Raw genomic sequence first — 117,478 nt, 5'->3', positions numbered from 1 at the left:
CTGCTACAAACGGTTGGTCAATGGAGTAGCGTGAAACCATTTGCAGGATGTGTAACTTGTGTACACAGAAATTGGATCAGTTTCGCATCCTGTTCTGTAGCCCAAGACAGCTGAGCCATTGTGCATCCTTGATTGAACAGAACAGACTTTAGGAAGAGGTCACTAATGGGATCTGTAATCAAACTAGATTAGATGTGACTGTTTCAAAATAATCTACTGTACCCCCCTCCTAGCCCCATCCCACATTTTGCCATCATATAAAAACTGAAACCAGGGGTTTACTTTTAGTTTGTCAGGTTGGCTCATCCATGTCAGCCTTCTGGCCAGAGAGTGTGTCATGTTTCCTTTGGAGGATTGGAGAAAAGCCCACATCCTTCAGGCAAAACTGGCAACAGTACAGAAGCTGGGGACAAGCCAGCGCTCAAATCAAACCCACCCTATGTTTGCAAAATGTCATTATCTACAAAAACTTCTTCCCGCACGCAAACACGTCTGAAGTTTAGAGGGGTGTGCTTATGAGGAGATTGTATCTGACAGGCCTACATGAATGTGGGAGTGTATTTCAGACATGGCCTGAAGCCACTGCAAGATTGTTATCCATGTGAGACAAACACTAGCTTAAAAATGGATAGTTTGAGGGCTTGTGACAATTTCAGGTCATGTGTTCGACTATTTAGAATTTGAATCTCACCTCAGGGCATTTTTATTAGATTGCCAGTCTTATGTCTCAACTTTTTGTGGCTCAAACAGCATCTCTGAACTGCTGTGGTTTTTGCCAATAGATAACGATTCCTCTTCAACCGGTAAAGAACGGGACTTATGAATGGCTGTTGGGAGAGAGTGTGTGTGTAAGATAAGATAGTAAAACAGATTACTAAGATTACACCAGCCTTTGATTAGCATTATCATGTTGAATGTTTTAAATTAAAATGTGTTTCAAAGGCCCAGTCAAGCTAAGAGTTAACTGTAAAAATATGAATTTGTTTCCCTGCCCGTAAAATCATCTTCCGCAGACAGGGGACATAGAGCTGTGTGGTTTTGTTTGTCAGGTCATTTCCGCTGCCCACTCACCTGAATCATGTTTATGCTCGTGTTTGAAGAGACAGTTCCATTTCCTGTGAATTAGACAGAGTGTAATGAAACTCCAAAAACCCTTGTAACTCTAAAATTAACTACACCGCATTCATTACCAGTCATCGATCCACAGTGCTGCAACTCACGCAACTTTTTTTTTTCTTCACATTTGCCTGTAAACTTTTCTTTGAGCACCACCTGGTTGTATTGGGTTAATAATTTATATGGAACTCCCACCAGTTTGACTTGGACTGGTCTCTGTTTGCAATTCGTTTCAGACAGGCGCTGCATGCGTTGTGATTCTTTCTTGTCCCGACGTGGGATGACCGTTTGTTTTTTCAGCCGCACAATGGCAAAGTCCGTCCCCTCCCATTTCCACGTTCCAGTTCCAAGGCTGCTTTCCTTTTTCAAAGCAACATTCCCATAGCCTAGTTTTACATTGTTAGCGCTTCACATGCCACTTTTCAACTGCACAATTGGATTTAGTTTGTATGCTGCCACACATACACGCAGCCAAGCAATGTTCCCTTCCTTCCTTTGTGGTTTCTTTCACTTTCCTTGACAAATGTGGTTTTGTAGGACTGAGCGGTAGGCTGTGATGGTAAAGCCGTTGTTAAAAGCTAGAACTGGGGAATTGCTGTGCTCAGAAATGATCAGTTCAAAGAAATCATGACGGTTCAAAGGAAATAACAAGGAAACAAGAATACCAATGTAGCAAGTCAGCCTGGGTGAAGGTACAAGACATCATGTATAAGGATAGCTTTGTAAGACCATAGAAGAAAATCTTTGATTTGATTGCCGTGTCTCCAGCAAGAGTGTAAATTCTTAGACGATAGGAGCTGATGAGGAGCTCCTCAGAATGGAATCAGGCCCTATTCTAGTTTGAGCTGTCGTATCCGGTCAGCCAGGGCTGTCTAGGTTACGTAAGCAGAGCCAGACAACAAGAAAGTGCCCGAGGAAACCTTCAATACACTGACCCTGTTTCTTTGGATGGTGATGGATGAATAAATGAATAAAAGAAAGTAAGAAAGAAAGGGACAGTAGGCATGAGTTATGACCTGAGAGAGCGAGAACAGAAATCACAGCGGTCATTAAACCCTCATACTTGAACTGAGATGTGAGTGAGAATTGTTGCCTTCAAGCACCCTGACCTGTTTGTCACTTCAATTATTTATGGCAGGCTGATTCAATACCTATCAACATTCATCTTATCCTAAGTCATCACAGGATTCCCTGCCCTAAATCTTTCGGCTATACTGACTAACATTGTGCAGGTTAAAAATTGCAAAATCACAATTTAGTAGCAAGTCAATTTATGCTAATTATACAGTTGTAGGCCTTTTTTATCTTAAATTGGAAACATAGGTGGAGAAATTACTCTTTATTTCTCTTTTACTCACTCCATTTTGCTCTTTCTGTTTGTTCTGTCAGTATTTGACTTCTACACAGCTTGTGTTGCATTAAAAGCCTTAATGTCTAGAGGTTAAACAGGAGATTTTTTTATATTTTAATTTAATATACTGTAAATCATACAATCCCTAAATAAATAACCAAGCGAAACTCCTATAAAAACACCAGAATAAGAGTCACACACATTGAAAAGTGTCAGTTTTTGTGTGTGGAGTGTACTTTACCTGGCAGCTGGAGTCCTAATCCCCTGAGAGTCCTTTTTTGGCAATTAATAGAGCCTACCCTTGCGGCTGTCTTTTCAAACCTTCCTCCAAGATCCCAGGGAATCAAATTAGCGCTTATCAACATTCTTGCGCTTCTTTAATTTTAATACCATGTTGCTTCTCTTGTGCACTGTCAATTTAATTGTCAGGGACAGAACTATGTTTTCTTATGTCCTTTACCAAGGAAAAAAAGTCCCTTCCCTCCTTGCTTCCTCCTTTCCTTGCTTGATCATTCACTTCCATCTTGTTTAACTTCTGCTTGTCTTATCTTGAGTAGTTTAGCTGATACATGATGATGTCCAATGACTCAGACATCACCACATCTGCTTTCTGTGCTAACTATGCCTCATTCTTCATTATGAATTACAGAGGTTTAGAGAAGTGCTGTCCCTCCTGCACGCTACACAGAAAGGAGCAGTTCTGTGAACACTGGTACAAACACTTGAGTGACTGTCATTATCAGTTGTGTAGATGAGTGCACATGCAGGCCTGTGTTTGCCCTGACGGTCGTCTAGCAAAGCTTTAAAGGAATAGTTCAACAATTTGGGAAATACGCCTATTTACTTTCTTGCCAAGAGTTAGATAAGAACGTTGATACTGCTTTCATATTTGTCAGTTCGATATGGATAGCTGGCAGCTGGTTAGCTTAGCTTAGCATAAAGGCTGGAAATGGGGAAACAGCTAGCCGGACTCTGTCCGCAGGTAACAAGATCTGCCTATCAGCACCTTTAAAGCTCACTAATTAACACATTTTTTTGTTTTGTTCGTCTACAAAATCCTACATGTGAAAATGACAATTTGTGGTTTTAGGAGGGTTAATGTACCTGACTATTTCTTGGCCAGGAGCAGTGACTTATTGGAGTCTCTGCTCTCATGTCTGTACTCCAGGGCTGCAACTGACTCACGCAATTGACACTTTTCACACGCTTTCACACCACATGTCCATTTTCTCATGCAGTGAAAAACAAATTCATGACTGATAATGTCTCAGTGCGAAAAGAGAACACTGACAGCGCACGGACAGACAAGACAGAGCAGCACAGCCAACAGCAACGGGGGCAAGTGAGAAATCTACACAAATCTATTTTATTGTAATTTATTCCCATGCAAGCTGCTCAGAGTAATCTCAGTCAGCGGCTCTTCTGGCAGCAGCACAGCGTCTCTCCCTCTCCTCTCACACCGTGCGCATGCAGACGGGAGTGAGTGAGTCACTATGGTTACGAGGACGCTCTGTGTTTTTGTTGCTCTGAAACTTTCTTGCGCTTCCCAGAAATAGGGTTGTGAGGCCATTTCATTCATCCAATTTGTTTGTACTACATTGCAATTGCTATACTTTGAAGGTGGCCTTGTGAGTAGTGAGAATAGCAACCATCAGGTTTAATTATCCAAATCATATTGTGATGTGTGTAGGCTATTTCATTTATATAAATTGTTTGTCCTTGTTTGACCTTGAAGATGGCCTAGTAGCCTGCAACCTACTACCATTTTAGGCTACATAATGTTTTTATAAATATCATTTTAAATATGAATTACCCAATTATATACTGTTCTTGATGCATTCTTGGTTTTCATATCACTCTCTCAATCTAACTAATCTAGACTAGTGCAGGTTGCTGTTTCTTGACTTAATCTAAGAGGTTAGGTGGTGTAGAAACACAGGAAATTTGTTTTAAGTTACAATTTTTTTTCTGTGGGCGGAACCCAGACCCCCCACCAAATATGTATCTTCCAAAGTTTGCTCCCCCATTTTAAAACATAGACAGGCGCCCAAGGTGAGGAGCATAGCTCATACTATATGTTTTGAAGAAAAGTATGTGTAATATCTGGAGTGTATATAAAAAAATGTTACCCAATAAACACAAATTAGCAAAAAGAAAAAGTTTTATGAAAAAGGTGTTGGTTCATAAGGCCAGAGAGAGGTCGAGTGGGTCAATTGAATATGAATAATGCTAATTTTATTATGAACAAAAATAAGTACTACTAAAGTACCTTCTTGAACCAATGATAAAACATGACTAGTTCTGACCAGAGGCATAACATGCTCATGATACTGTGGCTTGGAATCCAAATGACCTGCGAGTATTATTTCAAGCCTTCACCCTACCCTGTACCTATCAATTATTTTCACCTGTCTGTTCTAATCCTGTTTTTTGCTCTTCTGATTTTAAAGATAGCAGAGAACACAGATTTAAACCTGAATCATTGATCCTTTATTTTGTAGGAGTATGACTTGCAGGCATGTCCAGGCTGTGACTAGTGATGCTGAATGAATGACAGGTCTGCGCATTGTTGAGAAAAGGTTAAACACCTAGTGGCATTTTGTGTGTGTACTTCCATGTACATGTATGTGTATATGTAATTTAAGACAACTTAAGCTTTGCTCTGTGCACACGTACACATGTGCTGTGCTTGTGTCAGTGTTCAATAAACTTGTTGCTGTTTCACCGCATTGCAAACAGACTGCGGGGACAGCCTAGGGGGAACGTTTGATGCTCATTCATATTAAATCACTGCTATGTACACAACAGGACCAGGTTCACCTTTTCACTGATGTGCTGTCATTACAAAACCTCGCCACACCCGCTCTCCCAGCTGCCCACCAATGGGAAAAGCTGTGATTTCCTATTCCATCTCCAGCATCCCATCATTCTTTGTGGGTGTCCGCTACTGAAGCAGGTGTGCTCAGTAGCAAGCTGAACATCCTGCTGGCTTAATCAAAGATATGTAAATGGAAGTATTAGAGCGTGTGTGTGTAAGGGATAGTGAGATCACTCCTATATGTGTGTGTCTGTGCATACCTGTGAGTTCAGTGCCTGTGTGTGTGCGATATGGAACTAGTGGGTGGCATAGTAGCAGAGGTCTGGCCCTGCAGGCTAGATGTTGGCTGCTGATAATGAGGCGCCGTTGGAGCTAATGGAAGCAAAGCCAGTTTAGACTCATTCAGCGGCCGTCTGATATAACCACATCAACCAGATTGACGAGAACTCGAAGACGAGCTGTTGTGCATCAGCATTTGAAGATTTGGGATTGCAGTCTAGACAGCCTTTGGAAAAAAAAAGACTGTACACAGAGAGAAGTGGCAACAGGACCATAATTTAAAATGAAATCAGAGTAATGCTGATATTTTATGAGGGAATTATTTGGTTCCAAGACCACGTCCACTCCATGAACCAAGCCCAATAAGCCACAAAAGCCTTTTGGTTTAGGCATACTTATACATCCCACACACATTTTGTAGACACAAACCTGAACTAAGCCTGTGTTCTGCATGTTGTTTTTAACCGGAACAGTGAAGAGCTCCAGTTTTGCTTGTGGAGATTTGTCACAGCAACACATCTTAGCAGGGTAATTGCAGTATCCCAGAGATGGATCAGTCTCCCATGTGTACTGCAGTTTATTGCCTTATAATTATGAGACTAATTACAAAGATGTATTACAACCCCCCATGTGCATAGATATATATGTGTACACACAATTCACACAAACACAAACTCACACACACACACACACATCAATCAGAAATACTGTAGCCGATGATTAAAATTTCAATGTGAAAATGGGAGGCAGTAATGATTACACCACTGCCTTTCCTGAGCCTGAGTATTTGCTCTGAAGCAATACTCAATACTCAAAAACGCCTCACTTTAAGGTCTGAGTCTGAGATCTATAAGCAACAAAGCTGCTGATTCCATTTTTAATAAAGTTAAAACAAGACTTTTTAGTTTAAATAAAGACAAATACATTTTTAACAAAGTGTGTTGACAATAAGATGCAATTAAGCTACATTTGAATTTCTACACGTTGCTGTTATGGCTTTTGAATCAAAACTTTTTTTAACAACGCCTACGCCATCATTACAACTATAGAAAACCATTTAATTTGGTATTGCAATGTTTCACTTATGAGAGTTTCTTCTTGTAAATTAAGTTCTTGCCAAGTCTTTTTTTTCCTCCTACGCACCTGTCACCAAGATTACTGCAATGTGTGGTACAGCTGCAACAAGAGTACAGAGGCACAATAATTGCAACAACACTGCTCTATGTAATATCAATCAGGATACAAGAGGTACAGTAAATTGATACAACTTCATATACAGACATTATATTATTTGCTCCTCAGGCATAGACATCAGACACTTTGTTTGTTCATAAGCGAGAGAGAGAAGGCACACACACAAACACACACACCCGTCATAGGGATCTCGGGGGATCACCAAGGACAATGGTGGGATAATGTAGACAAGGACAAGGTGTGGCTTCTAACACAGTTGGACTCGAGCAGTTTGCACACAGTAGGGGGACAGGGACTCCTGTGCACCAAATGAATTATTTCCAAAACAACTTGGATGTGAGTCTTCTGGGCATACTGAGCGGGCTGACGGGAAGTCCTCACTGCGAGGAAGAAAACAAGCATAAAAGCTCCACGTAGGATCTTTCTGTTTTAATTTTTTTTATCTGCAGACGTGACAAAATTGATAATCCACTCTGCACCCATTCTGCGCCCACAGACTAAGATACCACTGAGGGAGCCAGCCAAACAGACCTTACCATGGACGCAAAATTTGCTTTCATTAAACTCTGACTGAAGTTCATCAAAGAGCATTCTGCCCCTTCAGCAAATCCAGTTGTGGTCTTGATCCGTAGAAGCAGACCGATGATAAGAAGTTAACTCTTTCCTGATAAAGACTCCATTAGTGCTACACACACAATGATGAAGGAGAGGAGGAGGAGGAAGAGGACGAGGAGGTGGTGGAGTAGGGGGAAGATGATAACTCCATGTTCCTAAACAACAGGCGGACTTATCTCCCCATGCCTTCCTGTGCAGGATATCCCATTTGGCTCAAAAGTAGTGTCATTATCATGGAACAGGCTACATGAGGGTAATTTTAAGTCCACAGACGTCGCTGATATTCAGCAAACTTTCAGTTTTCCATGGCATTTTCCCAAATCATATTAGGGCCTGTGAGTTTATCTCGTCTTTGGCATGTTGCGAGCAAGAACAAAGGCTATCTCGGTGCCAAATCTTTGCAGTGATTGTGTAGACAGGCTGGTGGGGCTGTGCCTATCTGAAGGCACGGTGTGTTTATACAAAAAATCTCGGCAATTTCCCAAGACACAGCCTTGTGGCCCCTCAAATCACCCCATACCTGGCATCTGAATGCAAAATTTGAGACCTACACGGCTCCCGGCATCACACCCACACGCACACCACAATGAATACTATCTTGTTGTTCCAGTATACTCACACAAAAGCATACAAATATTCAAATGTATGTTTGGCATTTTCACCACGACTTTCAGATGAATAATTCAGGCCTAATCTTCAGAGGGTGGCATGAATTGAATGTACACCAGTCAGCGCCGGCCATCTCTGTCTGGTGTGCTGTGTGTTATGTTGAATGATCAACACACGGGCAGTCTGCCTCTTTGGCCCGCCTTTCATTGACTTTTAATGTATGTACGTGGAATGTATGATCATTAAAAATCTGAGTGGCAACGTAGGGGGGTCAGGCTGAATAAAAGGAAAAAGACAAACCCCCAAGCCCTCGTCTCTCTCTTTATCTCTCTCTCTCTCTCTCTGTCCATTCATTAATGATATCTATAGCCCTTTAAGCCCTTCATGAGTGTTGGTGGAGTGTCGGGAAGCTCTCTAATCCCCGCATTGCTCTTTATTCTGCCCATGACGCTCATCCCCTCTGTGTCAGATCCTGAAACCCCGCTAATCCCCCGGTGGCATTGCGCGCGGGGCCCCAGCTGTCGGCTCCCATGCTGTGCCGCTTCTCGCCCGGCTAATTTGTGGCCCTGCTTGGGATGCTATTGATGTCACCCTGCCCCATCTAGTCCAATAACTTTTTTCACTCTCTTGCTCTTTCCCACTGCTTCCTTTCTGTCTCACTTTCTCACTTTGCCCTCTCTCTCTCCTAGCTGATGATGAAACTCCCAGCTGGCACCAACGCTTTTGTTCCTCTGTTGTATTAAGAGTCAATGTCCGTCTCCTCCATGCCTGCACATTACAAATTTGCCACAGAGCCCCTCCTCCCTTCCACCAAAAGCTGAATGGACGCGCAGCGGAGGAGTTGGGGATAAATTCAGCACAGAGGGCAATTCGGACTAAGCACCCGAGAGCACACAGACTAAGCATTTGAATGATTTGCACATTAAGAATCCTCAAGTTCAATTAAGAGTGCTTAACAATGCATCAGTATGCAGGCTAGCTCTCTCAGACTTATTTTAATGAGAGGAAGGAGGTGGGAAGGAGCAGAGAGGAAAGGGAAGGGCGATGGGTGGGGGTGTGGGTAATGATTAGCACTGTTTTCTTTCTTTCTAAGCTCCTCTGTGCAGCTCAGCGGAGCAGTGGGCTGCAGACAGATTTTGGACACCTTGGTGTCGCCCACCCAGACTAATGCCACCCGGCTGGCGCTCTGGGGGTATGAGGGAGTGTAGAGGCAGAGAAACTACACAGGTGTAGATTATCACCAGTGGTGTGAAAGTTTTCAGAGCCTTGTGTAAAAGTAGAAATAGCACAATATGGAAAGCACCCTATTCCAAGTATGTTACTTGGAATAGGGTAAAAAAAGTGGATAAGTGTAATCAGTAAAATGTACTTAAACATCAAAAGGAATACTCACCATGGAGAATGGCCTCTTTCAAGGTCTTGTATTACCGTTAGGTGTATTATATTGTTGCATTATTATTGTTATCACTGCTGTCGTAGTGATACGTCAACATTTTTGGAATTAGCTTTTTTACCAAGAGTGAAATAAGAAGACTGACTCTCATTACTTTTTGCAACGATTAGGCAATTAGCTTCGCTTAGCATAAAGCCTTTAAGCAGGGAGAAACAGCTAGCCTAGCTCTCTCCAAAGTTCGAAATTTTCATGAGGATCAACAGTTTATTCAACAGCCCAACACAGCTCCAGCTATGAAGCTGGTTGCAGGGCATCTTCACTGTGATGACAAGACTATGAGAAGTCAAGGTGCCCGGCTGTTGTTCACCAAAGAACAGCACAAAACTCCTGGTAAAACTACAAACTGTCATTTTTGTATGAGATACGTGTTATGACATGGGGAAGTGACGCAGTTCAGATGATTTCACTATAAGGTGACAAATTTCCATATTTGGAGGTGGCAGGTTGGGTGGATGGCTAGATAGATGGCAAAAAGTGGACTTAACTTTCAAACCGTGAATGTCATGTTTCCAATCGCAAGTCGGGACAGTTTTGTAAATAACTTAATTATGATTGTAGTGGTGTTTACAGTTGCCATGACACCGAAGGATGCCTAACTTCAAGGAAGTAGTTACTTTAACCCACACCACCTTTAAAGTGATCATTTTAACCCAAACCATGATCTTTCCTTAACCCTAACAAAGTGGTTTTTGTGCCTAAACCCAACCAGACCTTAACCACAGCGTTGTCACACCATAAAACATCATTATATTCTAACGGTGACGGTTTTCGAAAGCACCAACAGAGGTGGCATATTGCAATACACTCCTTTTTGGTTGTTCTGGAGTACATGGGATAATTGACCTATGTGGTTGTTATGTGGTTTAATTATAAGGATGTGTTGGTATTTGTGGAGCAGAAGTGAGTTTTAAAGGGGTCGTATTTAGTCCTGCCTTCACTCCCTTTTACAGGAGTTTAGAACATAGTAGTGAATTTGTGAAGAGTTTGGAGAGCCTGAGAGAAGAAAAATACAAAGACAGGGGTGACAGATGAATAGTGTCAACTGTAGAAAGAGTGGAGAAGTAGAGGGAAGAACAGTCAAAGTGAAACACAGGCAGATTAGAGAGGATGAAAAGACTCAGACAGAGGCTGAGAAAGACCAAACAATTGATAGCAGTGAATTGGAGTTAGAGCCCCGAGCAGAAACACTGGGAGACAGGATATGGAGCTGACCCCATTCCCAACTTCTCTTGGCGTGGCCTCATCGATGTGACATGCATTACCATCGCAGCTCTTGTCTCTGGCCCTGCCGTCCCTTTCCTTCACTGTTGTCTCTCGACTGCCAGTCATGATCACAGTCTCTCCCTAACACGAAGGGCCAACACTCCACGCAACTCTCTCTCTCTCTCTCTCTCTCTCTCTCTCTCTCTCTCTTTCTGTCATCCCCTTCTCTGGACCCACTGTCACAGAGATAAATAAGAAAAAGAAGTCAGTGAGAATTTTCCAGCAGTCACTCTTTCCCAGCGGATTTTGCTACAGTTTCTTTGCTCTTCTGTGAAGCTGCGGGATTATCTGGGAGGGCTGTCGGGCTATTCGAGGTCAGGACGAGTATTAACAGGTCTGGTACACAGTGACAGAACAGTGTGGAAAAAAAGTATTAACAAAGTGTCACAAATCAAATCAATGTGAGTTGAGTTTGCGGAGTGTGTGAACCCTGACACAGGTGTCTTAAGTGTTAGGTCCCATTCTGATGAAAAGACTATTGCTAGAGAGGAGGCATAGATGGAGTTGAACATCAAGTTGATTTTCCATCCAGTAATGTTGAAATGATTTAAATTACACAACTAAGAGAGAAGAGGCTAAGAGGGTTTTCTTCGTTTGTGTGTACTGTAGGCTCCTACAGTCATGCCATTAAACTCTAAATGTTCACTTTTCTCTTTATACACAAGTGCCACAATATATTGCATCCTGTGCATAAACGATAAAGATAAAACCCACTTATGGGGCTTGTCTTCGAAACCAGCTCATGGAATTGTAAATTGCCAAATTATGTCTCCACTTCACATTAAAGTGTAAGACTGTAATTTCAGCCTATCACTCTATGACAGATTTTTTTTGTTTTCTTTTCTGTCACTTTGTTGGAAGGAAATACCACCCCCAACTGGAAAATGGAACATACTCAGTGTTTGTTGACACAAGTTTGTAATTTCTATCGGGCGGCGTGCATCTGTTTTTGTTTGACAACCAAAAGCAGCAGTCCTTATGATCACAGTCAGAGTGGATTCAGATAGAAGAACAGAACGCCTTAAACAGACATGACGGTATGAGGAGAGGCTGGCGGACTGAGAATGAGAGAAAATGACTGGAGGAAGAAACTGACACAGGAAAGTAGAGAATCTGTAAGAACACTTTTCATTTTCCCATCAGACCGCAGTCACTGGGTCATTATAGTGTGATATTAACAATAATTTGCATTTATTCTCTCAGTTACAAACAATGTATCAGTATCTATAAAAAGTTTGATTTAAAGCCTAATTTTCTGGAAATTGTATTCCATCTAGGAGTGACTCATCTATATTCATCTCAAATCAAACACAGCTTTGATTACAGGTTCTGTCAGCGTTTTGGGTGCACTTTGACATCACACATCTAGTTTGCTAATGAGGATAGAGCAATGTGTTGTGGTATGTTGTATACAGTATATATGCTGTATGTTTACCCCCGTCTTGAGAAGGTCCACACCACTTCTGTCAGATATGCAAGTATCAGGAAATTATACGGAAACAAAATCTCAGAGGGGTGGAGTCCTTGATATTGTGAGCCTTTATTTGGCAGTGTGCACTATAAAATCATTTAAAAAAACTCTGCTTTGTATTATTGTTCCAAATGCCATTAACTCCTGAATGAAGGTATTATGGGCACAAGAGTTCACACAAAGTTTGCAGGAGAGATTATGGAGGAGGCTGAGAGTTGCAGTGCACAAGGTTATGAGCTAATTCCTCAACAACAGTGAGCCCAATGATCGTTGCTGGTGCTATGTAAGCAGGCAAACAATATATGTGTGTATTTGCATTCATGCAGCACATGGTTGTGGAGTCTCAGTGTAGGTACAGCATGTGCACATGTACACGTATGTGTTTAGTTTCCCAAAGACTCGATGTTCCACATTCCAACAAGACGGCGTCCTCCTCCTCCCTGCGCTCTTTGTATGTCTTTTCAGCAGTTGATATATAGCAACATTGTGCAGCACAAATTCCATGAATATGTTGATATCCAATTACAATGTGACTTGTAAGGAGCTAATACGTGGATTTTGCGCTGGAATAAAATAAACTAACTGCATTGATAAAATACTCATTTGACTGAGAAGCAAAAAGCAAAAAATATATCATACACTCTAGTTGTAAACACACCACTAATATCTATTTTAAGTGAAAAAAAAAGCTTTGGAATTAATTTATTTATATGAACAACGGAGATCTTTCACACTAGAGCTCTAATGACACACATGGGTGTTGCACCATTGCTGGTAAAAAATCCCCGGGGCAGGCTTATGCTCAGGATTTCTATGGGGATCTCCAGTAGGGTGCAATGGGTGATTTGCATCGCCCCCTCCAGGCACTTTCATCCTGACCCGGCAGCACTGCGCACGTGGTGGAACGGTAGCCAGCGCTGTTGCCTGGACAACTGATCGCTGGATTACAGGTGGGAGAAATGGGAGAAAGAGGGAGACAAAGCGAGGGAGAGTCAGTAAGTGTTGCATCAGTGGTCTTCAATCCCGGTCCTGCTGGTTTTTCATTTTGTCCAGCTAATGAAGGACTGTTTTTAGACCTGGGACTCAAGGTGAATGCAATTAACTGGCTGGTTGGAAAGAAAACCATCAGTGCTCTGTGGGCTGAAATTGGGAACCGGGGGTTTAAATGGACTGCCAGAGAGTCTTCTTACAGAACGTATACGTATGTAGCTTTAGTCTGTTTCATCCACTCTTGAACTCACAACACTAAGTGCCATATTGCATCACGAAGAAAAAACTATGATTTTTCTTGACTTGTGGTGCCAGGTTGGGTGGTCTTCTGCCCAAGTGGGCCACTTTTTATTTATTTGGGTGAGTAACATTTGTTTTGGGTGGCTTGTGATAATCTGGGCAACTTTCTGTACCATTTGAGTGGTTTCCCCTGTTGAAAAGCTAAATCAGCCCCTCCTCTACTCTGAGTAGTATGATTGAGGTTGACAGGACATGAATTTCAGTAGGCTTGACCCAAATGACTGATAACTGATGACTGACAAAACCAAATTAGATGGAAATGTGGTTTCCTAATCAGATTATTTTTCAGTCATGGCTCTTTGACAAAAAGCATACGTCTAATGACATAAGTGAACACTTCAATGTTTAATGTACCATTATCCAAAAGACTTGATAGAGCTCCTTTTTTATCATTGTAAGTGAGTATTTTGGGTTTCACTAACCTTATAAATACTAATAAAGCTGAAGCGCCTCCAAGAACTGAAAATGATATATTTCTTTTTGCACTCATAATCAGCTATGTAACACAACACAGAGGCTCTGAGGTTCTTCCCAGCACCCATTGTATGGACCAAAACCCCCCCGCTACTAAATGAAAATGAAAATTGGGCAACTTTAATTATGATTGGGCGGGTCAAGGCTCTGATTGGATTACTTTGTGTCAGTTAAATCTCACAAAACTATCTTACATTGTTCTCTGACTGGTTCTGACAAGTTTGCCATTAAGTGAAATCACATATTTTGGAGTCCGTTGGATCCTAAGACAAGACCGCTCACATGTGAATTAAAACTAGGTAAATTATACAGTATAGGTGCCACTGAAAAGCAGAAGAACTGTAAAAGTATACTGCTCTGCCTCACCCTGCATAACTTTCCCCAAAATACAGAAAGGGGCTTCTTCTCATCTCTTTTTCCATGTAGACTCGGCCATCGAACTATGGTGCTCTCTAATCAAATGCCTTCAGGGGAGAAAAAAACTTCTACTGCTGCTGCCTATTAAAGCATAGCTATTTTCTGTGAGTGTGGCATGTCTTAATTCAATATCAGGGGCTCTACAGAGACGTGTACAGCTTTAGGCTGGCAGCAGTGCGGTTAGAGTGTGAGTTGCTATCTGACTGACTGATCGTTTTTAATAATCCCCCCCCACAGTGCTCACATTTGTTCATATTTAACTAGGGAGATGTTAGAGTGGACAAATGTTTCTCTGTTTTTCTATTAACTTGAAATAAGGACAATGGTCATAACTTGTGTCACAAGAGGAAGGCCTCCCTGTTTCACCACCAAAATGCCCTCTCAGGATCGGACATCCAACTTAAGCAAGAAATATACTATAATATATATATATATATAATATATATACTACTATATATTCTACTACCTCACTCTCCATTGGGCTCCTAGATCCTGCAAGCAACTCGCCTGAGGTGTCAAAAGTCGCTTGATGAGCAATCCAGGAGTTAGCACATGGTCCACCTCTCCACCCATTTGGACAGTAAAGGCAGGGGTATGCAAACAAACTATTTTGAACACGGTGACAAAATAGGTTAAAGGTTTGTATAGAATAAAAATGAGAACATGAGAGAAGTTTAAATCCAGCTTACTTTCTCACTTCCACACGCCTGGCCAATCGCACCATGATTTTGGTGTGCTTGTTGGATTATTGGTTACGAAAAATTACACAAACCTTGATGTTGATGTCAGTAAGGTGTGTGGTGGTGGTGGTGGTGGGGGGGGGGATTTCAGCTGCTGTTTGGCAATCTGGTCTGCACTTTGTTTGAAGCATACTGAGGCCTTAATGTTTCTGCTTCTGCTAACACTACCATCATAATTGGTGGTAGTCATAATGGTTAGCCAAAAAATTTCTGCTGACTGGATTCTCCATTTCCATTTTCAGCTCCCTGAAGGTCTCACTCTTTGCTTTATGGGTTTTAAAGTATCTGATATTTTTGCACAGATTCCTGGTCCATCTGCCTCCTTCTCAGAGGAATGTCAGAAGTTTGCCCTTCTCTTTGTAGAAAAGCTTAACTCTATCCGTATGATCCCTCCTGTTGACTCACACATTGACATACCCCACTCTTTCTCCAAGTTCTGTCAACTATTGCGTATTTAATTGCAGCATCTTATTATCTCTGCCAGGCGTAAGCCTGGAGGAGATTATGTGTTTGGTCGTGTGTGTCCGTGTGACTGTGTGTCCGCAGCTAATCTTGCATACTACTGGACCCATCAGCCTAATATTTTTGTACATATTTATGACTGTATGCTCAAGGACCTCTCATGGTTGCAGTGATTCAAAATAGTTGTAAACTTATTTAATGGCTCAAAAACTGACATCCATAGAAAAGTTTGGTCTCACCTTGAACCAGAGCATCTGCAGATTAATTCCATACCCAATATGTTATGATCCACTAAAGTTGAGCACGATATAAGATGAATAAATCCCTGTTTTTGTTAGCTTCACCACCATCTTGACTGTAAGGGAGTCGGGAGGGATGACTGAGTGAGATTCAACCTTTCTTTGATTGGGAGAAGAGAAGGAAGTAGGGAGGAGTTTTATTTGTGTGGTGTGTAACAAAAAAATGTTCTAAATATATATCAATGTTTAAATTGAGAAATTTGGACCTATCCTGTTTATTGTTGCCTTATTAAATTTATACAGTTAGGTGAACCTAGGAGGACACTTGGTTACAATACCATTACACTATTCTATGCATCTTAATGAAAACTGAGACTATACATGCCCCGACACACCTGGCAGAGATCTGCACCCTGCTGAGTGCACTCTCCCAGTTGACATTGTTAACGACATGAAAAGCTTCTTTAGTCCTGTGGATGATGTGTCAACTCATTATTTAAAAGGAGCATTGGCCCAAATCTGCATATAATTATTGACAGCTCTCTTTCCCTTTCTGAGAGTCCCCTACTTCACATCACAAATGACATTCTTCTTGATGTAGATGTCAGTGTTGTTACTGTTAGTTTTAAATGCTGCTTTGACTATAAAATATTAATTGATAGACACAAGCAGTGGGGCAGTGTCAGGGTTTTTGTACTTTCTGTTAGAGAGGGCATTTTTATTATCGTTTTTATGCAGATGATACCCAGTTACACCTTTTTTTTTATCCAAATGATCTTTTTAGACTCTTTTACATGACATAAAGCAATATACAGCCCCAAACCTTGTGGAGATGAATGTTGACAAAAATGAGAAATTATTTATGGGCTCTGTTCCCATCGCTGATTTTCAACATTCCCTGCATTCCCTACATCTAACAACATTATACTTGTGTGCAGGAATTTAAGATTTTATTTTGATTTGTATTCACATTTTAACATTCACATAACAAATTGCTCCAGTAATGTTTCATTAATCGCAGAAAATATGCAAAAAAAAATTAGATGAGAAAAACATCCACACCTTTGTGACAACCTAGTTATTACAATGCACGTCTCACTCACATCCTGTATCAGTCTACAATAAATCACCTCCAGCTTGTTCGAAATTCTGTTGCCAGACTTCTAACAAAGACTAAATATTCTGCTCACTTTACTTTAGTTTTACCCTCATTAAATTAAATTGGGTCTGAGTGAGCTTGGGAATCAATTTAAAATGTTAATTTATTACTACCTATGAGGTATTACATGACACAGGTCCAGAGTAAAATGTAATTTTTAAAACCATATTATCTACAAACAAATCTAATTTACATTCTTCTCAACTTAGCCCTTTAAAAATCATTTTGTTTTTTATTTTTACATTTTTAAAATTTTTCTACCACCGCCATCTGTTCTTTTAATTTGTTCTTTTTATTGAGCACTTCACAGTTTTCTGATTTTGAAAAAATGCGGTATAAATATAGATTTATATGAGCTCATTATATATGTTTATTATTCCAGTCATTATCTGAGTACAGTCGTTGTGAATGAGACAAAAAGTGCAAAAATTACATTACAAGGAGTTAAAGTACTGTCAATATTTACACTCAGTAACCCATTGCCAAAGAAGTGTGACATTATATAAGTGTTTAAACTACAAATCTCAACCCATAAACCTCTTATTGGTGATGCTGAAAAACACACTTCCATAGTGGTCCTTCTGTGTGAAATGCATTTGCAAAGCCTCATTCAGATTTAAGTGGCTGAAAGGACTTCAACAACAATATAAACGTACTAGTTATGTAAACCGTATCTTTGTCAAGAAAAGGCCCGTTCTTCCATCAGCAGAGTCAAGGTCAGGGCAAAGCCAACGTGTTGAAGGGAACAAAGGAAAATTGTTATTTTGTGTCATTAAAACCTGGCATTCAACACAAATAATGATTATATATAATAATAATTCTTTTAAAATTTAGGCAGATAAATATACATGTTCAATAGCCTAATGTTTTCTTAAGTAGCCCGGTCACACAGTCAATTACACCGTTAGGGGTCAGGAAGAAATAGACTACAGTGTGGATGGGACAAAACTGCAAATGTAGGTCTACTGATACACTTCAGTGAGCTGACTGCACTCAATGAAACAAACTTGAGAACAGCTCCCAAGGCCATGGAGGCTGATGCTGAGCAAAACAGAACACAGGGTCGTTTCTTGTATTTCATTGCGAGAAATCCTTCTTCTTTTTCTTTTTATATTGATAAAAACTGCTATGCTGATATCAAATAAAAAACAATATTTGGGTGTTGAAAGTGAGCCAGTACATTAGCTGTCACAACATACAGTCACTCCAGGTGAGAGATACATGTGGCTGAAAACAGATTTAGGGCAATAAAGTACTTAAAAATGGGGGCAAGCTTCATTCATTGGAATGTCTGCTCCAGATAGTTTCTGTCTATCAGTATTTAGAAGATTAGCTTCTGATGTTCCTTTTAAGTGAAGCCATACACAGGCATCGAATGGGTCTGGTTTGACAAAACACTGCCATCTTAGACAAGGTCAGAACACTCATCCTCAAGCTGCATTATCTGCTACTAAAGTACATTCCATTAATGTCTTTGGAAATGCGAGGGAGGGCAATGAGGGGGAGGAACGAATAAAGAGTGTGAGAAGAATGAGTGGGGAGAGAAGAGGTGTAACAGGTTTCCAGGAAGAGTGGGGAGGCATAGAAAAAGACGAGGGCACTGAGAGTACAAGACTGATAAGGCAGTGAAACTAACAGGAACCTAAAGGAGAAGACAGATGATATGAGGAGGATGAGAAGGACAAGGAGGAGTTCAGAATAATGAGGAGTCCAGCCTGAGCTGAGAGCTTGGCATTCTGAGGTTTTCTTTCAACAAAAATAAAGTTCTCTCATTCTTGTCTCCACTAACTCCCGAAGGAAATATAAGGCTCTTTAGCTGCTAAATTCTCCAATATATTGAAAAACTAGTTGCTAGCTTTGTCTGTCAGCTATTTGGTGCTGGGCAAATAGTGTACAGTTATACCTTTAAAAAAATGTTTTAAGTGCTCATAGCAGTTTACAGAAAATAACTTACAAATGCAGCATGAATAAAACAAAATTAATCAAAAACAAAAGAAAATATAAGAAAAGAAAAAAAAATGTAGGTACAGTTTTTAGAAAAAAAGTAATTTAAAAGATACAAAGGAAAGAAAACCTTTGGTCCATAAGTTCATTAACATTGGACATGACCAGAAAATGTAAATAAGTTTGCAGATTGTTCTCCACACATCCTCCAGCAGGCTCCTGTTAGTTCCAGTTTTATTTTTCACCATATCTGTTTAGCATTTGCAGAAACATTGTTGTATTTCACTCCATGTGTCATTCTGTTCTCAGAGCTCAGATTCAATTTCATTTTTTAAATATATATTGTCTTTTGTCATGAAGTGGCCGTCAGTAGCAAATTAAATTACAATTTAAATTATAATTTAATTTGCTACTGATTTACTGTTTACAGTAATATTCGCACTGAAAGCCTTTTCACAGTGTGTCTGGAAACTAATGAGAAAGTGAGTCAGAACAGTAAAATTGCAGGCTGCAATGAACTGAAAGGCTCTAAAGCGCTCCGCAGAGCTGAGGGGAACTGCAGAGTCAGGTGATAATTGTCTGCTGGTTCATCACCATGAACCAACACAACAAAATACCCCTTTCAGATTACAGGTAGTCATTTGATAAATTGTCTGTGTAAAAACATTGATTGGAGCCGCTTTAATAATCCTGGTAATTGAATTCCACTTTGTCATCAGAAACTTGTTACCACCCCTTCAGAGATTGGAGCTTCTTGTTCTTGCTCTCCAAGCACCAGTTGTTTACCTTTCAAAATAGTGTACTTTACAAAGGCTGGCTGAAAACAGTGTGTTTACCTGCTGTTTGAATCACCACACAAGCACCAAAGGAGTAAAAAATACCACCGGGTAAGGTATGATAAGATCAGTGTAGACACACAATCAAATCCCTATAGGAATGTTACAGCATTTTTTAAATTGTCTGTTTAATGGCTGACCACACTGCCTGTCTTTGTGAATTACTCTTTTGTGTTATCATGGACTCGCTGACCCGCGCTGCACCTTAAAACCACTCATTTGCTCTGTTTTGAAACCTGACATTTCCACTGCATCCACCACTCCCTCTGTGTCCATCTGTTTCTCTGTCTATCTGCCTGTTGCCCAGAATACAGAGGGAGACGACAGTCATGGAGGCCTTCAAAGACATCTGAGTAATTTCACCTCCAGAAAACCCGCCAAAGTGTTCTTTCTCTCCCACCCCCTCCCCCCCACCTCTCTCTCCCTCTCTGTAGCGCTTTCCTCTCTCTGTGTCTGTCTCTTCATCTCCTCTCTCTTTGTATTTCTGCTGTCTTTCATGGCTTCTCTCTTTATATATTTCTATCTTGCTCCCTTGCTCCCGTTCCTCACTTGCCCTCTCTCTTCTGTACTTCGGGTGCACCTGGCTGGCTGCTGAGGCCTGACACTTTAAAGACATTGGGTTCAGCTTCTGCTGCAAGTGGAATATCAATATCTGCTGCACACACACACTCAAGCACACACACTCACCACTCCCTCCCACACATGTAGCAACATATAGCACACATGAAGGCGCATGCATATCCACAAACACCCCTAAACGACACACTGTGTGGTTGACTCTATTAGAGCAGACATAAAGGGAGGCTGTCATGTCTGCCATGTTGCACAGTGACGACGCCATACCAACAAGAGACGAAGCTTGGGAGAGCTACAGTCGAGGGCACAATGAGTAAATACAAAGCATTTCCCTCCCTGCACCTCCACATTTTATGTTGCTACAAAGCACTTTTTTTTCTCCAAATAACATGTCCTGCGTGTGTTGGTTACATCAGAAGAATTTTAAGCAGCTAACTGTAAGCCCTTTAAGACCTCATCTGTGCTGGAGCATGTGTGTACACACACACACACACACACACACACACACACACACACACACACACACACGAACACACACGCATACACACACACACACACACACACAGAGTCATGTTTCCATCACTTCAGAGGACATTACACTCATTTCCTGGAGACTTATCGTAACCTTAACCATAACCACTATTTGCCTAACCCTAAACCTTACCCTAACCTTAACATAATCCTAAACTAACCTTAACTTTAAACCAAGTCCTCACCCCAAAATGAAAGAATTATGTTAGGGGGACTTGCTTTTTGTCCCCATTAGGAAGGCAAGACCCCACAACCTGAGGAATACCTGGTACACACACACACACACACACACACACACACACATTTACCTTCCCACCACACACCGCCCTACCATGCTCTTTCTCTTTGTCTCTGTAGGCTACTTCTCAAACCTCTCTCCCTTGCTCTTTGTTGATCTAAGTGTGGATGTCTCTCCATCAAAGCTAGATTATTGCTCTCAGTGTTTCTTGGCATGGATCTCTTTACACCTGGGAGTAATACCCCACTGCAGATTGACTCAAGAGGTTATCACATGATTTTCAATGTCTGTTTCAATTGTTTTGGCTACCTGTGCTTGAGTAAATGGCTGTGTTAAATTTCACACTATATGTTTGCAGCAGTAAAAAAAACAAAAAAACAATTTGAAGATATCTGGGTGGATTAATAGCTTCATTTTCTTTCTTTATATCTATAGGAAATTATCTCTTGGGCTAACCTATAAATACCTAAAATAATAGGAGAACAATTCTCATCTCACCAGCCAGTTTATGCATCTACTGTGTTTACTCATTGACTCTTGAGTTTAACCTTTATAGCCTCTTGGAAATCACAGGGGACAAAGTCGGCTTTTCATCGTTCTGGTGAATTTGCATAACGTTGGCCTGACACCTAGTGGATACAACAGTGTTGATCTGAAGGGCTATCAGTGAGAGACTGCAAAATTACATTGAATTCCTCATCTCCAACTGTTTTCCTAAAATGTTTCACTTTTGCTGCTGTTTACATTTCAAAATGGGATATAAATGTTTAGTTAAGTCCATACCAATCATCCAGTTGATTTAATACATTTAGCTTAGTGAACATCTGAGCCAGAGACATATCAACTCACAGCTCTCAGGATAAACAGTTCTCAGCCACCACCTAGCATCTACAGATGAATAGCAATGAAGAAATCAGCATTTAACAGCTGAATAGAAGACCAGAGCCTGACCTAATGACTCAACTCTAAGTGTTTATAAAGCTTTATATCGAGGCTGTAAAGCTCTGATAGCAAGTGACAATCTATTTTTTTTCATGAAAAAGTCAGTGGCACAATTCATGAGCCCAAGCTATAGCTTTATTCGTCTCTGCGGTGGAAACAAGGATGGTTTGGGCTGCAAGATAAGTCAAGCGCAGAAAAAGTGCCCCAGCGCTAGGGCAAGATATCTAAACAGACATGACAAAGTGACAAACCATTACACTTCAGTCCAAGCCTGACATTTATCACAGAACAACACAAAAGAGATTCAGGAGGAAATTTTCAAAAGAGAGATGGAAACATACTGAGTCAAATAGAAAATACAGTTGGTTTCATGGGTTTTTAGGGCAGGATAAATTGCTGAAGACACTATAATCTCAAAAACACCAACTGTCTGCAGAATATCTTATTGGTTTTTAACTCTTCCCTGTTGGGACTGTGGGATATCATTGACCAGCACTGATACAAAGGATCTCATTGACTTTGAAATTGATTTAATAAAAAAGGCCTTAATTGAGCAAACACAGATGAAAGGAATCATTATATGGGCTTGTTTAGGGATAAGTGCTACCTTTTCCCCTATTTATACCCAGTGCTCTTTGTTTTCTTTAGTCTATGTATCATGTAATTTCAATACTCAAAATTTATGGTCAAGAGGTGTATGAGTAAGAGCTCCATGCAAAAACCTAAATTACCTGATGTCCTGTGCTGAGTAGAGTGCAATCAAATGAAGTCAAGTACAGAACAGAAAATAAGCCTCATTGTGAACTCACTGTCCATGTTGCTTTCAAATAGTCTCTTATTTGTCCAAGGACAGCTTTCTGCCCTTTACACACACACACACACACACACACACACACACACACACACACACACACAGACACACACACAATACTAATCAGTGAGATCTAAATCCCCTGGGTATAGGCTCTATTAGACCATGTGCTTATGAGAAGATAATCATTTGCTGATATGAAGACACAGCATCAGGCGGCTGATGGGTGGCAACAGTGATGTTGCTGCATGAAAATGTTCTGCTGCAAACTGTGCACCAAAGCCTCAACTTTTAATATAAGTTGTTGCCTAAAGGCAGACATTAATGAGTCCTCTTTTGTCAAGGTGAAGGAACAGAGATAGCAGACAATGTGCTTCACTTTAAAGGATGCAATCACATCTTTGAATATAAGAGTGTGGATTATAAAATGACACTGCAGGATTCTGGGCAGACACTGATTAAACGTTTGCCCTTGACTACACAGATCTGTGAGATAATTCAAATGTCAGCATCCAGCAAAAAGTCCAGATATTCATTTTTGACATTTTGTCATACGATATAGGCAAACTTGAAAAAATATTGACTAATTTCCTTACAATTTCGCTGACCTTTACTGTGTATTTTCCTTTAAAAGAAACCTGTAACAAAACTGTGAAAAGTCAAGGACACATAAGAGTTAATGAGAATGGGAGCTGTTTATTTTTTCTTATTTGTCAAATAGAATTTTTACATTCTCAAACACTAGATGGTGCTGTTTAGTTTTCACTGCTTGCAACATGACAGCAGCCATGGTTTCACACATTGGCAGACTGTGATCTCACAGTGCAGTATCACACTTATACTTTCAGTCTGCCTTGATGTACAATCTTTTGATGATTACAAATGCTGCTGTGCTTGTATTTGCTGGAACAAGTCGACAAAATGACAAATTGTTCTCTGGGATGGTTTATAAGCATAAGTAGTTTATGGGACTAAGTTGGTGATTAATGTTGTGCAGTCCACACTGAACTGAGCTCTAATGGTCAGTGTAGTTCAAGTAGCTGTTTAGGTCTGATTTGCCAAGCTCTGTAAAGGGGCCAAGTTCCAAGGAAAAACATGTCATCTCGACTCTGATGACTGAAAATGGAATGTATTCTAGTTTTGTTGTTTTGTGCAGCCACATTATATGAAAAAGTCCAGCCTGCTTTCTTTGGCTGTAAGGAAAGGGCAAACAATCTTATTGCTACCTTCTGGGATGTACTTCGCAAAAGCTGGTATTGCAGTGAATAAGCTTTTTTTGGTTCAGCGAGTGTGAGAAGCAAATGAGATGGAAATGAGCTTAACAAATACGGAACATAGGAAACACAAGCATCTTTTGTTTATCTGTGTTAAATTAGGATATCTATTTATGCTTTAAGGATGAGTAACCTTTAAGCTTTAAGAATACCAAAAACTCTTCTCGTTTTTCTCCCTTAAGCCGAGCCTCTGGCTGATGTGACTCATGGTGACTTATTTGTATTGTTAATAGTCAAAGACAGTATGTTCTACATGTGGTTGTTCGTTTTCCTGTTCATATTTCTATGTTTATGTTGCTTCTACAGTAGCCAAATCCTGTTTTTATATCTCTGTGTGTTCAACCAGCCAGCTGACAATGTGTGCAGCCAACAAAATGAGTGTTATCAAGTATCAGTGCTGTTTTTACTGCTACAATCATGTGGCAGACAGAGACAGACATAATGGAGTGAACAGGAATGCGAGCTACAGAAGAAAAGAAAGGAGAGATATTTTCAGGAGGAATAAGCGGACTGAGATAGGAAGATATTAGAGGAGGAGGGACAGAAAGATAGAGACAGAGAGAAAGATAAAGATAAAATGATGGAGTCAGACAGATACTGAGAAAACGCTCTCTCATGTCACATGCGAGTCTACTGCGGTGTTGCCAAAGAGGGGCTCTATTTTTAGGGTAGGAATGTACACAGAGGCCTCGTGGAAAGAGACCATAACAACAAACAGCGCAGAACACGCTCCTACAAAGAGACGTCCCCCTTTGGATCATACAGTCACACAGCATCGACACGAGAGAAAATAGGAAGAAAGTACAGGAAAATGTCAAGACATCATATTTTCTGCTGAGCTCTTGCTTTGAAAACAGAGCGGGACCCCAAGAAAACACATAAAGAGAGACGAGGAGAAGGTAAGAGATGGATTTCAGCAAGTCTTCATGAACCACAAGCAACATCTTTGTTGTGTCTAATGTCTGATGTTGATGTGGCTTTAAATAAATTTGATGGAAATATTGATCAAACATAAGCTTTACCTTGTTTTATACTTAACTTAGTCAATTGTTAAAGCTTTGAATGTAGAGTAATATATTTATTTGTTTTATCTTTTTACACATTTTGCTCTTATATCTAATGCATGCAATGGGGGGGATAAAATACAGTCCATGTTCATCCAGTTTAAAAGCCAAAATGAAACAAAAAAACATTTCAGAGGCTCGACATAAAACACTGTTACACAACAGAAGCACCACTGGTCCCATGACAATTTAACAGAAATAGTTGTGCAGGTGTTTCTGTAGTAATCTGCTCAGAGTAGTCTCCAAAATGATCGGACAGACATAGGCCCTGTTTTAGAAAGTTCATGAAATATGAGAGTGCAGCAGTGGTGAATTGGGCCCATGTGCCCAAGTAAATGTTAAAGTTATGAGTTTATCAGGTTTCAAATTACTTGTACATCTGAATCATAGACATTTGGACTGTGGGACAGTGGGAGAAAGTTAAATTAGAATATCTTCTACTACTATCTAGTCTACGTTTCAGATAAATAATACAGGACGGTACTGAGTTGAGTACTTCTAACCTGTGTGGTAATGTGTGTGTGTGTGTGTGTGTGTGGATTTTAATCAGTTTGGGTGATAGTCAATCCTAAGATGTCTTACCAATGGAAAAGAAAACACATAACCTTTTGGCACTATACTCATCTTTATTCATTCCTGTAAACAGAAAGGTCCTAAGATAATCTGAAATTAAATCTGGTTTTGGTAAACTGGATCCCACATAAAACAGCTATATATACAACTATATTAAACAGTTGCCTCTAACATGATCTCTCTCTTCAGCATGGACCGACCAGCAGTTGAAATCTTTCACTACAAAGACAAAGAGCAATCCTCCAGCCTGCTCCTTCAACTCAACAGACTAAGACAGGAGAATGTCCTGACTGATGTGTTACTGTGTTCAGATAACAAAGAGTTGCCATGCCATCGCAATGTCCTGGTGTCCAGCAGCCCCTACTTCAGAGCTATGTTCTGCCACAACTTCATGGAGAGGCAGCAGACCAAGATAAACTTGAAGGGCATCACGTCAGCCATTCTTAGCAGTATCATCGACTATGTTTACACTGGACTTGTTAATATCAGCATAGATATTGTGCTGCCTCTGATGCAGGCGGCTTCCATGTTGCAATATGGCCGCCTTTTTGAGGCCTGCTCAAGCTTTCTCCAGCTGCAGCTGAGCCCAGACAACTGTCTGAGCATGATAAGACTCTCTGAGATCATGAATTGTAACAGTTTGAGAGACAAGGCAAAGGAGATGGCTATGAAGAGTTTCTCTGATGTGTCTACATCTGAGGATCTGTGTGAGCTCTCCTTACCAGAGCTCATGGGATACCTGGAGGATGATGGTCTTTGCGCAGAGGAGGAGCAGGTCTTTGAGACACTTGTTGCTTGGATCCACCATGATCCTTTATCCAGGCGTGGTACCATCAGCGACCTTTTCAAGAAAGTTCGCCTTCGCTACGTCCATCCCACCTACCTCTTCCAATTCATAGCCAATGACCCTCTGATCCAGTCCTCCACCCTCTGCACTGAGCTCATTGATTCTGTGAGACGCCTCATGTTTTCGGTCAGCACAAAATGCTTTGGCGACATGGCTGTTGACTTCAAACCTGTCTGGGTTGCACCGAGGCGTTACACCTACCATGACAAGTTGGTGGTGGTAGGAGGGAGAAAGAACAATGAGCGGACATCAAGAGAAGCATTAGTCTTTGATGAGATGAGCAAGAAATGGCAATCACTCGCCAAGCTGCCTGTACGTCTGTACAAAGCCTCCTATGTCGCCCTCCACAGTGTACTGTATGTCATCGGAGGGCTGACCACAAACACAAAGTACAGCCAAGTCAGTACGAGCGTCTACACCCTCTCCCTCAAGACCAACCAGTGGCGGACAGCAGAGCCCATGCTGAAGCCACGCTTTGCCCACCAGAGTGTCTCCTACCTCCATTTCATCTTCGTCCTGGGTGGCCTTGGGCCTGACACACGACTGACAGACAGCGTGGAGAGGTGAGGTGGGATGTTATTGATGTTGCCCATGAATATCAATTATGAAGAAAATCTGTTAGAAATAGCTTTGATTGTCTGCCAAAAGGTCAGATTGTAAAATAAGCAAATGCACGGATACAGCAGATAATAACACATCTCTTAACAATGCTTTCAGGTACAACAGTATGTTCAACCAATGGGAGTCAATGGCACCCATGCCCGAGGCTGTGCTGCACCCTGCAGTGGCTGCAACTAACCAGAGGATCTATATGTTTGGAGGAGAAGATGCAATGCAGAGCCCAGTCCGACTAATACAGGTAATACTCAGTGTTCACCAGTCACTGTTTGTAATTGCAGTCATTTGTGGCTTTATTCATTTATCTGCCCATCCATTTCACTTTTCCATTTACTCAATCTGTTTCTCTTCACCCCTACCACCTCTCCCCTTCTGTAGGTGTATCACATTGCCAGGAACATGTGGTCTAAGATGGAGAACAGAACAGTGAAGAATGTGTCTGCTCCAGCTGCTGTTATGGATGAAAAAATATACATTATTGGAGGTAGTTGCAATAATGACTAATGATGAACATGCAATGCACATGCATCAATCATAATTGCATTTTAGAACAAAACAATGAGTTCAATAGTATTTTTAGATTTCAAACTGTGACATGCAGCAAGAAATTCCTAAATTCAGTTTAGGAATCTCGAGAAAAAGAACCATATTCTCTTCACTGCTTTTCAGTAGTATTGATTTATTTTCTGATGAATCAGATTGTAGAATTACATCACTGCATTCTGCTAGAGCCACACGTGCCACCCGCCTCATATTAATGTCCCCCTTGTCACAGGATACACTAGAAGAATGATCGCATATGACACCAAGGCCAACCGATTCATCAAGTGTGCCAACCTGAAGGAGAGGAGGATGCACCACTCTGCCACGGTGCTCAATAACACACTGTACATCACCGGCGGACGTTATGTCAACGGCCATGACATCATTGAGGACTCTGACAATTTCGAGCGCTATGACCCAAAGACAGACACATGGACCTCTAAGGGGACTCTGCCGTACAAACTGTTCGACCACGGCTCCCTGACTGTGACGTGTGTCTCACAGATGTGGGCAAAATAATAGCTGAGAGAGCGAGGGCAGGATTCGATCTTTCATGTATTACAGGACTGATTCAAATTTTAATGATAGTCATTTGAAACCAATTTATTTAAAAATATAAGACTGTCATTTAAAAAGTAGTCATGCAGAGAAAAATGACTAATTGCAGATACAGTGATTTCATTTGCACTTTCATGAGTGATAGACTTGAATACATGAGGTAAAGCTCACCTCAAGTAATTCAAACATTCATGTATATGAGATATTTTAGTCATTTTTCTAAGTAAAAATATACTTTTCTATGGTCCATGTCTTTTCTATGTTTTTATTTGAAACCCAAACCTATGAAAACAAGTTTCCCTGCTGCAGAGCTCCTTCTTAACCTGTCTGACTTCACAAAGGGTGAAAGGGCTATTTTGAGCCTGCTCTAAATCGTGAGATTTCACTTGTCATGTTTAAATCCTAGGGCTGTGTACTGTTTGGTGCAAGTTAAAGCTATGCTCAGCTGTTAGGTCTGAACCTGCTGCTGCGTCTAGTTAACTTTCAAATCATTATCTGTTTCGTCAATGCAAGATGATGATGAAATTATTGTAATAGCCTTGTTAGCAAGTTATTTTTTTATGGTAAGGTATGCTTTGGACCTATCATCAAATGCATGCATGGGCAGGGCAACCTGCTGGGGGGCTTTGGGGCAAACATTTGCTGTTGGCCCCCTATTAACCCCAAATGACAACCCTCTGTTAATTGTGTATGTACAAATCAGTACTCCTGTTTTGAAGTAATATTCCCTGGTCCAAAGGTTTCTGTGCATCAGTTAGTTTGTAGTAATTTGACTTCAAATAACTCAAAATGATAAATACGTTAAATTCCGATCTTGAATCAATTTTTTTGACACAGGGTCCCTCTACAAGACAGGACAACCTGCCTTTATTGATTTTTATTGTACTTTAGAGGTACAAATTTGCAGGTAATCCAATTACTACCAGTGTGAGTTTCCCATTTTGCTCACATAACAACCAAACCTTGCTAGCATGCTGTTATACTAAGCATATTCCAGCATCATCATCTATATTGAAATACTAATTGATATTTTGATACATGAACCTATGTTGTGTGTACTGTATTGATTTGCTGTTTTTTTTTGTTTGTTTTTTAAAATTTTTTAGGCTAATTTACACAATAGCCTAAAACTTTGTTCTTTGATTCACTTTGACATTCTTTAGTTGTTGTTATTGTTGTTTTTGCACTGATTTTTCTGGGTTGAGTTTTTCCTATTATTGTTTTTTTTACCTCAATAATAAAATGTTAAAAACAATCCTTACATGTGTCCTCTCTACATCTCTCTTACTATCTGTTCAGTATGTCTGAACGGTGCTTAGTCAGTTAACAGTGAATGCAATCTGAGCAGCACATGTGTCCTCTGTGTCTCATCATGTGTCTTGTTTTACCCCACTCACACTCCTGTCCACACAGGACCTTTATATGCCCAGACAGGTTCCTGGGATCCACACAGACAGGAAGACACAGAAGATAATATAGAAAGGTGTCATTTTACAAAGAACAGCTTTAAATATTATCCAGTAAGAACATGTTGAAATTCATTTGCTCCACCTGCTGCAGGGAAAATTAAAACTAGGGGTGCCCCAAGAAGTCTACCGTGTGTTTTCATGAGTCAAAAAGCACATGGACAGGAAAATGGGAGACAGATGTAGTAAAGACATGAGAGCTAGATTTAGTTGCCTGTGTAGCCGACAAGACGGAATATCACCAGTGAGATAGTTAACTGTTCATGGGAACATTATTTTTAGAGTTGGAATGTCTTAGAAAATGACATTTAATATTAATATGAAGAGATGCTGGTTCAGATCTCTGTAAATAATTACACAACCCTCTTTAAAATGATTCCTCAGAGTAAGGATCAGCAACAGCTAAACTGATTACATAATTTCATTCATCAATAACATTCAGGGAGCAATGTCAGCTGAATGTGTGAACATAGTGTGACCAGGAGGAGTGTTTGTGCATTTCTTTGAAAAAAAAAAAAAGTCACTGGGTCAGATGTTTCAGTTGCTCGCTGCCAGCGAATGGAGTCTAGGGGACAGTGGGTGGAGTGGGTGAGAAAAGGTGGGGGACTGGAAAAACTATAGGTGATCTGATGTTATTTTGAGAAACAAACAAGGGGGCAAATGTTACACCACGTGAGGCATGTGGCCCCTGCGGGTTGCTGTGCAAGCTGGCAGATGTGAGCGCAGACTAGAGAGAGCAAGAAACTGATGACCTGGGTTTCACAACAGAGAATCTGAGCGAGTGATGAAACTCATCCAGGAAGAGCAGCAACAGGTGTGTGTGTGTCTGTGTGTGTCTGTGTGTGAGTGTGTGCGTGTGTGTGTGTATGTGTGTGTGTGTGTGTGTGTGTGTGTGTGTGTGTGTGTGTGTGTGTGTGTGGGTGTGTGTGTTTAAGGTTTTTAGAGGGTCAAGCAGGACTGACCAGCTGTCTCGTCTGGTCACAACATCACAACAAAAACAGGGATGATGGACAGAGGAGAGGGAGGAAGAGAGATGACTCACTAATAGCCTTTTAAATCTCTCTAATGTGTCCATGTGTCTGAAAAACACTGACATAAATATGGCACAGATTTATACTTAGGAAGCTTTTTCACCTAGACATGAGCGCTTTATGCTAATTTTATCTTCCTACTGGCTAGACTAACACTAAACAAAGCTCATCTCAGAATCAACACTGTTTGTGATTCACTGAATAATCTTTAGGGCTTCGCTTCCTTCTCAGTCAGACACCAACTGACTGAGCTGGGACTTTCCGTGTAATCTTGTAGTTTGGTCTACTCTAGAAATAGAATTCAATACACTTCTAGGACTCACAACACCATACACATCACAGTACATCCCTTAAGTTTACACCATAAAACACTTTTAGCCATCAAGTTCCACTTTTTACACACATGGTGTACTGCTGTGGCTCTGTATGGTTACCCACATTGGGGAACTGCTGAACTGTTTCAGTTTGGGTCACTCCTCCTATGGCTGCAATTGTAAGGCATGATCAATACAAGCAGTTAGAATGCATCTGCCTAATTTGCCTTCATTAACCTCATATATCTCATATAATCTGATGTTGACATATTTTAAAATGTAGGGTGTGTGCAAAGCTGTTTGACCTTTTGCATATATCAGGGTGTTACATTAAAACCTCAGTCATGAAACCACAGATGCACCTGTTCTAAAAGCTTCAGCAACACAAGATCTGTAATGAACAGTGCAGTGATGATGTTTGAATGATTAAACTGAGACTGAAAAGCATTTGCTGGCTGAGAACCTTACAGGACAAGTTATTATAATGGTTCATTCACAGTGAATGTCACAAAACAGCAATAAAATGAACGAAAAGTAAAGCGATCAACAGAAACATTGTTGAAAATCATTTGAACTTTCCAGCATTACAGGGCAGTGTGCACCCATCAGTGATGAGTCCACAGCTCAAAACACTACACCAACACACCAACAAGACCGACCATGCGACACACACAGGATGTGTCCCACCACAAGCGTTAGATGAGCTGAAACGCTGGCCTGGTGGTTCTTGGAAGAAGCGCACGCTTGTTGTGCACGATGTGCTGCTGTTGCTGACATGTTTTGCAGATTGTATAGTGTGTCATGAATTATGGGTCTGCTCCCCCCCCCCCACCCTCCCCTCAATGCAGACACACAGCAAGCAACAGTAAGCAAACACTCACATGCACATGGAAACACATGCACAAACATGCGCACTCACCGCTGTGGGTTGTCACTGACAATGAATGCACAGAGTGTCTTTCATGCTGCAGGATTTTTAGGAAGTTAACTTCAACCCTTTACATCACCGGTCACGTGACATTGGTGATCAGACTGTACCCAGTACTTCCTCACTGATCCCTTTGTTATCATTGCTACTGTATGCTGATGACAGATCCAATACACAACTCCTCCTGATCTTTCACTAGCACAATGAACATGGAAACATTTGTGTTTTGAATGAACTTCCTGGTAACTGCCTTTGAAAGCACAACGTTAACTGACATGAGAAAGACTATTAAAGCCATAAACAAACAGATATCAACTTTGAACTCTATTCCCAAAAGCCTCACAGATGAGTGTGTCATATGTTCAATGAAGCTGATAAGAGCTGACCCAGTGGCCTGGACAGACCTGGTTACACATTATCTGTAATGGTACAGTCCAAAATAAACAAAATAACCTCATTCAGTCCTCACGGATCAGTTGGTGCTGTTTCAGGAAAATTTAAATACAACGGTAAATCCCCCTGCAGACACACACACACACACACACACACACACAAACATGGGGGCACGCACACACACACACACACACATGCACACACACACACACACACACACACACACACACACACACACACACACACACACACACACACAGAGTCTCCCACACAATCCACAATGCAATCCAATACTCTGGAGGAATCCAAAGGACAACTTGATCTATTTATAATACCAAGAGTGACTAAGAATCAGGGGACTTTACAGTCATGTTACTGAAATGTTTTTTTCCTTTATATTTACATTGACATAGAGCAAGGTTTTTCAAAACACTTCCTGAACAACATTTACTTTTTTTTTTTCAACTTGAATGCATACACCATAAAAACTAGAAGTGAGTAGTGATATTCAGCTTTATTGTAGACCAGTGGTTCCCTATAGGAACCATGTGGGGTCGGTAATGGGGTCTGCAGAAAAATCAGACGTAGGCTGCAGTTTTATTTCTCTATTATAGCACACACACATGAGAAAGTGTATAGTGACGTGTGTAAGAAGTATCATTCGTCATCACTGAATCCTAGTCCCAGCCAGTGGTAGAAGAAGTATGCAGATGACTCAGACCACAATGTAAAAAAATTAAAATTCTACTTGAGTATTACTACAAAAATGTACTTAAGTCAAAATTGAAATGGCCCCATTCAAACTGTTAAATTTGGTAGCAAAAGTTGATGTTTTTGTTGTCTTATGGGCAAAGATAATAATTTGTGCACACAGATCAAAAAAACAATAACAATTTTTTGGGACTTTAAAGGCTTTCCTGCTAGTTTTTTTTCCAACAAATTACAACTGAATCATTCTTATTACTACATGGTGACCTCATGTAAATCCCAGCATATGTAGCTTTGCACAACTCCAACCTGTGTAGGTCCAACGCAGGGCCTTTAATCTATAATAATGCATCATATTTTATAAGAAGTTCATGTGTTTTGAATGTTAAATCAAAGTTAAATAAATGCAGTGAAGTAAAAGGTACAATATTTCCCAGTAAAAGTTTAGCATAAAAATGTAAAATGTAAATTGCACTTCATGGCAGAGTAAATGTACCTGTACACCTTTATGAACCAGCACTGGTCACAGCTGAGACTTTAACATAATTGTATCCCAAGCCCACTCTAACATGTAAAAATGCTTTCCTGTGTGGTTTATCAGGCGAATATCGTTACAAATAAATGTCCTCGGTGTCCTCAACGTCTCTCTTTCCGTGACATGAGGACTTTTGTTGCCTCTGCTCACCTCTCGAGGAGGTTTTGCAACGCTCAAGTTGATAAACAAAGCCACGTGTTGCAGGGAAGTTTCCAAAGTGGGCGGATCTCATGTGTTTCCGGGTTCTGAGTTGGAGGATATAAGAAGAGCTGCGCAATGACAACAGTAGACCAGAAACACAAGCAGGACAAAGCGCTTCGAAGAAAGGAGACATATTAACGCATCAAGGATTTTTAAAAATATTTATTTAAGTCAACGTCATCAAGTGAGGATGCCTTTCCTCGGACAGGACTGGAGGTCACCGGGTCAGAGTTGGGTAAAAACCGAAGAGGGATGGAAAAAGACAACAGCAGACGACAAAAACAACAATGTCTCCGTGGAGAGGTTGGTCAAAAAACACTTTAAAAAGTTGCGCAACACTTGAATGCGCCATCTCTTTCTTTTAGTTAGAGAAAGACGGAGGGAGGGAGGGAGGAGGAGGGGAAATATTTTGAAGAAAGTCCTAGCAGAGTTATGTTCAAAGACAGGGTGACTGTACAAGCTGTAGGCCTTGTTTCCTTCTCATTAACTCTAGCGTCTTTGTTTTCTGGGGCTGTGTTCCTTTTCCAGGCTAATCTCTGATTGAGCTATTAATAACCTCACAACAAGTGAGTGGATTAACTAACGCCTGTTGAGTCTATCTGTCCACTTTCAAAAAAAAATGACCACACTCATTTCTAACACGAAGAAGTCGCCTTTAACACGACCTGCGGTTACAGTTAAAGCATAACAAAGACAGTTAAGAATGTAGTTGATACCTTTTTGTTTTGATGTGTATGTGTGTCCTCGGTACAGGAAAAAGGCATAAAAAGTGCTGCATGGAGAGTTTGTACTGTATTCTAAGCACAGTATGTTGAAGTGATGCCTTTAATGAAATATGTGTCCTTGTGTTTTTCCAGCTTCTGCAAAGCCGAGGAGGAGGAGTGTTTCAACAAGGAGAACCTGCTGCTCTCTCTCAGCTACGACATGGCTGCCAAGAAGAGGAAAAAAGACCTAATGAACAACAACAGCAAGGTCCCCTGTGAGTCTCAATGAAAGCGCCACTCAGTCTGACTTACTGTATAAATACGCAAAGGATAACATTTTGTTATTTTATGTACGGGGTTATAAATCGTATAATAATATCCTAAAGTTAGTTTCCGGACCAAAAATATTAACAGTAGAGGCTCATGAGGATGTTATGTAACATTCAGGAGGGGAGCTGCTTCCTAATAATATTGTTTATGATTAATTTTCCGTCATTTCATAAACTCAATTTCAATAACTGCACTGACTCTGAAATTGTATCCTATTTGTGATGTGTGCATTTGTCACATAGCTTATAAGCCGCTTAATGAGGGCAGGCCCCTAATATAAACATTCTGCTTTCTCACAGATTTCCACCGGGAAAAGTGGATTTATGTTCATAAAGGAAGCACCAAGGAGGTAACAAATAACCAAGCCTCATTTTCACACCGACGTTTCATATCATCATTGTTGTTAATGTAAACATGCAGAGAAAACTCTACACTCCTGCAGAGGATTGCAATCTAATACCCTGATAATTAAATTCTCCCAGCGCCACGGATATTGTACACTGGGAGAGGCCTTCAACCGCTTAGATTTCTGCAGCGCCATCAAGGACACGAGGAGATTTAATTACGTTGTCAGAGTGAGTCCTCATCTCTTTCTTTTCCAGTTTCCTCTGTCTCTTTTTGTCTTCCCCTGTGGTTGTTGATGTGTTTTTTTGTTAGTGGGAGTGAAGGGGTTAAGGTTAAGAGGGTGTGTAGGCTTCTGCCAGGCTCTTATCAATGCTGTGCAGACAAGAGGCTCTTAATGGTGATGACACTGACCCTGGGAGTGTATATGAGTGGGTGTATGTGGTAAGGGAAGGAGTGTGTCATAGTATATGTAGTTGTGGTAATACTGCTAATGCCATTTGGCATCCTCAAATTGCTAAATTGAATTACACCAAAGCTGTATCCAAAATCAGTCCCTATTTTCTACCCAGGGCACAATTCACTTATTGTCATTCAATTGGTATTCAAAAAAAAAAGTGTAAAATTGATGCAATTCGTAGTGCCATTGCATATGCACTAGGGATGCCAAATGGCTTGGTGTAAAATCCAATTTGGAGCTTTCCCCCTCCACATCAAAGCGTCACCGCACTGAACCGAACACCGGCTCTCCCACATGTGCTCCCATGTGAGCTGAGGGCTACATGTGGTCATGTTCTCCTCTGCTGCTGGGAGTGAGGAGGTGGGGGGCGGGCGGGCGGGAGGGGTGACGGCTGTGCGGTGAGGTGCGACGCGACCACCCGACAGGGGTTTATGAAACCAGACCCAGTGGTTGTCAGGTGATTCAGACCCCCCCCTCCACAGACACACACTTGCCTCTGCTAGACGTAGGCCTCCCTCTTTTGTATTGTCTCCTACTCTTTCTCTCGTTTTCTCTCTCCCTTCACTCACCATATGTTGTTTTTTTGTTTTAATTCTTTTTGTATTTGTCTCATGTGAACTACCATTGGAATCAGTGCTGTAGGGGCTTTATCAGGATGAGATGAACCAACCTTTCATTCTGGCAGCACAGTCACACTGCAGGGGCTCATGTTTTATGGCTGTTTTGTTTTTATCTACAGTCATAAACGGATAGACACGAGCGAGGTGTATCAGGCTTGAAATATGTAATGAACATCTTATAGTGCTAAATTTTAATATTCCTTAGACATCAGAATACATATTTTTGCTATTTCATCAGTGATCTGAGTTTTTAATCTTTTATACATAACTATCCACACACTTTTAACACAGGTTCCAGCTAACGAGTGCAGTGTAGTGTGGTAAGCCCAAAGAACAATATGGCTGTGTAACACAAGCATCTAGTCTGGACACGTTGTCCTAGGTCACTGCTCTTCACTGGTTGTGTCTGATGGCATTTGCGGGTTCACTTAACTCCGTCTCGGTTACACAGATCAGGTTCTTCCACAGAAAGACAACAAGTGGTCCTCTTTTTTTTTTTTTCACCGAGGGGATAAATAGAGGTTATTTCAAGGAGAAACAGAAAACTCTTAACTTTAACTCGTTTCATCATTGCCATTATATGATAACAAGAAGATGCAGCACTCCTGATACAGTCGCTGTGTTTGTGGAAAAGCGCGAGTCGCACGCCAAGCTATGAAGTGCAGTTTAGTGAACAGCGGGGGCTAAAAGTAGATACAGAAACACACATTGTTCTGCCCGGCTGCTCTACAAAGAGAGGAACACTTGATGAGCTTCTAAAAGAAGAAGGGCACGGGATTAGGTTTTAGGAATGGAGCTGGAAAGAATGAAAAAAAGGAGCCAGGAGCGAGCGAAGAAGCTTAAAATTGGTAAAGCGGACAGGGAGGCAGAGGATGAAGGAGAGAAGTAATTTAGTTAAAAGTTGGGTGTTATTAAGAACCCCAAACTCATTAACATTGTTATTTAGGATTTAGCTGAATGCTTACCTACAGTTGTCAACTTAAGCATTTTTCTCCAGTTAACCATTAAGTTGATGTTGTGATGTTGATATGATGACAAAGGTCACATATTGAGTAAGGGGGAGGGGGGGGGGGGGGACTTGTTTCTCCATGATGTCACAGCATCTGTTAGATGCCAGACATGCCACCCTGGGACGCGTCGTTTGTCCACTAGCCAAAGACAACAACCACGCAGACATACACACAAAAGCATGATTGCATAGACACACACACAATCACACACACACTCTGTCAAATGATTCAGCTAATTCATTTCACAAGGGGATCAGGAGTGAAATGATAAAAAGCTTGTTTGTGGAGGCTGATGCTGTTGACAGCCTGGGCTGTTGTCCAACACCTTTCCAGCAGCTTCTTCCCCTAAAGAGACTCAAGACCAAGTATGATCATAGCCAAGAACGTTGTTATATGGTCTTTGGATCCAGCTTCGATTTAGAGTAATGACCAGGTGGAAAGGCTCCAAATTTGTTCTAGATGGCATTTATTGTTAGGAGTGTGAGTGCTTTTTTGTAAGAATGCAGCATAACAAACATTAAGTAATGAGGCAGTGGAACAGAGAGTCTTAGCAGCTGACAGGGTGAAATTAATGTTGTGTTTCTTTCTTTTCTGTCTCTTTCTTTTCTCTGCTCTAGCTCCTGGAGCTTATCGCCAAGTCCCAGCTCCCCTCGCTCAGTGGAGTGGCGCAGAAAAACTACATGAATATTCTGGAGAGAGTGGTACAGAAAGGTGAGCCCTGTCGCTCTTCTCTCGCATCTTTTTTTTTTTTTTTAAAGCCATCTGACTAGTTTGCCTCTCAGTTTCTCTCTTTATTGGTATAAGGGTTATATTTTTCTGCTCCCATGAAACCTTGCTGCTCTGTTAGTTGCACCAATAGGTGACAAAATGAGCCTTGGTGTTGTGTAAAGATGGCAAAGGCATGAATATGCTGCTTTAATGGCACAGTGAAAAACACTGACAGTAACCAGACCCCTCCCCAAGCAACAGTGTAAACTAAAATGTCCCAAGTGTTAAACAGAGATTCAGATTGTTTAGGTAGCGTTATGAAACCTGTTGGACAAATATTATGGACGTCCCAGGAGGAGAGTACAGCCACTGCAAAACACTTGATTTAATAATGTGCTTGTCGATGATGCACAATAAATATTTTACTGCTTGGCTGTTCGCCTGGTAGTTGCTAATCTCTGTGCAACACTCTTGCTTTAAAAACTCACTTAGGGTCATGATTGTAGTATTAAACTGAACTTCTGATTTCCTCCCACAGTCCTTGACGACCAGCAGAATGTCCGTCCAATCAAGGAGCTGCTGCAGACGCTCTACGTCTCGCTGTGCGGTCTTGTTCAGGACATGGGCAAGTCTGTGCTTGTGGGGAACATCAACATGTGGGTGCACCGCATGGAGAACATCCTGCAGTGGCAGCAGCGGCTGGACAACATCCAGATCAACAGGGTAAGCATCTGTCCGAAATATAAAACTAGGAGCTGCATTTAGAAGGGTGTTACGATGCAGACTACTGGGAAGGCTCTTGGGTGCATTTTCCCCATTATACTCTCCCCATTATAACTTTTTTTTCTTTCTCCTGTTTCCTCCAGCCTCTGTCTACAGGCATGACTCTGACTGACCTTCCTGCCAGCCTGCAGCTGAACATCATGGAGCGGCTGTCTGATGGCAGGGACCTGGTCAGCCTGGGCCAGGTCTGTCCTGAATTGGGGGCCCTTACTGAGGACCGGCTGCTCTGGAAGAGACTCTGCCAGTACCACTTCACAGACAGACAGGCATGTGGAGATTATTGGATGATCTCTAAATATATGTACAATGAGAACGATGCACTCGTACGTGCACACACACACACACACATCTTGCACACTACAAGTGTCAATGCTTCCTGTATTTCTGATGACCTACAGGGAGAATACAGTACGTGAGACTGTTTTAAAATAATAAACTTAACAAAGAGGTCAAGCATCTCTGATAAACAGGATGTGCCAGCAGAGTGTAGTAACCTCACACCATGCTCAAAAGCACACACTTGAAAAAGTAGGTTACAGTGAAGCTTTCCCACAGTTTAGAATGGGTTAGATTTGTGTCTGGGGAGAGAACCCCTATCCATTAATGCTGGCAAAACCTCCATCTGTCAAGTATTTTATTAAATGTGACTCAGGGCAAAAAAAAAAAAAAAAAAAAAAAAGTCCAGAAAGCAGACTTTAAATCAAACATTTCAAAGTGTTTTTCTCTCCTTAGGTCACGTCTGAAAAATCTGTTTGCACTCCTTTTTTAGATTCGAAAGCGTCTGATGGTGTCAGATAAAGGTCACCTGGAGTGGAAGAAGATGTACTTTAAGCTGAGCCGCTGCTATCCTCACAGAGAGCAATACAGCGACACCCTGCACTTCTGCACACACTGTCACATCCTTTTCTGGAAGGTATACACATGCATGCTCAGGATTTTTCTTCTCTCTCTTTCACTTTTTCATTTTGATCAAAGTGTACATTTACTGATTATTGTTTATCTTGTTTCTCCTCTCAGGACACAAACCATCCCTGCACAGCCAACAACCCAGAAAGCTGCACTATGGCCCTCTCCCCTCAAGACTTTATTAACCTTTTCAAGTTCTGATCCCCTCCCCAAATCCAGATGATCTGACTGTAAATACTGTACATAGAAATGTACAATATTGTTTTTGTTTTGATAGCACAATCAATTCCTGGATGTATATATAGATGAGGTATGACTGGAGGGCGCTCAGGCAGTGGGACAATTATGCAATCGAGTTACTTTTTTTGAAAGAGTGCAGAGGCTTCTGTGAGAGTTCACTGTTGAAAGAGAGCGAATGTGACAGAGAGGGAAAGAAATGTAGGAACAGTCGGCCTGTGGACGGAAGAGGGGAGAGCAGTGGAAACACTCAGCTCAGTGAGATCTTAGTTTAATGAGGTTTTGAGTTCACACCTCCAAAGTAAACACACCTCTTAACTGTAGCTATGTGCATTTTTTTCCCCTTAATTTGAATAATTTGGTTTTATTTTATTTTTGGCTCTAAAAGTCATTGTTCTTTTCAACAGGAAAGTAGGAAAATGATTCAAATTTTGAGTTAATGTTTGGAATAGTGATTTGTTTGATATAGTAGTACAAGGCCTGCTCACATGAGGGGGGGGGTTGCTATGTGTTTTATATGCTCAGATGAAGTTTGCAATGTTTTTTTGGCACTGGGATGGAGATGCTGCAGTACCTAAGAGTTAATGAATGTTAGCAAGGGAGTGTTGACACACCATAGTATCTTTTCTATTTTGCGTTGTTCTTTTTCACTTTTATAAAGATTTAATACGACTTTTTTTTTTAATATTGTGTGTGTTCATTTTCTGCTGTGGCTGCTATAGCAACAGCATCTGAGTGCAGTATTACCAAAGATTGTAATCAAAGGAACTATAAAAAATGGTGTGTGTGCCTTATCGTGAAACTTGAAACCGGTACAGCTTAATCCTTGTTTGCAATGTTTTCAGATCCTGATGCTGTTATTATCATCATCGTTATCATCAACATCATCATCAAATGTCTTGTTTTACAGAAGAGTGGTAATCAAGATGTGAGGCTTTGATTCCAAAGTTGACTGTTTTGAAACATCTTACTTTTCTTTAACCTCATGCATGTTTTTTTTTTTTTTTTTTTTTTAAAAACACGTTGCTGATTGTGTTTACTTATTTATTTATTCAGATTCTGGCAATTAGCTCAAATTGCACTATTGGGTTTGCAAGAATGGAAATATTGGTACAACAGTGCAATTTGACCCAGACTTTCCTCTTATCACTGCTCAGACAGTGAGGAATGGTGTACATGCTATGCAATGCGTTCTGTTTATGTTCTGTTGAATAAATAAAAGAAAATAAGCAAATAAGCTAACTTGTGGCATCAATTATATATAATCAGCATACACTTAAGCATTTTGTAGAACAGTTCATCATTTTGAAGAGAGAGCTGAAATGCACATGGGCTTGTTGCCAGAGGTGAACTGGAGCCCCCTGGATGGAGCTGCTCTGTAGTTTTTCCTGCTGTTAACAGCAAAAGTGCACTCTCTGTTGGACAAATGATGAACTGCAAGACAGTTTGGTATTTTCAGTCTTTTTATGGGTGCTGCTGCTACTCATCAGAACATACTTACAACAAACTACCTCTGAGAGATGATCTTTTCTCTGCTTAAGAGTTTCCATCACTGCTCATACCTGAGTGTTTAGCGGAGCAGAGAACTGAATCAGTGCTTCGAAGATGGAACGTTAGACTGAGAGTCTAATGAAAACAAACCAAATGAAATTCTTAGAGTGCCTCAGCCTCACTCGCACACTGGCAGAGGAAACACTTAAAGCACTGACTCAGAGAACAACCTCTCCAGTGTCTTTTAACCAGGAGCATTAGTGTTAATTAGTCAGGCCTGCTGTATAATAGCACAAGGGTTGTTGCACAATGAGCTCTGTGTGATCCAACAACAAACAATGTGTTCACGTCATCAAGTTTCAAAATGTAAGTTTCTCAAACAATTGTTTTAATTGTTGCAGTAGGACAAACAGTTGAGGTTAAAACAAATTTTCAAAAGCAAATGAAACTTGTTTCTGCATGACACACAGACAATATAAACAATGTAATAATCAACTTACTTGTTACACAATGTTTTTAAAATAAATAATATTTTATACAAATATTATTCAATTTCCCAAAGAAATATATTTTAGCATGTAAGAGTTTTACCATGTGCAGCATTGCACATCCAGTCCTGCCCTGCTCCTCAGGGTGTATAGGTAGCTTTTAAAGGAGTAGTTCAACATTTGGAAGCATGATGTGTATAAATGGCAAAGGCATGATACTGCTGTCAAAGCAATAATACACAAGCTGCATTTTAAGGCCATATATATGTACACTTAACTCACATTTAGAGACAACTTTTTTTTTTCCTGTACTGTTCGGTGTTCTTCCTCATTAACTCAATCACAAATCTGCTGGTTTGAGGCTATACAGTCCGATATGATACATCAAAAAGGTGCCAGTGTATTGCTGCTTTGACAGCAGAAAAAGAAGGCAATGTTCATGATACATTCCCATCTTTTCTTTTTTTAAGAGAAACAATACTCATTTGGATTCCTACCTAAAGCTGCAATAGCAGTTTAATGACTAGCTACCACACTACTTATTTTCTTTAATATCTCCTGCTTTCTTTTTGTTTTTTTTACTATTATCATGCAAAAAATATCTACAGTTTGTGAATCTTGAAACATGTTATAAGCACCAGTTACGACTTTCTGATTTTAACTCCTACAACAGGAGTCGCCAGTGTTTGACATAACGGAAAATAAAAGTTAGAAAGTTTGTTGCATATTGTCAATATTGTACCGTACCTTGTTTTCAAACAATTGTGTGTGTGTCTATCTATTGCATCCTTGTTTGGCATCTGCATCACGTATTTTTTCTAAACAGAAGATATGACATTAGAGCAAAGTAAAAGTGGAGTAGTTATATAATATTCAAACTGGTAAAGTCTGGTAGGCTCATGATGTCAATGCAACTCCTTATGGATGGTAAACCTGGTAGCAGCCTTCAGCAGTACTGTAGAACATGCCACACACACACACACAGAAGAAAACTGTCCTGTTCTCCTCTCTTCCCTTATTTAAAGCAACTGTTAATGCATAAATGAGTGCTGAGTTAGCATTGAGCCACGCCTACCAGATTTGGACCCACAATTCCATCAGTGCTTTGACTCTCATTCTTCTTAATAACCATTCAGCTTTGGCATCATCTGTCTCAACTCCCAGTGCATGTACTCCAGAGGTAAGAGAGGCGGTGTGGGTTGGAAATCCACACAACCTCCCAGACGGTGTAAGTACCAACTGCAGAGGATCTGGAGATGCTGAGGATCCCCGGTGGTTTATGAGGTGTAGCCAGGGAAAGTAGTCTTCACTATAGATCTGCAGTCCTGTGTGTGCAAACAAATGAGCACTGAGCATTATGTGACGCGTGTACACAAACTTTTTTTTAAATCGATTTGAGAGAAAAAAAGATGTAGCATGCTTATAATAATCAGGTAAAACAGAAGGAAAAAAATGCAAAGAAAAGCTAAGAGTTACCAGAGTTAGTAAATGTCACAGAGAGGTACGTTCTCTCTTTCAGAGTTCTGAATAATCCACTCAATAGCATCCCAACCCTACAGATTCACACGGAAAGACAGAAGATTAAAGAGACCATGGTATAGCTGCAGCCATAAACAGAGATAGATGTACAGTGGGTGAACATCACTGAGAACAGCAACTTTTGAGTGTATGTCCAATAAACAGGCCCTGAAAGAGGGGAGAAAACTAACAGACATCCCCAGAAAGCATGCAAAGTAATCCATCAGCAATATCTTAATCGAGAACCAGATTTCATATCGCATGCAAAATATAGAATAAGCACATAAAGATATATGTGATGTTTTGATCTTGTATTACCTTTCTGGCATTAGCGGACATTCTTCTTGCCATCATCCCCTCCAGATAACTACTTAGACTCACTCCCTTGACTGTAATGATGGCCTCCTGGGTCAGGACGGTACTGAGGAGCAGTGAGGAGAGGTGAGAGAGACGCACACACACATATAATGAGTAATGTATAACATTGTGTACCTGCAAGAACACAGTGTCTGGCTCATTCTGGTTCCTGTCTTTCTTTACACTGTTACATTTTGAATAAACAGCAAGTACACTCACACTGTACCCAAAAAACTTTCAGAAATGAAATGCAAAGAGAAAAACAATGTACTTACACCTCAGGGTTGTCTGGGTGTGGTCTGTAAAGGAGCCGCTCATCCACTGAAATCAGGTTGGTGAGAGTAATCTGGAAGTTGAATGTAAATTAATTTGGATTTCCTTATTCATGGGAAATGTATCATTTATTTATTATTTATTATCATGAAGCAAAGATAGACGGCTAAAGATTTCCATGCCGCGGTGGCTGACCGTTGCAAAATGAACTATTAAGTAATATTAAATGAACGCTGAATGGGACTCAGTATAGACTTACATTTGTTGAACACAGCTCCATCTTCTTCTCCTCGGGGTCGACTATGGAATGTTCCTTCACGTAAGTCTGCGTCTGGCTGGTTCCCAGTATCTACACAGACAATAATACACAGTGAGACCAGAGTAATCAGCCTAAATATCACTTGACTGATACATGATATGTCTATGTGCATGACACAACTTTTACAGACCTGAGGGCTAGGTATTGACTTGGAGCCTAGATGAACAGACCACTGAACGCCACATGATAAAAGTTATACACAGTTACTGTACAGTATGTAGTATGTAATGACTGACCGCACGTACAATCCCCGGGAGGCCCCACTCTGTGCTGAGGAGTCTGTGGCTGTGTAGGCGTCCATCTGCGTCCAGGCTGCGGTCCAGCACGTCCACCCCCACCACGTTGGGGTTCATGGGGTTGGGGTACTTTCTCATTGCAGCCTTGATCACCGTCTCCCATGGGTAACTTCACACAAACCAAGACAACATGTAGAAAAACACATATAGAGTTAGAGTAAAGGTTTATTATGTTAAGTGCACACTGATGCTAAAGTTTGTGTAAAAAGCTTCACATATGTCCTTCCCTATCTATTAGAACACCTAAAAATGAAACATGGTGTTAAATGCTCCTATAGTAGAGACTCACCATCAGTCCATAGGCCTTTAATATAGTGCAGGTGGAATTTACTGACAAGAACCAGTCATGAATTTCAGAGTTTAATGAGCCAGTTTAAAATTAATTGTAAGTTAAGTTCCCATCAGCCCGGGCCTACAATGTCAGGTCAGTTCTGCTTTATTACATATTTTGAACAATAGGGTTTATTGTTTTGACCAACCTGAAAACATGTTCCGTGCTCCAAATCTTCATTTTTCAAACGACAATCTCGACCTTATCTCTGCAACAGCCTCTGCCCCCGAAACTCTGTCTCACCGGACCATTTTGATTTGAGGGAATAGCTCCTGTAATCAGAGAGAATAAGGCCTGGAAGCTCACGACCATCAATGAAGTGCGTCCAGAGAGCGCATTATCTCCGCTTTTCGCTGAATATCAGTGCTGCAGAAAGACTGCGCAAAAATGCTCCGCTGATCCCTGTGGCGCAGGAACAAGAGGCAGAAAACATGTAATGTGTAGATTACAATGAAGAGCTCGTAAAGAGAAAAGAGAAGAGAGAAGCCGGTGCAACTGCGAAGCCACCAACAGTCAAGTCAGACAGAGTGACACACAGGAGGCTGCTCTGGAGTTTCCAAAGAAAAGTCTCTTTGGTGACCTTCATGGTTGCAACGTTTGAGTTACAGACATCACATCTGCTGAGGATACAATATATAGCCTTTTAGCAACATTATACAGTATGTGGCATTAAATGATATAAAAAGTGACAGAAATACACTTACTGTTGGGTATCAAAATAACTTACCTACCTAAATAAATAATAAATAATACATACCTAAATTCACAGAGAGTCGTGGCTAAGTCATTTAACAGCAGGTCTTTTTCTTCAATAATCCGTTAGCCATTTTAATGACACTTTACTGCATCATGATGTATTAGCCTACCACGTTTTCTTATTGGCTATATATGTGACAACAGTAGCCTGTTGATTCGTCTGATCTTGTCTTTGCCTCCAATAATCATTTTTTACTGTCTGTACACAGATAATCAAAAATATGAGTGAGGGCATAGACTCACACTGTAGGTGACACGTTTTACAGTTTCAGTTTGAAGGCAAACACACTGCGTTTCCGGTTTTATTCTGTCTGTCTCTAGTTCACTTGACGAAGCTGATGTAGCCCTGCAGCTGCTGCATCCGCCTTCATTTGTGCGCATGCGCGTAGCATCTCCATCATCCGCGGCAAGTGGCACCAATGGACCGGAGCTGCATCAAGTTAGACAGAGACAGCCAGACGTATACAGGAAATCGAGGGATTTCACTATCAAATAAAAGCATGAACCTGTGACCAAAATTATGACCAGTTGCTGCCAAATTGTAGCAGTGAATTACGTTCATAAAATGAGCCCTTTGTTGACATTTTTATGGTTCCATATATGGCTTAATTATATTTTCATATTTTTGCTCACGAAAAACATGTATTGCTTTTTTTATTTTGAAGGTTTGACCGGAAACTTGCGGCGTATTCTGGCTGCCTTCACGCGGGTGTTGTGCGGGATCAGAGGAGGAATTCATTGAAGCAGACGCGCAGTGGAGGCTAGTATGGTCCCCTGACGAGAAATACATGCCATCGCCGTTAATTCAACGGCCCGTTTATTTCACTCTGGATGCGGAGCAATTCATCCATTTATAGAAAACAAACTCAGTCGATCACGAGGCGGAGTAACGCGCGCTGCATGACCTTGCATTGAATGTCATAATAGACGGATTTTTTTTTTAAACCACCGACACGGTAAGGTAATAAGCATCTTCATCCGTACGGAGCAGGGGGCGAAATGTCGCTTTTATTGAGCCTAGTGTGTGCTGCCTTTGCGCAGCCTTGATTATGATCATATTTATCCTTTATGGATTGTAATCCTGTTGTTTTTTTTACAGGCTGAAACAGCTCAGAGGTTTTGGGAAAAAGTCATATTGATAATAGGACTGTTCATACAGCCTAGGTGAAGGCCGGACTGCATGCCGCAGAATGCAAATTCGCCATTCAAATAATAAAAATCTCATATTGTAAATATAGTAGTATAGGCCACTTAAATGTAAGATATGAATGTAAATGTCTTTTCAAGCAGCGTTGTTTGTTGGTTTATTCTCAGCAGTGTATGCGGATAGCGCGTGGAGGAGTAGTCTATGGCAGATGCTGCAGCAGCGCTTGATCCTCTCCAGGCTGGAGAGGGAGCGAGAGGGGGGCGTCATCTTTTTAGGATCATTAAATCACACTGTGTTACTGAGTGAGAGTGCACCCCGCTACTTATCAGCATATGCGCCAGTCTGGCACTCTATAGGCGATGACCCATTTCAATGTAGAAGTGGGCCACGAGGCAATCCCACCAATAATAAGGGACACCAGGTTGGCTGGTGGTCGTGCTCAAGCCAAAAATCTGCTGACACATGCGCTCTGCCGGCCGGGGCTCCCAGCCTTTGTGCGCAATGAAGCCTATAGCTCATCTGTCATGGCCTCATGGGGCCTCAGACTCATATGGCTGGGATTTCTTTTGTGGCCTCATATAATTTAAATATTAACCCCTTAAAAAAGATTTAAAAACATATTATGTCCCACCTTAGAAAATAACCTTGAATCACAGAGATGATAACGGATCTCTTGGAAGATGGCACCACTCTTGACTCAGCTTTAACTATGAAATGCTGGTTAAAAGTTGAGATTTCCATCCTCACCCTTGTTTCTTTCATTTCAGGTCATCGACCACAGCCATGGAGATTGTCACACATTTAATAAATGACACCATAGAATTCTACAAATGGACTCTAACTATTGCAGGTAATTATAATAATTGTGTTTTTGTCACGTATAAGAGAGCTCTGTTGGAAAAAAGTGAAGAATGGCCACTTGTTTTGCATGTTTTATTGTGTGTGCATTTGCATACTGTATATATATCTAAAGGTATGCCTCTCTTGCTATGAGTCAGTATAGAATGAGTCACTTAAACGATGGTGGCACCCTACGATTTTTTGTAAAGGGATGAGTCAAGGTTGCACCATTGTTGAGGAATGTGTCTGCATGGACATATATTAAAATGAAATATATACTGCAATATATTGTCTCCAAGGGTGTCTTAGTAGTTTGAAGACTTCAATTTCTTCTTTGTCCTGTCTTCCACCTTCAGTTGCACATCATTATCATATCTGGAATCAGTAGGGAAAACAACTAAAGGTTATAGCTTTCATCCTGATTCTCCTGCCTAATCAATTTTCATCAGTTTAGTAGGAATTTGTATTATTATTCGTCTCCTCTTTGGAGAAACTCATTTTACACTTAGACTGAACTACACTCATTCTGAAAGTATCACATGTGCCGTTAAACAAGGTTGTCTGCATCAAATTGACCTCCAGACGGTCACCTCGGGACAAAATCTGGCATCTGTATGCCTACTCAGCACTTATTCCCGTAAACTGACATTGAACTCACACTGTGTCTGTGCAGGTGAACGTTAAGAATAGTTATGTAACACCTTGAGAATATCTGTCCCACAGACAAGCGGGTGGAGAAATGGCCTCTGATGGACAACCCCCTGCCCACGCTGGCCATCAGCACCTCCTACCTGCTGTTCCTCTGGCTGGGGCCCAAATACATGAAGAACAGAGAGCCCTTCCAGCTTCGCAAAACCCTCATTGTCTATAACTTCAGCATGGTCTTCCTCAACTTCTTCATCTTCAAAGAGGTAGATAGAGACTAGTTACCATAGGCGTTCCTCTGTTTGGCTGTATGTGTTAAATAATTGCACAGGGAGAATTGAATCTGTGGAAGTCTTATCCCGGGATAAATCGCTCTTCTACAACCATAACTATCCATCTAGTTGAGTACATTACACGAGTAGTTTTGCCCCCTGGGTTTAGACCAACCTTATTACTGTGTATCCAGCTTTCTGCCTGTACTCCATCTCTCTCCCTTTCTCTGTCACTCTCACTGTGTGTCACTGCCTTTTGTCTGTTTGTATCATTCAAAAGAGACTAAGTAGAGATATTCTTTTGTGTTTTAGCTGTTTATGGCAGCGCGGGCGGCAAGCTACAGTTACATTTGCCAACCGGTGGACTATTCAGACGACCCCAATGAAGTCAGGGTGAGTGTTTGCAGCTGAGGTGGCTTGCAGGAGGTTGTATGTAGATGTTAGAGAGACACACACACTCACTTATGTTTAATTAAAAATGGAACATTTACCACAATGGACTGAACTTTACATGCCTTATTATGTAATTTAGTTTAACAGTTTCTTACGGCTCATGTGTCCAAGAAACACTTTTCAAAAGAAACCAGACACCCCCTCTTACTTACTAACACAGATAGATCTCTCTCTACTGCACCCAAATGATTAAGAAAGTCCTTGTCAGCCTGCCACGGAAGCGGCACGCTCAGTGGTTTTAGAAATATGATCAGCTTCCATCCATTTGGACCCTGGTTCTGTTATCAGAAAAAGTGTGAGCTGGAAGAAGGATCATGGAGGGTGTTCAGTTTCACCTTCCTTCCTAATTGCTCCATGACGTAGTTACACTTCTGACCCAGAAACCAGGAGGCAGCTGGTCTCAGGTGAACCTGAGGTTAAGATATTATACAGTAGAATAGAAAAGAATGGAAGAGAACATTTTTCCTAAAGGAAGGACATTTAGTTTAATTGAAACATCCTTACTGATATATGAAAAGTCTGTTTTTCAGATTGTCTCTGTTTCTCTATGTGTTTCTGCTCCCTCACTTCACCTGTGCATGTCTTCTCTCTTCAACCCATTCCACATGTCCTGTTCTGAGACAGGTTGCAGGAGCTCTGTGGTGGTATTTCGTCTCCAAGGGCATCGAGTATCTGGACACTGTGTTTTTCATCCTGAGGAAAAAATTCAACCAGGTTACCTTCCTGCACGTCTACCACCACTGCACCATGTTCACGCTCTGGTGGATTGGCATCAAATGGGTGGCAGGAGGGCAGTGTGAGTAGCTCATGCTACAGTAGATTTCAGTATCATGCTTTATGCCTATAAATCAATCAAAGGTGCTTTAAGATTGCCAAGTAGTGCCCTGCTCAGTTCAACTGGAACTGAGCACTGTGAACTGTGTAGGGAAGAATTGAACAATGGTTCATCAGTTCGCTGGAAGTTGACAAACAAAATTACCCATCAGTCATTGTGCCTTGCTGGTGCACCAAAATTAATAATGGAGCAAATAATGGAGACAACAACAGGGTGCATGAGACCTGGCATTAATTTCATGCACCATTCGTAATTATCAAGGACAACATAATATTATAATTACTTTATAATAATTGGTAAATAATCAACATATAATATTACATAATAATCTGTAAGTAATCTGCATGAAGTTAATCTCAAATCACATTTATTCACAAGTTACATACATTGCAGTAGAATAAGGTTTGTAATGGTATCAGTTTTTGTTTCAATATATATTCGATATTTTATTTCAATTATTCCATTTATTTTCAAACTATAAGAACAACAACTTTCAGAGACATAGAACTTGTTTTAGATAAGTAATCCATCATAGAGGACAATTTGCTGATATTATTTTTTGTCAGTCATGTTATCATTGTGTGCTAATGCAGTTGGAAATCAAGACCAGTCACGTAAAGTTTACATGATTTGTATTTAAAAGTATTAAAAAGTACAAAAAGGGATTTCAAGAAAACCAGAGTTGTGCATGTAACAAAGCTGTACTCTACCACATTTACCATGACAAAACTAATATCAGTGGTTTTCATTTTTTTTTATTTGCAGCATTCTTTGGTGCACACATGAACGCAGCAATCCATGTCTTGATGTACCTTTATTATGGCCTAGCCTCCTGTGGTCCTAAGATCCAAAAGTACCTGTGGTGGAAGAAGTACTTGACCATCATCCAGATGGTAAAATATCTCTTCACTGTTTGAGTCCTTTAAACAGAAATGTATTCCTCTGACACATTTTGGACAGTTAATCTTACCTCATTTTACACACAATCTGTGACTGAAATAATCGAAGAGGTGTGAAACTATTACAGTGCAAAAATGTAAAAAATGTAATTCAATCTAATGTCTTTTTTGTGTGTAATTTTTGTCTCAGATCCAGTTCCACGTCACCATCGGCCACACGGCCTTGTCCCTTTACGTCAACTGTGACTTCCCCCACTGGATGCACTACTCCCTCATCTGCTACGCCATCACCTTCATCGTACTCTTCGGCAACTTCTACTACCAGACCTACCGCCGCCAGCAGCCCAGACGTGACGCCGCCTCCTCCTCCTCCAAAGCAGGCAAAGCCCTCTCTAATGGGACCCTCAACGGCTTCAGCAAGGCCGCTAATGGAGCAGTGGTGATGGGGAGCAAAGAGGAGAAGCCCCAGGAAAACTCCGGGAGGAGAAAGAGGAAAGGAAGAGCTAAAAGAGATTAGAAGAAGATTAAGGAGAGAGGTAAAGGTGAGGTAGGGCCTTGCTTTGGGTTCTAGGTTTATAGTGCTAAAACATGAAAGACTTAATTTGAGGAAGATATAGATGGATGGATGAGTTACAGTGTGATGTGTTTATTTAAGCCATGATCTGAGTTGTTGTAGATACATTATGAGACAGGCCTGTGTTGAGAGAGGATCGTTCTGTCAGTAAGAGGTGTCAAAGGTCACGCCCAAGGCGACCGTTATCACAACTAACCCAAAATACAGTAGTGTCTGGTACGGGATAGATCTTAGTATTCCTTCTCTTTATTGTGGTGCCAGGTACGGTAGATCTTGTTCAAAAAGTGACTTTCAGCGACTAACAACTGAGCCTGTGAAAGAAACAAAGAGTTCACTGAGCCCATTTGGCTTGCTGAGAAAGCTGCATTAAATCTGCCTGAGCTGCTTGAAAAAGATGATGTACCATTATTGTTAGCGACCACTGCTTTACTGAGACAGGAATACACAACATAACACGCACACAAACATCTCTATTTATATTTGAGCTTCTTATTTTTTGTTGTCCACCTTTACAGGTATAAAGCTGATGATAATGTACAGTATCAAGTCATTTTTGTCCTCATCTTATTCAAGCTATTATTGATGTTATGTGACAGAGACTTAAGTTTACAATACATACGGATGCTTCTGCAGTTATCCACACTTGTGTGAAGATGGAGTTATTTATTCTTATTAATTTCAGGTCATGGACTCAGCTGTCACTCACCGTTTTGCTTTCATTCACTAGCGCAGTTACGTATATTCTACAGAAGGACAATAAATCAATATCCAGCGGTAAGGTGTATGTAGGAATAGAAAAAAAAAACTTCTAATCCTTTGAGACTTGTGATGTAATTGTTCCATCACTGGTTTAAGATGGAATAATCATCCACTGTGGCTCACTGAGGATTAACAATATGTGAACATTTTCTATTTCTGTATGCATTACAGGTTTTGTATATCCCTAATTGTATGTAATGTGATGAAATGTAATGAATATTATCCAGAGAAATTATGGATCTGATGATTATCTCAATGTCTCCCCCCTCTGACAGAGAACTTGTCTAAGATGTTTGCAGATGTTTACCTGTCTTTTTATATCCTCTCTGATGTTGTTGTTTGTCTTACACGCTGGTGAAAATGTCGTGTGCCGAACAAAGAAGCGATGGAGTTTTGGGTTCCTTTTGTGTTTACAGAGAATTCAGAAGTAGCTTACACTTTTATCAAGTTAACTAAACCTATTTTAAGCACCATTTTCTTCCCATATTCAATCAAATATCTTTTAATGTCTAAGTTTTCAGGCTTAATCTGTGTCCTGAACTGGCTTGAATGTAAATTTATCAGGGGAAAAAATTTGGAATTTAAAAATATAAATGAAAAGTTATGATTTATATACAAAAAGAGCTGGTGAACCTCTATAGTGACTGTGTATGTTAAACCACTATGAAGAATAACTTTGCTCTGCCTGTAGAATATAGAGTATAAATCAATGGTTGGCTCTATATCAGCAAATCCAGCTTTATGTCATTCATCAACAAATGCATTTTGATGTTATTTATTGGTTGTTTTTATTAATTTCTTTTGTGTAAATACTGATTTTCATCTAGCTGAGAGTGCTCGTCTGTGTATTTGTGTTCTTTTTGTGTTGTACATATTACATTGTGATATTTTGTACACTGCGCATTTGGGAATGTTCCCAGCTTGTTAGCTTGGACATTTATACGTCCACGTTGCTTCTGTGTTGTTGTTTTTTTTTCTTTTTAAACTATCATAACTTTGAGCTCTCTTCAAATTAAATTAAACTGAATGCCTGTAAAAATATTGGCTTCCTTTTGCTACTTCATTTAAAACGTCCCTCATAACAGTAAATGCCAGGGCTCTTTTATTAATATATAAATTATTTTACACACAGATCAAGATTTGTACATCTATGACTAGGCTGGTTTAGCCATTGTGAATAGACAATATTGGTAACAGACATATGAAGCAGATTTCCAACACTAGGGGGCACTATGGTCACATTACAGTTATTACACTGTACGCACAAAATTTTCTTCACATTCATAATCATCCACTGTAATTATGGGAATAACTTCTCCTCAAGATAAAGAACATAATCGAGTTTTATATTATAAAAAGAACAAATGGAAAATTCTTATTGGTCATTTAAACAATGACTGCTAATCTATAAAGTTTTATCTTTAATCCTGGGTTATCTGTTTGGTATTGTTCATGGTGCTTTATCAAAACTCATTTCACACTGGCAGCCCCAGGTCGGAGGTTGCCTCAGTTTTAATACAGAGTCCCATACACACACACACACACACACACACACACACACACCAATGTTTCTCTGATACTGCATTATCTGTGAAATGTGTTGGAGCCCAGACGTGGAAAGTAACCAAGTATATTTACTCAAGTAGTATTTTTTGAGATACTTTCACTTTATTTGAGTATTTCTATTTTCTGCTACTTTATACTTCTACTCAACAACATTTATCTCACAACTGGTGTTACTGGTTACTTCATGTACAAAAATATTATCAATTTATTACATGATGTATAGATTAAATAACCCAATGTACACCCACCAGCCACTTCATTAGGCACACCTGTGCAATCTAATGCAATCCAATACAACAGCTCTGCCATAAATTCTACATCAATGAAGGTTATATATTTTCAGTTTTTGTTGACATCGTCAGAAAGGTGATAATTCTACTTCATGTTTATTATTGGGATCGTAGTGGGTGGTGGTGGTGTACAGTGGTGCATTATATTGAATGGTGTTCCTACTGTTTTGTTTACTCCGTTAACATATGTGAGGAGGGCAAAATATTAGGAACACTTTTCAATATAGTGCACTCCAGTACACCACCACCACCCACTACGACCTCAATAATAATCATAAGGAGAATTATCACCTTTCTGACAATGTCAACAAAAACTGAAAATGTATAAGCTTTGTAAATGTAGAATTTATGGCAGAGCTCTTGTATTGGATTGCATTAGATGGTACAGGTGTACCTAATGAAGTGGCCGATGAGTGTAAGTACCAGTCGTTAAAATCTGCTCCACCTTAACTAATTACAACATTAAAACATTGCTTATATGTTCATGCATAAGCAATAACAATATAACACTCTACAAAGGGCCATTCTGCATAATTAATATTTTTTTATTTCTGATACTTGATATTTACTTTAAGAACATTTTGCAAATGATATTTTGAATGCAAGACTTTTACTTTTATGGGGGTATTTTCATTGTAATATGGAATACTTCTTGTGAATACTACTTCTTGTTGAAGCCAAAATAGACAAATTGAGTTTTATTGCTATAATTGTTGGCTTTACCCACATGTCCTGCAATCAGTGAAATAGAAATGTGAGTGTAAAATTTCTGTATAATTGTTGTAATGCATTCTCAATCTTATAATTTTATCTTCATATTTGTCCAGTTATCAAAACTGCTAATGTAGTGATATCTACATTACATTTCTTAATTCATCTTGTAAGCCCTCTACCAATTCAGTTATTCATTTGTGTAACAAAAAAGCATCAGAATCTGCAGCAATACAGAGTTGGGTAAGGTGGGGCCATGACATGTCTGCCATGTCTGCCATGTTTTCAGTCAAATGTTGCTTGACTGATGAAACTTAAAAAACAGTGCCAAAGGCAAATCTCTGCCAACCTTTTTACAATAAGAGAAAAACCTTTTAAATATTAATTTATAACACTGCTTCTGTTGAATTCTCCTCCCATTTTGATGACTTTAGACAAAGGTTTCCATGGTAACTGTACACAGCAGCTGTCTGACTCCCCCACCCCCTCATCATCCCAAACCCCTCCCATGCCCACCCACTCTCCCCCCTCCTCCTGCTTCTTGAATCAGCTGGACTCTATGTGGGAAACAGCACCAGTGCAATAAACTATTTAACAGGGTTTAGTGCTTTTGTGAGTGTGTGTGTGTGTGTGTGTAGGTGGATTGGTGAGTGGAGGATATGTGTGTGTGTGTGTGTGTGTGTGTGTGTGTGTGTGTGTGTGTGTGCTTGTGTGTGTGCTTGTGTGTGTGTGTGTGTGTGTGTGTGTGCGTGTTTGTGTGTGTGTCTGTGTGTGTGTGTTTGTGTGTGTGCTTGGTGCTTGTGTGTGTGTGTGTGTGTGTGTGTGTGTGTGTTTGCGCAATAGGTAGAGAGATTGAGAAACACATTTATATGTGTGTGTGTGTGTGTGTGTGTGTGTGTGTGTGTGTGTGTGTGTGTGTGTGTGTGTGTGCAATCCCCCCGCAGAGTTTATGAGTGGGAGGCCTCCACTAGCAGAGTGGTATTACATGGATGATGTTTGTGTTACTCCTCAACCCAGTGCAATCATTTCATAACTTGGTAACAGAGAACCATGACCTCATCAGCAACCTTTCCCTTGGATGGTAGCCCCATATCCTTATGACTGTTTCTTCAGTCGCTTCTGGTTGGCAGATATTTTCTTCTGTTGCATGAAAACTTGGTGAATATACAATTCAATACAGTTGATGTTCTGCAGAGATCTCAAAAGCTCCTTTACACTTAAATTCCCAGCAGTGTTATTCAAACAGTAAATCAACACACATTTTTTATAATGTGCACAATATCAGATTTAAACCAAGAAAGAATACCAACCTACTTAGCACCCTTAGTCATAACATAAGTACGTTAAGTCATGTGTTGTGTGTTGGCTTTAACTCTTGGCCTAATCTCATAAATGTATGAGTCAATCAAATGCTTTATGTTGGTGTTATATTAAAACAAAATGACTTTTCTACACCTTCACACACCACATAATTAGACCACCTGGACTAAATACACAGTATGTGTATTAACTGTGTGTGTAATTCAGTTTGACAATTTGAACATACTGTATGCCTGTATCTGTGCAGCAGAGCTGCCTCCTTCAGTATACTCCCCTGTGGATTTCACAGCAAGGCAACCATTTTCCTTCCTGTCAGAAACTCAGTTGATATCTGGAGCACAACAACTGAGACTGGAGACAGGCGTGTTTTCATGCCTCGTGAGGGAGACGTATTGGATCAATAAAGCACTAACTTCACAAAGCTTTCTACTGCTTACCAGTCAGGGAAGGTTGCAGAGAAGGCTTAAAGAATTATGATTTTTCATTACCTCATCTGTGGCGTGTGATCATTTTAAGAATGATTATTAATAAATAATAAAGCAATGAACATTTCTGTATATGACTCTTCTTATGCGAATATTTCTTCTCCTGCTCTACATTCTTTTACAGAAAAATGGATTTGTTTACACTTTAACTTTGATTGCATTTTAAGGTAATATCCAACCAATTCTGAGTGGAAAATATTAGAAATTATGCTAATGTATCAAACTCTTTGTGGGAAGGATTCATTGATGCAAAAATATATGGCATTTGAAGTGATACAAATGCCAAATGCCACAAGTGGTACATTTCAGTTTAAAAAATTATGAAACTCAGCATGGAAACTACAACATGATGCTGCAGATTGTTCCTGATGATGTGTAACAGCGACAATTTCAGCACCTGGGATCCCTCTCTACACATGGTGTTACTGTGATGATCCAGGGTAGGAGTGTTTGTGAATAATAGAGAAAGTGAGAATGAGAGACTTGTGTGTGTTTGAAATGAATGAGGGTGTTATTTTTAGATGGATGTTCATCAGGGCCCCCTCTCTCTCTCTCTCTCACTCACAGTCCTTCTCTCATAGCCTGTCCTCATAGCTATAACTCTCACCAGTGCATGGTGTGGGATTAAGGACTGGGAAATAAAAAAGCATTACTACCCAAATAGATGGGCACATATAAAATAATATACTTTATATAACAAATTGTTGGTGAGTGAGCTGGGTCATTATCACCACCTCAACGAGTCATTCAGTCTCACATCAAGTCTTTAACAAGTGAACATTTTTGCTGCTGAGTAGAGATACAGTAAGTCAACTTGTTTCAGGGATAATTCAGAAATTAGTGCTTATATTATACATTATATAGTATTTAGAAAAAAAAAAGATAATTAGCACTCCAGTATCAAAATGTAAACTGACCACAACATGTAAAATGTAAGACAATTAAAGATTTCCTTGTAATTAGAGAAAAAATGTCTTCTCTTTCTCTCTTCCTCAGCCAAAAATGACCTTCTATTTTACTTCAGACAAAGCAGAATTAGTCGTCTTGTCTGGCATATGGGAGCCTCCATGATGCAGACATCTGTCACTTTAATGCAAGCAAATGATTGAATAGTCCTGGGGCATAAGGAGAGGATAGCGGGGGAAGTGGTGTGTGTATGTGTGTGTGTGTGTGTATGTGTGTGCATGTGTGTGCATGTGTGTGTGTGTGTGTCACTGTGAAAGGAACCCCAAACATCTGTTATCCTATTCAGAGAAAGTGGATCATTGTTTTTGGCTAAAGCTGGCTGATTGGCCCTGGTAACATCTTGTCTGATAATTAAACTGTGATTATAATAGAGAGCAGTCTTGTTTCTGAATGGATCAAGATATAGTGTTATAAAAGCCTACAGTGACAGAGGCAAATGGATTGCACAGAGAGGCTAAGAGCTGTGGTTACTGAAGCCTAGACAGAATGCTAAAATCCATGCCGTGAAACTTTTAGAGCAGAGCAAATCCTAGCTTTCAATCCACTTCTATCCCTAGCACTTCCTGCAAACACACTTGTTATTTTATTCAGCTTCACACAGAGATGATGCATGCAGAACCGGTCCACCTCCTTTAAGGTATATTTCAAGCCTGGAACTTCAAATGTGTGTGTGATTTATCTTTCAGGTTATACAAAAGCTACTGGCACAGGGCCAAGAATGAAAAAACCCAAATGAATGGTCAGATGAGTCTGGCCTGGTGCAATATAATTCAATCAAAGTGACGATGCCTTGAGTTTATGAGGAGCACGGGAGAGTCAGGCTTCTTTCCAGACAGAATAGATGCTCCTCAGTAACCATTTCCAGTGGAAAAAACTCACACAGCAACCTGTTTTCAAACCTAATCCTCTCTAATTTCACATTTCCTGTCCTGAAAGAAACTAATTCTGCAAGAAATGAGTTGGCAGGAGGAATTCCAAATTAAATTTTTTATTTATCCCCTGACATCATTAAGTAAGGGTTAGTCTCCTTTCCCACACTAAATAGTTTGATTAATGATTCCTGGGCATTCGTGTAAGAATATTTTTGGTTGGTCTTGTGAGAGAGAGAAAAATGAGAGATGAGCAGGCAGCAGCCAAGAGACTTTTGTATGGACACTACCCAATCAAATCATTGCCTAATTATAACCACATATAATCAGGTGTACTTGATTTAATATGTCAGATACTTTAAGATGTTCTTACTGTATATTAAGACAGGGATAAGAAGGAAATGTACAGATGGGTCATGCATCATTGTAAAAAATGAATAAAGGTTGACTGGAATGATTGACTGGAAAAAGCAGTCAAACACACTTTCTACATGTGCTGAAAATCTTAAATTCTCGACCAGATGCTGCACTCGTCCTTGTTCAGTGACAGCTGTTGTGTCCCATCAGACAATGAGTCAGTCATAATGTCTGTCTGGATAAAGGGCATTGCTGTACCATGTGAAAAGAATTGCTTGGTAAAAAAGAGATTTTCTACACATATTCCAGCAACGTGCAGCTGAATCAGGTGCTTCTCATGACAAAGACGGCAAACTTCAGAAGAAAAAAGGCCTGGAGCATTGATTTGCAGCCTTTAATGGTGCAAACAGATCAATGTTTTGACACCACTGTGTCTTCATCTGAGTCAAAATGTAGGCAAATACAATTGAATTTCCTATTATAATTTTTTTGGACAGTCACAAGCTTTGTAGTGGTCAAGTCAATGAATCAAGGTCAGTTCAAATGACTGAATACAAGGTGATTTTAGAGTTGCAATAGCTACATCCAATCACCGTTGAAAGAGGGACAGAGAGAGGGAGGAAGAGAGAGAGAGAGAGAGCAGGACAGAGTGTATCCTGCCTTCTTCCAATGAGAGCAGCCTGCTGCGTGCAGCCCCAGCCCTCCTTGCGATGATGTAATGTCATGAATATTGAAACAGGTTGGCTGGTGGTCGGGAGGCGCTCGAGTCAGCATCCCCTCTGCCTTAATTCCCATCACCACCGTCACCCTTCAACATCCGACAAAAACACCCAAAAAAGGTAAGAAATTCATTTGGACGTTTGTTATTTCCACTTGGTGATGCCTTTTCTTTGAGCGCACAAGCGTGTTTTTGATGAATGTGACTATTGGAACCTGTATGAAGGGCAAATGTCTGCCTGTGGTCCACATTATGCTCTGTACTGTCAGGCCTCCAAGATAGGTTGATTTACTGTTGCTGCTCCCAGTTGTTTATCTCTAGAAAACACTCCGGGCAATAACTTAGCTTACACTGAGCTGTGCTTTTTTTCTTGTTTAGACTAAATGAATGGTGTTTATTTAATCAGCACTGGGTGAGAGATTGTGTGAGAGAGATTGTGTGACAGGTAGTCGATTCTTGATGCTTTTGAAACAAAAGAGACAAAAGAAAAAATGCCCAAACGGAGCCAACTGTGCAATAGATGCATTAAAGAGACTTTGTGTCCGTTGCTCTTGGCACTTTTATAGCTCATCTTCCATCCATTTGAGTAATGAGTCATCGGGCATGTTGGATATGAGGAGTATGATGATGGCTGACAGGAAACGGCTCCTCAGTAGGCTGTACTCTCATGGCTCCAAGAAGCTGGGTCATCCTTGTTTTCTTTCAGCATGGTTCGGTGGAGGATCAGATAAGAGGCCACTCAGAAACTGCTTTCTGTCAACTTAAACAAGCAACGCGGTTTAATTGGCTGGAAGGCTGCAGGTTTAATAGCCAATGACATTGCCTTCTCTTTGCCCTCTCACTCGCTCATTGCCCTTTCGGCAGCACACATGACGCAAATGTGGATTGTCTAATTGCCTGAGCTGCAGCTGATCTCACACACATCTAATCAAGCAGGGGCTGCATAATGACTGGTGGTCACGTACCTGTCTCTGGGCGCTTTCCACTGACAGTAATTAGCTTCGCCCAGGCCTATAACCCCCCCCCCCCCCCCATCTAAAATGATGCGCCCGTGCATTGTGTATTTTATAAATATGTGTAATTCCCATTCTTTTTTCAGTGTCTGACAAGTAGGCTAACAAACTTGGACCTGTAGATGATAAACTATGTAATCTAGCCTAGACCTTATCCATCTTTAGCCAATAGGGCTGAACTTTGATTTAAAATAATTGTTTTCTAGCCACAGGGATACTGGGGAAGGGGATGGATGTTGTCGAGGATGAGCTGAGCCTTTGACACCATGATGAACCCATCTTCTGCCGACTCGTCGCGGCAGCCAGACAATAGCAGCCGGAAGCAGCAGCGGTCGTCGTCCCCGGCCGGGCTCAAAGACGGTGGAGCTAAAGCTACACAGAAGGGCAGCAACTCGTCAAAGCCCATCACGTCGAAACAAGGAGGAGGAGGAGGAGGGAGAAGCAGCCGAGGTCATTCTCCCGTTTCCACAGGCAGGGAGCGGCAGGCAGGAGGGGCTCCTGCCATCAAAGGCGCGGCTGCTGTCCAGGCAGCTGGTGCTGAAAGCCCGACGCTGAGCAGGCCCGCGGCGGCGGCGGCGGCAGACAGAGGCGGCATCCACACATCCGACGACTCCACCCGCCTCGTCACTGATGCCTCCTCACCCTCGAGAGCAGATCCGAACCGCGTCGTCTCCGACCAGCCCTGCGCATCCAAATCCCCCAAACTGAGGAGCAAAAACCCGAGAGGAGGGGAGGCCGCCGCGGCGACGAGCGGCAGTAAGAAGAGCTCCAAAGGCACAGTAGGCTGCGGACCCGGTTTCTGGAAGGAGGGATGCTTGCAATCCGAGCTAATTCAGTTTCACTTGAATAAAAGCTTGGGGAAGAAAGGGACAAAGATGCAGGCGAAATCAGCATCTCCGCCGGCCTCAGAGCCGGAGCTGTCCCCGGAGCCAGACTGTCCACAACCGGCTCCACAGCCAGACCAGAGACTACAAGATGAAATTGAGAGGCTGGAGGATGAAAACGATGATCTAAAGGTAAATTGGTAACATGCTCCAAGCTTGACAATTTAGATTTACGCTTAGAATATGTAATTTCATCGTGCGCAATAGACGCACCTGTTGTATTTGCATGCAGGCTGCATGGTGACTGCTTTAGTGCTACAGGCATTGTTTTCAAAAAAATGTTTTTAAAGGGGCCTGAGCAATTTTCTTTATTGAGCCAAATGTTGGATTTAATCATTTCGTGACGCATTTTCACTTTCTTCCTCCGTGTTTTTTTAGACTGAAATCGAGGAGATGCGGGCAGAGATGGATGAGATGCGGGACACCTTCTATGAGGAAGACGCCTGCCAGCTGCAGGACATGCGCAGAGAGCTTGAGAGAGCCAACAAGAACTGTCGGATTCTCCAGTATCGACTGAAGAAGGCCGAGAGGAAAAGGCTCCGGATTACAGAAAGTGGCCAGGTGGATGGAGAACTGCTCAGAAGTCTGGAGCAAGACCTGAAGGTGGGTGTATGCTGGACTGAGCATCATTCTGATCTCTGTTTTCTACTCTAATATATTCTATCATGATTAATAATGACTCCTATTCCTTCTTTCCCCTGTCTGTCCTGTCTTGGTCCCTCTCCCAGGTGGCAAAGGATGTGTCTGTGCGCTTGCACCATGAGCTGGAGAATGTGGAGGAGAAGAGGACAAAGACAGAGGACGAGAATGAGAAGCTGAGGCAGCAGCTGATAGAGGTGGAGGTCACCAAGCAGGCCCTGCAGAATGAGCTGGAGAAAGCCAAAGAGGTGAGGGGCTGAGGGAGAGTGTGTGTACTCATTTGTTTCACCATATGTAGTGTGTGTACTTAGGGAAGTGCAATGCAAATTGTGGCCTGAACAAGGTCAGTTTGAAGATATTATAAATGCATTTGAGGAGAAGGTGAACAGACAGAGACATAGTGTTTACAAGGCAGTGATGGTGTCTGACATGTGCTAATTATATCCTGAGCTTCCTAAATTGTTTTTAAAAGCACTATAAACAAGTTATTATTCTTATTGAATAAATACTCAGTAAAAGGCACAGTAAAATAAAAGTGTAATATACTACAGTTTGGTTCAGTTCATTTAACCAGGTTAATCATAATATCACAATGCCAGCAGTATCCTGTTTACTATTAGTGGAGCAGCTCACGCTGCCCAGCAGTGACATAATAGATGTATGTCGTAATATCCCTTTAAGATTTGTGAGATGCTCATTCATAAAAACAAACATGACAAAAGGGCTAAAAAAAATGCAAGTTTTTTAAAAATGATTTGCTGGCTATAACATTGCTCCTACATTGAGAGCACCGAGATTTGAATTTGAACATTTTACCAGAAATGATTTTGAGGATGACTTGATACAGTCTTGCTTTTCCATTACTGAGCCTTCAGAGTCCATAAAGTGATGATATCACTGCTGTCAGGAAGAAAACAGTGAGCCGATGATGATGATGATGTAACCACTGTTTCCCTGCAGCTCTCATTGAAAAGAAAAGGAAGTAAGGATGGACAGAAAGCAGAGAGAAAGACTCCACAGACACCGATCGAGGTGAGTCAGCATTTATGTTATTAGATTATGAAGTAATAAACTCCAATAGAGATGTTTAATAATGAGGTTGTTTTCCAATTCAATTCACATTTTAAAAACAAAATGTAGTGCGCAGAAAAGAAAGAGAAAAAAGGTAATAATTTGTTGTGAATGAAAGTATAATGAAGGGAGAACATGACCGATACCCCATAACAATATGTGCTGAGACAATGAAACTGTTCCTAGGATTTTTTTTTTTTAAAGCATGCTACCAAACGAACTTAGACAAGAAAAACACTTGCAAGTTTATTTTTTCCCATATGAACCTCTCAGAAGACTAATGGGCAAAAGCAAATTCTCTTCCCTCCTCATAGGAAGAAAATGAGGATCTGAAATGCCAGCTAGCCTTCATCAAGGAGGAAGCCATCCTGATGAGGAAAAAGATGGCAAAGATCGACAAAGAGAAGGACCGACTGGAGCAGGAGCTGCAGAAGTATCGCTCCTTCTACGGGGATGTGGACAGCCCTCTGCCTAAAGGTGAGGCTGGAGGACCCCCCACCACCCGCGAATCAGAGCTGAAACTCCGCTTACGCCTGGTGGAGGAGGAGGCGAACATCCTGGGGAGGAAGATTGTGGAGCTGGAGGTGGAGAACAGGGGACTGAAAGCTGAGCTGGATGACATGAGGGAGGACAGGTACTTGGCACTCTTGCATTATTTTCCTTCATAGGAAAATTCAATTTATAATTTGTGACAACACAAATTATATTTTATTGTTTTTGCAAAAACAGAATAGAAAAGAGGACTCTGTAAAGAAAATTCCACAGTTACTGATGCCTTCTCTCTCCTCTCCTAGTATGGCAGCTGCAGGAGTGGACAGCTCTGGCAGTGGAGGTCAACAGTGCAGGGAGCAGGGCGAGGCTCTGTCAGAGCTGAGGCAGCAGCTTCAGCTGGTGGAAGATGAGGCAGAACTTCTCCGCAGAAATTTAGCAGATGTGGAAGAGGAGAACAAAAAGGTAGAATGCACTCCCATAATGACTGATTTCTGGTCAGGTCCAAGGACTGAATCCACAGTAATGTCTTAATAAATGTAATAAATGATAATTGCACAGATATACTCCTCTTTAGTCTGTTCTCTACTTTCTCTGCCTTCTATTTGATGCATTGTTAAGCTCTGTTAAACTTTAAATAAATTCCATCAAAATTACAACAGACTGTAAATAATATATGACGTATGCTTTTTTTTTTGATATTACAAGGTAACATAAGGCTGCTTTAATTTCAGAGATGTAAGATGTAATTTTCATAAGTGTCTCCTCTTTCCTTGTCTATCTGTTGCTATTTTTGGTATCACCAGTGACTTTGAGGCATTGCATAAAAGCTGTCTGCTGTCTGAGCCTCATGCATAAGAAATTCAAGTGTGTGAACTATTTATACTCACAACACTAAATACACATACTAACACTCAGTTTCACATTTAGGTGACAAGTGAGCTTAATAAACTGAAGTACAAGGCTGGATCGCATGAAGCTGGAATGAGACATGGAGGAGGTTTGTTTATTTTGATTTTTTTTTTGACTTTTTGTCTCTCAGTAAGTCGTTGTTATATGAGACGAAACAGCTGCACTGTGCTTCTCTTTTCGCTTAATAAATCTGTATCAGGTGAAAAATGTGTTTCATAAGGCCTCCAAGACCTTCACATTAACTTCTCATTTGCAGAGTTGTTCCACTTTTCATTGTTGCCTTGTTTCAACCCCAGGAGGAGCTGACCCCGCTAAGGTGGAGGCCCTCCAGGAGGAGCTGAAAGCAGCACGTCTGCAGATCAATGAACTGAGTGGCAAAGTTATGCAGCTCCAGTATGAGAACCGCGTGCTGCTCTCCAACATGCAGCGCTATGACCTGGCCTCCCACCTGGGCATCCGAGGCAGCCCGCGGGACAGTGACGCAGAGAGCGACGGAGGGCGGGACGATGACACCCCCTCAGCCTCGGCTTCCTCCCCTCGCCTCCTCCCGCCCCACCGCAAACGCGAGGGCCCTATTGGAGGGGAGAGTGACTCGGACGAGGTGAGGAACATCCGCTGCCTTACCCCGACACGCTCCCTGTACTCACCCGTGGACAGCCGTTTTTTATCCAGAAGCCTGAAGGACCGGCAGCAGATGATAGACATCCGCATCGAGGCGGAGAGGCTGGGCCGGACCATCGACAGGCTCATCGCTGACACCAGCACTATCATCGCTGAGGCTCGCGTCTACGTCACCAACGGGGAGCTGTTTGCCAGGCTGGATGAGGATGAGGAAGGTGGCAGGTAATGAAGACATGAGGGCTTCAAGTGATCAGATGTTCCTTAGTATGTCTTTATTGTGATTTTTAAAGCAACTCATGCATGAATTCACTGAGAGTCCACCCATACTCTGCCTCTTCTCCATAGGATCAGAGAGCATGAGCTCCTGTATCGCATCAATGCTCAGATGAAAGCCTTCAGGAAGGAGTTGCAGAGCTTCATTGACCGACTGGATGTCCCCAAGCAGGAGGATAAACAGGCAGAGGAGCCACTGTCTGTAAGATGATGCAAATACACAGACGACTGTAATTTCTGTGCTGTCTAATATGCACATTTTGTATTCTAACTGCTTGTCAATCTGCCCCTCTTCTTCCCCTCCCCTTTTCATTTAACTTTCATCCATCAAGATGTTTCAGCCCATTATTTTGCTGATCCTCATTCTTGTTCTGTTTTCCTCACTCTCTTATGCCACCATTTTCAAATTGGTATTCCTTTTCACCCTGTTCTTTGTTCTGTAAAGCACATAATCAATATCATATTATGTACATCTTTATTATTATTTTAGCATATCCATTCATTTCAGTTCTGTTATGTTGAACACATCACATGAGGTCACCCAAGGTACAGGATATTATCATTTTCCACGTATGACGCACGCCACTCATCTACTCAGATGCTTTCAACATTTATTGGAGACCAAACACCTTGGAGTGACCGTGGAGCTTTAATTAGGTGAGTATGTCACTCAACTTTTCACTTAAAGTGAACCGTGTGCTTTTGGCAGACAATCTATGTTTAAGTTGCAGTTTTGTAAAATTTTAGTCTTTATGTCCCAAAGTACACCCACACAGGTGTTTTCACTTACTATGCCTAATTAGACTTCTTCTCAGGACTGTGTAGGTGTGTTCCAACTATGTTTTATTGACATCTGTCTCACTTCCCTGTTAATTTGTTGAACTAATTGGGGAAAGACATCTTACACTATTCTTATTAGTACACAGGGATTGGTGACATCTTGTAATTCTCTGCATAGCTTAGTCCAATTTCAACTTTAGCAGAGGTCTAATCAGCCACATTAACTGAAAACACCTGGGTGGGAGTGCAGGGCCTTTAATTAGATTTATAAATGTTGTGGAAAAACTTTACTGTAAATGCTAAAAATCAGCATCAATAATGTTGCCAAATGCTTCTCCAAAATATCAAGAACTAAAAAACAGGTTTTTATGTGGAGTGAAGTTTGTGTCATGACTGATACTAACACACACACACACACACACACACACACACACACACACACACACACACACACACACACAAAATCTGAAAATGAACCAAACATTATGTCTCTTGGAAGTTCTTCACAGGCAAGTGTCATATACTGTCTGAGTCATGACAAAATGTCAACGTAATATGTGACAAATCATCCAAAACTCCAATAGAATATGATCCCTCTACACCAGGAGCTCTGGCAGTTCACCCATATTTGGATTGTGGTTACATGTGACATGGAGGAGTGTGTAAAAAATGTGTTGGTGGTGGATCTGTTTGACCAACGGACCTGACCACCAGGACGGGGGCGGAATCGGTGTCTTGTGTATCGTTCTTTCATCCCACCGGTGGGATGATTTACGTCACATATTAGGGCCAGCTGTGGAGATGTGGATGTGGAGAGAGAGAGAGAGAGAGAGAGAGAGAGAGAGAGAGAGAGAGAGAGAGAGAGAGAGATTTTATTCCCGTTAATGAAAGCATCATTTCAGCTGTAGGCTGTCGCTCTCCAGTTGTTTTTAACTAAACCACTGCATTCCAGTTGAGACTTGATTTCAGCTACTCATGTCGTTGGCTGAAATGTAGGCTTTCGTGGCTGTTTCTGAAGGAGGACCTCCATTATCCAGGATCATATTAGAAGAGGAGGTAAGGATCTATTCAGCCAGATGGACCAAACGGACACCAGAAAACAGTAACCGCGTTAGGCTACAGTTACTATGTAGCGAGTAACGCATTACTTTTTCCAGGTTTGACGCTACAGATAGACATAGCCTACATAATAGCGGCTATCTATGTTTCTTAAATCAAAATGAAGAGAATCCCACCCCTCGTCTTTTTCCTCGTGATAGTCATCCCCCTGTCACGCTAAGACAGCAGATGAAAATGGTTGGAAGTATCCCTGCTACTGCGTTTTCATCGTGGCGACGGATAAACAGATCGACATTTGACATTTTGGGTTGAGGAGAAATGAAACTTGTCACGTCTTTTTACAGGTAAGATACCTACCATTTATATTTGCATTTATTGTGAGACATTACTGCTCCCAGACCATAAGTGAAGTTTGTTGCCTCTGAAAGGGGTGACTGCTATTTTTGACCATCCAGTCCACTACAGCGCACTGTGCGTAAATTTGATTTGTTGCCATGGATACAGCGTAAGGTAGTATCCTGCGACGTGATTAGAGCAACCCGGTGTTGATTAATGGATGCTCCTCCGGTACCTCTTCAGACGCTATCTGTCTTCAGGAAAACACACTCTTGGTTACAAGGGGTAAAAATACTCCGCTGCTCTTACATCAGTGTGCCCCGTGATATTTTTGGGAACTTCTCCCATTCGCGCCGGAGTGGTTACTGGGTGTCTGTCTTTGCCAGCCCTGGATTGTCGCCTACGACGACTCCGTGCGGGGGAGAGAAAAGACACAGTGCGTCCTGAGATTTCGATATGAACGTGTGAAAAGGAAAACAACGCATGGGTGTAGCAGTGAGGAGGTCTTTCAGAGACAAAACAGGACACCGTGGGTATCCGGGCACCACAATGAGGGCTTGACCTTGTCCCTGCGAAGACATGAAGGGGACCAACGAGTCCAGTCCCGTCGCCTGCAGCACAGCGGTCACTGCTGGCCTGGGCGCTGCTGTGTGGCCGACGGGGGACTTGGCCGGGTTTGGATAATTTTTATTATGCCACCGGTCACCAACTGAAAAAACGGTGTTGAACTGTAGCCATTTCTGCAGTATTTGAACGTATGCATTATAGAGCAGAAATGTACACTTGCAAAATATCTTCATGATCAGTTTTTAATAATCTAATTTACATTGTTAAGTTTTTTTTTAATGTTTTCTTTTGATGCGGCTGAGAAATGTGGACTGCGTTTATGAACGGTTCGGGGCTGCAAGGTGGGGGCGGTGCTGGTGGGGGCTACGTCCCGTCTCAGGGATGGGAGTTTGTACCGTGCTCTGGGATGGAGAGGACAGACAGAGGCAGGGGCAAAAGCCGCAGCCCGCTGAGGAGGATCTCCTCTCCGCCCACTGTCTTCAGTCAGCTCTACGAGACCCAGTTTGGTACTACTTCACCGGGCGGAGGAGAAAGTGGAGCAGGGACGCAGCTCGAAGTCCTCAGGGGACAAATGTGGCCAGGTCCCGAACCCCAGCAGCAACAGCAGACACAACACACGAGGCTCAAAAAGAAATTTGAGGATTTGAAAAAGCGACACGTGCAGGAAAAAGGAGAATGGATGCGCGAGAAGGAATCATTGTTGAGAGAAGTGGCTGACATACAAGTAATTGGAAGTATTTACTTGTCCTGTGAAAAGTGAACGTTGTCCTGTCTGTCTGCACTCTTTTAACAATGTATTTGTTGTGTTGTGTTACAGCTATCTATAATATTCCCAGAATATTATATATCAGGGCTCCAAATTCAAAATGTGATAATTTGACATACCAGTGTATGCATCAATATATGATTAAGTATTGAGTTTGTCCTTAAGTCTTCAGTAATTTGCTGTTGTTGGTTGAAAATGATATACTGTGCAATTTGGGAAGGCAGACACAGTTCATCTGGCATATTTGGTTGACATTGCTGCCAACACTGTTTTTCCCATGCAGGGAGGGGAGAACCGGAGGATTCTGCTGGACCTGAAGACGGTTTTGGAGGAAGTGCAGGCAGAGGTGAAGAGAGAGGAGGAGAAGAGGAGTGAGCTCCAGCTGCAGTACACCAGAGACAGATGTGCCTGGGAGCTGGAGAAGGCTGAGCTCCAATGCAGGATTGCACAGGTAACTGAGGGATGTTGATGACGGTGATGATGATGTGTGGGTTGGATCTGGTAGTGCATTTAAAAGCATCTGCAAAAAGTATTTTGTCAGTTGCAGCGTGTTAGTGCATGTGTGTGTATATTCATACATTTTTATGTGCATACACAATATGAATGCAAGTATCCAAAAACAATGTAACGTTAATCTTGTTTAGTAGCAACACATATTGCACATAAACTGTTTTTCTTTGATTAATTTCTAAGTTGCTCCTCTTGTGTATTATGTGTATTTTCTCTCGTATCTGGATGTCTGGCTTGTAGTTTGGTGTAAATTGGGATGGCCATGTTTGCCACCCACATGGCAGGGTGATAAGTCACCCTGGAACTCATCCAACTCAAGCCCTCAGCTTAGACAAAAGATTTGCACTGAGGAGATGAACTTGGTTATCCCAGCACAGCCAGACACACAGACACTCAGCTTGGCTTTTAACAGCTTTCTGTAAGCAGATGAAATATTAACCTATTGTTACTTTGGACAGCTGCTGTTAAGCGTGTCTTGAAATGGGCAGAGAATACTTTCAGAGTTAAGTTTGCATACCAGTGCCACGCTGTGTCAGGCATTGCATGGATCACTTGACAGACCGTGCATAGTTATTCCTCAAAGCAATGCGGCTTTAGAGATTTAGCTTTTTTTTTTTTTTTTTTTTTTTTTTTTGTAGTTATATCAGAAGATGGATTTATTTCGTTGGCCTCAAGTAGAAGTCTGTCCAAATCTAATCAGGCTGTTTCACATTTCATTCAAAAAATGGAAAGTTTTAATTCTGTGAAATTTGTTCAGTGAGTCAGATTTATCTGCGTGCTTTCTCTTTCTTCGTGTCTCTGTGCTTGTTATATCTGTAGTTTTGTGATGTTGCGACTTCAATCTCTTTATCTTGAGCCCCGATTCCTATCACAAACTTAAACCTGATTGGTCGTGCATTCACCCATCCGCACAGCTCTCTCCTTCTGTTGTCCTCTGAAGCTCGAAGAAAAATCAAGTGCTTCTCTGAGTCAAGTGATGCAGCTCTGAAATTCCATAATGTGGTGCTGGAAATTAACAAGGTGGCGCGATGATACTGCAGAGCAGTTGGCCAAGAAGACTGATGACACGATGACGTGGGAATGCAACACGGTAGCATAGTTTTACCAGATCACAGCTCTCACACACACATAGATGGTTTTAACCGCCATAATGTCATTTCCTCTGTGCGAGTAGATGGCACAATGTTACCGTGCAGCTCTTCTTTTTGTCCTTCTGGTCGCTAGGCCTTGCTACAGTGTAGTTGACAAAGAGCCTTATAAAAACAGACATTTACTGTTCTGCTTTGTGTTTGTAAAACCCTGTGAGGCAGTTGGAGAAGGAGGCTTAATCTACTCCAGGAGCTTATACTATTTTGCCAATACACACACATGGTTGGGACAGAAGAGATGTCTCTCTTCTTTATATATTTGCCAAGTGCTCATGGTAGTCTGTTTATGTGCATGAACAAACAATGTGTAAACAACCAAATCCACTTATTTCTCACTCATGGACACCAAATTTTAATGGAACATGCACACACACACATATACACACACACACATGCAGACACTCAAATAGATTTTCCTATATTGATTGCACAAACAGACCAAGAGAAATGTGACTTGGGATGAAGCTATGCTGGGTGGGGTTAGCTTCCATTTGTAAAAGTTGTTTTGTCCTGATACCACATCCTGCCACAGTGTATACTTTTGGGTACATGTTTACCAAGTGCTAATCTAAGGCTGCTCATCAGGTTCAGAATACATCAAGTCCAAGGTTTCTAAAATCAGTTGTAGCTCAGGAATCAAATGACTAATTTACAGACTTTAGAGTACATTTGCAACAGGTCTATAACCAAATTTTGGTCTCTTTTAGTTTGAGAAAGTAGCATTACATGTAATTTGGCTGCTGATGTTAGACTAGATTCATGATTTTGGGAATTCAGACTGAATGGCCATATCATTTCACTTCATTCATTTATATATCAGTTGCTGAACAAATCAGAGATGTGGGCGGCGATTCAGAGGTCTGGAGAAATGCATGCAAATGAATACAAGGAGGTCAGTAGAGCAAAATGGGTGTAACTTCATTTCACTTCGAGGTGAAATGTGAACAATTTCAACACAGATGAGAAACTCCACACATTGCTTTCACTTCACCAGTGCAGAGGACAGCCCATTTTTTATCAGAGGATGTGGAGGAGGCAGGAGGTAATTGTTGGGGCAAGTTGAACTCTGATAGTGATCATGCTGATGACAATCCAGAATAGTGCTGAGTTGAAAAGTAACGGTAGAATTAGCATGTTTGCCTGAGAAGAGCCATTCAGTGCAATCAGCTGAATGAGACATGCAGTCTAACCTAAATCTTGGAAACCTGAATGAACCTGCTAGCATTCCACAGCTAGCTGGACTGTTTCGCTTTCGTCCGCTCATTATTGCACTTTGACAAGAGACTTTGAAAGCGGTAGCACACAACTGGAGGGAGGCAGCCAGAATACTGTAGAGGATTATCCAAGCAGCCAAGTGTATTATACAAACCTGAAGTTAGTGTATGGAGGATGTGCTTAAGGGCTTTAAGCTCCTGGGTCCTGTGAGTTGGAATTTTAAGAGAAGCCACAAGTGAAATGGCATTTGTTCGTCTTCATAGTGAAGACATTATCTGTTCTCAATCAGGAGACTAAATTGCTACTGCATGTAATTGCCTTATAAGTACAGTTTCATGCGTGAAAATTCCAAGTCTTACATTTTTTACATATTTTTAGATACGATTAGCAGTCCCTCTGTTAGTCATTTGATCGGTCACAAAACTGAAGCTTTAAGCTGCAAACAGTGTTGCCACATCACCATTTCTTTTTAAATGTGACTTGTTTGGTCTAATCCCAAGTGAATCGATTTAGCATCAACATGGTTTCAGTTTATCACCAGTTGCTTGTTCTACTCGATATTTTAATTACACACCTCTTTCCTCAGGGTGTTATGTCTGTGAATGTATCTACTGTATATTGTAACATCCTTTTCGGGCACTTGTACCACCAAATACCATGCAAGCATCCAAGGTCTGAGGAAGAAGGCTTAGGCCGGATATTTCCAAGCATATTTCTCCACATGACATGCCAATGATTTATGAAAGCTGCTGGCTAGGAGACATCTCACTCGGCCTTAGCAGCCAACTCCCCCTCCTCTTTTACCTCGTCTCCCCACCTCCCCTAGGAATGTGACATTGTACAAGGCTGTGTGTCCGCTATTTATAGTGGGTCACCGTGGTGACACAGTTACCTTTATATACCCTGTGCCATACAGTGACAGACAGGGTGGTCAAGAGTAGCTGCAGAAGGCTCGTCGAGACTGAATTTAAGTTGTGTGTGTGTGCACGAGTGTGTTTGATGTGATGCTGGGTCCCTGTTTGCATGCACAGTTCCTCCAGAATTTCCTTTAAGAAGCCAGTTTGCCATTGCTTTCTCTGTCAATGATAAATGGACTTAAGCTCTTTATTTGGGCTCCAACCATCTTGTTTTTGCACTTTCACTATTTGTTTATATTTGTATGTTTAAATAGACTGTGGACGGTACCCATCATCACCAATCTGTAATTGTGGATAACTTCGAGAAGAGCCACAGGCAGACAGAAAGGGTTCACTTGTTTTTCTACACCATAATTTCTTGACCCCAGTCCACAGGCAGAAATAGCACCATGACCGGGGCTTGTAAGAAGGCTTTGGTCGATGTCTGTGACTGAACACTGAAATAACACACTCAGGCATGCTCGTATGCATTCTCTCCCTCTTTCTAACACACACACACACACACGGACACACACACAAACACAGAGGCACATGCGTAAATGCACATGCACAGGCGTTGTCTTGGGCTCATTCCAGGCCTAAAGCCAACATTTTTCCCCCTTTTTTTTTACTAACAACAAAAATGCACATATTAACCACAGAATATACAGATTTAGGTCCGAAAACACACCCTCATTTTTTAACAATTTAAAAGAGGATTACCTCTAAATCAAAGAATTACATTATGTTATTATGGAGCTAGAGGACATTTCAGGATAGCTTTCCCAACACTATTATCTTATCTAAAGGTACAAATCAGCCTAACTAGGCTTTAAACTTTGATGTAATCAAATTGTCTGTTGTTCTGCTCCTTTGTTGACAGTGAACTAGAGTCTGACTCAGTAGCACAGTCTTAATTGGGGCATAGTTTTGCAGACTCTCTTATTTATTCTCATTCATTCTCTCTAAAGTCATCACATGTTTTTGGCTCAAATTTTTGGCCCTTACGGAGTGAAATTCCCAGGGGAAATGCCCAGGGCTTTTCACTTGAAAAGGACATTGAATAGTGGCACTATACTAATATTCTCATTAAAACAAAAATGTCAAACTGACCTAATCAAATTGGCATTTTTGTAATAATAAGAAATATTGAAAAGAATCAGGAGTTTGGCCTTATTTGTATTGAGAGATTGTGTCTGCATGTATCACTGTTTTCTAGAAAATCTAGTACGTGAGAGTGTTGTTTGACTGAGGACGCATCCTCTGCAGACATATTTTGCTGTGCCTAAATCTGCCGCATCCTGAACTGTATCCTGTGTTAGTGAAGAACCATAGAAAAGAGACTTGAACTCTGAACCCATGAACCCCGTGTGTGAGTTCTCACAGGATATTTTCATCTTTCAATCCTCTATCTTTTCTCCCTCTTCCCTCCTCTGAACCCACTCACACTCGTCCCTGTGGTGCATTATTCCCCCACTTCCTCCACCTTCTCTTCCTGCCGCTCCTTCATTCTCTTAATTCCACTTTTAACAATTTCTCTTCCCTCTGCCTTGCTGCTCTTGTCATCTGGCTTTCATCCTCCTTTCCTCCAATCTATCCCTTTATCACCACTGACTGTTTTCTCTCACTGTCTCCCCCACTCTGCCTTTCCATCTCCCTGCTCCCTTCACTCTCCTCCTCTGTGCCTCCTGAACTCCCTGTCTGTTTCTTTCTCTTCAGTTGGAGGCTAGAGAGCGTGCTGAGTTGGTCAGCGGAGGGGTCCAGTTAGCAGCAGGTCCTGGCACTGTGGCGTCACGGAGCAATCGAGAGCAGCACGACGAGACTTCAACGCTCCGCCGGGAGAGGGAAGCGCAGCGGAGGCTCCTGGCAGACACACACTCGACGGCCATGGACCTGCGCTGTCGCCTGGAGCACAATGAGAGAGACTGGTCAAGGGAGAAAGCTGAGCTGCTGGAGAGGTTTGACGTGGAGAGGAGGGAATGGGAGAGCCAGCTAAAAGATATGCAAAAGAAAATAGAAGAGGTAAGATGGCTGAATTATAATATTTCTACACGTTGCTAAGATGATTTGGTTTGGGCTTAGCACTATAGTTAAAATTGTGTTTAGGCAAGAGTAAAGGTTAAAGTAAGGGGATAGTTATAACTATAGATAAAGGAAAGAGCTCAAGGGTATGTTCAGTTCCAAACTTCTCTACAAGTTTTTGATCCTACGCATATTTCATGGTTCATCGTTGCCAGGAGTTTTGCTTAATTTGTATATAATACTTAGCTTCCTATGCACCGAGTGTGTTAATCGTCCCTCCTACACATCCTGCTCACCATCAACACTGTCAAAACAATATCCCTGATCAGTGCAGCTGCAGAGTGTGAGGAAAGGAGGGAGTGGGAGGAGGAGGGCAAGAATTCTGCTGTTTCTCTGATCTCTGTGTGTTGAAACAGAGGCAGTGAATGAGACGGTCTGTGATCTGCCGTGGTGTAAACAGGGAAGCTGGCATGCAAGAGAATGAGATTTATGTTCATATGGTGCCCTTAGTACCATCCATGTTCATGCATTTTTGAATGAAGTGAATAAACAAAACATCATCAAGGGGGTTCTTGTTATGTTCATGTTTAGAAATATGCATAATTGTCTCTATCAGAGCTAATTTAGGATTAGATCTGTTTTAGTCTGTAAGATGGATTTTCACTTCAGCATGCATAGATTTATGGTGGGGGAAATATGAGAAGTAGAGCTGAAACAGTTAGTCAATCGATTAATCTGTCGGCCAATTGAGTGAAAATAATTCTGCAATAACAAGAGAGCAAGGGAAGTAATTCAGAGCAATGGGCAATGACCAAGCTCAAGACAAAATCTGACATGCCCCGAAGAGCAAATTGGTGTTTTTAATGAGGGTGGCCATACAAAAGTAGTTGGACATAGTGCTAAGGCACTGGAACAATTTGCTATGAAAAGAACATGTGGCTCTCATTTGCCCCTTCGAGACCAGAAAATGAGAGAGGAAAACAGTGCAAGAATAAAGCAGGCTAAAAGGCAGTAGTCCAATCGAGACATTGCGTGATGGGAAGGGAGCCCAGTCAACATGAAATAGTAACTATTTTCGGATTCCATGGTAGCAGGCCAGATGTTATCCAATTTTATTTGAAAGAATTCTTTGAATGTTATTTTTTTTAATCCTCTATGGTCTGAATATCTTTGTATGATTGGTTGCAATGCTGTTTTGACTTCTCATGCTGTCATTAGTTTTATATCTTGCATGATCCTATTGTGCCATTTACATTCTTTATACTGTCTTATATTTTCATTCTTGACTATTGCATCTCATTTTAACCATCCAGTGAGAGTAGAGTAACTGCAGAAAGTACAGTCGTAATGCATTAAGCCCCTTTTAACTCATTACTCTGACATAAGGTGTATCTTTGTGACCTTATAGATAGTTTCATTAAAACTTGACTTTGTTTGTTAATTTGTGTTGCATTTTACTGATAATATCATTTATTTAATAGAAGGTAATATTGCTTTTCCTCAATTATTGCAAAATGTATCCTTAAAGAATACATTTAACATCATAAAATGATTGTTTCATTCAAAACTAGGCTTTAGTAAAGCTGAATAAATTATGTTCTCTTTTTTTCTACTCCCTATTTCTAGTTGTACTGTGAAGTGAAGGTCAAGCGTGAAGGAATTGGACTGGACACTGGGAGGCAGGAAGAGCACGATGTTGTGCATCGGCTCAGTATGCGTTCAACCAGCACTGGCTCCAGTCTGCTCAGTGACAACTCCCACTCCCAGCAGCTCAGCAGCAGCAGTCAGTCAGAACTGAGCAGACACCCAGCATTACCTGGTTTGGGTCACAACAGCAACATCAGTGGCAGTGGTGGGAGAGATAGTCAACAGTCCGCCTGTTTCCAGGCAGACAGCCTCTGTGAATTTAATGTTGGTGGTCAGTTTAATCAGAATGACCATTTACAAGCTGAGCTGGTGGATGAATTGAGATCCAGAGGCCCTTGGAAGCAAGACTCAGTCACTGATAGCAAGGAGGCATTGGACACATCGGAGCTGGAGGCTGTTTTACACGGAGCCCCTGGATGTGGAGTGGTACAGAAAAATGGCTCTGAAGGAAATGAAAGTCCTCTTTGGGGAGAGCTGAGTTGTGGCAGCACCAAGAAGAAGAACACCACTGCTCTCAATGCTGTGAGTCATTTAAAGTATATATTTTTTAAATTTGCTATAAGCTCTGTATTTATATACAGATTAGACACATCAGTGTGTTTTTAATTTCTTTCATTTCCTTCTCTGCTTCTTTGTCACAAACATTTTGATCATCAGTGTTCCTGTAATCCTCCTGTATATACCTGTTTTAGTCATCCTTTGGTTTCTTTGATCAGAAAATCCTCTTTATCTGCCTGACCATCAATTCAAAATCCTACATTTGTTTTGCACATTACTTCAACAATACACAGTTACCAACTTGCCTCTGTTTCCCCCTTCTCTCTGTCTCAGGCTCTGAAGGAGATCGCCCGTGTCAGTGAGGAGCTATGTAGCTACCAGTATGAGATCAGAAAGAAGAGTGGGGATAAGAGGTAAATAAATCCCCCTTGCTATGATAACTTCCTGGCACCAACTTGTACCTACAGCATGGTAATCACTGTTCTTGTCTTGATTTACTTATTATGTATATAATCTCAGTGCCAGGTTTGTCTCAGTGCAGTAAGTGAATTATAAATCATATTTTAACATATTTCTCTTGCAAATGGAATTAGTTGCAAATTATATGTAAATAGGTTGATAAAAATTATAATTAAAGTAATTGTAATAAATATATTTTATGGTTTAATTCCCTTCAGGAATCGATCTGAATCCCTGTGCCTCCCGGAGGAGAGGGAGATGCTGCAAGGGCACGATAAAACCGGACTGGAAGCGGATGAAGCACCTTGCGATCTCAGCCAGATCTACGAAGACCTTCGGGCCTTGGAGAGGGAAAACTGGATCAGCTTGTCACCAGATAACACCTGGCAGGCCACCAGAGGGCCAGACGAATCCTGGAGAATGAGTGCCACTGATCCAGACAGCTACCATGACACACAGACAAGCCCTGAAGTACTGTCTGAGATGGATATAGCAGCCCCGCCCATCCCTCCCCGCTCCTCCTCCTGGAATCTGAGTAGCCCCACCCATCCAGACTCAGAACTCCACATCCCAGAATCCCCCATGACGACAGTGAGGAAGTGCCATAGCCCGTGTGTTCTAGTGGACAGAAAGTGTAGCAGTCCATCCATCGTCAGGAAGTTTGAGGCTATGCTCCAAGAAAATGAAGGAAAGGTTTTAATAGACGGTGTGGTAGCATCGTGCGCTGTACCCGTTAGCTCTAACTGTAACATGGGCTGCTGCCACAGCCGCTGGTCCTGTGATGCAAGCAAGTTCATTGGCAGTAAGTTGTCTACGTATGGGACTGTCCAGAAAAGTTTCTCCGAGGTCAACATATTGAGTGCTGGAAAAGACCCAGATTACAGCCCTGGTGTTGGGAATTTACAAAGCCCTGAGCTACAATTACCTCCGATTGTCAAAGACTTACCTGTAGAGTTGCTATTGTCCTCTCTGGAAATACCAACTACCAGCCCCAACATCCAGGGTTCCAAAAGAAACATAATGCTGGAACAAAAAACAGCTGAGTTCAACAGAACTTTGTTTCAGGCGGAGATGGGCCGTGGCGTAGAGGAGCAAGACAGTTTTACAGCAACAGATGCCCGCTCTGTGGGTTGCCAACCAGCCATTTCAGCAGCTTGTGCGTCAGATGAGGTTTTACTTCCCAAGGAGAGTAAATTTCAGCCACGTTGTACTGATGTCACTGCTAGTGCCATGGGCGTACATCCTGAAGCCACATTATCTCTGTCCACCTTGGATTCCCCTAATCAGAAGCCCGAGGTCCAACCGAGGCGAAGCAGATGTGGTGCTGAAGTTCAAAAAGTCAGAATGAAGCAGGAAATCCCGTCTGGCCTTTCACCTGAACAGTCACAGGCTGGACTCAGGGAAGCAAGCACGATAACCTCTCAGAGAACCGCACACCGTTCTGAGGTCAAGCACAAAGTTCGAACAGCAAGCAGTCCTTCCAGGAAAACACAACACAGAGCAGCCACAGAGGCTCCCTTTTCTGAGACTGTCTTGCCTGCAAATACCCAGCCAGGTCAGAATGTGGAGGGTTCCAGCTCCAAGAATGAGAATCCCCATGGAGCAAAGCTTCAGCCAGCCAGGGTTGGTGTCTCACCCCAGCAGCCCTCTGCTGAGAACAAACAAAGACAGATGACACAGCCAGGGCACCAGACACAGCCAAAGCATGCATCTCTTCCTTCCTCCCAGTCTGACTCTTCCAGACCTGGACCTCGAATGATGAATGACCATCCTTGGAAGCCCCTCACTCTGGCTGCGTATCCACGGCCCGAGGGATCCAGGTCCAACTACGGGGCAGTGGAAAGGATTCTGAAGAATTATGAGAGTGCAGCCCGGGCTCAACAGAACCAGAGCCAACAGAGTGAAATGACTTCAAGTCCTAACCTCAGCGTCAAGCAGGAGGAGAACGCAACAGAACTGGACATGCTGGACACACATCCTCTGCCCTTACCTCCTACTCTGAGACACACACAGCCCTCACACACCTCACAGACACACACCACACATTCACAACTCAGCAGCCACAATGTCATGGGAGTGACAGAGATACAGCTTACAGTGCAGGTGGGTAGTTGACATTTTGTTATTACTAAAATGAAATTAAATCAAACTATATTTTTAAGGCCAGTTACACTAGTGCACCTGGATGAACTTGCACATTTCATTCTGTTCCCTTCCATTTGGAAATACTAAGCGATTGCCCTTGACTGAGGACAGCTCCGGTGGGAATGTTGTTTATTTCTGGTATGTGCTAAGAGACAGAAGCAGGCCAAAGCCTCCATTATAATCTGTGCATCTGGGCCATTCCATTGCTTAAAGGCTCCTAACAAAAGGAACTGATGTTGTGGCATATAAAGTTAACTTGGCAGGAGGTCTATCACCCTCATGTCCCTCCATTTAAAAAAAACTTTCATCTTGCAGTCCTTCCACAGGGCCTCAGTGCAAGTGTTTTTCTGGCCTTTGTGTTGTAATTACAGATGTATCTGGAAGAAGCCAGCTGACTAAATGCCCTTGGCAGACCACAGGGAGCAAGAAAGCTGAAGCGGTTACGCTGCTTTAAAGTCATGCAAATGTTAAAGAAATTGTGGAAACGATTATCAAGCCAATTTTATTTGACCTCATGAAAAGAATGTAATTAGAGGCACCACTTTAGTTTAACCTTAACCGATGAGCACGTTCCAAAATAAAATTACAAGATCCTGTGAAGTGGCAGTTGAACTGCAGCACGTGCAAGGTATTTTAATTCAGTTGCTTTTCTCTTTTAACCGAAAGGAATTGGATCATCTTCTTTGCCCTGTTGTTTTCCCAGGACAGGGCTGAATTTATCAGTCTTCCTGTTTGAAGTATGCTTGTCGTCTTCTCTAGGGTCAAGAAGACTACAGATGGAACACGTGACACAATGTAAAGTATCTGAGTGGCTGAATTTGATCGTTGATAGAACGGTGTGATAATCCTAAACGTTAATTCATTTGTTTCTCCACAGGAGAAAGAAGAGTCTGGCTTCTCCTCTTCCTCCGTCCAGAAGAACTTCTCGAGGCCTGCCCGCCCAGCCAATCGACGCCTCCCCTCCCGATGGGCCAGTCGCTCCCCCACTTCCTCCTCCTCCACCTCCTCGTCTCCCTCTACCACCCCTGTCGTACCTCCATCCTTCCCGCTCCAGAAACACACTTCCTCCTTTACCTACTCACACGCCTTTCACATAGAGACCGTCATCATTTGATCTTCACCTTGAACAACTAGAAGCCTTCAGTGATAACCTTCCCTTTTCTCTCCATTACTGTTGTACATACCAAACCCAGACTGATCTCCACTCCCCCAGACTCAGAAGTGCTTTAGTTGTGAGTTCGCCAACTCACTTTCAGAATGTATGTGGCATTCAGTGGAGCCAAGCTGACCAAGGCAAGAAAAGGATCCGAAGAAGCTTCAGTTATTCAGCAGTATGCTCTGATTATCCTTCCAGGCATCATGCATCTCCTCAAACATCACTTTTAAAAGGAATAATGACATCCAAAGCATCATTCATTCATGCCAGCCATCTGAATGGATATCCTATGCTCAGGATTCTAGCCTTGACTAGTGTAGCCTTGCAGATCTACCAACAACAGACCCTTCACTATTTTCCTCCGTTCTATATACTGTATATACACCTTAAAGTGATGCTAGCTCATATTCAAATGGTGTACACATTTTCAGCCAAACAAAATACAGTATGATGTATTTATGATGTACTGTTTTGTATTTTGTGTGCAACATTATGTTTTGTGTGGGGTTTTTTTTTGCACAAAATAGGATGTTACATACACAATATGCAGCATCATGTTGGATTCAGATATAAAGCAGTGGAGCAAAGATTTCTCCTAACGTCACTTTCTCAGTGTGCTGGATAAAGCAGTGTTGGTTTTTCTGCCTTCTTGAATATAAATACTTGCAGTACATGCCTGAACTGTACCTTGCCTGTGACAAAAACATTTTGCTTTACATTCACGACTGGCTTTACATTTTTCATGCGTATTTACTTGATATCGACAGATTAAAATGTGAGTTCCTTTTTTATAACTTTGTACCAAAGGCTGGTTTCTTTATATGCATTTTCTTGATTTGAAAATTAAATGCATTGTCTGTAATGGCATTTATTTCTGCTGTCCTCTCATTGCTGATCTTTTCCAATCAAAATGTAATGTTAAATTTCATTCATGAGAGCCCGCTTTTGTGCATAAAATAGATAATGATGCTTACTGAGAAGAAAAAAATGACAAGCCTTTTTTCTACTTTTACTAATTCTGAATGGTCACATATCAGGACATTACTCAGCTGAGTGGTACAGTTTTTTGGGTCAAAGTGGTGAATCATATCATGATGAAGGTGATGCCTTTGCTGTTCTTTTTGTGTAATAAACATAAGGACTAATATGGATTCCTCTTCTCTTTTCACATCACATACCAAAGTATCTGCACTTGTTTCATACTCACAGTGTACTCAATGTTATGTTTTGTTATGCTGTGTGGCTTGTTATTCAAATCATTACACTTTTAAAAAAAGTTTCTTGGTAGCTTAAACCCATTTGTGAGGCGTGACTGTGAAAGCATCACTACATTACACTGTATAAAGGGAGACTGTAGAATTTCAAAAGTATTGCAGCCCTTTGAAAAAAAACTTGAGACATATTTAACCGAATATTCTTTTTTTTTTATCCCCAATTATCTCCAATAATTTAGTTCACAAACTATAAGCTAAGCCAGCCTTGCCTCTGTGCAGCTGCCATGTCCAAATACAGCCCTCCTTAATTCTTAGCCTGAAGCAGGAGCAACAATTTAATACGTTCTGAACATCAGTCAAAAAGTTGCACATAAATATTTCTGTGAATGCATCAAGAGGAGTCCTAGGCGACCATACAACTTGCAGAGATGAAGCACCAGAACCAAAGGACTGTCTGGCTTCTTTAATCTTGTTGGCTGACATCTTTGGCGACACTATGATCTCTTCCTCTGAGGGATGACTGCAGAGCTACGTGACGGCAGCAGAGGAACAGTCCATCATTATGGTAGTGTGTGTTTGTGTGCTTTTTTTGAATGTTTTATGCATTCCTTTCCAGATGTGTGTGATTTTGTTTTGTTGTGATGAGCTAGACTCACCGTCTTACTTCTTGTGCCTGTTTGTCTGTCTGGACATAAAAACACCTGTGTTATTTCATAATTTAAGTGCACTGTCTGTAAAATGAATCAGTTTTCATACACAGATACATGTACATGGCCATTCACTTAAAATGAGACACACGCCCGCGCACTACACACAACCATACACACCCTTGGCCCTGACAGCGACGGACACCTAACCCCTCACCCTGAAACCTGGCACCCGAGGCTGACTGAAATAACAGGTGCGACAATGTTATGGTGCCAGAAATCCTACCCTGGCGATGATATAAATATTGTCATCCTTTCCTGATGCCCAGCCTAGTGCTATGTTGGCTGTCTCACCCTGTTTTCCTGTGTCGAGTTTAGGCAGGAGTGTAGATTCCCAGTGCTGGCCTGCACTCAAGTCTGGAGGTTTCCAGATGCTGAAACCATAAGCAGCACTAACTGTTTTGATTCCACTGCTGCTTAAAACACAATGATACTGAAAAGAATTTATGGAACCATCTGTGTTTTATCATGCAAACACAAAGTGACTGCAGTTTCTTATCAAATAATTGTCATCAAATGTAGAAACAGCAACTATTTCTAGATATGGTCTCCACCGGACATATTTTAAGACATATAAAAATACTCCCCTTTGAATCATAATCTGTGACTACTATAGTGTTCCCACAAAAAAGTTTAATAATCTAGTTAGAAATTCTTAAAATGACATCTGCTCCTTTTCCCTCATTGAAAAATCCAGGATTTATGAATATGCACATGTGTTTCCTCTCAAAAGTTAAACTACTGGATACTAGATACATTCCTTTCTCCGTTTCAGTGTATGTGCACTGGAGGATTCATGTTTCCACATCACACTTATGTAAGCTGCACATTGGACTACAACTGCCTGCGAGACAGGTTCAAGGTGAGCTCAGAGAAAATGTCCCCTTTCAGCAGATGAATATGAAAACATCCTTCTGGCATGTCCGCACAGTGAAGGTCAAACATTCAAGTAAATTGACAATAAGCAAACACATTTTTTTGAGTGAAAGGGAACTTAAAATGATTGCAGTTGCATGTGGCTACAGACAGTTGTGCAACATTGACATAAAGTCTAGATGTAGCAATTATGTGATTATGGGCATGTCATTACTGTGATGTTAATGACAGTGATTGTCAGCCATGTGTCATTCAACTGCGCTGTGTACATTGCTGTATATGCTCAGGATTTCAGTCCTGCTACACTATAGTGGGTGATTTGCTTAACACCCCTTCAGTCAAGGAACTAATCAGAGTAAATTTCCTTATCCAAACAAAGACACACAGCATCCACTGGCCAAGCACACTATTTGATCTGATTTGATCTGTCAAGACCAGAACAGGTCCTTACTGCAGTTTCCAGCTCTTGGAGCCTGATGGCTGCTGTATTACTGAACTGAGATACAATTTTCACTCACTATACGGCATAGGAATTATAACTAGCAGTGGTGTTAACCAGTGTCCAGGTTTAATTTTGGCCAGTGGCATTCCCTGTGCTTTTGCTAAAAACATTGTGAAGCTAGACCATATGGTAAAACCTGATTGGCTGGTAGACATCTTTGCATTTCCCTGTTTAACAACAACAATAAAGAGAATATTTTCTTCTTTCCCAATAGAGATTAAGGTAATTTATGGCGATTTTGAGTAAATACTATTTGTAGTTGATGTTTATGTTTGCACAATTGAGCGAAAGTTTCAAATATATAGTACATATTATTTTGACATTTAATGGTGTGAATTGGTGTGTCTTGCTGCAGACACATCCTAGTAGCTGCTGCTGTGGAAAAGTGTTTGTTGGCCCGCCGGTGTCTCCTGGCTCTCTGCCCTCCAGCTCCACTGACCACCCTGCACTCCACACAGGAAACCTTCAGGCCCCTGAGAGCCTCTGGCACCTGCCAACCTGCCATTCTTCCTGCCCTGAAATAGACCTTTACTGGCACTTATCTGATCTGTGTCTGTGTGTGTGTGTGTGTGCGTGTGTGTGCATGTGTTTTCTTATCTTGGTCAGTTGGTATAGAGGCTTGCTGACTGCAGCGCATTCCCTGACTTCCTGTGGAGCCTCAGACAGCTGCATATCGATCAGTACGTTGATGCATCACATTAGAGGCCACATACACACACACACACACACACACACACACACAGACAGACATACATACATACATACATACATACATGCAACAATATTTGTGCATGTGACCAGAGAAATATGAGTACAATGAGCACGCATTTCTTTGTCTTTCTCTCTCTCTCCCATTAGCCAGGTAGTAATTTCAGACAGGCTTCCATTATCAGCTGGAGTCTGCGGCTGCATCACTAATATCCGGATGGATCATGAAACAGCAGGGCTGAATTTATTCAAAATGACTGAAGGGGCTGAGCAGATGATGAATGGAAGTGGACAGGCACAGTTATAAAATGGATTTAGAATGAACATTCATGAGGGAGGAGGAACACTCTGGACAAGCTGCCAGCCCATCACACATACACAGAGGTCAAAATTGACAATCATTTGCACTCACTTGTGGGTGACTTGTCCACTATGTATGCAAATTAAATTAAGCCATGTCCTTCCCCAGGTGCTGCACTTCACAGAGTGATATTTAGAAACAGGTTGCAGGCTAGCTGACCTAGCTGGATGTACTGTACAGAGCATGGAGAGTCAGCGTGTCTGGAATGCTTGTCTGGGAAGAGTCCCACCGACCTTTTTGAATTCCTTCCCCACTTTTAAATAGATCGGAGAGGTGTGGACTTTAAAACAGAGCTGGCTCTATGGCAGTCTTGGATGCAGTGCACTGTATCCTTGCTGATGACCTTTTGCATTTGTGGTACAGTCATGGAGGAGTCTGAAAAAGGCACTTATTTATGGAAAAATACATTTTATTGATCATTATCTACACACATATCTGATCAAATCTGATACAATAGTGTTACTGTGTCTTAAATAGCTTATCTGAGTATATAATTGTACTTCAAAGGGCATGTGCAGAAAATTGGGGGGATTCCTTTGAATATTATTGTGAAACCATATGCTTCCAAGATAAACTTAATGCAGATGTTAGATCAGTGATGGTTATTGGTACGTGAGCAGCCACAATGTTTTGCCAATTCCTCTTCAAATGTGCTCACATGCTCACTTTTGCAACCCTGAAATTGGTGTCAGACCTTTGATTCAACATGTCTCTGGAATCCTCAGTAATCCAAGTGAAGCAGAAAGGTATTACTGGTTTTCTCAGTTTGTTTTCACAGAGATGTTCACTGCTGTGGATAGAAGTGAAGGATTTATGCTCCCAGTAGACCACAGGACAGAAAGTCCTAGTAACCCCCCTCTGCTTTTGGCACATTTCTCTCTTTTTTCCCTGCACCATCTCTTGGTCTTTGTATAAACTTTTCTTTCCTGTTTGTTTGTTTTATGCCTGTCTGTCTCACTGTCTGAACATAACATTCAACTCTCCTTTGACCTTCCATCTGTCTCCTACACACACTTAAAGTTGTACGAATCCATGGACCTCAGTATTACTCAGCTTAGACAAATTATCTAAATAGTGTGCCAACAGGTCAGCAGCAGTTTATGACTGTGTTTGCACAGTACTATGATCCCAGAGCATTTCACACTTTTTACTGCCCCTCGGAAAGGTGGTGGTCCCTGTTGGTATGATATTACATGTTTCTAGGAGGAGTGGACTATTCCTCAAACTGGGAAGACATCTTCTAAGAATGCTTTTTTCTTTTGTCTTATCACCACATGTTTGCACTGTTCCAGCACAGGAGAAAATAACCCTAATCTTAACGTCATCCATTATTCTAAACCCTCTTGTTTAATACCACTGAATGATTATTATCACTTTCATCTGAAGATGTACACAGTTTTAAATGTTTGACTTGGCAAGACATGAAACCAAATCTCAGAGTGGGCTGTTGTTTGACAAGACGCTGACATGGTGTTAGACTTGGAAGTATCCACAGCAATATTGCCTTTTAGAATCAGTCTGCTCATTGGTGTCGAACACATTGGCATTACACAGCTTAAATTACACCAAAAGAAAAATACTTTTTTTTTTTTTGCTGTTTCACCTTCATAGGCCATGTTAATATAACTGTTGGCTGCCTGGGCCAGCACTGTACTATAACTTGTGAGTGTTATTTGAAGCCCCTTGTCAAATAAGGACATGTCTGAAGCACCAGTTCTTCAGTATGCTGTGTTTACAGAGTTATGACAGACAAAGAGCAGATCTCTCTGTGCAGTGCACATAGGCCTATAATGACTTACAGTGCACCACAGTTCATGTTCAACATGTTATGGCTTTAGGGTGCTGTGTAAAATGTATGTAGCCCAATATAACAATTACACATTTTTGTCCCTCTTTGCAAGAGGTGACAGTGTACAAATTAATCCCAGCGTGGCAGTATTATTCCGCCCCCTCGTGGACAGAATGAAGAACTACATTTGTGTGTGCTGCCACTGTTTTCGAAGCGCTCTTGTTTCCAGAGGGAAGAATTTTAGAGGAACACCACTCGACTCACAAGGTTGGTGTTTGCGTTTTTGTCGTTAAATGTTTTGTATTTGTGGTAGATTAAAGAAATATATTAATTTGTCTGCAGCTCGTATGTATGTGTACGTCCCACAGTTAGAAAGGGACCTTTTAAAAGTTTTTTAAATCATTCAAAACTTTGATGCATTTGTGCTTTATGAAAGGCAAGACCAGGTTTTAACATGAATCAGTCAGGAAAGTAAACATTAAACGAATTCTGTATGATTTACATAAAAAAAAAATTAACGTGTAGCAGTGCTGTTACAGAGCTAATCTCACATCCTGTTTGATGACATTAGCAACCTATTCAAGTGCTTCTGTTTTGCCAGTAAAAAACGACATATTTGAGTGTGAATGTAAGTTAAATTTCTTAATGTCAGCTATGGCAGATTTATGTTTACTGCCACTAATACAGTACTCACACACTAAGCACATACTGGATCTCTTGAAGTGTTTTTATGTGCTTTTCCCAGTTTAAATGTTTTTAAACGTCCTCCTTCAGCAGCTGTTGAGAAGCCCAGCTCTCACTGTGTCTGGGCATCATTAAAAACACCCACACAGGTGTTTTTAATTGCCCTGACAAATTAGACCTGTAGCCAGGTTGAATATGCTGGGAATTACATGGTGTCACAAACTCTATGTACAGTCTAAATTGTCCTAACTGGTGCAACACATCTAACAGGGGATTGAGGGGGGCTGTCAATCAAGTTCAGTTTGCTTATTAGACAGTATGAATGAAAGCATCTGTGTGGGTTGACTATGAGTGTGTAAGGTCTTTAATATCAATCCCTTTCATAAAAATTATAAGCTACATGAGCGCTTGCTGTAGTGGGCCCATAGTAATAGTAGGAACTTAAGAAAAACATGGTAGTTGTAGTTCATCCTACTAAATAGCTTTTGTGAGCGATCAAATACATCTCAGTAGCACTGCCAGTAGAGTACACACTTTGTATCTTAATAGGCCTTTTTCACAGAAGATATCTTGACACTTCATTTTAGGAGAAACATAGGTATAAATAGTAAAATGAATGATGGCTGAATTCCATTTAGCTGCTTCAGTTTCAGGGTTGTGGTATTGTGCACGCTGACTCACTGTCATGGCTTATTGGACATGTGAATATAATGGAGCCATCATAAATGTTATTAGGAACACCTGTATTTTTCCCACTATGACAAGTCAACATGTCCACTGTCAAAAAGGCCCACAGATTAACCACCATCAGGACCATTTGTGAGTTAATTTCTGCTGTTAGTTCCTTTTGTCAAAAGTTAGAGGAATGAACTTGTTAAACTCTGTTAAATTTAATTTTACAACATGCTAATAAGCAATAGCTATTGTATTTTTCTGCATCAGCAGGGTATCTTGATGGAAATGTTTTTTTTTAATATAAAATGCTGTTTCTCAGGTACTGTTATTTCCCCCGATGAAAGTAAACTCTCCCATTTTCTTTTATCTCTGTGCTGCATCAGGATGGTTCTCTGTGCACTGAGACGACATCTCCTGAGGGGCAGTGGTAATGGTGGAGCCTGGGCCAGGTAAAGGAGCCAAGCCAGCATTATTTATTCATCACTATGCTGGTGACGGTAAATAAAGTCATAAATAAAGGAACATCAAGTCTATGCAGTTGGACCCATATAATTGCTCACAAATCGCAAACACAGACAAATCTAGCAAACACTTTTCTCAGGTGCTCACATTTATAAAATGTTAATATGTAATAATAACGTCTAAAGAGAGGTAAGGGAGTGTATTAAATGCATTCATCCTCCTGTTTGTGAGTGCAAGCGTTAGCTTTCATTCCTGAGCAAGAATAGTCCGATTCCCATTCAGCATACTATTTCTTTATACTACAGTTACACATATGCACATTCGGTTTGATTGGTACTGATATATCAATTAACACACTTCTACAAAAACCAACCATCAATACGTTAATATTGTATATAAATCTAAATCTTTCTAAACCTCTGTGAGAGCCAGATTTGTGTGTTGGTTGAATGTGATTGATTGGATTTTAAGAATCTTATAAATATTGTTCCTCTAAGGCTGCTGCAGAGACAGAGCAGTGGCTGTGTTTACTCCAGCATCCATGACTTCAACCCGGAGGAGATTAGAGAGAAGCTGCAGGCCTTTGCTGGAGGCTCCATCGATCTGCTCAAACAGGAGTCTGGCATCGCTGTACTGACCGTCAACAACCCCTCCCGCATGAATGCCTTCTCCGGTAAGGTGACTCTAAACGCTAATCATTTTGAAATGAATTAGTGTGGAATTGATACTGTCAGGATGAAATGAATTTGTGCATAATCAGTGTGTTAAGTGTGCGATAAGACAGAGTCCTGCCTTCCTCCCAGGCAGTATGATGGTAGATCTGGAGGAGAAGGTGAGCCAACTGGAGAACTGGACAGAAGGCAAAGGCCTCATTGTCCAGGGTGCTGCTGGAACTTTCTGCTCTGGGTCGGACCTCAACGCTGTCAGAGCAATATCTAATCCACAGGTAGGACAGGACAGTCAAACATTTCTGCCTACCTGTATCTTTGCTTCGTCTGCTTGATTTGATTTTTTTTAATGCATATTCTTGGGACTTTAACGCCTGTTGGTCTCTAAATGATGTTTATTTTGCCTTGTAGGATGGGATGAAGATGTGTATGTTCATGCAGAATGCTCTCACAAGACTACTAAGGTAAGAGCTCTCATTTTCCCCTCGCAATACTCTACTAAATGTCTACGCAGACTGCAACAGCATCAAAAGAGCTAAAAGAAGTTGGAGTTGTGCTGTTATGTAATGTGCATTACATCCTGACAGAATTGTGTTCTGAGCGCAGGCTGCCTTTGATCTCTGTTGCTCTGGTGGAGGGGAGAGCGCTGGGAGGAGGCGCAGAACTTACCACTGCCTGCGATTTCAGGTAATGTTTTTATATAAGCAGATGTAAGCGAGAAATACTTTTCTTTTTGATGAACCTCAGGTTCTTTTTTGCACAGTCATATAAAATTGCTCATTTGTCTCTTGTAGATTAATGGCCTCTGGCAGCGTGATCCAGTTTGTCCACAAACACATGGGTCTGGTTCCAGGCTGGGGCGGTGCCGCACGACTTGTCCGCATTATCGGAAGCCAGAATTCACTCAAGTTGCTCGGCGGCGCTCTAAAAGTAGACCCTGATTTTGGGCTACAGATTGGACTGGCAGATGGAGTCATGGAGGTCCCTCAGGTAGAGGAAGACGCAGGGACTCTCCTACAGCAGGCTGAAAACTGGCTCAGTCACTATACAAAAGGGCCTGCCCCAGTGATCCAGGCTGTGAAGAAGGTAGTGTTGTCGGGGAGAGAGCTCCCTCTGTCAGAGGCTCTGAGGACTGAGAAGGATGTATTTGGTACAGTGTGGGGTGGTCCGGCTAACCTGCAGGCACTGGCCAGCAAATCCAAACATAAATGAGCTGATCAAAGTTTTCCCAAAGTGTCTGTCTTGTGTTTTTAGATCTGAGAATCTCAGATCAGCAAAGAATCATTTTTAAAAACCCTGTACAGGTCAAATTTGTGTAGAAGGTGTTGTTCGGAGAGGTGCTACACCACCTTTGACATTACTGAACTGACTGTGATAAATCCAGTGTTTTTTGCCTCCACTAATGAGACATTGCTCATTATCACATACTTTAATAGCTCTTTGGTGTCTCTCGATGTGACATTATGCCTGCAGTATAGGGACTTTAAACAGGAAAACAAAATTATAATGGATTTGGGTGATCAAGAGGACGCTGAGGTGCCCCCAAACGGAATAGGAAGCTGCCTATTCCACCATAAATATTAACCCCATAAATAAAAACTCCCCTGTATCTTTGGGGATCATATTTTAGAAACTGGATTCTGCAGTCTTCTGTTCACAAAAATGTGTTGAAAATTGTCAGCTGACCTAAAAAATGATGTTGGTTGTTTCATTAATACTGTTTAGTACAGTTTCCTGTTTATCGCTGATATTGTTTTCTTTATTACACACATCATTTTATAATATGTAGTCTAGTAAAGTGGTGAATGTGCTGTATTGTTCCATGTTATTATATTTCCAGTATGGATGAAAACAAGGACCTGAAGAACTACATTCCCCATTGTCTAAATCTCCTCCGTTCCCATCGGTCAAACAAACGAACACTGTCTTTCCTCCATGTCCCTTTAAAATGTGATTATGGTAATGATTAGATCATGCCAGGCTGAGTGTAATTGAAGCAGACAGATAAAAGCAACGTACAAATACAATAGATACTGACGAGATATAACAAGCATGAGACATCAGTATCTGTCTGCAGGATTCAAAGTATTACTGCTGCACTTCCCTCCTCTTTACCTCAGTTTTTCTGCTTAATTCAGCTTATCCTTCTGCGCTCGTGATATGTCACTATGGCCTTGAAGATCCGCTCTCTGTTTCTATTCTATAGAGATTATCAGTTGTAGGTAAGAGCATTATCTGGCTGATTTTCTGTCTCTCATCCACGCTGCAAAGCTGGGCCAAATTTAACAGCTGAAAAACACATCCAGAATATTTTCAAATTTGTAGCTCATTTGTCATTGCATATTTAAATTGAGTTCATACAGTAAATGAGGCATTGCAAAAGCACAAATGTGAACTGACAGTAATGGCAAGAGCGGGACAGGTCCCCTGAGGAAACCAGGCCTTTATCTCTTGTTGGCCTTTCAGAGGTTGTATGTTTCCTGGCCAGTCACCCAACTGGAGCGCTAATAGCTACTGTGGTCAGAATACCAAACAACTGCAAGGTGAGCCAAGAAGAGAAGTCAAGAGGCCCCTTATGGTAATGATGATCAGTACATAAACACTTGGCCTATATGGTCCAAAATTACATCTTGTAGAAAAGCTGATACAAACTAGAGATATATTTTTCATCAGTAAACATGAGTTTTGTCTTTATTAGGTGAACCATAATGATTGGCATTTTTTTGTCCATGCATCATCACTTTGATCCAAGACTTATTTTGGGAGCTGTTATGAAAAGTAAGGATATTGACTACTTTAGCTCCTCCTCTTGGGCAGAATGTGGGTTTGTTCTTTTTGTTCTTCTAAGAATCATAACAGGTGGCGGTGTGGAGAAAAAGAGATGAAATCTTACAATGGACCCATTGATAGTTCCTCTTACATAACACTGACTCAAGCCAAGAAATACACCAATATTTAAAGACAACAGGACAAAAAGCAGATCCTTTTAGGATGATGAAATGACACAATTTATTCTTAAATTACAAACCATGTAACAAAAAAAAAGTTGCCAAGCAAAAACTGTTACACAAACTTTATTCTTCAGAATGGAAAGGCTAATAGTGAGCTGATGATGTAAGCACGTAAGAAATATAAAATAACAAACTTGAAATTTCTGCAGGATGGCCAATAGCGATGGCATGTTATTGTTCTCTTACTGCCTTGGACATCACATGTAAGATAGGATTTACAACCATAAGAAACGCAAAAACAAACACAAAATAAAAACAATTACTGAAACTAAACCCAAAATATCAATTCAACATCCTGCTGACCAGTAGTGTTTAAATAACTCTCTCTTCAAACATGCACAAATCACAAAACTTTAGTGACACACCAATTGAGAATACTTTCATCATCAGGGACAATACTTATGAGGCTACAGAGGCCTCAACAGCTTTAAAAGGAAAACACTGATACTTCACATTAAAATTCCAATTATTTCAAGCTGGGAAGAGTTTTTATATAAGAGAATTTGATATGTGATCTATTTATGCACATTCATTTAAAACAGGTTTCTTAATCTCTTCAGATTTAACTGAAATGAAATCTAAGACAAACCCTAGTTAGGCAGCCACATAATCCTGCACGCTCCTGAGTTACATTACTATGCTGGAAAACTATGAATTAAGCACTCATGTTTCTTTTCTTAATGGGGATTAACATCCTGAAGATTTTCTTCAAACCAAACACAATGTGCCTCAAAATGACTTCACTCGCAAAAGTTAACCGTTAAGTTTCAGAATTTTGAAGGAAAGGCTTCATACACTGTTAAATCTGAAGCAAGGAAACTACGTCAGGTGGAGGTTGGGAACAAGTTATTGAGGAATAAATTCTTTGCAAGAGTAATCAGATGATGAGCTCTAAGAAGCTCATTTCTGCGTGCTATGTTAGCTGAGAGAGTTAACGTGTAGGTGATTACAATGCATCTGTTCATGATAATGATAATGACACACTACAGTTCCATTTCCGGGAGTAAGATCCCCTTTCATGCTTTCTCTCACTTCATGTCACAGATCTGGCTCAGATTCCAAGAGTCCCTTTGGGTATCAGGATCATAAATTTAAAACAAAAGAATACCTAGGTTCTGCAGAAGCAATTTGGCGAGACACTTGGACCTTTTAACTTCCACTTTTCTGAAAAAGAACAGACAGCCTGTAAACAAAATGCTAAAGGTCTGTTACACCTACCTCACATGATGTGCTAGATAGACAATTATGAATCTGAGATTTCATGGCTCACAACGACATGCTGTATCCATCTGACTGTTGGCAAACAGCTCTACCTGCTGTCTCAGTACCAGAACGCTCAGTACTAGAACATAAAGACCAACATTACTTCTACTGGCTGGTGACAAACAAATCATCCATATACATCTGAATCACTGTGAGCCAGAAAGAGGCACCACCTTTGGTTGCTAAACTAACTGTTTACGGAAAAACATGGTTATGTTTGTTACTGAGTGTGTAATACTTCATTTCTGTGGTACCAAGCAAACCACCCACATCGGATCTGTGACACAGTGAACGACAGCATAAAGTAAAGAATAAATTAATGGAATGGAACACAGCCATTTGGTGAAGGAAAGGCTTCATTATGATGGTATCAATGATCGTGATGATGGTATCAATGATGACTTTACACTTCAGTCACTGTACACTGGCCATCAGGCATTCTGGACCTTCCACTGCTACTGGATGAGGAAGGGGGAGAGGTGGACTCTGCGCCAGGGGGGGCTCTGTCCTCTGGGTTCAGTCTTTGCCTCTGTGGCCTACCCTCCCAAGGCTCCACACGTTCTCCATCTCCTCCCTCCTCCTCTTCATCCTCCTCTTCCTCATCGTCGCTCCAGTCTCCGGAGCCAGACTCGTCCACGGAGGTGTGAGGGTCAGAGGACCTGGAGGGTGAAGCCTCCTCCTCCTCGTCTTCTTCCTCTCCTTCACCAGCCTCAGACCGCTCATGAGAAGGAGTGGGCCTGGGGCTGATTTGCAGCTGTGCAAGAGCATCCTCCAGAGAGGGGCTGCTGCTGCTGCTGCTGCCAGGCTGACCACCAAGGGAAGTGGGAGGTCTGGCAGTGGCTGGAGGGGCTGTAACAGTAGAGGAGATACCTGTAACCTGCTGCTGTACACCTGCTACTGTGGTATCAGCCCCATCAGCTGAGTTTTCTCGACCTGCTGCCCCTATTGCCCCAGTGCCACCCTCAGTGTCCAAACGCAGTCCCGCCACTCCCTTCTTGGGGATATCCAAAACGTCCCTCTTCATCTTGCGTCTACGACCGTGCTCATTGCGCCTGTACTGCACCATGTTCTCCAAGTCGGCTACATACAAAAACCCAGCAATCAGCATTTCAGCTGTCTTCTTGCCCTTGGAGAAAGCGTCCTCCAGCTCGCGGCTGGTTCGCTCATCGTACTGCCACCAACCGTTACGGCCCTCGTAGTACCAGGCGTGATCACTTGCTGCCCCACCTCGACCCCCTGCCGATGCCTTCAGCTCCTCCGGGGAGAGAAGTGTTGGCCTTTCCAGGAAGTCATCCGGTACTTCCTGTCTACAGAGAGCGCAGCGTTTGCTCTGCCAGGATGCTCCCTTCACACACAGGAAACAGAAGACGTGATGGCATGGCAGTTGGACTGGGTGGACGCAGCTCTGCAGACAGATGGCACACTCCGGTACAGACAGAGCTGGGGATGAGTTGCTAGAGCTGGAACACGATGATTCTGCACTGTTCCCACTTCCACCACCACTGTTGCCGCCTTTCTTACTGGATGGAAGCGAGCTAACAGAGTGGTCTACCTCCCCACAACTAGCCATCCTTAGGAAGTACTGAGGAAAGGGGACAATTGTAAGAGACAGTTATGGCTTGTATTAGCGGTATTTTTTTTTGAAAAAGCAAGTTTATGTCAAAATTATTATCATTATTGTGGTTGTTATTTTTTTTAGGTCAACAAATGATGTCAAAATCCTGTGAGATTAAGTATCTGCATTGAAAGGACTTTTTATTTTACTGCTGGTCACACTCAACTGCAAACTATCAATCAATCTTTATTTTTATAGCACCTTTCATACAAGTCAAAGTACAAGTTCAAAGTGTTTCACAAATGATTAACAAATGTACAAGATGGTAAATATGGATTTGGAGACTAATGCACACCAAAATAATTGAAAAGCAAAAGAGTTCATTGATTAAGACAACAATAAAAGATGGGTAGTTAAGATAATAAAAAATATAAGACGAACTACTGTCACTAAATAGCAAACAATCCCAAGATGAGAGCAAACTGGGAATTATAAATATTGAATTAATACTTACTGGAAGTAGCCTTAATGCTGATGTATCATTAGGAGTGCTGATGGACCTTCAAATTCACCACTGCCAAAGGGAAAAAAGCAGTCGGTGAAAATGTTTTTGTTTTTAATGCAGTCATTCCTCATGTAAACATTATTTGTCAATCAAACCATGTGTGACAAAACATTACATTTTAAGCCTTATGTTAAAACGGATTGGCTACAAATTAACATTCATTCACTCAGCTATGACTGAAATGTAAGAGGTTACTTAAGTGTGTTGAACAAAGGGCTGCTCTGTTAATTGTCTGACAACAAGCAGTGAACTGTGTCAGCTAACTGTACGAGTTCGTGCTTACCCAGCTGGCCCAGTGACAGAGCCAGTGATGAGCAGAGAGAACATTTCTGAAGTAAAATCGGCAGCTAACGATGTTAATACTCACACTAACCAAACTTAACTAATGACAGCCTATTAACGTTGGTGGAGCCAACGTAAGATACGTTACAGCTACTCAAATGCAATTGGTTTGTTACCGTTACAAGTATAAACACGAGTCAAACAGCACAGAAGGATTTATCGACTGACAAAACGATCATAACAATAATATCTGATGTAGCCAACGCTGTCAAGGCTGAGGGCAGCACTTTGACTCCAGCAAATAGACGGAGTTCATCTGACACGGCGCTAGCTTATTTTAGCAACGCGACATAAACAGCAAGGAACACCTTATTCTCGCGACACAAGACAACGCAGCAACTACGTACCGTTAGATTTTGCTGTCGTGCCCTGGTGTACAGTCACTGTTCATGTAACTGCATTAATTTCCAATGCTAATTTAGCGAATTCCCGATGTTAACAGGCTTTTGTTTTCCTCCGAAAAAAAAGAAGCTGGGAGATAAAGACGGCGACGTAACAGTACGTGCTGACGCAGTTTGACGTAAAATACGCTCGACCCCTTATCTTCGACGCATGACAGTTCACGAGTCTTCCTGTTCGCTTGTGGCTAGAGGACGTTGGTGTCACACAGGAGAGGGGCTCTTCAGGTAGTTTTTATTTTCAGTAAATCGAGAAAAGAAACAACAGAAACAAAAATGTTTTCCCGTGCCGTGAGACCTACCGTGAGCCTCGCCCGGAGCTTGTCCACCTCTTCGCAGAACAACGCCAAGGTGGCGGTGCTCGGCGCGTCTGGCGGCATAGGCCAGCCGCTCTCCTTGCTGCTGAAGAATAGCCCCCTGGTGAGTCACCTCTCCCTGTATGATATTGCCCACACCCCCGGGGTCGCTGCAGATCTCAGCCACATCGAAACAAGGGCTCATGTTACCGGCCACATGGGTCCCGACCAGCTGGATGCCGCACTGCAGGGCTGCGACGTCGTGGTTATCCCCGCCGGTGTGCCCAGAAAACCTGGTATGACCCGCGATGACCTTTTCAACACCAATGCCACCATTGTAGCCACCTTGGCCGATGCCTGTGCCCGCAACTGCCCCGAGGCTATGATCTGCATTATCGCCAACCCTGTCAACTCCACCATCCCCATTACATCAGAGGTCATGAAGAAGCACGGAGTGTACAACCCCAACAAAGTGTTTGGCGTCACAACCCTGGACATTGTCAGAGCAAATACCTTCGTGGCAGAGCTTAAAGGCCTTGACCCAGCTCGTGTCAATGTACCAGTCATTGGAGGTCATGCTGGGAAGACCATCATTCCCCTCATATCCCAATGCACACCCAAAGTTGAGTTCCCTGCTGACCAGCTGTCTGCCCTGACTGGCAGGATCCAGGAGGCTGGCACAGAGGTAGTGAAGGCCAAGGCTGGAGCTGGATCTGCCACCCTGTCCATGGCCTACGCTGGTGCCCGTTTCACTTTCTCAGTCCTCGATGCCATGAATGGTAAAGAGGGAGTGGTGGAGTGCTCCTTCGTCAGGTCTGAGGAAACAGAGTGCAAGTACTTCTCCACGCCTCTCCTCCTGGGGAAGAACGGCATTGAGAAGAACCTCGGCCTGGGCAAGCTGTCTGCCTTCGAGGAGAAGCTGGTGGCTGATGCCATCGACGAGCTGAAGGGCTCCATCAAGAAGGGCGAGAATTTTGTGGCTAATATGAAATGAACAGTGGGCATTTAGTGAGCTAAAATCAGCAGCTGTGATTGCTAATTTGTTCCGTCTTAACTTAAAAGGCATCTGGGTAAATCTCAAGATCTGTCACAGTGTTCCTCATTTGTTTTTGTTTTAGCAGTATGGTCGTCTTGATTTAAAAAATCCAGGTTTAGACCCTGATCCTATGTATTAATTTCCTTACCATTTACAAACATGGCTTTATCTTGCACACCTGTGATTTATGTACATACTGTACTGTGACTTAACTGTATTTTGCAAATCTCAAATTCATATATTTTCATGTACAATCTGTATTAGTGGAGATTTCTCTGCTGAATGAATGAGGAGGAAATACTGTCATGCCTGTCGATGCTAGTAGATGTTACTGGTGAACAAAATATTCACTCCACCAATAAACAGTTTAGCTTTAAAAATGGTTCTTTATTTCTTCTTTTTGTGGTACACAATTGATTTGGTTCGACAGGGTACAACTGATTCGGTGATGCTTTTCATGAAATGGACTGAGCAGGTGAATCCAGATGAAAGGAATTAAGAGCTGCACCTTTTCATTATCAATAAGTCTGCCGATTTTTACAATTAATCAATTAATTGTTTGGTCTTTAAAGTATCAGGAAATAGTGAAAAATTATGACCACTATTTAAGTGAAGGTGATTTTGACTTAATGCATCCATCAGTCTAAAACATTCAGAGATTCAGTTTATCATCACATATCACAAAGAAAGCAGCACGGCCTGAAAACTAAAAAAGATGAAGTATGAAAATTTGGCTTTTTTGCTTGGAAAAAGTACTTAAATGATGAATTGATTACGAAAATACTATTTTTCTGTCAAGTGAGTAATCGACAAATCGTTTCAGCTCTAAAAGGGATTTTGCATCGTTGGTTTCACATTTAAAAACTTATTTTTGACAAATTCATCTTTGCACTGAGACTGTTTGGATATGCATTGTTCAAATGCATGCAAACATATTAGATAAATTAATTATACACTTGAATTAATTCCATCAGTAAACGTAAAACTTTCTGTGACGTTTGAGGTACATAGTAGTTGTCATAGTTGCTTATTTGAAGAAAAATGAAAGTATTGTTCTTGTAAAGGACCAACAAGCTAATGAATAATCCCTATTGTGGGTTTTGACTTCCATATTGAGGACTGCAGGTAGATTGATATATTTCAACTGCATGTTTATGATTCACAAGATGCACTGACGAACACACGATAGGCTTTGCTGCGTGCACAAAACACAACTATTGTTTATTGTTTTGTACATGTTTCATAGTTTGAAGACTGTTAAGTTGTGAATTTAGTAACTAGGAGATGGGTTTTCTATCCATGGCAAGTATAGCAGTATGTAACTTACTACAATTGCTACCATTTTCAACCAAATGAGGCAACCTTTAAATTAGCAATTAATAATTGCATTCTGTCACTTTCAATTTTAATCATGTTAAAGTAGATTGTACAAGATGACAGTCAGATGAGAAAACATAACAGACACAAGTACAAACCCATTATAGTTTTATTTGACATACAGGTGCTTTTGGTTCCTAGTCAAGGAGCTTTACTGAGAGCACAGATTCAATTTACACAAAAAGAAAAAACAGTGGTAGGTTAGATTTATCACTTATCTGGATAAAACTAGCTTTTGTCCAAGACATACAAAACACGTGTTAATGGTTTTCAGTTTTTGACCATACTCCACTGACAAACTACTCAGTCTCCTTTGACTCACAGCATGCAGGTTCGCCTACATCAGTCATTTGTAGTGATTATGAAGTTGTCACAAGATGGCAAGAGCAAACTCACTTTTATTTTTTTCTTTACAAATTCTGCACCAAATAAAATAAAAGTATATCTAAAGAACAGGAACAACAATAATAAACACTTGTTCTACATAATGTTGCAAAATCTACATTCAAAAACCAAGACGCGCAATGTTGTACCAGGGCCCCATTAAATAACCATATCAACAAGCACATAGTATAACGTTTTTGTATCTCTGTCCGTCTGTCTGCTGGTCCTCCACACAGTCACAGACTTTTCTTACTTTGTTCTTCAGTACCAACAGCAGTCTCAGCAGTGTCTCTTGCATTTTTCGAAAGAGACACTCAGTGGTGGAAGTGAAGGAGTAGAGGCTACAGGGTAGATAAAATGACTTTTTAAAGTCCATAGTGGCCCAAGCCTTTTGGCTGAACGTGCCCCATCCCGCTTGTGCATAAACAGTATATTAAAATCATACAGGTAGCAGCAACACCCCTGCAGAGAGGGGTTGAGGGGGGCGAACAGTGGGTGAGGGTGGGGAAGTTTTGGAGTAGGAAGATTGGGAGGATAACAGGATGAGGGTTGGGAGGCGTTAGACTTTGTCTGTCCAGAGCACTACTGTACAAGGCCATCTTGAGGGGAGACTGGGTCTGTGTCTTGGCCTCTGCGATGCCTGTGCTCCGTTTTGTTCCTGTTATCAGAGTCTTCACGTTCACCTGTGTTTCTCTTCCTCTCTCGCTGCCTTTCTCTCTTCCTCTCCCGTCTCACTTCTTGGTTCTCCTTGTCTTTGCGGTTGTTGCGGTTCCTCCGTTGTCCTCTTACATTCTTCCCCTGTCCCCCTGGGTTAAGAAAATAAAATAATAAAGAATAGTAAAGTAGAGAAAAGGATAGAGCTCTCAGTAATGGTGAAAGCTATGAAAAGGAGGCTAAGAAACATTTGCATAATTTTTCTCATTTTTTCCACACTGTCAAAATAGTAAATTGTGGTAATCAATATTTTTAAAAAGACTGTTGACAAAAGGAAAACATTTTACTTTGGAACACATGCAATAATGTAGCTGCAGAAAATATCCAAAATATCAGTCCATATGTTAAGAAGTACAAACTGTTATGTGTTTCATAACATATAAGAATGGCTAATGTCTCAATGGATATTGTTCATTTACTCAAGGAATTTCTGCTAAGGGGCCTCAAACAAGAATGTTTCATACTATAATCATTTCCCACACAGTAATCTTCTTTGTTTTTACTGTAGCGCAAACCAGCCCAGTTTATCTGGCCATCTACTGGGGGATGTTTGATTGACAGGACTCAATGCTCAACTTTTTTCCATTAAAAAAACACGACATATAGAAAAACAACAAATAAATAAATGTAATAAAACCATCTACCCTATTAAACGTAGCCAGACTTGTTGAGGGAGGGTGAACACACTACAGACATTAAAAGGTGTCATTTCCCTTTAAGATGTGATGCTGGTTATTGCAGTGCTCTACATTCACCACTAGATGCCAGTCTTTAATCACAGACAGCAGCTCCACTGTCAGCCTATCAGCTGTTGCTGCCCTCTCCCTATGATGAGCAGACCTTTATCCAAAATAGAAAGCCTTTAAATAAACCCCCAATTTATCTGTTCTTGCAACACCATCTCATAAACAAAACCAAGAGTTTTGGTATGCTGAAGGTTTATCTCTGCTGGAGCTACAGTTATTAATGATAATAACAAGATCCACCCCCAGGGAGGTTGGAGACAGGACCTGCAAGTGAACGCAGAGGCCCTTTCCTGTTGTTGTACTGCTGCTGTTCATGTGTGAGTGGAACGGAGCAGCACGGCCTGCTTGGCTGGATGGCTGGCTAGTCGGGGGATTGTGAAACTGCTGAAGTAGGCAGTAGGCACAGACACGGAGAGAGAAAGAGAGATAAAGCGAGAGAGAGAGAGAGAGAGAGAGTTCTGTCTCCCTCCTGTCCGCTTCATGTTTGCCCCCCTACACTCATGCTCTCCCTTTCTGTCTGTTCATTAATCAAGTTATAGTCCTCTTGTTGGACCAGGGAGAAGGGCTCACTTCTCAGTGTTCCCTCCAGCACAAGTCAGATCAAATCACCCTCGGCTAAACTAAGGTCTACCTGTCCCCTGTGTTTAGCCTTTATCTTGAAATAAAAGAACACAAGGATAGGAGATGGAGGATTTGCATTTGTGCACAAACACAATGTTTACAAGGTTTGATTAAAAGAATATGGGAAATAAATAAAAAAATAATCAAAATCAAAGATAGTGAAGATGGTTGGGTGCCTGGATGGATGGATAGATGGTGGATGGATGGAGTAATCTGGTGCACTGACTCATTCAGGGTCTGCCCCTGTCCTCTATAAACACAGGAAGTCCCCTTCACTCTCATTGTTTTCTCTCTCCTGACACTATAACTATTTACAAGTTCAGTGGATTAGTCATACTGTAGCCCCCATGCTTTTGTAGAGCCAGAAGAGAAACCTAATCCATGCCATTGTTGAGATGATTAGGAGAGTGTTTATCAAACTGACCTGCATTTGGTTAGTTGGAACAGTTTCTGATGGGCTTTCTGTAAACTGTGTGTTGACAAGTGTGTAATGGACCCCAAATGAGACACCTTTTGAGGTTTTGGAACATTTTCAACGGACATTTAGGACATTCCCAAAAGCCAACTTTTAATGAATAAATGTTATAATCTTGTGTCTCCCTAACTTGCTGCCGCTCTCCCAGTGGCTCTCTCCCTGTGCGTGTGTCTATGTGCGATTGTGTGAGTGGAGACAGGTGTGCTGGAGTCAGAGCAGAGCCACACCAGCTGCACCTCATCACTATTATCAAGCTCTCTACAAATACCCAGCACTGCCACAACCACCCTGCCATATCATAGTCTCTGCTTCAGTCAGTATTACTATGCTTCAAGCCACTTCACCTGCATTTATCCAGTTGTCTTGTTGTTGCCCATCCAGGGAGGGTTGAATCAAGCTCGATTCAACCATGGATAACCGTGACCTGAATGACTGAGAATCTTCAGACCTCTTACTAAGCATTTCGGGATGAACACCCTCAGAATGGTACAAGAGTATGACAGGAAAGCCAGGAAAACTGCAGACTACAGAAACCACCTACAGTTTAACCTGAGATGCTGATAACATAGACTTCAACCAAGTCCAGTTGCCCTAAATTCAACCCTCCTTGGATAACCATGATCTGGATGACTGAGAATCTTCACAGACATCTTGTTGCCTGTTTTCCTGTACCTAACCCCATTTCCTTTCTCCTGCTGTTCTGTGTGCTCTGTCTCCAGTCCCTTGTCTCGTCTTGTCAGCCCTGCTTCCCTGCCCTGGATTCCCACTCTTCCCAGCTTTCAGCCCAAGCCCCAGCCCCATGTTCCCAGCTTCCAGCCTCTAGCCTCAGCCACAAGGTTCCTAGCTTCCAGCCCAATGCCCAGCTCCTGCTTCCCAGCTACCAGCCCAATCCTCAGCCCCTGGCTCCCAGCTTCCAGCCCAAGCCCCCACTCCCAGTTTTCCCGCTACCTACCCAAGCCTCAGCTCCTGGTTCCAAGCTACCTGCCCCAGCCCTCACCCCAGTTCCCAATTAGCAGCCCAAGCTTCCCCAGGCCTGCATTCCTTTTCCCCAGCTTTTAAAATAAAATCTTGTCATATCCTTGTCTCCTCAAGTGTCTGCACTTGAGTTCACCTGCTTCGTCCTGTGTGACAATGTCATCCAGAGTTTGAGCCTAGCAGTGAGTGAGTGGTTGGCTTTGAGGACAGCACACAAATCTCCCAGTAATGTTACGAGTTGGAACTTGCACCAATGGTAAAATATTGTAGCTTTATTCAAATGTAAACGTTCAAGAAAAGCTTCCATTTTTGTCTTCATCAGTGTTGGACAAGTTAATTAAAATTAGTGGTTAGTTATTAGTTAGTTCTCTCAAAAAGTAATTGAATTACTTTACCAATGACTGCATATAAAAAGTAATTTGTTACGAGGCAGAGTAACTTTTGCGTTACTTAACGCAAAAATTTAACTCGCCCCAAAATCTCAGAGTTCGATCCACTCCGTAAAGGATCCGTTTTGTTTTCCCCATAACCCAAAATCAGTTCAGTTCAATCCAGTTTCACAAACATAAGAAAGACAACTAAAATATCCGCCCCGGGTTTTACCGCAGGTTCACAACTCAAACCAGGGATAACAGCGGCAGGTCAGTTTCAGGTGTTGTTTACAATATATAACGTTATAACTTCAGAGACAAAGTTTATGTTGTACCACAAGTTGGCTACAATAACGAGCATAACGTTGCTCTGAGACACCGTAAGGTCAGATGATGTTTTTATGTTGTTTGTGCGTTTGTTTGTAGTTGTCCACTATTTTCACGTAAGACAAAAGTAACGAGTCCATTTGAATTTCAGTTATTGTAATTGGATTATTTAATTTGAAAAAGTAATTAGTAACATTAGTTACAAAAGTAGCAGAATTACAGTACCGCGTTAAATTGTAACGCGATATTCCCAAGACTGGTCTTCGTTAAAAGTGGAGCTGCTCTGCCAAGATTTGAACAATACGCTGTAAGGATGTACAATCACTTCACAAAAATATACTAAATACATTTTTTCCTACAAAATAAGAGTTCGGGCTGGTTATGTAGCTATGAGTGTTTTGGGGAATCCCCGTGTCTACAACTGAAATATATCCAAACGTGAACGTACTAGGATTGCTCAGGAGTTGTAATTCTTGACACAGTTCATTCGTGCAGACAAATGATATACACTATCAATTCATATTGTAATACTTACCCTTATGGCAGGTACTGGAATTATTTATAATTATATCATCAGTGTGAGGGCTTCCTATTGGTACAAGTAAACGCTGTTAAAAGGAAACAACTAAGAGATTTTTGACATTTAGGGATTTTCCCTTTTCCCGTTTAGGGATTTTCCCTAAATGTCAACCTAAGAGACGTTTGACATATATGGAAGTTCATTCATACACTTTCCTGACAAGAGTTAGATGAGAAAATCAATAGCACTCTTACTGTTGTCTGTTCAGCATTGAGCTTACGCCAGAAGGTTATAAACTTAGTTTAGCATTAAGACCGAAAGATGGCAAACAGCTAGCCTGGTTCTGTCCAGAGTTAAAAAAAAAAAAAAAAACACCTACCAACACGCAGTTACATGCTATAACTATTTTTTAATAACCAGCACAGTGATTTCCAGGAGTCTGCTTGTTGCCTGGAAATAGTTGTGGAACGTAACTCCCCGTAAAAGTCACTTTGGATAAAAGCATAGCCTATGTCAAATGATAAAATGTATGTAAGATAGAAATCAAGCATATTTCCCAAAATGTCAAACTATTCCTTTAATGTAGTTGACGTAACTGCCACAACTGTGAAGCAACTGAAACATTCATTAAACACCAAGCCCTTGAGCACTTTCTATTTTGTTGTCTAGCAATAGCTCATAAAGGTACAAAAATATAACACAAAGACAATAATAATGGTGTAATATAGGAGAGTGGTTGTAAATCTCTGAGGTCACTCTTTAACCTGTCACTAATGTTATACGATGTGCATCTGTTTGCACACTACATGCTCCACTTAAATTGTGTCATTAAAGACCGGATACACTAAAGGATTTTATATGACCTACACAGTACAAATATTGACATTCATGTCAAAACAGTAAATCTGAATCTCCCACTGAAATCCTTGTCTGTCACTGTTACTCATGTTCTGAATACAATTAGTGCTAAACTCAGTATTTGTCATTACAAGTTAAGAATTTTGCAATAATCTGTTGCTAATGAGGAGGAATGTACACAGAAAAGTGTTCACCTTTTCATCCTGTATTCATCCACTCATCCTGCTTTACTGGGTTTCGACACTGTGTGTGTATGTGTGTGTGTGTTCGTTTGTAAGAGCAAGGTGAGAGTCGGAAACACACAGAAATCAAGTGAGAAAGCAGAAGGGCACTGAGGGTAAGGGAAGATGTGTTTATGTGTGTTTGCACACGTGTGTGCGGTTGGAGGAGCACTGTGTGTTTTATGGTGGTACATCCTCAGTGGCAGGCGTTCTGTCGTCCGGGGAGCTTTTGGCGGGAGCCAGGCTGGGATTAAAGGCTATGGGCTGTCCCACAAGTGGAATGCCTGCCGCATGGCCGCCAGGATGTCACGAGGGGGGTTCTGGGTGTGTGTGTGTGTTTGTGTGTGTGAATCCCCCTCTACTGACTGGTTGGGGATGGGTGGTTTAACTGTATGTATGTCTCTCTGTGGTGTGTGTGAGTGTCTGTATGTATATGTGTGTGTGTGTGTGTGTGTGTGTGTGTGTGTGGTGGGAGTTAAGGGGGGCTAGGGTTTGCAGAGGGCACACAGTCTATCCGGCTACAGAGATAGAGGGGTGAACAGCAGGTCGATCGAAGGACAAATTAGCCAGCATTAACTTGAGAGACGGCGGCGGATGAGGATGTGTGTGTAAACATTCATAATCTCTAGCCATGGATAACGGAGGAACAGAGCCAAGTTTCTCTGACTCCAAGCCTAAATATGTCTGCGTGTTTCCTGCAGTTTTATAACTTTTCTGACGTGACATCTATAATTTAAAACATCATTTAGGAGTTAATCACTACAAACTGGAAGTTGTGATTTTGCAACGATCCTCCGGAGGCTTAAGTTAATTTATTTTTATAGGGAGAGTTTGATATTTTGGAAAAATACACTCATTTGCTTTCTTGGTGAGAGTTAGATGAGAAGATTGATACCACTCTTATCTGACAATGGTATCAATCTTCTCATCCAACTCTAAGCACAAAGACAAATAACTACTTCCCAACACATCAAGTAATTCCTTTAACAAAGAATGGCCATGAATCTGTTCAGCTAGGCAAATCTACATTTTGAAAATCTGCAAAGCACTGTGCAAGATTACTTTTTAGTTTGTTTAAATGCAAAAAGGAGGGTGGAACTTTAAATTGATTACTAACAAGTGTGATGCATTTAATGATTTGTAATTAGATGGATGTTGCTCATAAACACCTTGAGCAAGTAACATGTAAAGATAAGATAAGATAGAAAGTGAGAGGTCACTCAAAGGCTTAAAAACAAGTGAGAGACGTAGCAAGAGTAGGGGTGTCAAGAGGAAGAGGAGAAATGCAAAAAGGATCTTACAGAATTTTAGAGGAGTTTTGGGTTTGGGGCAAGGATGGTGGATGTATGAAGAAGAAGAAGAACACACAATAAAAGTAAATAATATGTATAAAGCCAACAGAAGGAGCAGTATGGTGAAAGAGGATGAAATTAGCAAAGAGCTGGAAGACTCATGTGGAGGAGTAAAACGATGTAGCGAGGAGCAGGAAAGGAAGAGGAGAGGGGGAAGGAGAAGGCCAAGGGAGAAAGTGCAGAAAAGGAGGAAAGGAAGAGGAGGAGGAGGATGTATCAGTGTCTGAGGGCTGCTGGAGGATTACCGGGGGCTCTCTGAGGTCGGACCACTGACCCCCTAGCGTGTGCAGAACGTAAACAGTGAGGAGAGGACGCGCCGAAGCAGATAATTAGCTCTCATTCACTGTGGATGCTCTTGGAGTGGGAGCAACTGGGTAATCACACGCGGGGGCAAAGTCGATAAATGGGGTCTGTAGTGTGTAGGACTACACACATCTGTCTTTCTTTCTTTCTTTCTTTCTTTTTTCTTTCTTCCTCATCTCTCATCTCATCTCATCTCTCTGTAACACACCCCTCCTCCCCCCTTTGCCAGGCTCAAGCTAGATCAACAGAGCCGTCGACCACACTAAAGTCTCGGCCCCGACTCGACTGACTGGGAGCGCCAACAGGGAGCTTATATGGGGGTCTATGTTTTCTTTAGTGTGGTAGGATGTGTGTGTGTGTGTGTGTGTGAGGGTGGGTGTGTGTGGGTGTGGAGGGCTTGAGGATGGGGGAACGGATCAGTAGAGAGATACAGATAGAAAGTGAGAGAGAGAGGGATAGGCAGGGTGATAGAGGGCACATTTCACAGTCTGCCTTACAAATCACGTCGACCCAGTTGACTCTCTTCACAAATTACCACCAAGAGCAACGGCTGTGTAGTTATTTTAGTGAGACGAAGTTGGTATGTGTGTGTATTTATGTGCGTGTGTTAAGTGTGCCCGAGTGAATGTGCAAGTGTGATTTGTGCATTTGTCTGACTTGTTTGAAATGGAGAGGGTGTATTTGTATCTGAATTTGTGTGTGTATGTATGTGTGTGTATTGGCAGCTGTGGGGATAAACCAATACTGATCCCCTGGTCGCCGCGTGCCTCCCAGGGGGAGGATGTTGATGTTGAGCTGGCTGTTTCTGCTCCAGAGTCAACTGCTTTTCTGCTGCATCACACACACACGCACACACACACACACACACACACACACACACACACACACACACACACACACACACACACACATGCACATGCACACACACACACACACACACACACACATGCACACATGCACAGAAACACACACATGCACACACATACACACAGTGTTTGTTCTGTAAGTGTGAGGCCCCAGGGGGGCTGGATCTCAGCCTCCTAGCCTGTCTGCGATCTGTCATTTAACACTACAGAGCCCAGGCTAAAAAACAACCAGCCGTAGCCGCCAACCACCTCAGTAACCACACACACACAGTATATGCATAACACAAAGCGATCGTAAATATGCCACAGCATCGGGGTTTATAAAGAGACAGCCCGTCTGAAAGCAGTTTTCACTCTATTCATTGGAAATGATCACGCTATTCCTTGTTTACTAGGAGCAGAGAAAGCGGTTTTACTGTTTAAAAATCCAAAGAGGTCTCGTGGGAAAACACACAACATACCCATTGCAACATCGCCAATGTGTGTTCCCCCCACTGTCCTCACTCTAACCACAACGACAATCCTCTGAGTAAACAGTCGTAGTCCTGAGCGGAAGAACGACTAGATCTGATTGTACAAGCTGAAGCAGCAAGGTCTGGAATTCATAGAGTAGAAATCATGCCATGTGTCACAAATACAATGTTGGCAGTGAGCGTGATGGGTCAGTAGCAACTACAGTAGACAATGTCTAGTATGCAGTTTTTAAATTCAGCTTTTTTTTTGGACACATAGCTGGAACACAGAAACACTGCTACAGTGTCTTCCTTTTCCTCCTCACTTCCTTCTTATCGTCTCCATTGTTTTATTTACCTGTACATTTTTTCCTCTTGACCGGGCACTCTTTAGTCTCAGAGGTCTCGGGGCAGGGTTTGCCGAGGGGTGATGGGTCCACGAGGACCTGCCGTGTGCGGGTCTCCCGGCCCTGACATGGTCTACCAAACCGAGAGCAGGGGCTCCACTCGCTCCACTCACCCACCTCGCAGTGCACTGACAGGGGAAAAACGGAGACAGAGAAGTGAGAGTGGGAAACATCAATGTTTAGCCATTCCAAGTTTGAAATTGGGTTACTCTCTTTTCTTTGTTAAAATTCAAGCTTATTTGCCAGTTGTGGCCTCCAAAAATGTGGCATAGGCCCCTTCTAACAAAACAGGCTTTCAGACCACAGCTCTGTATCTTATTAGATAATTATTTTATGTGACACATCCACAGACATACTGGACTGACCTTGTGGTGTACACTCCATGAGTTTGTCATTGGGCTCATACTCCTCTGGACAGACATGTTGGCATCTCCCACTGAGCTGGTACAGGCCCGGCCGGCACCGTGTACATGTCTCACCGTTCACGCATGACTCACACTCTGCAGGGCACTCTGCAAAGACAAAAGCATAGTATAGTGGCCAAATTTAACGTGTAAACATGTCATGCCTCTATCTTCTGCATGGGTAATGTTGGAAAAAACAACATGTAAGGCATCATGTTTTACAAAAATTTGTCCCCTCTATTAAGAGTTAAATAAAGGGCAAACCCTACATTTTATTCCCGTCTCTGAATGATATGAACCCTGAACGCTCACCAGGAACACACTCCCTCTGTGTGTCGCTGCGGACCAGCCCCTCAGGGCAGTTCTCCTGGCACTTGCCCTTGTGAAGGTAGAATCCTGCTCGGCAGCGCGTGCAGAAGTTCCTGTTGAAGCAGGAGTCGCACTCCGTCTTGCACTCTGACAGAGAAACACAGACCCACCACCAGCGTTTATTTAAACCGTACAAGTTATCGTGTGTGTCCTGCGTGTTAAATATACAGGGTGTCAGTGCGTGTGTGTGTGTGTGTGTGTGTGTGTGTGTGTTCGTGTTTGCATGTCTCACTGGGGATTCAGTCAGGAATATAGACCACTGCAGGCAGATTGATGTCTTTCTGGTGGCTGGTGATATATGATTTCAAGTAAAACAACACCTAATTCAGTTTAATGTCACCAAAAGGAAACATACTTAACAGGCTAACTGCTAGCCTGTTGCCCAGCTCAAACTGTATGTACATAATGCCAAATGTCACAAGCAGGTCTTGAAACTGTTGCTTGTAAAGAGTTGTATGTATGGAGAAGGACATCCTTGTGCTTATGTTTGTCACATGTAAGTAAAATAAACTTTTAAGAGGCCGAACTTAACTCAAGACAAGTTTAAGACACTTTTCTTTGTGTGTTTGTTTTGAGTAAATATCACACTGATAATTTAGCAGGAAATTGATTATTTTAATGATTAACTCATTGTAATTAGTTAGTCCAGCCACTAACACCTAGATACTTGTGTTAGTTTACAAGGAACATGCAATGGCTTACTTGTGCAGGTGTTTCTGTCTGGGGCGCGAGTGCCGTAAAAGCCTGGAGGACAGGAGGGCAAGCACACCCCGATCTGCTTCATCCCAATCCTCTGCAAATGCATGAATAAGCGTGACTTGCAGGACAGGCAGCCATTATAGTCAGAGCAGGTCTCACAGCCACTCTGCTGACACACTGAGCTCACACCAGAGATCTCTGTTGACAGGAACAGGGGGAAGCTTATTATTTTCACATGTGGTATAATAGGAAAAACTAAAATATTAAGATTAAGGCAACATTTTCAGACATTGTAAGCTAAATCAGTAAAATTAATCCTAATGGATAACTTGTCTAAATATGTTATAGTTTTGGAGAGATCACAACATCTGACTTGTAGATTCCATACCAGTGATACCAACCTCCCTCTTATTGAAAGCACATAGCAGGAATTCACCTTTCTGTTGGTGCCAATAATGGACCCATTAAACTTCTGGCAGGTTTTATATACAACCCTATAGCATGTAGCACTTAAACTTTAAGATAGAAAATATAGTGTGTTCTCATATTTTCTCAGCCAGCCAAATGTGTAGTCCCAGAAGAGCCATTTTAGATCCTTGACGAGACACCTGCACTAAAATAAACTTACCATTAGGTCTTTAAATCTGTTGTGTCACCTCTTTCTTGCTCTCTTCCCATCTATACCAGCATCTGTATCATTTATTTCTGTATTCAAAAATTTCACCTCGCTACCTAAAAAGACCAATGGACAGAGAATAACATCCCATGTGCCTACATATGCTAAAACCTCTAGAAAAATAACGCTTTGAATATAAACCTCTTCTTCTTTAATTGAATTATTTTGCTGCTTATTAGGCCCAGACTGTTATGGGGGTTTATACATTTCAGTGTAATATCAGTGCAGCTGTCGGGCCAGTGGGTCTAAACTCATGTGCTTCTCTTTACAATACCAATGTAAGTATTTTAGTGATGGCACATCACTCTCAATGAATTATTGGCTGTATATTAGTGTATGTTGAATGCAATGTATCATACGTCCAGGAGATTAGTAAGAAGATAATGTAAGGCATACACAAACCGTCAGACATACTGTAGATTTATGTTCCACACATGAGTTTCAGTAAGCAAGATAATAAGATGTAGATTTTAAGTCAAGATTGCTAAAATGGGATAAACTTAATGATATATCATGTTTTCCAAGAAAGTGGGCTAAGGGCAGACAACCATGTCATGAAGGGCAATTATTTTACATGCATAAGTGGCATAATGCAGAGTCACAGGACTAATCACCTACTGCCAGTGACCACAATTTATACCATGTTTACAACCGTGTTTATGGGCATGAGTACTGCTGTGTTTAGTTTATGTTGGTGTATTTCACAGGAAGGGTTTTCATCCCCCCACTCTTCACAGATTTGTGGGATGATTCACCAGACTTTGTCTTTTGAGGATGAAAGCCTGGGTTGTAGGTTTAAATCATTTGAATTGTTTGTTGACAGCCATGTCAAAGACATTTTTATGCCTCCAAAGTTACAGCAAGTTTATTTCAATATGATGGCATGTGTTGAAGTCCATGATTAAAGACATATAGATGTACATGCTGCTACTGGCATATTGTAGATTAGATAGACTTTGGGCTGATAACTAACTGTATTAAAGAAGAAGACAAAAATTCAGTATAATTTCATTCAAGCTTTTGCTTCCTGCAAAACAGCAACAAAGAGGGTTTGTGGGGTTGGATGTGTATATGTGTTGTATGTGAGGATGTTCTTTGCTCCTGGTTCCAATGTTATTTAACAGTATCACTTTCTCTATGAGGAAATGGGTTCAACTTGAAATACTGTGCTTTAGTTAGGTCAGGAATGTGGCTGGTACAGGCTACTATTATATTATTGCTTAACATGCACCAGGAATAACACCTGTGACACAAAGTCAACATGTATCCATGAGAAAAGTCCCGTGTTTTTCATACTTGCACACTCACACTGCATTGATCCGCCATTCCTAAAGGTATTAGTATTTTGGAAATTGTTGCAGTTTCACTCATGGTTGGCAAATAAATGGCAGCCCCTGCAAGCAACCACTGAATTAGTTTTCCTCTTCAGCCTTGCATGGCATTTCATGCCACTGGCTTAAGTTGGTCCTCGTCCTTCTTGTCTAAGTTCCGGGTTTAGCTGCCGGTTTACAATAGATCATTAATATTTTGTTTGAAATATCTCAACGATCTTTACAACTGCTGTCCATTTGCCCACATGTGCTCCTGCCAAGCTGCCTTGATCCACAGAAGTCTTAAGACACAGGAATTTGGCTTTGCCCTCACACTGACAAAACCTCAGTTGGACAGTGGTATCTTACATAACATACCAACAAAGTCACATATGAATAAACACATTCACAAGCCGGCACACACACAGATGGTTCATAGCAAAAAATAGAATTGTGCAACAAAATAGAAGTAACATGGGAAAGAACAGACATTTTATCTAAACTGGTAATTATCTATGTCTTTAGGGTTCAATTATGCAACACACTTGATTTCACCACCTTAACAATACACATGTCCAGCCTGAAACCAAGAGGTAAAGCCATCCACAAAAACTGATCAGTCTTCATAAACTGTATATAATATGTATGTAATTCCCACTGTTAGCGCCCACAAGCCTTTTTTTTTTTTTTTTTGGATGCATCATCACAGACAGGAAGCTCGGAGCTCGGGTTCAGTCTCTGCATGGTAATTTTGGTCAGTTGACTGAATGGTCAATGACCTCCAACTCACTCTTACCCCCTTCTTTCCCTCTGAAGTCTGTACTCATTCACCCCCTCACCAACTAATCCCTCCATCCTCCCTGATATCTCTGGAAGTGTCAGATATCTGCATCCTTGAAGGAAGTTTGCATTCTTAGAAGCACTTGTCAATTAATGGATACTGAGTCAGTCTGGCAGGCAGAGGATTACTCCTTACTGTAGAACGTGACCTAAACCTTCAACTTCCTTAGACAAAAAATGAATGAGTGCTGAGGTGCTGCCATCTCATTACATCATGTTTCGGTATGTGGTTACGCTGTTGGGATAAACTGATTTATGTTTTTCAGTCGAAAAAAAAGCACATTTTCAGTAATTAATACAAACTGAAAGAAGTTAGGATTTCACAAAAGACATTCTGTTTTCTGTCCCGTAATTTAAGCACTAAAGTTTCAGTGGATACCCCCACTCCCACCTCTCTCACACTGTTGAGAGGCTCTTTAATATTGTTTAGGAAGAAATAAACATTTAAAAGAGAGAATTTGTGTGTCCTAACATAGCACAGGGTAAAGCAGACAATAAAATGTCTATATATCCGACATTATTATTATTTAAGTATTACATTATTAACATATCTACCTACATTTTCGTCTGTTTTATTTTCATTAGGACTGATGTCTAAACTAATTTTTGGTTTGCTGCAGTTTATAAGCTCTATATGGACTGTTTCACCATGCTGAACAGCAAAACAATCCTCAGGACTCCTTCAAAACTGCATAATATACACGCAGTTGTTGCAACTCTCTGTCTTGAAAAAAACAAACAAATTATTTTCCAAAATTCAAGTTTGATGGCCATGAAAAAGGTTTTAGGGGAAAAATAACAACAAAAGTCCTCTTTCTGATCCGGAGTGCAGGTCAGAGCTCTGTAATAAAATGTAAAGAGAAAGAGACACATGCAGAGAGAAGTTTCAGCCACAGGTGGCCGGCATAAAAACATCACTCCGAAGGTCTATTATTGTACAGTAGATCACAGACAGTTTTCAGCCACGCTGGCAAGTGATACATGGAATATTCCAGTTATCACTGCTCCTCTCTAACAGACTTAGTCACAAAGCACATCTGGAGACCCTCAGTGATAAAGTGTGTGGAGGAATAGTAGAAAAATATACTTTATTGATACTTATTTTATAGTGTCATGGAAAAAGGCCGGCCATAGCTCAAGAGATTAGACATAATGTTGGACCCCATGGAGATAGGGGAGATGAAATACCACCAGACTTGAGTGTTTTCAGTGTGGAACCTGGTGTTTTGATGGAGCATACTGTCAGTTTTGTATTAACTCAGATTCTTAACAATAATAAGAACAAGATGGGACATGATTTCAGTGTTGATAACCTACTTGAGTTAAAAGTGTCTGGAATAACTCGAAACCCATTCGATGTGAAGTGGACAGAATAAACTTTTTCCGCGAATTACAGAATCTTGCAGTATATGGAAATAAGCTGAACCTAGAAGCTACAGCGCCAAATATGGGAACTAAAGCTGTGAATATCCATTTGAGCACTGTCGTTAGTCAGCCCTAATAAACAGGCACCAGACCATCCTGAAGTGCGGTCTGCTGCTCTGACCGCTAGAGAGCGACGGGAACCAGGAGACTGAGAGCGGCGACTGCAGGCTTCAGGTGACAGACAGCACAGTTAATGAGATCAATTAAGGATAAAAGGAAATCCAATAAAAGCGGGCTGATAATGGCGAAATTACTGAAGGTATAATAGAGTGTGCCATCCAATCAAAGAGCCAGAGGAGCACGCTCTGGAATTGGCTGGAAATTAATTGAGTGAATTTTAGAATAACTGCATTTTGTAACAGTAATTAAACAACTTAAATTCCAGGAGTTCATAAACCTCATGATGCTTAATTCAGGACAGGAGTGTGGAAGTTGTTGATAATATTTTATTGATCTTTAATATCTATTTATTATTTTCAGGAATTAGGGCAAAACTTCTTCTGATTTGCCACAAGTGAATTGAAATTGAATTGAATTTTGATTAGTCATCTTAAATTATCTAATGGGGAGATCCAAACGCAGCAAATATTAGGTCATATCTCGACAAACTCAAGTCAAAGGAACATTGACGCACAGGGTCCCTGTTGTGCGTCTGCGTAAGTTTGGTGACCTATAAGTCTGCCAATGCACTGACCAAATCATATACCTGTCACCAGTTACTAACCGTAAATCTACAGTAACCTGAATATAAGATACTGTTTTTGTTGGCACGATACAGGATATACCTCTAGTCTGGACACTTCTGTGACTTAATGCCTCTCTGACTAAATATATATATGAATGTACGCAGTGTTGGGGAGTAGTGAACTATATGTAATTAAACTAGTTTACATTTTGCAGTAGCTTGCTGGTAGTTCAACTACATTTACATTTGCAAGGTGATTCAAGTAGTTACATTACTTTTTTTTGCCATTTTTGTGTAGTTCACGACTGAAACTACAAACAATTTTGGGCCATAAAAGGAAAGGAATGACTTTTTATTTTTATTTTACCGTTGCTTCTCTAACTGAATCCCCTTTGACCATCCCCGCCCCCTTTTCCTTTTCACTTTCGCTGTGAAGGCAGCCACCAACACACACTTGACCTTTGTGTATTTTTACAATAAACTCAATTGAGTGGCATCTTTTGCTGGCATGTGATTATTTTGTACAATATTTTGTTATAATTTCGTATCACATGTACATTGACAATTAAAATTTAAAAAAAAATGTTTTATTTTTTTACAAAGTAGTTTGAACTACTTTTTCTAAGTAGTTTTATTAAACCAAACTAGATATCTCCCTGAGATTTTGCTGTAGTTCAACTTCTTCAAGTGTGAAGTAATTGGTAGCTTGCAAAGCTTTCAAACTAGCCTCCCCAACACTGAATATATGCTATATGCTAAAAAAAAAAAAAAAAAAAAAAAAAAAGCAAAACAAGCAAACAAACCACAGAAGCACTCACACATAACGAGTTTTCTGAGTGTAGGTGTGTGTGAGTGTGTGTGTGCACTAAACACCGGGCAGCATGCCTCACTTCACTTTACTCACGTTTAGGTCGGTTCGGGCTGCTGTTCGGCTGACAACCAGTGTAATCCATGCAGTGCAAGATGATCAAAACAAAGGAGATCAGTTGTAATTGCATAGTAGCCCAGAGATGAGACTCGTAAAGCCAATGTCAATGTTCACCAAAACACTTATTGGGTAAGATTCCGTTTTCTTCCCCCAGACGGAGGCAGAGGGTGATAATTCCTAGACACAGCGGGACCCCCAGCTATGTGGTGATATGTGATGATGGTAGTGTACGGTGGCCCAATGATGCCTGGGCCGCTTAGACTGTAACATCCTGTAAAGGATCTTCATATGTGCCAAGAAAGCCAGACTGAATCAGGGATCCGTTATCCGTGCTGTGTTAAAGAGCATCCCCCCCAAAAAACGGACAAACACATAAAAAGCTCGATTTTCATCCGTTGCGCGTAGGAGGAAAACAAAATCAATCATTAGTGTAGGTCAGAATGATGAATAGGATTATTATTTATAGTTAGCATGGCTCTCAAAAAGTTTGAGACATTATATCCATGTGTAGAGCTCCAGATTGACCTTTCTTTCCCTCTCCCCGTCTTTCTCAGTGGAGATGCGCCGTGCGTCCCGGTGTGTGTGGATACTCTAAAGTGCCAGGCACGCTGATGGTCTCGGTTTCATTCAGCATCAGCTGAAGCACAAAAAAAGTAAAAGCCAGCACAGGACCAACACCAGTAACCACAAAATCAATTTGTAAGTTGAGTGTTTCGCAGTTCTTTGGGCTGTCAAACACACACCTCCTCTCACTCGCTGTCGGCGGCAGGCAAACCAATCTAAATCTCCGCAGTTTCAGCGCTTTTCTGCTTTGCGTGCAGGACCCATTCACTCCCCTCCTGCCGGCCCGCTGATGACTTCAGCCCTCTGCTGTCTCTCTGTCTCTCTCTCTCCCCCTATGAGCTCCAAAGTTTATTTAGAGGGCAAGCCCCCCGCGTCAGAGAGGGAGAGAGAGAAAGAGGGAGAGAGAGAGAATGAGAGAGAGAGAGAGAGAGAGAGAGAGAGAGAGAGAGAGAGAGAGATGGGTGGGGTGGGGTGGGGGGGAGTGGACATAGGCCTACTGAAGTTATTTCAACGAGGGTTTAGAGATGTGAACTGTAGCTTCTCTATGAGTCCTGTCTGGCATTGTGCTTCCATGTGATGCTCTAAATGCACGTCGTTAAAATGGACTGAATGTAAAAATGGATGTGAGTGAAATGAATGGACAAACCTGCGAGCCAACACTTCTGTTCAGTATTTTTCCATATTTACAGTAGACAGTGTTAATTGTTTAAAAACTAATGTCTGAAGAAAGCGAAGAAGCCTATTAAAATGCTTAAAACAAATTATACTATAAAGTCCTTGAAAATTATTGGAATGTGGTTAAACACATTGTGGGCAAAATTCAAGTAGCCAGATTACATTAATGCTGATTGAGAAAAGGAAGAACTCTGTGACAG

General features: G+C 41.4%; 9 protein-coding genes and 1 long non-coding RNA gene across 21 annotated transcripts; 6 read left to right on the top strand and 4 right to left on the bottom strand.

The window, feature by feature from the left end:
• Positions 1-24,570: 24,570 nt before the first annotated feature.
• Positions 24,571-29,113, top strand: klhl38b (kelch-like family member 38b). The gene is made up of 5 exons (XM_044358107.1): positions 24,571-25,001; positions 25,929-27,149; positions 27,304-27,445; positions 27,583-27,688; positions 27,980-29,113. Exons 2-5 carry the CDS (start codon positions 25,930-25,932, stop codon positions 28,264-28,266), a joined length of 1,755 nt encoding a protein of 584 aa, XP_044214042.1. The 5' UTR covers positions 24,571-25,001; position 25,929; the 3' UTR covers positions 28,267-29,113.
• A 4,837-nt stretch (positions 29,114-33,950) lies between these two features.
• fbxo32 (F-box protein 32) lies at positions 33,951-41,218 on the top strand. The gene is made up of 9 exons (XM_044358102.1): positions 33,951-34,184; positions 34,739-34,860; positions 35,215-35,264; positions 35,398-35,490; positions 37,965-38,058; positions 38,594-38,778; positions 38,922-39,104; positions 39,608-39,751; positions 39,856-41,218. Exons 1-9 carry the CDS (start codon positions 34,072-34,074, stop codon positions 39,943-39,945), a joined length of 1,074 nt encoding a protein of 357 aa, XP_044214037.1. The 5' UTR covers positions 33,951-34,071; the 3' UTR covers positions 39,946-41,218.
• On the bottom strand, positions 40,997-45,595 carry prelid3a (PRELI domain containing 3A). 3 transcript variants are annotated; one of them, XM_044358105.1, is made up of 7 exons: positions 45,203-45,595; positions 44,673-44,832; positions 44,368-44,457; positions 44,111-44,181; positions 43,797-43,899; positions 43,437-43,513; positions 40,997-43,285 (listed from the first exon to the last, which is right to left on the bottom strand). In XM_044358105.1, exons 1-6 carry the CDS (start codon positions 45,232-45,234, stop codon positions 43,442-43,444), a joined length of 528 nt encoding a protein of 175 aa, XP_044214040.1. In that variant the 5' UTR covers positions 45,235-45,595; the 3' UTR covers positions 40,997-43,285; positions 43,437-43,441. The 3 variants fall into 3 exon arrangements, with proteins under 3 accessions (XP_044214040.1, XP_044214039.1, XP_044214041.1); XM_044358104.1 differs by having other exon boundaries at positions 44,664-44,832; positions 45,203-45,594; XM_044358106.1 differs by lacking the exon at positions 43,437-43,513 and having other exon boundaries at positions 44,664-44,832.
• Positions 45,596-46,539: 944 nt separating this feature from the next.
• Positions 46,540-53,261, top strand: elovl4a (ELOVL fatty acid elongase 4a). The gene is made up of 7 exons (XM_044358103.1): positions 46,540-46,766; positions 47,725-47,807; positions 48,521-48,708; positions 49,027-49,107; positions 49,792-49,963; positions 50,768-50,895; positions 51,092-53,261. The coding sequence occupies exons 2-7, from the start codon at positions 47,741-47,743 to the stop codon at positions 51,416-51,418; spliced, it is 963 nt and encodes a 320-aa protein (XP_044214038.1). The 5' UTR covers positions 46,540-46,766; positions 47,725-47,740; the 3' UTR covers positions 51,419-53,261.
• A 6,293-nt stretch (positions 53,262-59,554) lies between these two features.
• Positions 59,555-81,767, top strand: LOC122987185 (protein SOGA3-like). 7 transcript variants are annotated; one of them, XM_044358929.1, is made up of 12 exons: positions 59,555-59,637; positions 60,736-61,545; positions 61,792-62,016; positions 62,142-62,300; positions 63,013-63,084; positions 63,438-63,757; positions 63,918-64,077; positions 64,543-64,612; positions 64,821-65,367; positions 65,491-65,620; positions 65,955-66,075; positions 69,210-69,321. In XM_044358929.1, the coding sequence occupies exons 2-11, from the start codon at positions 60,796-60,798 to the stop codon at positions 66,069-66,071; spliced, it is 2,550 nt and encodes an 849-aa protein (XP_044214864.1). In that variant the 5' UTR covers positions 59,555-59,637; positions 60,736-60,795; the 3' UTR covers positions 66,072-66,075; positions 69,210-69,321. The 7 variants fall into 7 exon arrangements, with proteins under 7 accessions (XP_044214864.1, XP_044214866.1, XP_044214865.1 ...); XM_044358931.1 differs by lacking the exon at positions 59,555-59,637 and having other exon boundaries at positions 60,278-61,545; positions 66,017-66,075; positions 69,210-69,330; XM_044358930.1 differs by lacking the exons at positions 59,555-59,637; positions 69,210-69,321 and having other exon boundaries at positions 60,278-61,545; positions 65,751-66,048.
• LOC122987186 lies at positions 65,387-67,703 on the bottom strand. The gene is made up of 3 exons (XR_006404469.1): positions 67,615-67,703; positions 66,902-66,991; positions 65,387-65,618 (listed from the first exon to the last, which is right to left on the bottom strand). It is a non-coding gene; the product is annotated as an uncharacterized LOC122987186 (long non-coding RNA).
• Positions 81,768-87,005: 5,238 nt separating the features above from the next.
• Positions 87,006-90,901, top strand: echdc1 (enoyl CoA hydratase domain containing 1). 3 transcript variants are annotated; one of them, XM_044360390.1, is made up of 7 exons: positions 87,006-87,046; positions 88,522-88,587; positions 89,098-89,273; positions 89,404-89,546; positions 89,680-89,732; positions 89,875-89,955; positions 90,063-90,901. In XM_044360390.1, exons 2-7 carry the CDS (start codon positions 88,523-88,525, stop codon positions 90,478-90,480), a joined length of 936 nt encoding a protein of 311 aa, XP_044216325.1. In that variant the 5' UTR covers positions 87,006-87,046; position 88,522; the 3' UTR covers positions 90,481-90,901. The 3 variants fall into 3 exon arrangements, with proteins under 3 accessions (XP_044216325.1, XP_044216324.1, XP_044216326.1); XM_044360389.1 differs by lacking the exon at positions 87,006-87,046 and adding an exon at positions 87,126-87,407; XM_044360391.1 differs by lacking the exons at positions 87,006-87,046; positions 88,522-88,587 and having other exon boundaries at positions 89,188-89,273; positions 89,408-89,546.
• A 1,348-nt stretch (positions 90,902-92,249) lies between these two features.
• On the bottom strand, positions 92,250-96,500 carry LOC122986885 (E3 ubiquitin-protein ligase rnf146-like). 2 transcript variants are annotated; one of them, XM_044358373.1, is made up of 3 exons: positions 96,352-96,500; positions 95,612-95,671; positions 92,250-95,124 (listed from the first exon to the last, which is right to left on the bottom strand). In XM_044358373.1, the coding sequence occupies exon 3, from the start codon at positions 95,110-95,112 to the stop codon at positions 93,946-93,948; it is 1,167 nt and encodes a 388-aa protein (XP_044214308.1). In that variant the 5' UTR covers positions 95,113-95,124; positions 95,612-95,671; positions 96,352-96,500; the 3' UTR covers positions 92,250-93,945. The 2 variants fall into 2 exon arrangements, with proteins under 2 accessions (XP_044214308.1, XP_044214310.1); XM_044358375.1 differs by lacking the exon at positions 96,352-96,500 and adding an exon at positions 95,946-96,328.
• A 61-nt stretch (positions 96,501-96,561) lies between these two features.
• On the top strand, positions 96,562-98,116 carry mdh2 (malate dehydrogenase 2, NAD (mitochondrial)). Its single transcript, XM_044358376.1, has one exon. It carries the CDS (start codon positions 96,679-96,681, stop codon positions 97,690-97,692), a length of 1,014 nt encoding a protein of 337 aa, XP_044214311.1. The 5' UTR covers positions 96,562-96,678; the 3' UTR covers positions 97,693-98,116.
• A 1,086-nt stretch (positions 98,117-99,202) lies between these two features.
• Positions 99,203-116,918, bottom strand: rspo3 (R-spondin 3). Its single transcript, XM_044357951.1, has 6 exons — positions 116,016-116,918; positions 110,179-110,373; positions 109,420-109,563; positions 109,069-109,215; positions 108,655-108,831; positions 99,203-100,301 (listed from the first exon to the last, which is right to left on the bottom strand). Exons 1-6 carry the CDS (start codon positions 116,107-116,109, stop codon positions 100,078-100,080), a joined length of 981 nt encoding a protein of 326 aa, XP_044213886.1. The 5' UTR covers positions 116,110-116,918; the 3' UTR covers positions 99,203-100,077.
• Between the last annotated feature and the right edge of the window lie 560 nt (positions 116,919-117,478).

This window comes from Thunnus albacares, chromosome 8, assembly GCF_914725855.1.
Source record: "Thunnus albacares chromosome 8, fThuAlb1.1, whole genome shotgun sequence".
In the NCBI taxonomy this organism is placed as follows: domain Eukaryota; kingdom Metazoa; phylum Chordata; class Actinopteri; order Scombriformes; family Scombridae; genus Thunnus; species Thunnus albacares.
This window is presented reverse-complemented; position numbering and strand designations above follow the sequence as displayed.

Bases quoted from the DNA above. Each gene is read 5' to 3' on its own strand.
- klhl38b (XM_044358107.1), top strand. From the start codon at position 25,930: ATGGACCGACCAGCAGTTGAAATCTTTCACTACAAAGACAAAGAGCAA. The intron at 27,446-27,582 runs GTAATACTCAGT...CCCCTTCTGTAG, and splicing joins GCCCAGTCCGACTAATACAG to GTGTATCACATTGCCAGGAA. The intron at 27,689-27,979 runs GTAGTTGCAATA...CCCTTGTCACAG, and splicing joins AAAAATATACATTATTGGAG to GATACACTAGAAGAATGATC.
- fbxo32 (XM_044358102.1), top strand. From the start codon at position 34,072: ATGCCTTTCCTCGGACAGGACTGGAGGTCACCGGGTCAGAGTTGGGTA. The intron at 35,491-37,964 runs GTGAGTCCTCAT...TCTCTGCTCTAG, and splicing joins GATTTAATTACGTTGTCAGA to CTCCTGGAGCTTATCGCCAA. The intron at 39,105-39,607 runs GCATGTGGAGAT...CTCCTTTTTTAG, and splicing joins ACCACTTCACAGACAGACAG to ATTCGAAAGCGTCTGATGGT.
- prelid3a (XM_044358104.1), bottom strand. From the start codon at position 45,234: ATGAAGATTTGGAGCACGGAACATGTTTTCAG. The intron at 44,458-44,663 runs GTCAGTCATTAC...TTGTCTGTGTAG, and splicing joins TCCCGGGGATTGTACGTGCG to ATACTGGGAACCAGCCAGAC. The intron at 43,900-44,110 runs GTAAGTACATTG...ACTGCTCCTCAG, and splicing joins CACCCAGACAACCCTGAGGT to TACCGTCCTGACCCAGGAGG.
- elovl4a (XM_044358103.1), top strand. From the start codon at position 47,741: ATGGAGATTGTCACACATTTAATAAATGACACCATAGAATTCTACAAA. The intron at 48,709-49,026 runs GTAGATAGAGAC...TTTGTGTTTTAG, and splicing joins ACTTCTTCATCTTCAAAGAG to CTGTTTATGGCAGCGCGGGC. The intron at 50,896-51,091 runs GTAAAATATCTC...TTTTTGTCTCAG, and splicing joins ACTTGACCATCATCCAGATG to ATCCAGTTCCACGTCACCAT.
- LOC122987185 (XM_044358924.1), top strand. From the start codon at position 68,465: ATGTGGACTGCGTTTATGAACGGTTCGGGGCTGCAAGGTGGGGGCGGT. The intron at 74,718-76,343 runs GTAAGATGGCTG...CCCTATTTCTAG, and splicing joins TGCAAAAGAAAATAGAAGAG to TTGTACTGTGAAGTGAAGGT. The intron at 77,276-77,539 runs GTAAATAAATCC...AATTCCCTTCAG, and splicing joins AAGAAGAGTGGGGATAAGAG to GAATCGATCTGAATCCCTGT.
- echdc1 (XM_044360389.1), top strand. The intron at 88,588-89,097 runs GTAAAGGAGCCA...TGTTCCTCTAAG, and splicing joins AATGGTGGAGCCTGGGCCAG to GCTGCTGCAGAGACAGAGCA. The intron at 89,733-89,874 runs GTAAGAGCTCTC...TTCTGAGCGCAG, and splicing joins GCTCTCACAAGACTACTAAG to GCTGCCTTTGATCTCTGTTG.
- LOC122986885 (XM_044358373.1), bottom strand. From the start codon at position 95,112: ATGGCTAGTTGTGGGGAGGTAGACCACTCTGTTAGCTCGCTTCCATCC.
- mdh2 (XM_044358376.1), top strand. From the start codon at position 96,679: ATGTTTTCCCGTGCCGTGAGACCTACCGTGAGCCTCGCCCGGAGCTTG.
- rspo3 (XM_044357951.1), bottom strand. From the start codon at position 116,109: ATGCAATTACAACTGATCTCCTTTGTTTTGATCATCTTGCACTGCATG. The intron at 109,216-109,419 runs GTGAGCGTTCAG...TTGTCTTTGCAG, and splicing joins ACAGAGGGAGTGTGTTCCTG to AGTGCCCTGCAGAGTGTGAG. The intron at 100,302-108,654 runs GTAAATAAAACA...TTCTTAACCCAG, and splicing joins CAAGAGGAAAAAATGTACAG to GGGGACAGGGGAAGAATGTA.